The 144,179-nt window shown below is 41.2% G+C and overlaps 3 protein-coding genes and 1 pseudogene across 4 annotated transcripts in view; 1 reads left to right on the top strand and 3 right to left on the bottom strand.

Annotated features, from left to right (window-relative positions):
• Nucleotides 1-12,638: 12,638 nt before the first annotated feature.
• Nucleotides 12,639-13,436, bottom strand: LOC147905246 (uncharacterized; annotated as a pseudogene).
• A 28,670-nt stretch (nt 13,437-42,106) lies between these two features.
• LOC147905247 (oligouridylate-binding protein 1-like) lies at nt 42,107-101,477 on the bottom strand. The gene is made up of 12 exons (XM_087395316.1): nt 101,251-101,477; nt 100,874-100,935; nt 100,337-100,439; nt 69,622-69,698; nt 69,433-69,494; nt 68,964-69,051; nt 68,683-68,758; nt 65,900-65,930; nt 65,649-65,810; nt 43,461-43,552; nt 43,124-43,297; nt 42,107-42,945 (listed from the first exon to the last, which is right to left on the bottom strand). Exons 1-12 carry the CDS (start codon nt 101,461-101,463, stop codon nt 42,646-42,648), a joined length of 1,440 nt encoding a protein of 479 aa, XP_087251442.1. The 5' UTR covers nt 101,464-101,477; the 3' UTR covers nt 42,107-42,645.
• A 15,659-nt stretch (nt 101,478-117,136) lies between these two features.
• On the top strand, nt 117,137-119,163 carry LOC147905248 (uncharacterized). Of its 2 annotated transcripts, none has more exons than XM_087395407.1 (4): nt 117,137-117,325; nt 118,003-118,145; nt 118,387-118,619; nt 118,733-119,163. In XM_087395407.1, exons 1-4 carry the CDS (start codon nt 117,149-117,151, stop codon nt 118,906-118,908), a joined length of 729 nt encoding a protein of 242 aa, XP_087251533.1. In that variant the 5' UTR covers nt 117,137-117,148; the 3' UTR covers nt 118,909-119,163. The 2 variants fall into 2 exon arrangements, with proteins under 2 accessions (XP_087251533.1, XP_087251611.1); XM_087395485.1 differs by having other exon boundaries at nt 118,387-118,633; nt 118,733-118,903.
• Nucleotides 119,164-144,134: 24,971 nt separating this feature from the next.
• Nucleotides 144,135-144,179, bottom strand: part of LOC147905249 (uncharacterized) — a 2,314-nt gene continuing 2,269 nt past the window's right edge. The window contains exon 1 of the mRNA XM_087395600.1: nt 144,135-144,179. This exon is cut by the window's right edge and continues 2,269 nt beyond it. The gene's annotated coding sequence lies outside the window, so the exon portion shown is untranslated.

A 144,179-nucleotide genomic window follows, 5' to 3' on the forward strand; every position in this document is an offset into this window, starting at 1 on the left:
GCGCGTTAACGTGCTACCTATTTTAGGCATTCAGGCCCTAAAAGTAGGACCCCATATCTTTGGACTTACAAATCCAAATAGGATCATGTCATATATCAAATCGAACGACAAGAACCAATTTGGATGGTTTTCATGTCCATTTTCTCCATATATCAAAATTGTATGCATCAATATATACATCAATATATACATATATGCATCAACATATACATATACATATATATATATATATATACATACATACATACATACATACATACATACATATACACACACACACACACATACATACATACATACATACAAACATCAAAAGTAAGACCCCATTGGTTGCCTATGTCATGCATTTTGTTGTCTCATGAGCATAAGAACAAGCACTTGTGTTCCTTACCTTTCTTTGCAATGGGGGTCTTGATTTTGGTGGGGTATGCCAAAAATTGATCAACAACATTATTTGATGCATATAGTTTTAGTAGTTTTAGTACACATACATACATACATATGTGTGTGTGTACATACATACATGGATGATGCATGCATGCATACATACATACATACATACATATTGATGCATATAGTTTTACTAGATGGGGAAAATAGGCCCTACTTCGATTTTTGTGGAGAGACACAACTAGACAAATAGAGCAAGTCCAAGGGGTCGCTGGGGACACCTCCCGGCAAATGGAGATGCCCGGTATGCAATTTTAGCACCAATTTTGGGATGTAAGCTGCATAGTCATGTCCAAAAAAAGTTGTCAATTCTTGCATTAAATGTAGGGTGGTGAATATATGCTATTCCGTCATGGGGCCGGAGAAGACGGAGGCAAAAAATTGAACCTCCAAAAAGACTTCTTTTACCAGTCTATGGGGACCGCGGCTCTTACTAGTGTTGAGAGTGGACAAGACAGCTACCGTTGGTGTGATATGGGAATCTCCTAATCTGCAATTTTAGCACCAATTTTGGAATGTAAACTACATAGTCAGGTCCAAAAAAGTTGTGTCAATTATTGCATTAAATGTAGGGTGATGAATATATCCTATTTCATCAGGGGGCCTGCAGAAGACGGAGGGAAAAAATTGAACCTCCAAAAAGACTTCTTTTACCGGTCTATGGGGCCTAGCTCTTACTAGCATTGAGAGTGGACAAGATAGCTACCGCTGGTGTGATATGGGAATCTCCAAGTCTCAAGTTTTGGGGTACATGAAATTAGATCATGCTAACGGTAACTCTAAGAGGTTCCAAAGGCAGGCAACATTCTTCATCATAGCTAACTCAAATGCAAGGCAATGAAAATGCCAGGAGAGTTGCTAGGTAGCATTGATTTTGGGAAGGGATATGATGATACTTTGTTGTGTTATGTAGGATATTAATTTCCATTAAATTTGGGACATGTTAGATATAACTTCATAAAATCCTAAGTCATGAAATTAATACATTACAAGTTCAAGCATAAATAATAGTTGTGAAGTTAATGCATTAAATATTCAAGCCTAAAGAAGAATTAATCAAGACCTAATGCACCGTACCAGAGACTTTGGCCTTACCCTCATTCCATAGACTTGCCAACGTAAGGCCAAAATTTTCATTCTTAAGAATATGTGGAAAGACCTTACATTTGGCCCACTTTTGGCGAAAAAATTTCATTCTAAAGAATAGGTGGAGTGAAATTGTGTTTGATAAATACAAATCAATGCTCAAGTTTGGACATTATTAAATAAAGGTATCCTTTTGAAGATATTGGAACACATGAGAGAAATAATATTGAAGATACATGAATTTTTAGATATACTATCAAAGACGAATGAACATATAATGGATGAAATCCTATTGATGATACATGAATTTTCAATAGAACTGTTATTCAAAAGATTTGATGGATTGAATGTAGATTTAATACATTATCCCTTTTACAAGGGTATTTGAGTTTAAGGCTTGAAACATAAGAATGAATTTGTGTTGAAGCCTAGTGGAAGCCTAGTGGTTTGTTAAGGATATGTGAAACTTGAAGTAAAAGTACTTACAATGGAAGGGATTATATCAAGATCCTATTAAGGACATGTGAACATATAGTAGAATAATTCTACATAAAATCAGTGGATCAAACTTAATGGCTCAAAAGCAAAAAGGGATGATGGTGCAACCTAGGGGCTACTCTACAGCACTATGGCAGCAATCTTTGTAGTTACTATCAAAGGTAGTGTAAACTTTTTGTCAAGGAAAGAGACGCGAACCACTCCACATGACCTAGATCTGTATGACCTAGGTTGCACCGACTTGTTTCTTTCATGGATAAAAAGTGACCCTTAGGTGATGCTATAGCACTCCCTTTTTTGGTCCATTATTATAGCACAATTGGGGCCTTTTGACCTAATACTAGCTACCCATCAAATATTTGTTGTAGATGTTAGGGGTAATTACCAAACTACTAGTGGTAGTTTTATCACCACCATTAGTAATTTTATTTGAGTGTTCCTTAATGGTAGTTCTCCTACTACTACATACAATATTACCAATAGTAGTCCTAATCCCAATGATAGTACACATAATATTATTATACCGTCCAACTTTAATCATCATTATATCTATGAATGCATATATATAGGTCTATCTATATCTATACCTATTTATTCGTCATCCAATACGTTTGCATTTATTTTTGGTGCTTTGCTTACTTTGAAACTAAAGATAATGTGATTTCATTATTGTTTGCATTGTTGTCAAACATGAGGAGCTGGAATGCATAAGAGTTGGGAGGCACATTATAATTTCTGTGCAGATTTGAGCCATTGAATAGCCTATTGATTCTGATTGTTTTCTTTCTTATTAAATCCTTAATTTGGTTATTTCACACCGAACATCGCCATATCAATTCTTTTTTTTTTTGTTCTAGTAATGTCCTATCGCAGCATAGTCTAGGGTTGATCAAACAAGATAAATGGGTGCTCACATTTAATATATTTTTGAGAGTCAGAGGATAGTGGCTGTAGACTACAAAATCATCACTTTGAATAAATTTGGCAAGATTCTTCTGATAGAAGGAATAATTTCTATTGCACTAAAGATGAAAGAAAATTATCAAAAGGCTGATACAAGGCTCAAAATCACACTGGTGCTACTAGGCTTAATAGTCGTAGGCTAGTAGTAGTACTAGTGTATTTACTAAGTAGTGTGCATGCCTCTCCTCATTAAAATTCATAGTCTTCAAAAATATATAATACATAAGTCAAAATATTCTAATTAGTTTTATCATCCTAATGTTGAAACTGACTTAAATTCATAGTCTTCAAAAAGGTATAATACATAAGTCAAAATATTCCAATTAGTTTTATTGTCCTCATGTCGAAACTGACTTTTTCTTCCTTCGTCTCCTATGAGCTTCAAACCTTTAATCCATTAATCTCTCAAATAGTAAGAATGGTCTTGTATTAAGAGACGATGATATCTAAAGTGATCTACAAATACTAAGAATGGTCTTATATTAAGAGGTGATGATATCTCAAGTGTTATACAAACCGTAAGAATGGTTTTGTATTAAAAGGTGATGATATCTCAAGTGTTCTACAAATAGTAAGAATGGTTCAAGTGTTCTACAAAAGTATTAGGTACCTCTTAGTGGCTGAAGGGAAGGAGTGATGATATCTCAAGTGTTCTACAAATAGTAAGAATGGTCTTGTATTAAGAGGTGATGATATCTCAAGTGTTCTACAAATAGTAATAATGGTTTTGTATTAGGAGGTGATGATATCTCAAGTGTTCTATAAAACTATTAGATACCTCTTAGTGGTTGAAGGGAAGGGGTTGGAAGTATGGGCAAAATCTCTAGGAACTACAGGATGGTTGCAAGAACAATTTTGAATGTCATAAATGACACTTGGGTTTTTCAACATATGGGTGAACTATTTTTAAACATTTTCTTTCATGGTTGATAACACTTTTAATAAGAAGAACCATTTTGAATGTCATAAGTGTTGATGCAATCCCATGCTATGAAGTCTATAGAAAGTTTTTTTTCCCCACATATGGGTGAAGTGATGTTTATGTTACTAAGTTCAACATATCAAGCAACGCATTTGTTTTGATTATTAAAGGAGTTTGATAATAAGACCCATTTCAAATGCAAAAGAATTGTTGTATCAGTAATGGAATCCGCTTTGGAGTGGAAATTTGGTTTCTTTCAAACCACATACTATTGTTGCATAATGTGAGTATGGCTCCAATTGGAAGTTAAGGTAGACTATAATTCGCAATATTGGTATAGTTACACATAGTAACATAAGTTTTATTTTCGACAATTTTCCCAAATAGTGGTTTCCACAAAGCTATGTTGAATACCTCGATAAGGAAATTGTGGAAAAGCTCGCTCGCTTTTTTGGGCCCGCTCGCTTTTCCTCGCTCGCTCTATCGACTGCCTCGGGAGGATGTTCCATGACACCATGGGCTGGTGATCCATGGACATAGCATGTGCTTACTCCTTGCCAACCTTGGGAGGTATCACATGATGATCAGGATCTCAGGTTCACATCTAGCAAGGATTATGATCAATTGACATATTTTTTGGCCATTGATGATGTTTTTGTTGTCATTGCTCCTAAGGACAATGACGGGGTGTGGATAACTACTTGTTGAGATGCTCTTTGGTAAAGAGTGTGCTCAATAAGGACGCAATGGATGGACATGGAATGTCTTACGATGCTCATAGCATGGTGGTCAGTGGCTACTACTTCCAATAGTTATGGCGGCATGGTGGCTTCATCTAATTTCATTAGTACATGGCTGATCGTCATCGTGAGGCATACATGTATTCACATCTTGTTGTTGTGATCAAGCTTCCACTGCATCATGTCATCTCTTGCAAGGCATCATCCATTGCATGCTGGTGCCTTGCTACTATAGAGGATCACAAGAGCATACTTGTGACTATTGCCATCTGGAGGAGTAGTTCATTGTATATCATTGTATTACTGATCTACATTCTCATGCTCTCAGCATATTATTGTATTGTGGATCTTTGATATCGTTACATGCCATTGTATTGGGAATGTATGGTTTCATGCACTACATATATCATTCTATTTTAATCTCGGCGAGGTTCCGACAGTCAAACATACGAATCACCTTTTTCCTTGTTTTTCTCTCTTCATTTCCATTTCCACATTTTGCATTTTCGAATCTTCTTTTCTACATTTTCGCATTTCCTTTTTTGCATTTTTGCATCTCCATTTTCGATATTTTTGCATTTTCCGTTTCCACACTTCTACATCCACATTTTTGCATTTTCATTTCTGCATTTCCGTTTCCACATTTTTGTTTCCACATTTCCATTTTTGCATCTCCATTTCCGCATCTCCTTTTCCACATTTTCATTTCTGCACCTTCGCATTTTCACATCTCCATTCCATTTTTGCATTTTTGCATTTCCATTTCCGCATTTTCATTTCGACATTAAATTTGCATCTCGATTTTTGCATTTTTGCATTTCCACATATCCATTTCCGCATTTCCACTTCCGCATTTCCAAATTTCTACATCTCCATTTCCATATTTCCATTTCCGCATTTCCATATTTTCATTTCTGCATTTCCATTTCCGCATCTCCATTTCTGCATTTTTGCATATATCCGTTTTTGCATTTTTACATCTAAAGGGGCCAATTGATTGGGCATCTTTCTCTGAGAGCGTACTTGCAAATATGGAACCCGAAAAGATGATGCTAAAGTGACAGAGGTGGGCATCTTTCCACTCTATGGAGGCACCTCCTAACTCTTGTCAAATGATGGGTATGCCAGTTGAGGTAGGGGATACACCCACCTCGTCAGATTTCCAAAGGTCGAAGAAGAAAATTTTTGTTGCCCTGCCTCTTGCAGACTTGGATAGTGTGCTGGTCCAAGTTTCCAAAATGCATTCCTTAGCACTATTAGAACAAAAAGAGGTGGCAAAGGCACTTGAGGCACACAAGGCAGATATGCATCATGATGAGGGTGCAAGAGCACTAGTAGATACTTTGGCACAACTAGAGACTGCTAAGGCTGCCTTAGAAGCAGAGGAGAGTGCTATGATAGCTAATGTAATCAAGATGGACCAACTGAAGCAAAAAATTGGACGGTTGACATTGACCATTGAGATATGGGTTCTTTGGTAGACACAAAATCTGTTGATGTTGTGGGGCCAGGTCTCAAGCAGAGTTTGACTTGAAAGACATGACAGTAATGTGTGGAGAAGCCCAGATGGAGTTTGTAAAAAACATGCGAGGGAACAAAAGTCCTGTTTTGTTTAGTGTTTTACCACCTAAAATGCCATCTGCTGATAATTACACATTTGATTCATGTTATATTTGTACATCTTGTGGGTTGTTGATGTATGATGCCAAATCCTTAGGCATGTTCTTGCTTCCATGCAAGCATGCATACCACATGTACTGTTTTGCACAGCTTGCTGCTAGCTCGGACTAGTGTATGGACAAACAATGCAGGCAGATAATTACACCAAAGATATGGTCGTTGGTGCTCTTTGATATTTGTGACGCATTGTACGAAAGCTTTCATCAGGTATGTTCACAAATCATCCAACTTGAATTTGTGTTTTGTATCCTGCATGCTCTAATTATGTATGTCGTACCTATCTACCTATGAGGTGCAAGGTGCATGCCCGTGAAGTTGTAGCTATCTAATTATCCGGCAAGTGCTACCTAATAGGCCTTTCCATTTTTATAGTAGTTGGCTGCCAAGCACTGGAGGGTCACTACCTTCCCACCAAATGATCCTTACCAGGCCATACCACAAATGTTGAATTCCACATACTAGGTGGCAGGTACTTAGCAATTTGCTGCTGGCAATTGTTGCCATACATGAATTGGTAGCTACAACATAGCTACCGCTAGCACATGGTGCATAGATAGCTATAATATGGTGTATGGTAGTAGAGAAGGTCTGGGGGTTTGGCTACCTTCCTACCAAATGCTACCTACTAGGCCCTCCCACAATTGCTAGCTAACACAAACTAGATGGCTACAACATTGTGGTAGCTACCTCATGCTTGATACATAGGTGTGACTTGATGTTTGGTAACTTCCACGTGGTGCATAGATAGCTACGACTTAACGAGTAGTGGTCACCATGGTAGATACGTCATGGTGGATACAACATCATGGCAGGTACTAATGGTGGATACATAGCTATGACAGTGGATAGCTACTCCATGGAATAGATAGCTACCTCTGCTGTCCACCACATGGTGGATAGATGGCTACAACACAGTGGTAGCTACCTCATGGTGAATACATAGCTATGACTTGATGTCTGGTACCTTCCACATGGTGCATAGATAGGTACGACTTAAGGAGTAGTGGTCACCATGGTAGCTACCTCATGGTGGCTACAGCACCATAGTAGGTACTACATGGTGGATAGATAGCTATGTCACAGTGGTAGCTACTCCATGGAATAGGGAGCTACCTATTGTCCACCACATGGTGGATAGATGGCTACAACATAGTGGTAGCTGCGTCAAGGTGGATACATAGCTATGACTTGACATCTGGTACCTTCCACATGGTGCATAGATAGCTACAACTTAAGGAGTAGTGGTCACCATGGTAGCTACCTCATGGTGGATACATAGCTATGTCACAGTGGTAGCTCCTCAATGGAATATCTAGCTACCTACTGTTCACCACATGGTGGTAGGTACTACATGGTGGATAGATAGCTATGTCATAGTGAAAGCTACTCCATGGAGTAGGGAGCTACCTGCGGTACACCACATGCTAGTGGATAGATGGCTACAACATAGTGGTAGCTACCTCATGGTGGATACATAGCTATGACTTGACGTATGGTACCTTCCACATGGTGCATAGATAGCTACAACTTAAGGAGTATTAGTCACCATGGTAGCTACCTCATGGTGGATAGATAGCTATGTTACAATGGTAGCTACTCCATGGAATAGGTAGCTACCTACTGTCCACCACATGGTGGTAGGTACTACATGGTGGATAGATAGCTACGTTATAGTGGTAGCTACTTCATGGAACAGGTAGCTACCTACTGTCCACCACATGGTAGATAGATGGCTACAACACAGTGGTAGCTAAAATTCCTTTTGTAGAGGTACCTCTTCACGGTTTTGGATTCTGTATATAGTTGTAAGCTGCCTATAATGACATTGTTACATTCATACTTTTGATTTGGTTGGCAAGTAGATTTGTGTCTGACTAGTACCTTGTGTGATACTTTGCCATTCCATATCTCACAACTATCTTCATGATTGCAAAACTGCAGATACCTAAAAAAGAAATGTGTGCGCCAAAAATAGCTGTTGTTGATGAGGGTCCTCAAAATGGTATAGGATATGACTGGTTATTCCTTCTTCCTTTTTGACAACATGAATGTATACAGATGTTACTTGAAGTCGTCCTTACATCTTTTGTTTTTGGCTGTCTGGCAGTGGGTGAATCACTTAATACTACTACTGTTGATGGAGATTTGCTTGATTTTCTCAAAAACTTGAGAAATTACATCCCTTCAATTGAGCCGGATTCTCTGGACAAGGCAGATGCCAGTCATACTTCTAGTGAAATGGAGCGAGTAGAAGCAGATGCACCAAATCCAAATTCTCCTATTGACAGCGTGGGGGTGTTGGGAGACAATGTTACAAAGACACTTGGTGGTTCAAATTCAAGAGATATAAGTGACAGGGTCCCTCAGATTTTTGAGAAGACACTTGTTGGTTCAAAATCGAAAAATGGAAGCAAGGGGAGTCCTACACTTGTAGAGACCTTAACGTTGTTGCGAAAAACAATGAAATGGAAGTTTGGAAGAGGTGAATTTAATTGGCCTTTTCCTTTCTTTGGTAATGATGGATGTGTCTTCTCTCTAATTACTAATTGATTGTTCTTGCAGGAGAAACTACTATGACAATTGAACCTACCACAAAGAATGACACTAGTCAAGATGCAAGGGAAGGTGCTGCTACTTCCAAGGCAAAAAAATGCTTGCCTTCCTAGTTGTTTCTGTCAGAAGCTAGTGTTGTAACAAAAAATCTCTATCAAAATACTATGGCTACTTTTGGCTTTGTAAAATCCCACTGACAATCATTTTCAATGGAATTTTGTGTTCTCAATGTCTTTTCTTCTAGCCCATTATCCAATAAAGTTGTCTTGTGCATTGTGATGTAGCACTTTGACATATGTTCCTTGTACTCCCTATCCCATACATCATGAATATGTAACCTTGATTGTACAAGTAGTTGTAAAATAATGTCATGTGTCCTTATACAGAGATTTATGTTATGGACTATTGCTGGAAATTGCCATGGGGAGGGAAGGGCATGACAACGCTCCTAGATGCTTACAAGGACAATGGTTTTGGCTTGGACTTGCATCGTGCAGCCAGAGATGTATTGTGTGCCATAAAAGCTATAGCAGTAGGGTGTGATACACATGGTCATGAGAGGAAGGCAGGGATGCATATTTGCAAAGCAATGAACAAGAGGGGAGTGTTGAGGATTTCTCAAAAGGCACAGAGTTTTTTGCACCAGAATTTTCTTGGAAGTTGCCATGGGGACAGAGAGGCATGGTAGTGGTCCTAGACTCTTGCAAAGGATCAAGGTTTTGGCTTACACATGCTACGTGAATGCGGGGATGTACTCAATGACATAAAAGCTATGGCTATTAGGTGTGATCCACCATGCACACGAGAGGGACACTGCTATATATCAGCCAAAGAATGAACTTGAAACAATTATTGTGGATTCCCCAGAAATATCACCAAAGAGTAAACGAGAAGCAAGTGATTAGGATTCCCTACGAGGCACAGTTGTAGTTGTGGAAAGTAGACTTGTCATATCACGAATGCCGATGAAATTCAGGAGAAAAGTGTGGCAGCACTTGCTTCGCTCAAAAAGACTATTCACATTGCAGACCTAAAGTGCTAGTTCTGGATGTGAATGGTTTACTTTTTCTAGAGTACAGACAAATTTGGGGCATGAAGGAGAATGTTGATTTTAAGGAAACTACACTTAAATACAAGGTTCACCATGTAAAAGAGCAATTATGCACAAACCATGCCTTCACTTACATCATCTGATTTGATGTAGAGTAGTTTGTTTGTTCTCGCTCTAGCAATTTTATTCTATGCTTATGGTCATCTTGCATGAAAAATAATATTCATCGAGCACTGGAAGATTGCTTTGAGAACTTGCATCCAAGTATTTAGACTGATATCCTATCACAGGAGAATTGCATGGAGGCATCTTTCACACTCGCGCAAGTGCCTGCTGGCTTGGATCAAAAGAACCACAAGCCAGTCTTCATGAAACATGTGAAGGACTTGATTGTGAGGCATCCTGAGTGGAGAACATATGAGGTATTGCTAGTTGATGACACCAAGTACAAGAACATGCTAAATTCATCTGGTCAATGATTTGTCAGACATCGCTCGACCCAATGGATGATGAGCAGGATCCTTTCTTCCTCACCAATGCTCTATTTCCATGGCTGCTTAAATGGAAAGAAGTTGAATATCCAAGAGCATATGTGTAGCAAAATATGCTATGTAATGAAAAGGATATGGAGTCCATGTATGTAATGAAGCATTGGCAGGACTCTGAGTCATGTTGCAATGTAACAAAAAAGCTTGCAATCTATTGATACTTTTTGTAATTGCTTTTTGATACACCCTTCTAGGGACTATGTGATCCAAGGCAATTTTTGACTTATACATGAATAAATGGTGCTTTTTTAGTGTTCTATCAACATGTAGTCTTTAATATTCTCTTGAAGAAAGTGTGTGTTGAATGGTTATGCACAACTAATTGAAAGATTGAGAATTCTAGAATCTTAGGATTGTTTTTGTACATCCTTTTTTTGGAAGGGGTTTGACTTAGACAATCAGTTAATTAGCTAATGGATACCATCATAATAGAGAGTTGAATTTATGCCAGGTGGTTGCTAGTGGTCTAGTTGTAGGTAGCTACCACAACAACAGAGAGCACAATGTTTACCATGTGGTAACTACCAACATAACAGGTGGTAGCTACCACCATACATAATTTTGATACAATCTAGGGACTATGTGGTCCAAGGCAATGTATTTCACTTATGCATGAATAAGTGGTGCTTTTTTAGTATTCTATCAGCATGTGGTATTTAATATTCTCTTGAAGAAGGTTTGTGTTACATGGTTATGTAGAACTAAGTGAAAGATTAGAGTCTTACGCTTGTTTGTGTACATGCTTTTTTTGGAAGGGGTTTGAGTTAGTCAATCTGTTAACTAGGTGAGCATAATTTTTGCCAGGTGGTAGCTACCACCACAACAGAGAGAACAATGTTTACCAGGTGGTAACTACCAACATAATCAGTGGTAGCTACCACCACACATAATTTTACCCAGGTGGTCAAGCCATAAAATAGCTGGTAGCTAGCATCATGAGAGAGATCACCTACTCTGGGGGAAATTGATAGCAACCACATACAATGACATTGCTCACAATATTAACCCTCTTCTTTGACACTAGGATAGCATGAGGGCAGCATGAGGCACCTTGACTCCATGCACCTAAATGTGGATGCCTCTTCATCACAAATGTGTAAACCTATTTTGCATTAAGTGCCCCATTTTCATATATTGAAAATGAGATCAAAGTCATGAAAAGAACCAAGCAAAATAGAGAATAGAATGTATTTCATTTAATGGAAGTTATCAAGAAAATAAGCGGTAGCCTACACTTGTTCCTATTTTTAAATCTCCGCTAACTTCACGGATTATATGATAGCATTGTATTACATGATGCTTGTTCTACATATCAAATGGAATGCTATTATAAACAGCTTCATACACTTCAGAGGACAACACATATGTTCTCACACGTCCTTTCCACTCCATTGGAAACTTGATAGCTCTGACAAGGTGGGACTCAATGAAGACTTCAGGCTCCAACCTCAAAAGCCTGTACTCATATGGATTTCCTTGAGTTTGCTTGTACCAAAATTCCCTGACCACAAATGAGCCTTGACCACAAACATTCCCCCATGCATCTTTAAGGGGAACATTTGTCTTTTCCTTCCCCTGTATGCATTTTAGAATATAGAAATCCACAAGCTCATCATTGTCAAGAGGAGCTATAACAGCAAAATTATCACCAACACAAAGTGCATCACTCAAGGCATCATGATGTCCTTCAAATGTTGGATCATTAGTTTTGTCCTCATCTTCAATGATATTCTCTGAGGGTTGTAGGGTAACATACTCCCAAAAGGGCACGTGTGATGTATTGAAACACCTCTTCCATTTTCCCTGTATGCACGCACTGCAAAAACACAAAAATTTCTTGCACCTTAAAGCTATTCCATTTGTTAAAGAATAGCCCGACACACAATGCAACTCACACAAATTAGGCACATCTTTACAATCCCAATTCTTGCTTCTATCCACATCACCTTCCTTGATTTCCCAAAACACTCGGGTAACTGGTCAAGCCTTTGAGGGGTATGTGGCATCAGCCCCTTTGGACAATGTCTCTCTTAGAAATAACACCACTTCCTTTGCACATTGGAGCTTTCCACCATTTGGCTTTAGCTGTCATGGGTGAGATGCCTTTTAAGAATAACCCCTATGCGATTGTGTTCACGCTTTCCATGTTATGAACCAAAAAAATTATGTGTCATTTTCATTCCTGTCATTGTGGCATATCGAGCAACGAAGTAAAAAGGCCTCTTTGCTTTGAACTATGAGGCTTCTCCATCTGACCACACCCAATGTTCATTGACCTGAATGCCTTGATCTTTTAGCCATTTATAATGGAGCATAAAGCAATGTTGAACAAAAAGAGTGTCATGCGTCCTATCATCGGATATATAAAAGTGATAGTATTTGTGGACAATGCCTACAATATGCACATACGTAATTTGGACAAAGATTGTAACTTGGTTGGAGTGCCAATGCATGGATTGGATCCTGTTTTGTTCTTTGAAAGTGTAGTTTTTTGCAAAATCCACGATAGATACCACCACTTCTTCGGGGAAGTGAACAAGACACTCCTTGAATTGCTATGCCTATCATCTATAGACAAAGTTATGATTTATAAACTTGTTCAAGTGGTTCTTAAACATTACCAAAAGCTCCCTGCATTGCATCTCTTTGAATGAAAGAACTTTTCTTTTTTTCTTTTTTCCATCAACTGTGGTTCCAACTTAGACATCCTCAAATATCTTTATGGACACTGTATGTGTAGTAAATGATTCCTCCCTTGGGCAACATGCCTTTTTTCCTACTCCACATGAAGAGCATTGTCCCATTAAGCACTTAAGGGCATGGTAGCTAGCACAGATTGCTTTTGGACATATTCCTAAAGTTATGCCAATGAAAGTTTTCACACGTGCATTGCAACTATCACCTGAACCACAAAATTTCACATCTGCATTTGCACTCTGGTCCATGCACACCAAAAGAGACCTGTTGTAAGTGGATTACAGCATCCTTCAAAAAAGACATCTGCACATGTGTGATGTAGCAACAAGTGTACCGATCCTTAAGCTTGCACACAAAGTAGGCTTTGACTTCTCAAAGGCCCTTTGGTGAATCTGTACCTTCGAGTGGCTCTACTTGAAGGCAAGAAAGAACTCCACCTACATTAAACATATTAGTTTGTTAGTACTAGTTAAACATATTAGAGAATACCTACCATTGTTCTATTAGTGGCAAGCAGTTGTAGTTGGGATGTACCACTATGCTAGTGCCTCCAACAAGCACACGAGTAGCTACAGTTCTATCATCCAAATTAAATATCTGCAACCTGAATTAAGTGCCATGTATTGAGTGAAAACACGTACTCAATCAATGTAGCTGATAAGTTTTTTTTTAAATAAGCGTTGAATCTTGAGTGCACCATGGTCCATGCACCGTGGTCCGTCCAATGATGTTTAATCTGATCACCTTTGGAGATGTACAGATAAACCCTTTGGTCGCAAGCAGTTGTAGTTGGGAAGTACCACTATGCTAGTGCCTCCAACAAGCACACGAGTAGCTACAATTTTATCATCCAAATTGAATATCTTTAACCTGAATTAAGTGCCACATATTGAGTGAAAACACATACTCAATCAATGTAGCTGATGAAAGCATCTTGTAAGTTATTTTTTTTAATAAGCATTGAATCTTGAGTGCACCATGGTCCATCCAATGATGTTTAATCTAGTCGCCTTTGGAGATGTACAAATAAACCCTTTGGTCACCATACTTCAAAGCTAAATTTGTTCTTCATTACTAACTAAATTGTCTTTTTGGGTTATGGCTGTTGTCACTCAGTGGGGCAGCAAGTAGTAGCTTCCACTTGAATAATTTCCTCACTTAATGGTAGCAAGTGGTAGCTTCCACTAAAATAATTGCCTCGCTTAGTGATAGCAAGTGGTAGCTTCCACTCAAATAATCAAAGTACCTGATGAAAGCATCTCCAAATTTACATTTTTTAATAGGCTTTCATTCTTGAGCACAGCATGTTCCCTCTAATCATGATTAATATGGTCACCTTTGGAGATATATAGATAAACCCTTTGGTCACCACACTTCAAAGCTTGCCAACTAAATTGTATTCTTGAGTTAAGGCTATTCTCTCTGTGGCAACAAGTGGTGGCTTCCATTGAAAAAATTACCTCACTTAGTGGCAACAAGTGGTAGCTTCCAATAAAAGAATTGCCTACTACATGGTAGCTACCACGCAATCACACGGTAGCTACCACATATGGATTCAATGGACTAGTAGCTCTCTTGGCATTATCAGTGGTAGCAACTGATAGCTACTGGTGGTAATTGGTAGCAAGTGCTACCAACAGCTGCGTTTTTGTTGCTCTAGCTTAGTGGCAGCAAGTGGTAGCAAGTGTTGCATTTCTATTGCTCTCGCTTAGTGGTAGCAAGTGGTAACTTGCACTCAAATAATTGGCCACCACCCATGGTAATGGTAGCAATGGGTGCCTAATGACATCTATCATGCCAATTGGTGGTAGCAAGTGGTAGCTTCCTTTCAAATAATCAATGTACCTAATGAAAGCATCTCCAAATTTGCATTTTTAATAGGCTTTCATTCTTGAACACAGCATGTTCCCTCTAATCATGATTAATATCGTCACCTTTGGAGATATATAGATAAACCCTTTGGTCACCACACTTCAAAGCTTGCCAACTAAATTGTATTCCTGAGTTAAGGCTATTCTCTCTGTGGCAACAAGTGGTGGCTTCCATTGAAAAAATTACCTCGCTTAGTGGTAGCAAGTGGTAGCTTCCACTAAAAGAATTGCCTACTACATGGTAGCTACCATGCAATCACACGATAGCTACCACATATGGATTCAATGGACTGGTAGCTCTCTTGGCATTATCAGTGGTAGCAACTGATAGCTATTGGTGGTGATTAGTAGCAAGTGCTACCAACAGCTGCGTTTCTATTGCTCTAGCTTAGTGGCAGCAAGTGGTAGCAAGTGTTGCATTTCTATTGCTCCCGCTTAGTGGTAGCAAGTGGTAGCTTGCACTCAAATAATTGGCCACCACCCATGGTAATGGTAGCAATGTGTGCCTAATGACAGCTATCATGCCAATTGGTGGTGGCTACTACTTGCCTACAGGAACAAGAGCACTCATACTTAACAGACATGGCAACTACTATAAAATTAGTTCTTAACCACGTACAAAGCTCCTACTTTATTATTGCTAATAGCACTCAGTAGCTAAGTGCCAGCAATGGATGCCTAATGATAGTTACCAATTCGTTTAGTGGTGGCTATGATTTGGTACAACAATCACAAGACTCATAGTTAATAGATGTGGTAGCTAGTACTTAGTTATTACATAACCACCACTCTGCTCACTCCAACTTGAGTGCTACTGGTAGCACTTGGTAGCTAATCGCATCATTCAGTAAGTAGTCATAGCAATTCAGGCCATGGTAGCCATCATGTAGCTACCAAAAGGTAGAGCAATGATCATCTAACAACACAACAGTAATGAACATGTGCTTATTCATAGTAAGTCATAATGGTAGCTACCATGTAGCCAATGGTAGCTAACGTGTAGCTAATGAAATAGAACCTAAAACATCAACTTGTTCACAACATACCATAGAGAAGTAAGGAATGAGCTTATGATTCTTAAAGGGATACAACCTGAAGGAATATCACCAACCTGAGGCTGCTCAAGAAATGTTCTGGGTGTTTCCTACAAGTCTTTCTCCTTGTACGCTTTCAACAAACATCCTTCTCATTGGTCAAGACACATGTATTACTAGTCCAGAATGATAGCACTAACTCCTTCACGTCTTCTATAATTGCACCCTATATGCGTGGTTGTCATTCACACAAATGCAATGGTATCATCTCTTGACACATTCGAGATCTAGCAACATAGAAGTTCCTATGATGCACACCTAGAAGTCTTGACGCAACCGCAATATTTGGCTTCCTAGCTTGGGCTTTGGTATTCATGACCATCATCATGCTCGCCCTCTTTAGAAACAACTCTTTAGAGTTGCATAATGTGCAGAGAGAAAATATGAGCATCAATGACTACCACGTGAAGGTGAAGAAGATTGTAGATGCACTTGCTTCTATTGGGTCGGCAGTGGAAGATGATGATTTAGTTTTTGTGACCTTGAATGGTCTAGGAAAGGATTATACACGATTCCGGACATCCATTGCCGTCCATGAAAATTTTCCTGATTTTGAGGAGTTGATTGCTCTTCTATTTTCTGAAGAGCAGAGAAATGGTGGTTCATCTTCTTCAAGAGGAACTTCAAAAGAAGCTGTCTTCTACTCAAATGCTGGAAGAGGTAGAGGCTGACATAGAGCAACCCAATTTGGAGGCTGTGGTAGAAATCATAATATGCAGCAAATTCAAGAAAGCCAGTCCTATGGAGGAGGACATGGTGACTTTAGAGGCAGGGGGAGCCAAAGAGGTCGTGGTGGATGGCAGCGAGTCCAAAATGCAAACAACAATGTTGAATGCTACCACTATGGTAAATGGTTAAAGACTGCTATAAAAAGCAGAATGACATCATGACTAGAAAATTGCAGCAAGGCAATTATGCATCCTCTAGTAGATAGGGTGATGACAGAAATGCACATCTATTTATGGTGTAGCACATGACCAATTCTATGACAAGTGCAAAAGAAAGCAATGATGTGTGGTATGTTGACTCAGGTGCGTCAAACCACATGACAAGTTATGCAAAATGGATACAGGATGCAAGGAAAATGGAAAGACTAGGATTTGTGGAGACTGGTGATGATACTGCACATCCTATTGTGCAGATTGGTAAAATTCCTTTGTCTATGCAGGATGGAAAAAAGAAATACCTGTCTAATGTATTTCATGTCCCGAATGTCACCAAGAACCTGGTTTCTATTGGTCAAATGGTTGAGCAGGGCTTGCAAGTCAGATTTAATCCTCATGGATGCTTTGTTGAGGATATGAAAAATAAAGGTCGCTTGATAGCAAAAGGGAAGAAGAAGGGCAGGATGTTTATGTTGGATGCAGACATGCCTGAATTGAGTGCAGCAATGTTTGCACATGGGACCAGTGTAGTTGTAGATATTGATATCTGGCATAAATGCATTAGTCATGTTAATGTACAGTGACTTAAATTAATGCAGGCCCAAAATATTGTTGCAGGATTGCCTGCCCAAAATATTGTTATAGGATTGCCTAAGTTCAAGGTTGCAGAAATGCATAAGGTATGTGAAGCCTATCAATTTGGAAAACAGGCAAGGAAACCATTTCCTAGACATGTTCAAGAGAGTAAGAGGCCATTGGAATTAATCCACTCTAATGTGTGGACTACTAAAGCTGTATCTATTAGAGGCTGTCATTATTTTATCACTTTTATTGATGACTACAGCAAAAAAGTTTGGATGTATTTTATGAAAAATAAAAGTGAAGTGTTTGGGCATTTCAAAGCTTTTAAAGCTATGGTTGAAAAAGAAACAAGCCTGCAAATAAAATGCCTAAGGTCAGACGGAGGGGGAGAGTACCTCTCAAATGAGTTTGCAAGTTTCCTGCAGGAGCATGCCATAAAGCAGCAGTATTCATGTAGTCATACCCCACAACAAAATGGACTTGCAAAAAGGAAAAATAGGCATATTGGAGAGGTATCTCGTGCCATGCTCAACGAAAAAGACCTGCTAGATTATTATTGGGATAAAGCAGTTGCTACAGCAGTGTACATAATGAATAGGACTCCCACTACAGCAATACATGGCATGACGCCAAAGGAGAGATATACTGGTAGGAAACCTGATATTTCTCATTTGAAAGTTTTTGGTAGCATTGCCTATGTTCATGTGCCAAATGAGTTGAGATCCAAGTTGGATCCAAAAGCTGAGAAGTGCATCTTTATTGGTTATTCTCTGCATCAGAAAGGGTATAAATGCTATAACCCTTCTACTTGTAAGTTTATAGTGAGCAGAGATGTTGTTTTTGATGAGATGAGAAGTTGGTATAAACCAGTAAATGTGATTGATGATGTAGATGCACAAAATGGCTTGAAGCAAGCACCCAGAGCATGGTCTAACAAGTTAGGACAGTATCTGGTCACTATTGGCTTTCAAATTTCCAAGGCGGATTTCTCACTTTATGTGAGAAAAACAAAGAAAGGTATTATGCTATTTGTCATTTATGTTGATGATTTGATCATCACAAGTGATAGTGATGAAGATATCCTTCATGTGAAAATGCTATTAAAGCAGAAGTTTGAGATGAAGGATTTGGGAGAGCTGTGTTACTTCTTGGGCATTGAGGTGATTAGATCCACAAGTGGGATATGGCTCTTGCAGAGGCGGTATGGATTGGACATGCTGTCCAAATATGGGATAACAGGCTGTAAGCCTATTTCAGTTCCTTTGGAGCAGAACGTGAAGCTGAGCACAGATGCAAGTGAGCTTCTGAAAGACCTACTATGCACAGACGCATAGTAGGAAGTTTGATTTATATGACTATTACCAGGCCAGATTTAAGCTATGTTGTTGGGTTAGTAAGTCAATTTATGCAAGCTCCAAGGAAACCGCATTTGGATGTGGCTAGACGCATACTGAGGTATGTGAAGTCCACATTGCAGTGTGGACTATTTTATGAGACTAAGGTTTAGATACAGTTGCATGGATACACTGATGCTGATTGGGCTAGTAGTGTTTCTGATAGACAATCTACAAGTGGATATATGTTCTCTTTTGGGAGTGCTGTAGTCACTTGGAGCAACAAGAAACAACCTCCAGTTGCCTTCTCGAGCACAGAGGCTAAGTACAGGGGTGCAGCAATGGCTACATGTGAGGTAGCTTAGTTGCATAAGCTACTTTATGATATGCATCAGCCTACAGATGGGCCAGTTTTCATTTATTGTGACAACATGAGTAGTATACACTTGGCAAATAACCCAATCAGTATCCATGCAACCTTGGATGACTTCCTCTGTATTCTATCCCAAAATATCTTATACCTCTGCTATATCTCAATACTCTTTTGGCTACATTCCAGTGAGACTATTTTGGATTTACCATAAACTGTGCTAGGGAGCTTACTGCATAACAGATATCTGGCCGTGTCATAGTCAGATATAGAAGAGATCCGATGAGCTATCGATAGTACCTGTCATTGACTATAGGCTTTTTTGAATCTTTTGTAAGTTTCAAACTATGTTCCATGGGAGTGGTTGCAATCTTGCAATCTACCATACAAAACTTCTTCAAGAGACTATCAGCATACTTTAGTTGACTCATGAAGGTGCTATCTTAATCCCTCATGAACTCAATTCCAAGATAATAGTGCATAAGTCCAAGATCTTTCATGTCAAACTCTATAGATAAGTCTTGTTTTAGCTTTTTGATGAAGCTATCATTGCTTCTAGTCACAATCAGATCATCTACGTACAAAATTGCAATAGTAATGTCTTCCCCTTGAACTTTGTATTAGAATGAGTCTTTCCATAGTTTTTATGTCTCATAGTCTAATGATAAATATAACTCATATGTTTTGTCTTGATTTTAAATTTAAGCAATTATAGCTACCATGATTTATGAACTCAAAATTAAATTTTGTGAATGTTGATAATTAGGCAAAATTGACCCTTTGCACATTCACTAACATGTTAAATAAGTTCCAAACTCAACCACACCTTGTATACTTCTTCAATATGATATTATGAAGTAGCATGAGTTTTAAGGGGACCTAACATCATGTAAAATATCAAATCCAACCTTATTTTAATTGTTGGTCAGGTTGTAATTCATGCTACTTTCAAGATCCAAGGATTAAATGATATCATAGGAATCTTCAAAGGTCTAAATTATACTTAGATTGGCTACAGTCATGAAGAAGTGATATCACTACATCAAAAATGCTTATATGTAGAACATTTATGGATACTTCAAAACTATAAAAGTAATATTTGCTATGGAACCTATTTTGAATCTTGCCTGGAAGAAAAACTATGTTACTATACATCTATGGGCGCTAATCAGTGCAATGCTTCTTATATTATTTTTTTAATAGACTTATGAGTCGTTCTTAAGCTCAATAGAGGGAATCCTCAAAAATTATATCTAGATCAAGTTGTGAATTTTTTGCCAAAACATCAAAAGGATAGTTTTATGTCTTATAGTGCTACCAAACTAGTGTGAATGATTTTGTATGTATATGTCACGTGCTTGAGCTTAGATCTCTGGGTACAGAGAATTAATGATCTTCCATCTCCCACACTTCTCCATGAGTGGAGAACCTACAACCAAGCATCTTCATCTTCTTTGGCTTCCCTCAAGTTCGAATTGCTCCTCTACATCTAGTGGCCAGATGGATAATATGTCATCTTTGGGCACCAAGGATTTGATGTCCTTTTAGTGAATACCTATAGGATCTGCCCACTATAAGGTTCATTGGGTAGTGTCTGGTAAGCATTGAAGAGCTACAATAGTAAATTTGTGTAGACACTCAATGGATGCATGGATTTCACGAGCATGCTCCTCTTTTTCTTAAGGCTCCTCTTCTGGAAGTGGTCTCTTTTGTGCTCATCTAGCTCCATCTTCACAATGTGACTCATCTCATAACATTTTGAATGGACTATGTGAAGGTAGAGCATGTGTATTTGTGGTCACGTGTGAATTGCAAATAGTAGGCAAGATATAATGCATGCATAAATTCAAACACATGGTCAAATTTAATATCACTGCATAGAGCATGTAACGTTTCACAATTAAGGACATGTAACATTTAATATGAGTGCATGCAACATGACGATGCTACATGATAGATGTGCAAGCAAATTTTAACATTTACAAATGTAACATGCATGCAAGCAACATGTGTGAAGGTAGAGGCATGTGTATATGTGGTCACGTGTGAATTACAAATAGTAGGCAAGGTATTATGCATAAATTCAATGCTACATGATAGATGTACAAGTAAATTTTACCATTTACGGATGTAACATGCATGCAAGCAACATGATATAGAAATCATGCATGCAACATCATGAAGAATGCATGCATGCAACATGATACAAAATTACATGCATGTTCTTCTTTTGTTTTGAGAGTCGAATTGCATGCATGCAATATGATACAAATTGGATGTATGTCTTGTTTTGAGATCTAGATTACATGCATGCAAGGATATAGCATGAATACATGCGCATGTAATATGATACAACATGCATGCATATGTGCATGAAACATGATACAACATGTCAAACAAACAATAACAAAGACCACCTCTCTCTTCAGGAGAATTCAGGTACCAGCACCCTAGGAGTAGCCCTTATGCCTTGTGACCATAGGGACTAGGGACCACTCTATAGGCCAGGCCCTACCGTGGGGCTTGGGATCAAAGAGGATAAGTTACCTCAAAGGTCAAAAGTACCTACAAAAGAATTGATAATCTTCTTATATAGGTGAGGCCATAAATACTGTCGATAATCATCCTGCTATCATCGATAATAAAATCGTTATCGCGATGTAGTGATAAGATTTTTCCCAGTGCTAGTGTCCCCCATTGATAATATTATGAGTACCATTGATTGAATATTGCACCAAATTCATGATTAGTATTATTGCCTTTGTCATTAATAATGCCATGTGCTACTAATAGTATCAATCTATTTATTAGCAATATATTGGCCTTTTAACAATGGTATTAGTCTAATTATAGGGGTAGGTTTTTAGTTTCTTGTTTTAATTTTTCCAAGAATACGCTTTCATTGGTTTGTGCATCATTTTGTGAAAAATATGTTCACAAACATAAATCACCCAAAAAATACACATGATTATCCAAATTTGTAATCCTGGGTTGACACAAATCATTATGGTGTTTAGGAATATCAAACTCAATAAATCAAGCATGCATGTTTTCTTTCTGCAAGTGAAAATTCAAGTCCAATAATAATGGTCATCTTTTAAGAGCTATTACAGGACTACATTAGTAAAAACAGTGGTGTAATGCCTTAACATGCACTCACCCTACTCTATGAATCTAAGGGTGGTGACGAGGAGCTATCTGCAGGCTTGGCAATTTTGATTTGATTTTATTAAGGCCAACAAAGATGCTACATTTCCCATAGGTAGCTTTTAACACATCCATGGCCAAGATATCTCAACAAGGAAAGGCATTAGATTTCAAAGCCCCAATGGACAAACAAGGGGAGGAGATTAAAATGCACAGAATGCATATTTCTTGAACTAAGAAATGACCCAACAATAGTGGTAGCCGTAAATAAGCAAATACAATAAACACACAGCACATAGAGCAGCCTCATAGAATAGTGACAAACAATACACATAGGCAATAAATAGCAATGTCAATGACGATGAAGTGGATGTGTGCAAAAAAGGAAGACAATAGCCATTGCTAGGTAGATTCCCACAACATCATCCACATTTTTTTTACACGTGGTAGATAATTCAACCTCCTAACATGTGATAGATAACCCATGTTAGCATTGCTTGTAGCTAGATCTCTTCTTACCATTGTTAATTCTTACCATAGTCAAATTAACAATGATCATATTTACCTAGACCTAGGTTAGAGTAACCCCACCTATGATCAAATGACACATCACCAACACAAAATAATTTGAATATTATTTAACAAATATTCCATGTCATGCATGCCTTTAAAGACCAAATGTACCATTTTTTTACTACTTTCATTGACCACTTGAAAGGCCATAACTTGCTCAAATCAAGTCCAAAGTAAATTGTGTCTGAGCCCAAGTTTTAGACACTGAAAGATTAGCTTTACAAAAACAATTCAAGCCCATTAGCACTATTTTAATACATCATTTCCAAAGGTAATATTTCCACCTTTTCCAAACAATATTTTGAAGAAAAATCAATACAACTTCAATTGATTGCAATCTTACCCAACCTCTTCAATACAACAATTACAACTTTTAGGAACAAATCTTAAAGATTGTTGACAAGAGCTAAATATCATAATTGAAGTGTGCATATTTTATGCACAATTTGATCTACATTGTAGCATATTTATATCCAAAAACATGTCCACATCAACATATAGTCTTTGACAAAGCTCAACAACAATCATGGTACATGGAAACAAAAATGGGAATTGTCCTTGTTCTTGAAAATGGACGGTAATATGTAGATTATAGTGACCCACCTAGACCAATAGGTAATGCATAGATTAATCCTGTCATTTCCAAAACAAAAAAAGATTGGGGAAAAAAATGATAAACATCCATATCATTTTATCAAAAAAAAATGTACAATATGTAATGCTTGGACAACTGAACACATTCAAAACATCAAAAGCAACATGTGAGATGTTCACAAAATTATATGAACCTCAAAGACTACATCAAGAGTTCTAATAGTAAAAAATAAAATCACTTAAAGCTTCCAACAAAGCAATGAGAAATGCCAATCAAAAAATAATGGCACCATCGTGCACATTAGCTATTGTCATGTGCTGTCACATTGATAGCACCCCTGACTCTTGAGTTATTGTCAGAGAGTATCACTTCTACATCAGCGATGATTGATCGCGTGATGCCCATTTTGTGCAGCATTGCTTTACTCTTTGTGAAACTTACTTGAGCGATTTGTGGTTACATGGCATGGATTTGGTCTAATGGATTCAATGGACAGTTCAAATCTACTAGATGGTTTTTTGGGTTATGCAAATGGCACCATAAAACTAGCATCCCTATGATCTAGAGCTACTTTGATACATGGCATGGGAAGGGAGAGCACAACACTGCAAGCGCTTGTATGAAGCGTGCTTTGAGATGACACTAGTTGTGGCATGATATTGGGAGGATTAGGGATGCACCTGATGTGGTAGGTGCACACAGCACTCAAGTAGTAGTCTCTTCTTATCAATCACGTGGAGATAATGTGGTGAGGAGATGTTAGGAGCATCGATTGATCTAGAGCTTATGATTTTCTATTTGTGTATGGTACTTTGGATTTTCATTCTGGTAGGAGTACAAGTGTCTCGAACCCCATGATATTCTCTCAACAATTTGCATGTTTTTGCTCTATGTGCTGAGAGAATATCATGGGCTGATCCATCGACATAGCATATGCTTACCCCCTGCCGGCCTTGGGAGGAAGCACGTGTCAAGTTCACATCTAGAGGGATTATGATCAATTGACGAATTTGTTGGCCATTGATGATGTCTTTGTTGTCATTGCTCCTAAGGACAATGACGAGGGTGTGGATAACTACTTGTTGAGATGCTCTTTGGTAAAGAGTGTGCTCAACAAGGATGCAGTGGATGGACATGAAATGTCTTATGATGCTTAACAACATGGTGATTAGTGGCTACTACTTCTAACAATTACGGAGGCATGGTGGCTTCATCCAATTTAAGTACATGGCTGATTGCGAGGCATACATGTATTTACATCTTGTTGTTGTGATCAAGCTTCCACTGCATTGTGTCATCGCTTGCATGGCATCATCCATTGCAATTGGTACCTTGCTATAGAGGATCACATGAGCATCATTTGCGACTATTGCCATGAGAGAAGATATCGAAGTTCATTGCATTGTTATTTCATTGTATATCATTGTATTACCGATCTACATTCTCATGCTCTCGGCATATTATTGTATTGTGGACCTTTTCTATCCTTACATACCATTGTACTGGGGAGGTATGGTTTCATGCACTCCACATATCATTCTATTTTTATTATGGTTTTCCATTTCCCCTTGTATTGTTTCTATCTCGGTGAGGTTCCGACAGTCAAATATACGGATCACCTTTTCCCTTGTTTTTCTTTCTTCATTTCCATTTCCATGTCTCGCATTTCTGTTTCTGCATTTCCACATCTCCATTTTTACATTTTTCACATTTTCTTTTCCGCATTTTCGCATCTCCATTTCCACATTTTTGCATTTTTGTTTCCACACTTCCACATCCACATTTTCGTATTCTTATTTTTGCATTTCCATTTCCACATTTTTTGTTTCCACATTTCCGCATCTCCATTTTTGCGTTTTTCAATTTCCATTTTTGCATTTTCGTATTTTCACATCTCCATTTCCATTTTTGCATTTTTGCATTTCCATTTCTACATTTTCGTTTCCACATTTCCACATGTCCATTTCCGTATTTCCACTTCTGCATTTCCAAATTTTTGCATTTCCATTTCTGCATTTCTATTTCTGCATTTTCGTATCTCCATTTTCGTATTTTTGTATATTTGTTTCCGCATTTTTCTTTCTACATATCCGTTTTTGCATTTCCACATCTCCATTTCCACATTTTTGCATTTCCATTTCTGCATTTCCATGTCCACATTTCCAAATTTTTCGCATTTTCACATTTCCATTTCCACATTTTCGCATTTCTGCATCTCCATTTTGGCATTTTTGCTTAAGCATGTTCCCATTTCCACATGTCCATTTCCATATTTCCACTTTCACATTTCCATTTCTGCATTTTTGCATCTTCGTTTTCGTAATTTTGTATATCCGTTTTTGCATTTTTCTTTTTGCATATCTGTTTTCGCATTTCCACATCTCCATTTCCACATTTTTGCATTTCCATTTCTGCATTTCCATGCCCATATTTCCAAATTTTCCACATTTTCGCATTTCTGCATCTCCATTTCCACATTTTTGCTTAAGCATGTTCCCATTTCCACATTCTGCTCTGCCATCTGCACATCCGCCGATTTTCCATTCATGGTATTGTAACATGTAGGCTACAAATCCTCACCATGCCGTTGAGCATAGAGAAGCTATTATGTAGGCTCCATATCTTTTTGATTTCATGAGCATAGAGAAACTATAGTGCACTCTTTAGATTCTTATCATGCCATTGAGCATAGAGAAGCTATAGTGTAGGCTCTAGATTGTGATCATACCATTGAGCATGTAGAAGCTACGGTATGGGCTCTAGATCCTAAAAATTCCATTGGTAATTTATTACTTATTTTATTTATTCCATATTTTTATTTTATTTATTTAAAAAATATTTTTGACACTAGTTTGGTAGCATAATCTGACTAGTTTGGTAGCATAACAGAATTAAAGGGTCCTTTTAATGTTTTTGCAAAAAAATCAGAACTTGATGTATCAAGACTTGATGTAGATGTGTTTTTTTATTAATCCCTCTCTTGAGCTTAAGGGAGACTCATAGTACTCTTTTTTTTAATAAAAGGAGCATAGAAAACCATTATGTGTGATTACAAAATGCTCACAAATGTATGGTAACATAGCTTTTTACATAAGGAGTATTCAAATTTAAAATTTTGTCTAGAGTGCTTAAAAATAAAAATCATTTCAATGAGCTAGCATTTTTTACAAAGTGTTTATAAGTATATCAAGCACCCAAGCATGACAAAAGTTTGTTTAAAATAATCTTAGCAAGATTGATTTAGCTAATAACAAGAGTGGCTAGCCTAATGCATTGCATTGTAATAAATAAGCACCTTTATATACTACACATAATAGACACAAAGTGGCATGTCTTAAAAATACTAAAATTGTCTATAAGGAAAAGTCACCCTGCTACAATTAAAGGAAACAGGTTGCGCATTAAAGTTTGCATTTGTAATTTTGAATTATCCCATATACAAGTATTCTACAGAATTTTTTTTAATTAGTATCACTCCTTCATGATTATAGGCACTCTATAAGTATAGTTTAGACATTTGAAGGTCCTTCTAATATCACTTAGCCCTTGAAGCCTAAAAATAACATAAATTGCGACATAATGAACAATCAAAATAAGGTTTGAGTTTGGTGTTTTACATGATATTAGGTCCCCTAAAAACTCATGCTACTCCATAATATGTAAGCTGAGTTTGAAACTTGTTAGAGATGTCAAAGAGTGCTACTCCATAATATCCTATTGAAGACATATACAAAGTAAAGCTAAGTTTGGAACTTGTTATCAAGCTCCAAAAAAATCTAAAAATATTTGTTATAGTTATCCTTAGATTCTAGAACTAACAAGCTCTTAAAAAACTCATTCTAACTAAGAAGTGTCAATCCATAGAGAAAGCAATGAGGCACAAATGTAAAGCTTTATTCAAAGAGTGGTTACATATATAGGCAACTGCCTCCATGTTGGTAGATCCCATATCCATAATCATCTCCATGATTATCTCAATCAGTTACCTCCTATGATCACTCACATCACACCAACCTGACACACCTAACTGATGAGTCACTAGAACCTTCTAGCACACCTACACTCACACACTCCTTGCATAGGACTCCAAGCCCATAGGCATACACACACACACATCAATTTGCCCCTTCATTCCCCCCCACAAATTGATGACCTCATCCCTCAACAGTAGTAGATGGGATGCTCCATGGCTTGCCCACCATCATGTGGCAACACACATGGCCCCAACCTGTGACTCACTCTTAGGATTCTTGGTTTACAACTGGGAGATAAACAATGACTATGTATGAAAAGCCCAATGAGTCCAACAAGGAAAGAATCTCAAAAGACTAACAACCATTTAAGGATGGATTGTCCATGGTAGAGAACCATTATTGACCTCACACACACATAATTTAGAAAACATATGGATCCTCACCCTTGTCAGAATTGACTTGGGTGTTGTAAGCAGTGAGAGGTTTGACATTCTCTGGTTCTTCTTCTTCTTTAGTCTTTGCTTCCTCAACAAGATTGGCTGAACATCTCTTCTTGGCATAACATTCCTTTTCAATGTGTCTAGGTTTGCCACAAAAGTTACACTTCATTTTGCTCTTTCCCTTAAAGTTGCTTTTGGCCAAATATGCCCCTTCTTTGTAATCACTTCTTTGTTTGATCTTTCTTTCCTCTTCCAAGAGGGATGCTTTAATTTCTACCAGAATTATCTCTGGTATATTGGTGAGTGTGGTTACAATAGTGTCATATTCTTCAGTGAGACTTCTAAGTAAGATGGCAATTATAATATCTTCATCAAGATTAAACTTGATGCCAGATAATTGTGTCAAAATGCCCTTCATTGAATTTAGATGTGAAGAGATGGATTCTCCTCTATTCAATTTTAAATCAAAGAACTTGATAAGCAATTTAAACTTAGAGCATCTTCCCTATGCTCCAAAAACATTCTTAGGATGAGTCTATGTCTCACATCCGTCAATGTGATGAATAAAGGAATCACTCAAACCAAGACCAATTATAGCAAGTGCTTTTTCATCTTTGGGAAGCCATGAAGCTTCTCCTTCTCTAGTTGTAGGTTTAGTTTCTTTTCCATTTTCTACCTTCCATATTCCCTTTTTCATGAGAATAAACTTCAGTTTTTTTTGCCTAGTCCCCTCTCCTTTAAACTTATCTATTTTCAATTTGGAAGCCATTTTGGGAAGGTCTTACCAATTTAATGGTAGTGTTAATCCCTTTACAAAAGATCAATCTTTTTGAACAATGAAATTACCTTCACCATATAGATGCAAATTGCAAGATAAGAATTCAAGAAAACCCTTATTGTTTGGCATATGCATAACCAATTGGCTTCTCCCACAACCTCTTAACTGGGGTCTTCTTTACCTTGTACTTTGTCTTTGTAGTCTTCTTGGTGCTTATAGAAGATTGAGAGTTTGACATTTTGTCAAGAAATCAACATCAACTAAACTTCAAAGAGCATTCTCTGAACTGAAAAAGAAATCTCTGAATCTCTGGTTTGAATTTTAACTCCTCAACCATCAACTTAGCATTTAGTGTAGCATCTATTTTCAAAAAAATAGTCAAGAAATGCTTGCAGAAACAGAGGAACCTTGGAGGACTGCTACCTCACACCACAAAGCATGGCATTTTCTACACAATTAATGGTCCTTGGGAGTAGAAGATTCAGTGCAAGTCTCAGACCAAAAGAAGCTTCACACCTCCAGGGGCAGTAGTATCTTCACCACCTCCAAAAACCATGTCTTCTTGAAAAACCTGACTGGTTTTTTTGTGGTTTCTCCTCATTCCTTAGACCATTTACTCTCAAAATTCACCAGTAAGGTAGCCCATAGGGTCTCCTCAGTGCACCTTAGACCGTTTTTGAAATGGTGGCTCCAGCAAGCTGTATGAACAAAAATGGCACGGGATGGGTTGAGTCTCAGCACGAGCTGTAGAAGCCATAACCCTTCAATTCCTCTCAGGTGGAAGGGCACCCTAACTAGGGAAATATAAACCTAAAAGGGCTGGAGCAATGGTGGCTTGTAGGAGGAGAAAGAGCTTAAGGAAATTCATGGAAGGAAGGTGGAAGAGAACTCCATTTGGGGAAGAACAGAGAATCTAACAAGAATCTTCAAAGAATCTCTTTCTAGGCACTAGGATTCTCAGCAACCTCTAATATCACGTGTGAATCCATAGAGAAAAAAATGAGGCACAAATGTAAAGCTTTATTCAAAGAGTGGTTACATATATAGGCAACTGCCTCCATGTTGGTAAATCCCAGATCCACAATCATCTCCATGATTATCTCAATCAGTCACCTCCAATGATCACTCACACATTCAACCAACCTGACACACCTAACTGATGACTCACTAGAACCTTCTAGCACACCTACACTCACACACTCCTTGCATAGGACTCCAAGCCCATAGGCATACACTCACACACACATCAATTTGCCCCTTCAAGAAGTATGACCATTTTATCTAAAAACTAAAAAAGCAGCTTGAAATTTCGTTGTTAGGTCAGCCTTAAAACTTTTCTTTTTTGGCAAAAAAGTAGTGTGTATTTAGTGCTTTATATCAAGTCATACATCAAAAAAGATAGTACTAGAACTGACTGTTGTGGCTAAAAGGGCCCTTACATCTTGAAGATCAACAAAAACATAAACTCCTAAAGAAGACATCTCAAGGATGAAATGAAAAGCTAGAGGTATCTTCCTTGAAATCTGAGGCAGCAGTAACAAAGGTGTTTGAAGAGTGTCCCTGGGCAATAGTAGTGTCAGTAGAATGACCATGAGCAACAAAAAGGCCCTATAGAGGGTCAATAGACATGGATGACAGCTGGGTAAGATCAGCAGGGATAGGAGTATTCTGAGCAAAAGGGCCAAAGCCATGGATCTAGTTTTTGGCTCCTAGAGAGGCAACTTGAGGCTATTTAGATGAGTCAACAGCCATAGAAAAGGAGTTAAGTGTCCCTGGGCGTGTCCCTAGGCAATAGTAGTGTCAGTAGAATGACCATGAGCAGAAAAAGGCCCTAGAGAGGGTCAACAGACATGGATGACAGCTAGGTAAGATCAGCAGGGATAGGAGTATTCTGAGCAGAAGGGCTAGAGCCATGGATCTGATTTTTGGCTCCTGGAGAGGCAGCTTGAGGCTGTTTGGATGAGTCAACTACCACAGAAGGGGAGTTGATGGAGAGGCTCCCAAAAGTAGAAGTAACCTGTATGGAACCAGCAATAGCAACAAAAGTAGAGGGAGCTTTACTTGTAGAGGCATGAGGTGTTGATCCTATGGAAGAGGGAAGGGGTTCACCAGTTGTGGCAGATCTTCTTTGAAGAAAAGGAGGAAGCTTTGCATGATCATCTGAAATAAAATAGGAGAGCTTGTGTCTGGCAATATCTGTACTTAACCTTTGATGTTCAAGGTTGTATGCACTAATGATGAAGTCAATTCTCCTTTTTTCCTGTTCCACCATGTAGCAAACATAGCATCAATAGAAAGATCTTTATGATTAAATTGGAAATTATTCCTAGATATCCAAATGAACCAGAGTGCATGGGCTCTAATGATAAACCTATCATCATTCAACTTCCACCTTTTGTTAAGGGTTCTGAATAAATCCTCCATATCAGTAGTAGGAGTTGGGATGGGTAATAAGGAGGAGCACCCCACCCAACTAAACCCCTTGTGCATGCATAATATTGACCCTCCCTTCCAATTCACATCTCCTTGCCATAATTCCAATCTTTCCATAATCAATCTTTGCTGTTGGTTGGTTAAAGAGAACTCCCTTCTAATTTCAAGCTAGGATTTCCATCTGATATGTTGTCTATTCCACAATTGCCCCCAAGTTTGAAGACCTTTCTTGAACAAATTAGCTGCAACTGTAAACTGATCATCTGACAAAGTGGCAAATCTAAAAATGGAGGAGACCCAAATAGAATCAACTAACATGAAGTTACCTTCCAGTGAAGAGGATATAAGCTTTTATCTCTTCAAAAGCTTCCCGAATGGACTTCCATAGGGGACTCCCCTTGGATTTACAAGGTTCAGGGTTAAAAAGAGCAGAAATAAAGGGATATTTTTTTCCAGTTGGGTGCCTTGCATGGTCTGATATAATTCATATTTCTCAAGAGCAGCTATGCCCAATCCTCCTCGGGATGAAGAGCAGCTTTGATGATCCAAGTGACATACATTTTTTTGGCAGTAGAGGAGATGTCAATCACCTTTAACCCCCCTTCCTCTTTGGGTTTGATATAATATCCCCATCTAACCTTAGAGATTTTGTTAGACCCCCCCCATAAGAAGGATCTACATAGTCTGATAAATCTGTCCAAGCTAGTTTTGGATGGAGACCAACAAGATAGATAGAAGATAATAATAGGATAGAGACAATAATTAAGAACCATTTTCCTACCTACCAGATTTGCTTGGAAGCTTCTCCATTTGTCTAGTTTTTTTGGAATCTATCCAGTTCCCAATCCCACCTCTGCTTCATTGTGACATCAAATCTCATTGGTATCCCCAACAGTCTAAAAACTGTACCTTTTTGTATCTTCATGCATCCTAATTGTTGGAGGACCACCTGGTCTTCCCCATTGAGAGTAGCATATCCTGTTTTGGAGTGATTAATACATGAACCTGAGGCTTGACAAAAAACTTCAAGGTAGTCCATTACATAGATGACATCTTGATCAATGTTTCTAAGAGTCAGTGTGGTATTATCAGCAAATTGTTGGCATAATAATTGATTACCATTACTCAATTCAATCCCTTTTAGAGCTCCCTTTTGTATCTGACTTCTAAGGAGCCATCCTAGAGAATCTGCAACAATTGCAAATAAAAGAGGAGCTAGAGGGCAGCATTGTCTAATTGATCTCTTGAGGAAGAAAGGGTCACTCATAATACCATTAACATTGACTTTGGTAGTAGCATTAGTAAGCAAAAGCTTAACACTAGAGACAAATAACGGGCCCATACCCATATCCTATAGAGACCCATTCCAACCTGTCATAAGCTTTATCAAAACCCACCTTAAGAAAACAGATATCGTCTTTGGTTTCCTTATCATACTCACACCCTTCTCAGACTCACACCCTTCCCAGATATTGATGATGGCTTCCAAAAGGTGACGTCCTTGATGAACCCTTTCTGCTTTGGTAGAACCCAATCCTTCATTTTGTCTTGAATCTTTCTTATAGATACAGTTTAACATTGTGAGGGGTCTCTAGTTTTTTAACTCATCCTTAGGGCACTCCTTAGGGATCGGTTTTATAATTCCTCCATTTATGTGAAGGGGAAGCAATAGGAAGACCATCTTCCCCCGGAGTCTTCCCATCTACCATAACATTCATAGCTTCTTTTAACTCTTCTAGACTGAAGGGTCTTTCTAGATAGGGGAGGTCAAAAGATTTAACAACCTTATCCCTTATTATTTGGCAGAGCTGTCTTACTCACTGGGTGTCCTCATTAGGGGGGAAAGTGTTGGAGAGTAAATCCTTGAAGTGATTTTGAATATAATCAATATTTTCCTCAGGATTGCTTAATTGAGAGCCATTTGGTCCTTTAAGAAAAGAAATCTCCTGTTGACATCTTTTCCTTCTGATAATTTTGTAGGTTTCCTTAGTGGGCCTGTCAATCTTTTCTGCCCACCAGCCTCTATAGTACACTTTGGACTAATTTAGTTTAAGTTGTTCTTGTTTTTTGAGGTCTCTTTTTGCCTTATTTAATTCTTCATGAGCATCTTCATCACCCTCTCTAACTTTTTGCTCTGAAGTGCTGATATTAACTTGAATATAATCCATCCTTTGAGCCTTGATTTGTGCCCTTTAAGATATTCTGAGTATCCTTGATAGCCAATTCCCAAGCAAGTGATGCTAATGTGTGCTTAGAGAAACCTCTATGCCAGGCCACCTTGATTAGTTTCTATACACTCTTAAACTAAAAAAGTTTAGGATTAGCATTTTAGGATTAGCATTGAACCAAGAGGGACTCCTCTCCCCAGGTCCAAAATCACATAGGCTTGTGATCTGACAAGCTTAAAGAAGACTATGTTACAACTCTTAGAGAAAGTTGTCTGTTCAAGGGGTTCTGGGAAATATAGAATCTGTCAAGTCTAGCCTCCCTTCTGTGCTCCCCTATCTGACTGTTGCACCAAGTGAACTCTCTATTATTACTGACATCAACCATCTGCCAGTGCTCTTTATTACAATATTTCCAAGCAAGTAATTTAGATCCTCTGATGCATGTGCCCATCCCCTTCCATCTATCGGCTTTGCTCTCTACCATATTGAAGTCCCCCATTATTATGTAATTGCCATCTGGGTATTGTAGAGATTCCCATATCGGCCTTAAAACTTTAGGTAGAACTCAAAGTAACAAGTGCAAGTTCTAATCCATAATAACTGCAGTTTTTTCAAAATATTAAGTTATTATTGCAAATAGTCAAAATCCAAAAATCTCTCTCTCTCTCTCTCTCTCTCTCTCTCTGCCATCTTTCAAATAGTGACTTCCTTCCACAGAGTTTGGGACTTACCTCATTGGAGACTTCTAAGGCTAGGAGTCATCCAAATGACTAGAAGAGGGCGGGGCAGACACATGGTATGCACATATATCCACCTGGCTTGCTAGGCACGGTATCTAGATAGACAAACTTCCTCTCTTTCAATATAGCATGGACGCACCACCTGAGTTGATCCCATGAGATAAGATCAACCCTATCATGGTATACACATATATCCACCTGGCTTGCCAGGCACGGTATCCAAATGGACAAACTTCCTCCCTTTGAATACAGCATGGACGCACCACCTGAGTTGATCCCATGAGATGAGATCAACCCGATCATATGGTTAGATCTCCTCTAGCTCCACACATCTCAGACTTGGGAAGGGGACTGGGAATTCCCCTCCAATATCCAATTCTATTGCAACCACTTCCTGAGAGTATTGGATAAGAGATTCATCATCAAACCCCAGTACCTCGAGGACAAAAGAGTCTCACATGCATTGAGGATTGCCATTGGATAGATGCAAGTTTTGTCCCTCTATATTTGCCTAGCCTATTATGAGATGTGGGGATGCTACCACTATCTCTACCTAGAGAGGAGTGGCTTCAGTCCCCACTATCACGCAAAGAGGGCCAACTTAACATTGAAAAAATCAGAAACAGGTTGGATCGGGGAAAGCAACCTGTACAAATGAAAGCGATTTGACAGGTTAGACCCGGTCCAACTTGTCAAATCGCCTTCATTTGTACAAGTTGCTTTTCGAGGCCTTTTGGCCTTTTTCGAGCCTCCAGGGGCTCGTTTTTTGCATTTCAAAAGTCTTCTCGAGGGTTTTGGCCCGGTCGTGACACGTTGGTGATGACAAAAATACCAAATTTTTCACCATGCATCAGTGGGGTTATCTTATATTTTATTGATTTAGAGGAAAGAAAAATGAAGAAATAGTGAATTTCTCTCAGGGCCCCAAAATGAGCTCCCTTTTTTCCTAATGTATGATCTTCAACACCTCACAAGCAATGTCCCATCGCCATAGCTTCACATACTAAGATGAGCCAGTGGAAATAGTGCAGTCTTACATATATTTGGGGTAGGGTTCACAGAGCCAAGTTTCATGATGACCCATGCAGCTACAGCACAACTCACAGAGGCAGTTCTTCAAGGCACAATTCCAGGACCCTCCAATGAAGGGTTCTCTTTTTCACACCCTAGTGAGACCGACCGCAATGTATGCAGCACCTTTCTGGGGGGAGTGACATTTCAGTTACAGAGCGGAAGAGATTTGAGAGGCTATAAGTGACTATGGGATCTAGGATGATTCAGAGTAAGCCCTCAGTTTTCCATAAGATTATACAAGCAGAGTTCGCCATGACCCCTCTCCAGGTTGATGCCATCTTTCAAGCAGTGACATTCCTCCATAGAGTCTGGGACTTACCCCACCAGTGGAGATTACCAAGGCTAGCATTGGAATCCTCTAGGAGACTGGTTGAGAGCAATGTTGATACAACATGGTACGCACGGGTATCCACATGGTTTAGTAGTCACGGCATTCCGATGTACAGACTTTCTCCCTTTCAATACAGCATGGATGCACCACCCGGATGCACCACCCGAGATGATCCCACGAGATGAGATCAACTCTATCATTCAATTGGACCTCCTCTAGCTTCATACGTCTAAGGCTTGGGGACGAGAGGAGTTCCCCACCAAGATCCAGTTCTACCATGACTGCTTTCTGAGGGTATCAAAGTATGGTCTCATCATCAAACCTCAGTATGCCGAGGATAGGAGAGTCTCACATGCACTGAGGATTGCCATCGGACAGTTGCGAGTCTTAGCACATCACCTGAGGATTAAGGTAGGGAGACTACAAGCATAACCAAAGAGCAGAGGATTTGCAGACTAAACCCAATGGGGGAGGTCAAGACAGAGGAGAACTTTCTATGTGTCTCTCCGCTTACACGGCTGGTCCATTTTCTCGACCAGGTCTGTGCTGGGCTCTATCTCATTTGAGATGCAATGACACAGAGACATACTGATGCGATAGACTAGAGAGCAGTAAGAGGCGATGCCACATACCACCGAGATCGATCAAGCACAGACACGTGTTATAGACTTCTATGCAACTGACTCAACTACTACAAGGGAGGTTGAGGGAGAGGAGCTTGATGAGACGAGAGCATCATGGATTAGTAGTGAAAGCCAAAACTTATAGGAAATGGATAATACTTATGTATAACTTGCTGCCAGTCAATTTAAGAGGATTTGGAACTTTTGATGTCAAAAAATAAGATTTGGGAGGAGAGTTTTAGTTAGTATTGAAACTTTGGTTAGTTCCTACTTGAGTGAGCACACTTCGGAAGTGCTACTCAAGTGTGAGCTACTAGCATGAGAATTTAGCAAACTAACTGCTTGTGGTGATAGTCTAAGACAAGGGTCCACTGTATATTGGTTTGCCTCCAACTAAGAGCACACATGCAAAACATCCATAAATGGCATTCAAGCCCTTGCAATGAGTTAGCAATCACTGGAGTGGAGTCATATTCACTCACAAGAAAATCAAGAAAGGATTTAATTTGACAATTTTACATTTGCATGAATTTGCCCATTAAAAAACAGAATTTTTTGTTTAAATTAGTGTGATTATAGTATGAAAACATGAACATGAATAGATAAGTACATAAAGACCACAAAAACTATTAATGCTAATTAACACCTTGCCAAAAGTAAAATAACTTTTACCACCAATAATTATCAAATTGCCCTTTGTATCAACAATACTGACACTAATAATATGGTTACGAGTTAGTTGTGCTGCTTGCTTTTCTTTTAGCATCGCCAGAAATGCCTTGTTGCCACTAGTAAATGCCTTGTTATTGCTAAGATTTTTAATTTTATTACAACTAATGTTCTAGAGTAGTTTCCCTACGCAATGTGTCGGTTTCTCACACACTCTTAAAAATTGAAAGAATAGTAGCCTTTGATGAGATAAAGCAATTGGTGGACTAGGAAAAAGCTAGACCACAAACTTAGTCAAGGAAGAAAGTGGGAGAAAGAAGTGTTCATTATGCTTGTGAGTATAGGTTTCTACTTCATTATCTTGCATATATAGACACTTATTAACTACAACTTCATGTGTCATTGTGACTATCACTTGAGTATGAGCACCAAGTTATTAGTACTTTGCCATAGGTTTGAGCCATGGGAAGGAGATTGGCTTTTGCCCTTAATTTTTGTTGCTAATACAAGATGCCTTGCATACGTTTGGATACACCTATAAGATATTGTGATGCAAGAGCGTATATGCTCATGGTAAGAACGAAGAAGCTTGGTTGTAGAGTAGAGATTAATGAACTAAGCTCAATGAAGCAGCATGGATAATTTTGTAGGGACATCTATTCTAAAGTTCGAAAAAGGTGGACATAGGGGGGAACCAACTCCAAAGATAGGGATTGTCACCTTCATTGTCCTAGTTTCCTTGTGAAATAAACATTTAGGCATTGGAGAGATATGAGTTACAAACTGAGTTGAAGCTCCTCCACCTTCCATCCTTTGCAATTGTGAATACTTGTACAATTTCCATGGTGGAGACTCTCTAATATCTCCTACGTTGAGTGTTGCAATGCTACAAAAATGTGTAAGAGGATGTTTGTCTTTGTGTTCTTTAGTGGTCGTATGTATGGTGTTGAGCAAAAAATATTGCTTTAGAGGGATTTAGAACATTTGATCGATGTGAGAAGCTGCAAAATTCATGCATAATGCAACATATGATAGTTTTTTGTACATGCTTTGGTGGTTGAAAAGAGGTTGACTACTTGTGGGGATGTAATAGAGATCTGTTATGAGACTTCTTAACCATCGCAGTGGTTGAATGTTGATCCAAACTGACGAGGTAGCGTACCAAAATTATTAAGGCGATTGACATGCAAGTCATTTTGCATGTTGTGGAAACTGTATGTATGTTGAAATTAGTGTACTTGAAGCTTCCACATAGCTTAATTTCATTTCTCAAAAAATATAAATGTGAATTTTATGAATTCTTTTCTGCGCACTCTTTTAAACATACTTTGATGCCACATCATGTAGAAGAAATGAACCCACATGCAATGTGTTTAAAAGCATGTGCACATGCCTACCTATGCCCATTGGCATCAAAGCACAATGATCTATTCTATATATATTGATATCAAAGCCTAGTGAAGATCCAAGGTTAAGTGAAAGGCTAAGATGTACCTCAATAAGAACGATCTATTTTGTTATGATTGCCAATTGAATTGGTGCAAAGTTGATATTGCGACAGTTGCATATTGAGCTATCATGGCTCTACAAAAAGCAACACAACACCAATAGATCAATGAATTGAAGGAGAAAAAGAGCTCCAACATGCTAGAAATATGTTTACATATTTGGTGGGTGCAAAAGTGAATCCTCTATCAACTAATTAGTTGAATGGTGCAACACAAAAAGGGCCTATCTAATCAAAAAAGAAGGCACTATGCATAAAAGGGGTACATAATGCTAGTTTAGCATCATCTCCCAAAATCCCAAGTAGAAGCCTTGTTGTGAAGACAAAGGGAGACGTTGCATATTATGATGGCTCATTGGATGATGATGTGTTATTGTGCTAGTTGCTCAAGTTGGAATTGATGCCCAGAGATTGGATGATTTGAATAGGTTTTGCTCACGGAAGTTGAAAGGGAAATACTCTCTAGAGTCTCTGCCATCTCAAAGAAGAGACTTGGTGGATAGGGTGAAGAAGAATTTTCTTCCCTTTGACTATGATTTATATAAATTTGAAGCAAGGATGGGCCCAAAGCATGAAGCATTCCATGGAAATATTCTACAAATATCCATGAAGTTGGACATATAGGAAAGTAAAAGTATACAGGCCATGAATTTTATCATGGGCTAAGAGGCTTCAACAAGTTACATGTGACAGAGGTTGAACTAGTCGATGTGAAAGGAGCTAGCTAGTTAGTCAGGATAGAAATGAACAAACTAGTTATGATATAGAAAAGCAAGATGCAAAGCAATCCTTTAAAGGAGGCAAAATTTACAAAGGTCCAAGGGGCAACATGCATCTCATGATGAAGGTATGAAAGAGGACACTTGGTATGAAAGAGGACACTTTTTCCAAAGGTCTACAGGACGATATGCATCCAATGGAAGGTATGAAAGAGGACAAGGAAGTTGCACTAGTCACACCATTTGCTACAATAAAGGAGTGCAATGGAGCTAACTAGTTAGTCAAGATAAAAATGAGCAAACTAGTTATGATATAAAAAAGCAAGATACAAAGCAATCCTTTAAAAAGATGAGATGCATGTTGCCCCTTGGACCTTTGGAAATTTTGCCTGATGGAAGGTATGAAAGAGGACACTTTTTCCAAAGGTCTACAAGACAATATGCATCCAATGGAAGGAATGAAAGAAAACAAGGAAGTTGGAGTAGTCACACAATTTGCTACAACAATGTAGTGCAAGGCCACAAGTCCTTTAAATGCCCAAACTAGGAAAAGGACAAGACGACGACACAACAAAGAGAACTTGCTATAGTGACTAAATAGCCCAAGAGTAGCAAAAGGCTAAGATTGCAAAAGAGAAGTGTCTCAACGACGATTGACACTATGGGACAAACTCAATGCAAAGATGCCACATACATACATACATACATGCATGCATAATGAATAAATAATTAGATAAATGCATATAGAGAAATTATTTATTTAATTAATTAATAGCAAAGGTAGTGCACATCCGATCATGGGTTATATACCCTTGTGTAGTCTTCAAAATATTAAATACTCTTTGCTACAAGTAGTCGTGCATACAAACCATCAAGCAACCAAGGTACACTAAATGGGTAAGCTTTTTATAGGATTATACAAACCATCAAGCAATCAAGGTTCACTAAATGGGTAAGCTTTTTATAGGATTTTACTTTTGTGATTAAGCACAAATTGAAGTCACAAACAAAAGAGCACTGTTGGTCATTGAGAAGACCGAGGGGATTGAATTTCAATAGATGACGATTATAGGATTATAGGATTATACAAACCATCAAGCAACCAAGGTACACTAAATGGGTAAGCTTTTTATAGGATTTTACTTTTGTGATTAAGCACAAATTGAAGTCACAAACAAAAGAGCACTGTTGGTCATTGAGAAGACCGAGGGGACTGAATTTCAATAGATGACGACTTGAAGTGCCTTGAGTCTTCTTTCTTTTAGCTAAAACCTTGTACAAGTCACTTCACACATACCCAATTGCAAGATAGACGCAAGTCTTCAAAGGTTGAACATAGAATCACTTGATTACATATGTTCTTGTTATCTGCGATTGAAGTGCATCTTCCTTACGCGTTCTTGGAAGTGCCTACAAGTAGAAAGCAAGATAGTGGAGAATAGATGAGATAGGCACGATGTGATGCACAATATTTCTTTCCTTTAATGTGGAGAAAAAGCCATTCTTCTACAACTCGAAATTGATCCCTCACTACACTATCTTGTCTCTTGCCTTGTCAACATTAACTCGAAGTGTGAAGCTATGATCCAAAATACAATATTGCTTCTGAAGCTTGACATGCTTGCTATCTATGCTCACTAATGTAAATCTCTAGTGTCCATAAGTAGCCCTACTATGATGGTGTTAAGATTTACTTACATCGATGGCATCTCCTTTGAATATCGTGCATATCCCTTTGAATATTGTGGTGCTGGGTGTTCATGGTCCGAAATGATTAAAGAGAGCTTGCTGTGGAGCAAGTTCTCCCAACTACACTTAAAAGACCCTCATAATTCTTAGCTGGCAACTTTAAGTCATTATGGGGTGAAGCGTGTAGAGGTGGTGGGACGAAGTGGTGGTTGTTTTGGTTAATTTTTTAAAAGCCAACCCTCAAAGTATGGGCTTGTTAAAGCAACCATAGTCCAACTATTTGCTATTTGCTGAGAAGAGGTCTCCAATCCACCGAAATAATGACTCCACATCTCTATGGCTGCCCCTTCCCCCCATGTTTTGGCCTCAAGGCCTTCTCTTCTTGGCTGCACCTATGATCTTCGTTGACATAGACAGAAGGACCATCTGTCTTGCGCCTGCACCTTTGAACTTTATAATCAAGAACTTCGCTTTCCTCAAACTTCCCTGTCATACAAGGCTTTGCGTGCTCACTCTCAAACTTCTCAAATATGAACTTTTTGCCCTCCTCCCCAAGAGCTGTTGTCATCCTTTATCCCCCATTACTCCTTTATGTGGACCATTCAAGCTACCCTTCATTAGTTTGTATCCTCCAAGACCTTCCATTGGATTTTGGTTGGCTCCTTAATACAAGGATTCTAATGTATCTACGTCCTGCATCCACTTGATCACTCCCTACCTGGATTCCTCTAAGTGCCTTGGTGTTGGAGGCCTGCTCCTCTTGCATCTTTCCGAGGGCATCATTTTCTTTTTTAAGAGCATCCATGCCATCCAGCAGACCTTTTTTGAACTTGCCTAACCCTTCATCTCTATGGCAGAGGAGGAAATGGTTTTGGTGTCCCAAATCTCCTTCAAGGTTTTGGTGTCCCGAATCTCCTTCAAGGCATCCTCCATTTCTTTCAGGACCCTACATCTGGCAGACATGAGGTACACACAAAGAATGCCAAGCTCAAAAACACAAACGAAAGTGATGAGAGAAAAAGTTTACTGTTATCTTTGTCCAACTTGTAACTGACGAAAATATATACAACTCCGTCCATGCAATTAATGAAAATTGACATTCTGTCTGATTGCAAAGGATTAACAGTTACGTCAAAATTCCCGAGTCATTAGGTCTTGGTCCAATTCTGATTGTTTAGAAAGCAGGCTTCTGAAATTCCTACAAGCTCTCTTGCTCACTGTTGTCAAGAGATTTAAAACAACTGTGCAATCGAAAATTTTCTTTGGATCCACCAACACAGAGCACTTCCAAGTGAAATATCCTTCTGTTCTATATCAGCGGCATAGTCTACACAAATGAGAAACCATCTTCCAACTACTCTCAGCAAACCTTTGCCTTCTATGCTCACACCCATTAAAAAGATGAAAACTTACCTGCCTTCTGTAAATACCCCCCAACCAAAAAAAAAAAGAAAAAGAAAAGAAAAAAAGCCCTTCTCAAAACCAGGGTTCTGGTCTCAATGTGTTGTTCAATTTTCAAGTGGATTTTTGTATTTATCATATACGATACCGTACGCATCTTTTGGCATCAGCATCTATGCAAAACTGAGGGTATCAAACAAGAGATGCTGCATCCACTTGATAAACAGAGGCATTAAAGGCCTCTACTATCCAGAGACTACTAGGCGGGCACCACCAACAAACATGATTAGTTATCTCAGCTGCTGTTCACAGCCTGACTGAATACAGTCGACTGCTTGACATACTGTGGAATATGAACACAGCAAGCAAAAGATTATAAGGTTACCAGAAAGCTACTCTTCTAACAAAACTAAGGATTGCATTTCTAGCAGATTACATCGGCTCAAAATTTGAAGCCATGCCTACAACATTTGATGCTGACCTAGCATTGCAGCCATCTGAAGACTGTCGAATCCAGTTCTGTTGCCCACTCCCATGGATGCCAAACTGATCCCTAGATCCTGCTGAGTTGGCAGAGGCAGAAGAGCACCGACACCAGGCTGTGTAATATTCAACTGCCTTTGATATGCCGCTAAATCAACTGCCGTGTAACCTTGATTCAGACGTGTTGCCATTAGCCCTTGAAGGGGTCCCACGGGTGCAGGAGGTGGCAGAGGTGCAGATGAGGTGCCAGGTGCTGTAGGTTTATTCCCCCATGAACACTGCAATAAGAATATCACCCCTTTAAACAAACAGATACCGATTCCTCAAGGAAAAAAGAGTCTATTCAACATAGAAAGGCACAAACACGAATTCGCCTTAAATGCAAGCCATGATTGAAAGCTTTCAAAGATTCCTCTCTCCAGTTTTATCTTTCTTTGATAGAAAAACACTACTCACCTTTATTGACTTTCCACATATGAGTTGCCCATTTGCTGCTCGAATGGCAGCAGCAGCTTCTTCATGTGAGCGGTATCTGACAAAACCAAAGCCTTTCTCTTTCTGAACACGGACATCCTCTATAATCCCTGCCCCCAACAGATGGAAATGCCGATGAAGCTCTTGTTGAGTTACCTGGCATTTGAATAGAACATAATCGTGAGTAACTGAGCAGGCCTGCAATTACTAATTAGCATGCATAACCCTTCAGACACAACGTTATGTGTAACTAAGCTTGTGTACAAGAAGTATCTGCACACAAGCGCGTTTAACAATCTAACTTGAATTTCAACATCACCTCATGCGCCAGGTTGCCTACATACACAGTAGTGAACAGAGGATTATTTTCGGGTGCATCTTTTGCAGTTGCCTCTGTTTCATCCTGTGCTTCTGCAGCAGCAGAACTTGGTTATAAAAATGCCAAGCACACATGCGTTCACTCACAATCAAAAAAGAGCATGCTTTTTCTCTGCATTGCACCCTCTACATTGCATCCCTGTGAACGGGTCCACACGTCTTCAACCGTTATTTGAGAGCCAAACAGCAGAGATTCCGCACAGGCCGTGTATAATTCCAGAATCTTTGTGCTTAAGACTTAATTAGGGGAATTCAATACCAAAAACATTGAAATAGACAAATCTTCCTAGTACCAACATTTCCAGAAGATTTAAGCACATTTCGAACCTCTGCTTCGAGCCAGCCGGGGCTGGTTCTGCGAGTCAGTATAAAGGCTTTCAAGGAGCCTGATTACAGCCGGGAGCAGCCTCTGGTTTTCCATTGTGCATAGCTATCTGGTAGGTGACTACAGCCCACACTACCCCTTTTTTCCTCCTTTTTTATTCTTTTCTTCCCGCCCTGCTTTCCTTTGCTAGCAGGAGCAGTTTTACTGCTTTGTCTCCTTGGGGAATAATAGGTGAACAAACTGGAGTCATCCAGTCACCATGCTCTCAGGGTCTCTTTCAACCTGTCCTAACTCTGGCAAGGTCTGCAACAAAAGAATCATCTTGAGAAATAATATCCCAAGAATATCTCCATATTAACTGGACCATGAGTTCCCAATGAACTCTCAAGCAAGTACTCTTGTAGCTTCAGTACACTGTGTCAATGAGCAATCTACTTCCAAGATTAAAGAAGCACCCACACTTCTCTTCCAGGAAGGCACATTCCTTCCAATCTCGTATTTCTTGAGGCACACGAAGCGCAGATTCTCCGCACAGCATGCTATAAAGGCTCAAATCAATAACATAAAGTACATACCAGAACATCGCCTTGCCTGAGTGCCTGCTCTGAAAGCAAACAATGCACCGCATAGAGGCACATTCAACTGCCCTCTTGTAGCCTTGTAATGCTCCCTTTTGACCCACAACATCCATCTTACCCTGAAACCCTAGGCCACTCCATGGAATCCTCCCTTGTGTCAACAATAACAACACAGCACACATCACTCATCGTTGTCCTTCACCTTCACAAAAGTTTTCGACTCCTCGTCTCTGCACATCTCAATATCAAACATCCTCACTGTGACTCATACCCGATCTCAACAACACTGGGAAAGCCTAGCGGTGGCGAGCTCAAGAAGGACGACTCTGAGGATACTTCAGAAAACAAGAAAAAGAGGAAGCACCAGAAGTGTTTCTCTTGTGATCAACCATGCCATTTTGCGAAGGATTGCAGAAAGAAGAAGGCAAATCAGAAGAACAAGAAGGGATTCGCTTTAAATTTAGGGGAGTCGGACATTGCCAACATGCTACAGTCAATGGCCTTGCCGACATTGAGTTTGGCCAACAATGCGTTGTCATTTTTTTTGTCATAGAGCTTCACTTGAGCCTCTTCTCGTAGCAATAAAAGACCCACTTTCTCTAAAGTCAGAGACATGTTCCTCTCTCCTGCTGTCATAACAAAGCCCTTGAAACTCCGTGGCAGCATCCCAAGGACCAGTAAGGCCAACTAGATTGACTCCACCTTCTGACCAACCAAGGCCAACTTATCTATCACCACCTTCACCTTAGTGAGATGGTCATGGACCGTATTTAATTCATCTATGCTCCTGTTAAACAACTGATGATTCAAAGCTAAGATCCGAGACATAATGTCCGTCTCAATTAAATTCTTTAGAGTGGCCCACACCTCGATTGACTTGTCCGCCATCTGGATGTAGTTGGTTGAATCGTAGCAAGTACATGGCCTCATTTATAGGCTGGGCAAGCCTTATCTTCCCACACTGATACCTCATAGATGAGGTCACACACAAAAGAATCTAGATCCTATAATCTAGGGGAGGAATCACACCTACCACATGAGGTGGCACAGGTGGCCTCAAGATTCTTCACACTCACACAACTGTAGGACATGGCCTAGGACTCTAGGACCACACACACTAGGACTCCGATTCCAACAAACCCCCCTTCGGAGCTGGGGTGAGAAACTATGACATCATCCAGACTGTGCATCCCAGGCAATCTCAGGGGCTAACAGCTGAGCATAATTCAGAGGTTGAACCAAGCACTCTCATGGCTTAGGTGTCAACGTGATCAGAGACTCAAATCTGAGCATGGATGCATGACCAACTCCTAGGTCTAGGGAGTACACCAACATCCTGGAACTCGGCCAGGCCTGATAAAGGAAAGACATAACAACCCCCCTGTCTCCTAACTGGGTACATGGAAATAAGTGGAGCCTTTTATAGGACAAGGCACACAAAAATGACAAATTATTACATCATTTTAGGGGGACTACCCAAGGCAGAGTACCTAACACACATGACTCTAGAAAGCCCACTCTTCATCTATCACCTCATGGAGGGATAGACCAAAATTAGCAGCAGTGCAGGCTTGTTCCTCAGGTCCATAAGGTGTAGCTTCATCGTCTTCGTGCTCGCTCTGCTCCACAACCAGATTGGCATGTTCTTTGGCTTGTACCTTTGCCATTTTCTTGAAGCAACGATCCTCTGGATGGCCAAGTTTCTGACAGTAATTACATTTAAGAGGTTTTCCATTCTTCTTGGGCTTATTCTTGAGAAAGAATGCTTTGCCAGATTCGAAGGAAGATTCTGCTTTCTCTGTAAGCCTACGGTCCTCATCAACGAGATGAGCTACCATATCCTTAAAGCTCATATTCCGGCTGACTCTTAGGACAGCAAGGATCTCATTGTATTTGGAAATGTCTTCAATACTGGAGAGAAGTACAGCAACTTGATCATCATCTTCAACAATGGCTCGGTTGGAGAATTGACCCAAGATTGTTCAAGTGTTCATTGAGGGTTTCAGTTTCCTTCATCTTGAGCTTGAAGAGTTTTTGTTTGAGAAATACTTTGGAATTATTGATCTTATTTCCAAACAAATTCTCTAACTTTTCCCAAACGTCGTTTGCTGTCTTATCAAAATCCACGTGGTGGATAAGGTTGTCAGCTAAAGCTAGGCCAATGATAGCCATTGCTTTATCATTTTGGTTCTCCCACCAACTGATTCTAGCATCATCACCTCGGGGTTTTGTCTCCTTGCCATTGGTGATATTCCATATGCCTTCTCGCATAAGAAGAAGCCGGAGTTTTGTCGGCCAAGTTGGAAAATTGCTCCTTGAGAATTTCTCGATGAACAAGGAGTTTTTTATGCTATCCATTGGTGGGAAGGTCTTAGCTGTTATTACAACCAGTGTCTAAATCCCTTACAATGTTTACTCAGATTTCAAAAAAGGCCTAAATTTTACATGGTAGAAGCTTCAATTATGCCAAAGGAAGACACAGAACAGAAAAGCCCAAAATTTTAGGGTTAGGGTTGCTGCAAAATTAGGGTTTGCAAAAAATTGGGCTTTTCTAAATTTCTGACAGAAGAGTTCTCGTTCAACGGTTGGGAACCCTCACATCATGAAAACACCCAAAAAATTCCAGGAGTTGAGCATAAATTATAAAGGGGCGAAAATTAGGGTTTCGAGCAGAAAATTGGTCACGAACAGGACCTGTGTCAGTCAAAATGACGACTGAATTGCTGCAGCATTATCTTCATATGTTGGTGGAGAGGAATCAATTGGAGATCTTCAGAATGGCAAGCTTCGACACACATAGAGCACGGTTCAAGTCGGTCTAAATAGAGATAGAGCAGGGCTGCTACTGCATCAAGGCATCCTCAAGAGACAGGGAGGCAGCAAGGAATCAATGAGTCGAATCATGGACAAAAGAATGTGAGGTTTATGGGCCCACCACGCTTCCGTTGCATTGACGTGCGAGTCGATGGCCACGGTCCTCAGGTCGTCAGTCGCCAGTACATACGAGATGCCACCAAGTCATCGCCTTGTTACAAGACCGGAGCTGTCACAAGTTTAGCTATGTGGACAGTAGGAGAAGTTGCGTGGGCAACTAGAAGCAGCGTGGGTGTACGGGCACTCAGCAAGCTCGAGCAGGTAGAAGCTCCACAGGATGGCGAGCAGAATGACACAAGCGCGCGTGGGTTCGAACCCCACAGCCAGCACCAGGGAAAATAGCGAAGAGGCGGCAACAGCAATGGGCAAGGCGTGAGCAGATTGCGAGGGAGGCCGACTCAGATCTAGTGGTGCATGCAGTGTAAGTAGAGGCAGCAGAAGAGTGGCGCAGGTGTGGCAACGAAAGATGGGCAAGATGCTTCCTCCATGACGAGTGCTTCCCCTTTGCTTTCGCTCCCCTTCATACGCAGCTATGGAAGGTAGGTGTGCAGCTCCTCGTTGATGACTCTCATCACCTCAAGGAGAGGAGGAAATCACGAGTAGCTACAAGAGGAGCTTACGAGGAGAGGAATGGGCAGGACGTTCAAGATGGCTCTAATACCAACTGTTGAAAATGAGGAGAGAGTGAGAGACACATGATTGGAGACAAGAGCTGAGATACAATAGCTGATGTTGATATTTGGTTGAATCGTAGCCAGTACATGGCCTCATTTATAGGCTGGGCAAGCCTTATCTTCCCACACTGATACCTCATAGATGAGGTCACACACAAGAGAATCTAGATCCTATAATCTAAGGGAGGAATCACACCTACCACATGAGGTGGCACAAGTGGCCTCAAGACTCTTCACACTCACACAACTGTAGGACATGGCCTAGGACTCTAGGACCACACACACTAGGACTCCAATTCCAACAAAATCATCGTATCTGCAATCGTCCCTATGATCAATGCAAGGGACTGGGCATCCTTGTCCTCCCACGCTTCCACCTCATTTGAATCTACAGCAAGAATAACGTTACATGCCGCATCCTTGACGTCTGCGACCTTTGGATACACTCTTGTTGTGATCTTCCATAGCTTCCTGGCCACAAGATGGATCCGGTCCTTACCTTCCAGACATGATAATTTATCCCATCCATCTTTTCAGTCTCTCCAAAATTTTGGATTGTCGAAGAGGGCGTGGTTGTCATATGAACAGTGTGTGGGGGTTAAAGGTCACTCTGCCTTTACCCCGGTTATGTATAATACTCAAACACATATGTAAATGAATGAAAAAGAAGATTAGGGTGTTCTACACCCACCAAAAACTTGTGTGGCTCTCTATTTCTCTCTCTCCCTCTTCTGTTCCACTTCCGTTGAGAGCACTCTCAACTAGTATTAGAGCCCGGGTGATCTAGCTGAGCGTGTGTGAATGCCTAGAAGCTCAACAACTCTATGGGAGAAAGGAGAAGCTCTGTGGGAAGCTTTGTCGGTGATTTTGCTTGCATCCGAGTGTCGCAGAGACCTTGAAGGAACCTTTGGAAAAGTCACTTTAGTTTTGCGAAGTGGTTTTGAGAGGCTGTTAGTGTTTTCAAAGAAAAAGTCATTTTTTTAGCTTATCCCTGTTCCGTTCAACGACAGAGACTCTGTATTGACTTATAGAGGCAACCATTGTCTGCTTTTTATGTCCATTTCACTTCAGAAGCTTCATTCTTGAATTTGGGATCATTTCGTTGGATTTCTGACTCACTGTGTCAGTTTCAACGTTTCTCTATCCGAGTGTTGGAACTCAAGTTTGGAGCAACCATTTACAGATCTGTCACTTCTGATGGACTCAGGAGGTCCTAAAACTTCTATGTTGCTCATCATTCACACTCCGGTGGAGTTTACAACACAGTTACGCTGAAACGCGTTTCAATGCCCAGCCAGGCCTGAAACACCCTTTTAGAGAAGCCCTGTTTCGTGAAACGCGTTTCACAGTCTGAAACGTTTCAGGACCCTAAAACAACTAGCTGAAACGTTTCAGCCAGTTTGAAACGTGTTTCAAATCCCTAAAACGAGCCGTTTCAAACAACACAAGCTGCTAGGTCTCCAAAATGATGCGAAATCCGCCACCAGTCCCGTTTTTGGTCTTTTTGCCTTCGATTTTGGCCTCCTTCCACTCCTTCAGCCTCATACTCTCTCCATCCTCAAGGTTTTCCAGCCCTCCTTGATTCCCATTCACTCCTTTCCTCTCCTTTCTCTCCTACAAGCTGCTTTAGCCCTTCATCATCTTCTACTCCCCTCCAGCCCCCTCCTTCAGCCCCCTCTTTCAGCCCTCTCTTTCAGCCTTCTGTTCCCTCCTCTTTCAGGCCCCACTTTCAAGTTTCAGCCCTCTCTTTCAACCCTTGGCTCTCTTTCAAGCTGTAGGCTGTAGCATTCTAAATGTGTGAGTTCTCATCTCAAAACCCCCTTTTCTAAACCCCCCTTCCTGATGTGGCGTTTCCCCATTTCAACCCTCCCAGAAACCCCGAAACGTTTTCGTTTCTGTTTCCGTTCCTGTTCCCCATTTCCCCGTTTCTGTTTCCCCTGACTGTGGTTTACAAACAATTCAATTTTCAAAAACATTTTTCAGTCCGTGTGTTAGACCCAGTGATTGGGACCACGGTTTCCAAAACCATCTGTCCCATTGCATTCCGGACGCCTAAAAACTGTTGGGGTAAAGGCTCTATGGCCACCCAAGTACAGTTAAGTACACTTAGTACTTTATTTGTTAAGCACACTAAGTACACCGTACTTAGTGTTGTAACCTTATCCTTTCATATAAAAGCTTCACTGTGTGCTAGGGGAGGTACACACATACCTTTTATCCCCCACTTCTTGTTGCTTATTCTGCTTGTGTGTGTGTGTGCTCTCACACTCTCCCTTCCACAACTGGTATCAGAGCTAGAGCACCTCTCTCCCTAGCTAGAGCACCTCTCTCCCAAACGTGGGTCTTAGCAAGTCTTGGAGCAGCAGCAGGCAGGACCAGCCAAGCAGCAACAGCAGCAGCCAAAGCTGCTGCATTCGCCGCAAAACAGCAGCAGCAGGCAGGACCAGCCAAGCAGCAACAGCAGCAGCCAAAGATGCTGCATTCGCCGCCAAACAGCAGCAGCAACAGCGAGCAGCCCAGCAGGAAACAGCAGCAGCAGCGTGCTGCTGCTCCAGCCAGGCCGGCCAGCCAGCCAGCCAGCCAGCCAGGTTGCCCAGCCAGGCGACGCCAGGTCGCCCAGCCAGGCGACACCAGGTCGCCCAGCCAGGCGCGCCACACAGGCGATGCCCCAGCAGTAGCGGCGCCTGGTCACCCAGCAGCAGGCGAAGCCAATCAGGCCGCCAGCGTCGCTCACAGGCGATGCCAGCAGCAGCGGCTTCTTCGTCTTCACCAGCACCCGCCATCTTTTGCTCGCAGAAGCGCGAGAAATCCTTCAGAAGCACGCTGCGACACGCAGCCTCTAAGCTCCGACAGCGACAGCCCTCTTTTCTTCATTTTTTCTGGTACACTTTGTCCTTCTTTTCGAACCCGTGTACTTGCAGGTACAGGTGCAGTCCTTTTGAGCTCATTGTGAGCACAATTGGTCAGATGCAAGTGCAGTACGCGTTTATGCCTACTGTGTGAGGAAATCCTCAACATTTGTTTGCAGAATCAAGGGGCTTTTGTAGCCAGTGCCAAGAATTGGCCTGTACACGCACACATTGCGTTTATACTCCCGATTGGAGTTTGATTCTTGCAGATTTCGTATGCATTTGTGACCTACGGGGAGTGGAAGATGCATTGAGTACCACATTGCAGATTTGAGTACTGAATGTGCTAGTCAAATTGTGGCTTTTGCAAGGTGGATGCATATCAGTGCTAGGGGAAGCAACAAAATGCCTAACAGTTGTCAGTGAAGCAGTTATGCACTCTAAATTCTGATTTTTTTTGCCTCCAGTCAAGGGGCTTTTGCCCAATTTCTGTTTTAAACTGTTGTATACAGTTTTAGAAGTGTCTGGAAGCTTGAAATTGACATTTTTGAACAGTCAAACAGTCAAATACTGATTCTGTACTTTCTGGTACAGTCGGGGACTGTCCTGTGTCAACAGCTTTGACTGAATTCAGTCACGGTACAGAGGTACAGAGTGCAAAGTACACTGCTGTTTTTCACTGTGTATGCAGGGCAGATGCTTCTGTAAATTCAGAATCTTGCTGGTTGTACAACGGTGCATTAAATGATGCAAACAGAGTTGCTGTTCGGAAACTGCAGCAAGCAGTAAACAGTGATAAATCTCTGTTTAAGTGGGAGATACAGTGCAAGTGCAGTTCCTGTTTGTTCCGCTGCAGGAATTGGATCTTTGAGCACAGTTCAAGTGCAAGTGTGCACTTGGTTTGCAGGGAGTCAGGCACCTAAGTGTGGGTTATATTTCTTGCTGATTATAATGGCTTCATCCTCGGAATCTTCTCTTCTCAATATTAAAAAGTTACAGGGTGCTGCTAACTACCCAATGTGGAAAAAGATGGTCCTGAATGTTCTAATTCTCAGGCAGTTTCATGCTCCTATTATACACAAAGGTGTGAAGCCCACTCGCACATCTGATGATGCTTGGGCACTAGCTGATCTGTCAGCAAAGTCCATAATTGAATTGTCACTCCATGAGAGTGTTGTTTGGAATGTGGATGGTGAGAAAACAGCCTGGGGTGTGTGGAAAAAACTACAGGACACATATGAGCAGCAGAGTGTAGCTACAAAGATATATTGGCTGCGCAAGTTCTTCAATCTGAAGATGAAGGAAGGGACCTCCATGGATGCACATCTCAATGAGTTTAATTCAATTGTCACTCAACTTGCAAATCAAAAATATGTGGTGGATGAGGAAACCAAGGGTATGGCACTCTTGATTTCTCTTCCTGAAAGTTGGGATACATTCACCACAGCTGTAACAAATGCAAACACTTTCATAAGTTTTTCAGATATCACAGGGTTGATTTTGCAAGAAGAGCAGAAGCTGAAAGCTCAAGATGCAGTAAAGCCTAACAATGCCTTAAATGCAAGGGGGAGAAGTCAGCAAAGAGGCAAATCTCAAGAAAGGGGAAAAGGGAGGAGCAAGTCCCGCTCCAACAAAGATGTTGAGTGCTACTACTGTGGTAAAAAGGGACATACTAAAAAGCAGTGCTTTAAACTGAAAAATGATAAGAGAGACAAAGCCAAAAATACTGATGCGTCAGATGCAAAAGCAATTGTACCAGTAAGCAATGGCAAGAGCAGTGTGAAGATTGAAGAGCTTCATTCTACACACGGTTATGACAATGAGGGAGAGGTTCTATTTCTCTCTACTTTGGATGCTCATTCTCTCCATGCAGGAGATCTTGTAGACATGCACTCTTGGATCATTGACTCAGGTGCCTCATTCCATGTTACACCTTACAAAGAATTGTTTGTAAGATATGCAGCAGGCAGTAATGGAGTCATTTTTCTAGGGGATAATCATGCATGCAGTATTGTTGGTATTAGAGATGTCAAGCTTGTATTTGCTGATGGTACTCAGCTTATGCTTCACAATGTTAGGCATGTACCCGAAGTCAAGAAAAATCTGATTTCTACTGGCATGTTGGATGATGAAGGTTTCGTGACCAGCTTTGGTCACGGTTTCTGGAAGGTCACCAAAGGTACCCTGGTTGTTGCCAGAGGCTCTAAGGTTGACACAATGTATACTCTTCATGCTAAAGTATGTAATCATGCTGATATTCATGCCACCGAGCTACCGAATATTTCTATGTGGCATAGCCGGATGGGACATATGAGCATAAGTGGAATGGAGCAATTGGCTCGCCTTGGCTACTTACCGTCTCTTAAATTTTCTGATTTAAAGTTTTGTGAGCACTGCATATATGGTAGACACTTACAGTGTCCTCATAAAAGGAGATTAGGACATAAAGATGCTTAACTTGAGCTTGTGCATACAGATGTGTGTGAGATGCCTAGTCCTTCACTTGGAGGTGCACGGTACTTTGTCACATTTATAGATGATTCCACAAGGAAGGTGTGGTTGTATCCTCTTCGATTGAAGAGTAATGTCTTTCCAGTGTTCCAGAAATGGCTTGCTATGGTTGAGAACCAAACAGGCAGAACACTAAAGGCTTTGCGGTCAGATAACGGTGGGGAGTATATGTCTAATGCATTCAATGCATTTTGTGATGCTAGAGGTATTAAAAGAGAACTCACTGCTCCCTACAGTCCAGCGCAAAATGGCACTGCAGAGCGTATGAATAGAACCATACAGGAAAAGTCTCGCTCTATGATGTCACATGCTGCTTTACCTCATGGATTTTGGGCTGAAGCTGTAAAAACAGCAGTACACCTCATCAATAGGTCACCAAATAAAAGACTAGATGGCAGAGTGCCAGAGGAGCTTTGGACAGGAAAACCTCCTTCCTACAAGCACTTGAGGGTCTTTGGCTGCATTGTGTACGTGCATATACGCAGAGAAAATCGCAGCAAGCTTGATCCTAAGTCTCTTAAATGCATTTTTCTTGGATATGGTGACAGTGGTGAGATGGGTTACCGCCTATGGGATCCTGTGAATAAGAAGCTAATACGCAGTAATGATGTCTTATTTGATGAGTCATGTATGTTTAAGGCAGCAGATAAGCCTTCTGATGCTTCAAAGGTTGACATTGATGACTCGGGACATCCTGTACAGTTCAGGCAGGCTGCAAATCAGCCACAACAGCAGCGTAATCAGCCAATGCATGATGCTGCAGCAGGTCCAAATGGACAGCCCACAGTGGCGGAGATGTACTACGGGACATGCCACCTTTGGAAGACCTCCCAGGCCTAATTCTGCAGCCTGATCTACTAGAACAGCAACCTGTTTTAGGTGAGCAGCAAGTTGGACAGCAAGACCAATGGGTCAGAAGGTCCACTAGACAAATGAGACCGCCAAACAGATTTGTACCAGGAGCAGATTTTATTATGCTTACAGATTGTGGAGAACCTTCCTGTTACAAGGAAGCAGTGCAAATGCATGATAAAAGGCTATGGGAACTAGCCATGAAGTCTGAAATGGACAGTCTCCATAAAAATGGTACTTGGGAATTGGTGCAGTTGCCTAAAGGCATGAAGGTACTGCCATGCAAGTGGGTGTATAGATTGAAAGTCACACTTGGAGTCAAGCCAAGGTATAAAGCCAGGTTGGTTGCCAAGGGCTTTAAGCAAGAGTATGGTGTTGATTTTGATGAGATCTTTTCTCTAGTGGTTAAGATGACCACACTCAGGATTGTACTTGCTTTGGTTGCATGTGAGAATTTGGAATTATGCCAAATGGATGTGAAGATAGCCTTTCTTCACGGTGATCTTCATGAGGAGATCTACATGCAGCAGCCAGAAGGATTTGCAGTCAAGGGCAAGGAGTCACTTGTATGCAAGCTTAAAAAGAGCCTTTACGGGCTGAAACAGGCACCAAGGGAATAGTATAAGAAATTTGATACTTTCATGAAGTCCCAAGGTTTCAGGAGAAGTGATGACGATCACTGCTTATATACCAACAAAAGGGCTGCAAATGGCAGCTTAATCATTCTCATTTTATATGTGGATGACATGCTTATCGCTGGTACAGCTCGTAAGGAGCTTGATGACCTTAAGAAAAGACTGCATGAGGCCTTTGATATGAAGGACCTTGGTGATGCAAATCACATACTGGAAATGCGGATACGGAGAGACAGGGGACAGCGTTTGTTGTATCTGTCTCAGACTGAATATATTGGCAAAGTATTGCACAGGTTTCATATGGAAAGGGAGAAAACCCTTAGTTCTCCATTGCCTCCGTATGTGAAACTCAGTGCAATGGACAGCCCACACTCAGATGCTGATAAAGCTGAAATGGCCAAGATTCCGTATGCTTCAGCTTGTGGCAGTCTCATGTATGCCATGGTTGCTACCAGACCTGATATTGCGTTTGCAGTGGGAGTGGTTAGCAGGTATATGGCAAATCCAGGCAAGAAGCATTGGAATGCAGTGAAAGGTATCATGAGATACCTGAAGGGTACACAGGAGTTGTGCATATGCTTTGGTAAGCGAGATGCAAAGGTGCATGGTTATGTGGATTCAGATTTTGCCGGTCATCCCGATAACCGGAAATCTACTACCGGTTATGTTTATACATTCACTGGAGGTGCAGTGTCATGGATGTCAAGGATGCAACAGTGCATAGCCTTGTCTACTACGGAAGCTGAATATATTGCAGCCACAGAGGCATGCAAAGAGGCCTTATGGTTATCTCGGCTAGTGGGAGATTTGGGCATTACAAGTGATATTCCATTGTTGCATTGTGACAGTCAGAGTGCTATTCAATTGGCACACAATCCTGTCTTTCATGCAAAGACAAAGCACATTGATGTGAAGTATCACTTCATCAGGGAAGTGATAGATGATAAGCTGATTCAGCTTGTCAAGATTCACACAGATGATAATCCAGCAAATCTGTTGACAAAAGGCTTGCCTGCACAGCGGTTTGCACATTGCCGACAGTTGATGGGTATAGGTTGAGCCTCATTTATTTTTACTTGAGGGCATATTGCCTTTAAATGGGAGGTTGTTGGGGTAAAGGCTCTATGGCCACCCAAGTACAGTTAAGTACACTTAGTACTTTATTTGTTAAGTACACTAAGTACACCGTACTTAGTGTTGTAACCTTATCCTTTCATATAAAAGCTTCACTGTGTGCTAGGGGAGGTACACACATACCTTTTATCCCCACACTTGTTGTTGCTTATTCTGCTTGTGTGTGTGTGTGCTCTCACACTCTCCCTTCCACACATACCTTTTATCCCCACACTTCTTGTTGCTTATTCTGCTTGTGTGTGTGTGTGCTCTCACACTCTCCCTTCCACAAAAACCCCTACTTGTCAGTTCTTGCGCAATTCTGTGGAGTATTTTCAAAGTTATAGATCTCTGTGTATTTGATTTCGTCTCTCGGTTATGCATTTTTCATTCTAAGGTTTTAAAACCTTAGATTTATGCCACATGGCAGTGGGTAAGTGTTGATTTTCATTTCTCACTCATCGGTTGGGATTTTGGAGTTCCAGCAAAAGAGAGATATTTGCAAATTGTCTTGCTGAGTCTGATTATGCAATGGCGCCCATGTTTTAAGGCATCACAATTTTTATTTTCAATAGCGGTCATTGCCGTGGGACCATGATTTCTTGAGCATACCTTATGCAGATCACTCTGGTTGCAGTTTGAGCCGTGTGCACTCATTCGTGGTGTGTATTGGGTTGCAATGGATGATTTATAGGCCATTTGGATGCATTGCGATCCTTATTGGATGCACTGATAGGCCCAAATTGCCTTGTGGGATGCTATTTTTATGGACGCTTTACACATGGATGCTATTTTATGCTGAGGGACAGCTTTGGCACATTGCAGGGGATGCACTAATAGTGTTATGCTCTCTTGGATGAGATATTGTTGATGCATATGTCCATGGATAATGTTTATGCTTGAGCCATTTGATACTTATTGGCATTTTGGATTGCCATTGCAGTTGGCATTTTCTTTTGGGCCAGATTTGCTCATATAGATGCATAGTACATGCGCATGAGTCAGCTGTATCTTTTGATGCTTTGAGCTTTGAGCTTTGGTGATATTTCACTCTATTGTGACATACACATTTGGGTGCACCTGGTATTTGGTGTGATTCTCTCTTGCAGGCACTAGCATTTGGGATTTTGCTTTATTTGCATCATGGCATCCTCTTCCATGTCTGAAAAGAAGTTTTTCAACATTAAAAAGTTTAATGGGACAAACTTTTCTTTGTGGAAAGAATAGATAAGGGATGTGCTTATTCAAAAGAAGCAGATAAAACCCTTGCAAGGGATTGCAACTCAACCTGAACTATGTCCACAAATAAATGGTATGAGTTGGATGCATTGGCAAAGTGTACCATTAGACTTCATCTTGGGGAGACAGTTTATTTCACAGTAGTCACTGAAAAGACTACGAAAGCTTTATGGAAAAAGCCGTGTGCTACATATGAGAAAGAGACTACCTCAAACAAAGTCTATCTCATGAAGAGATTGTTTGAGCTGCACATGAAGGAGGGAGTATCCATAGCTTTGCACTTGAATAAATTTGATATCATTTTCAGTCAGCTTCAAGCTCAAAAGCTGAATTTTGATGCGAAAATGAGGACAATATTTCTCTTATGCTCATTACCATCGTCATGGGATACTTTCCGTACTGCTATCAGTAACTCTGCACCTGGTGGAGTATCGAACTTTGATGATGTGGTTGGTAGCTTATTGGCCGAGGAGATTAAACAGAAGTCAATGGAAGGCAACAAGCAGGATGCAACCTTAAATGTGCAAAGGGGCAGATCACAGTCCAGGGAGAAGTTTCAAGAAAGAGGGAAGTCCCGTAGCAAGTCTAGGGCACGGAACATTAAGTGTCACTATTGTGGCAAGAAGAGCCACATGAAAAAGGATTGCTACAAGCTTAAAAGAGAGAGAAAAAGAATGCAAATTGGAGTGCAAATCAGAAGGAAGAGAGTCCAAGGGAGGACAAAGGAAAAGTGAAGATCGAGGAGATCAATGCAGTCACACATGATAGTGACAATGATATTCTCTTCATGTCTAGTTTATTGGCAGAGTTGCTTACCACTTCAGATGATGCATATTCCCAAGATTGGATTTTGGATTCTTATGCTTCATTCCATGTTACTTCCCATAGGGAATGGTTCTCCACTTATGACAGTGGAAAGATAGATTGTGTGCATCTTGAAAATAACCATGCATATGACATAGTGGGAGTAGGTGACATAAAGTTTTCTTTTGTAAATGGGTTTGCATTTATTTTGAAAAATGTGAGACATGTGCCTAAGCTGACCAAGAGTCTCATTTCAACGGGTCAGCTAAATGATGCTAGTTTTCAGACCATCTTTGGTTCTGGGAGCTCAAAAATTCAAAAGGATTGTATACTTTTGGCCAGGGGTGCCAAGTGTGGGACTTTGTATCCCTTACATGTATTAGGGGTGTTTGATCATATTGTTGCAATAACCGAGCAGCCAAGCACTTCTTTATGGCATAGCCGATTAGGCCATATGAGCCAAAATAAGAGGAAACTCTTATGCCATTTGGATTATGTACCGCATTTAAGTTTCTCTGATTTTGAATTTTGTGAGCACTGTCTCTATGGGAAGCAGACTAAATCAGCCCATAAAAGAAGAGAAAAGAAAGAGTTTGAAAAGCTTGATTTGGTACATTCAGACGTATGTGGTCCCATGTCTACACGGTCATTAGGCGAGGCTGAATACTATGTGACATTCATTGATGATGCAACTAGGAAAGTATGGGCTTATGCTATAGCTCGAAAGAGTGATGTGTTCTAGGTATTTCAGAACTGGCTGGCCTTGGTTAAGAATCACTCAGGTAGAACGCTTAAATACCTACGGACTAACAATGGTGGAGAGTATCTCTCTCATGACTTTCAGCATTTTTGTGATACACGTGGGATTAAGAGGAAGCTCACATCCCCTCGTACTCCAGAGCAAAATCCAGTTGCAGAAAAGATGAACCGTACCATTTAAGAAAGATTGTAATGCATGCTTTCCAATACAAGTCTTTCTGGTGGTTTTTTGACTGAGGCAATGAAGACTGTAGTGCATGTGATCAATAGATCACATAGTAAGAGTTTGGATGGTGGTATTCCTGAAGAGGCATGGAGTGGCAAGAAGCCCTCTTACTCTCATTTGCGTATATTTTAGTGTGAGGCATATGCACATGTGCCAAAAGAGCTTCGAAAGGAGCAAGATCCTAATTCTAGGAAATGCGTCTTTCTAGGTTATGGTAAAAGTGGAGAGATGGGCTATCGTCTCTGGTATCCAGAAGCAAAGAAGATCATACGCAGCCATGATGTAGCATTCAATGAGAGGAAGATGCATAAGGCACCCATGAGGGATGTGAAAATGAGGAGAATCACTTTCCAAGACGTGAATCCACCTACACATGTTGATAGACAGCAAGCTGTCCATGCACCAAATGTGCAAGACATGGTACCACCAAGTACTCCCATAGGTATACAATCAAGGGTAGATGATAAATCATCTATTGGTGAAAATGATGAGCCAAATGTGGCTGATATGCAGGTGGGACAACAAGCTGAAATGCCCTTGAGAAGATCATCTAGAGTATCTAGACCACTTGATAGGTTTGTTCCAGGGATAGACTATGTGATGCTTACTAATTGCAGGGAGCCTTCTTGCTACAGAGAGACTATGATGCGCGAGGATCAACGCAACTGGAAGTATGCTATGCAATCAGAGATGAGTTCACTTATGAAGAATAAGGCTTGGGACTTGGTTTCTTTGCCACATGGAAAGAAAGCATTGCCATGTAAATGGATCTACAAGATGAAGGTCACAAGTGATGATGTGCCTAGATACAAGGCCCGTGTGGTCGCTAAAGGATTCAAGAAAGAGAAGGGTGTGGACTTTGATGAGATATTCTCTCCGGTTGTGAAGATGACTACACTTAGATGCATGCTTGGCCTAGTGGCAGCAGAGGATATGGAGCTTATGCAGATGGATGTAAAGACAACTTTCTTACATGGGGATCTGCATGAGGAAATTTACATGATGCAACCGGAAGGCTTTGAAGAAAAGAGAAAAGAGCATTTAGTTTGCAAGCTGAAGAAGAGTCTCTATGGTCTTAAGCAAGCGCCTAGAGAATGATATCAGAAGTTTGATGCTTTCATTTGGTCCCAAGGTTTTAGAAAGAGTGAAATTGATCACTCCCTCTACACTAAAAGGACTAAGGATAATAGCCTGATACTCCAGGGACTATATGTGGATGATATGTTATTGGCTAGCAAGAATACTTATGAGCTAGATGCATTAAAGGCCAAGTTGCATGAGGCCTTTGATATGAAGGATTTGGGACTTGCAGGTCATATACTTGGTATGCGCATCACGCATAATCGGAGTAGGAAACTCCTTTGGCTTTCACAAAAGGAGTATGTTATAAAAGTATTGCAGCGTTTCAATATGGAGGGGGGGAAGGCAGTGAGTACTCCATTGCCTCCATATGTGAAACTGAGTCATACAGATAGTCCCAAATCAGATGAGGAAAGGGCCATATCAGATGAGGAGAGAGCCATGATGGCCAAGGTTCCTTATGCATTTGCAGTCGAGAGTCTTATGTACACTATGATAGCTACTAGACCAAACATTGCATTTGCGGTGGGAGTTGTTAGCCAGTATATGGCTAATCCAAGAAAGAGGCATTGGGAGGCAGTTAAGTACATCATGAGGTACATGAGGGGTACCAAGGAGATGTGCATCTGCTTTAGTAGAGGAGACATGCGTGTACTTGGATACACAGATTCAGCCTATGCAAGGCATGTGGATGGTAGGAGATCCACTTCTGTTTATGTGTTCACCTTTGCAGGTGGTGCAGTGTCGTGGATGTCTCACGCGCAGAAGTGTGTTGCTTTGTCTACCACAGAGGCTGAGTATGTTGCAACCACAGAGGGTTGCAAGAAGGCTATATGGCTTGATCGGCTAGTGGGAGATTTGGGGATTCATACAAATGTACTAACATTGCATAGTGATTCCATGAGTGCTATTCGGCTAGCAAGGAATCCGATCTTTCATGCAAAGACCAAACACACTGAGGTCAAGTACCATTTCATCACAGAGGTACTTGAGGACAAGCGCATAGAGCTTGTCAAGGTTCATACACATGATAATCCTACAGATATGCTGACGAAGAGTCTACCTAGTCAACGGTTTGGATATTGTCGTGTATTGATGGGCATTGGATCGTATGCTCACTGGTTGTTCTCCCTTAAAGGCACATTGTCCTTTAAGTGGGAGGTTGTGGGGGTTAAAGGTCACTGTGCCTTTACCCCAGTTATGTACAATACTCAAACACATATATAAATGAATGTAAAAGAAGATTAGGGTGTTCTGCACCCACCAAAAACTTGTGTGGCTCTCTGTTTCTCTCTCTCCCTCTTCCGTTCCGCTTCCATTGAGAGCACTCTCACAGTGACCGTCGGTGCCAAATCACCTTCATCGGTCCCACTCCCTCCACCGGAATTCTTTCTCTCCTACCTCGGAACCTCCACCAGAACCTTTCTTAAACGACATAGTTGTTAGCTTTAGCGTTTGTGTGGTGTGTATGGTAAACCTCCAAGGGATAGTGAAGAGCTCTAAGGTTTGTGAAGAGGTGAAAAGGCTAGTGCAACATGGCACTATCCCATGCATGTGCTTACGTGGTGACTTACATCTCGGCTGGACGACTCTAAGGTGGTTCTTTGCTTGGCTCTCCCATGAGAATTGGAGCCCCAAGCAACCATGAAGAGAACATCCATGACAGGTGGAAGAAGCACCACGATGGATGAGTGGTTCGAGGCTGCTGGCGACACTTCTCTCCCTCCTCATGACATCTTGTGGCTCTCCATCGACATCTTTATATTCAAATTTATTCTGAACAATTCGCATGTGCCTGTGTGGGTGTGTGTCGTACGCTCCATGTGTTTGGGGCTCGTGGTGTCGCCCTTGTATCATCCTTTGTGGCTAAGTGATAGGTGCTATTTTGTATACAGTGTTAGAAATGAGGAGGGAATGAATCACTCAATCCTCCACCCAAGATCTCTCCAACTCTTACACACTCAACCTAGATAGATGATCACAGATGCGACAAAAACACACCCAGAAATAACAGCAAATATAGACACAGAGAGAAAGTATATTCATCCACCGGATGGTGGGCAGAAAATGGCTCCAAGGGAGCAATACAAATCACAGCAGGCTGCTGGAGAAAACTGATGAACTCTCTCTCACAAAACTGTCCCAGATCTGAGTGCTGAACACGGCCTTGAAGAAGGGCTTTCTATATTGCACTGGATGCTGGGATGAATGCAGAAGTGGGCCTTTTATAGGCTCTGCCCAGGCCCCTTCAAATGACCGACCAGCAGGGTCGGTTACCCTGTCTGGTGGCCAACCATAGGGGCCCCATAAACCGACCAGGGTTGGCGCTGGTTGGTGGCCCTGGTTGGGCCGACTTAGCCAGCCACAGGCCCCTATATAAGGGTGCCCTAGATTCCAATCTGTGCTGCTGCTGGTGCCTCCATGTGAGGCCTAGAGCCCCCTCATACCTGCTGTTGCAGGCTGCGACCAGCCCGTGTGCTGGTCGCCTATTTTTACCATGCGATCCTCCCTCCGATGCCGGCTTGGGTCTCTCCCCAGCCCTCCTACCTCTCACTGCGCCTTGTCCCCTCAAATCGGGGGCTCACAGGTGGGCACAGTGAGATTTAACACCCCCCCTCAATGTCACAACTGTGGGCCAATCCCCATACGTCTGATGAGGTGCTCCATCTGTTCTCGAGGGAGTGCCTTCGTGAAGAGGTCGGACAAGTCGTCGACGGTCGGTGTTACACTCAAGTCGAGGTAACATGACCTCGGGAGGGTCAGTCGACATTTTCCTTTAAAGGATCAGTGTTCGTATTATATTTGTTTGGGCTTCATGTAAATGATAAAAAAAGGAATCAAGGTCAAGGTCCTTGGTGAGGGTGACATGGCACTAGACTAGGGCTAAGGGACCTAAATGCATGAAATGTGCCAGGGACCTAAATGCATGAAATGTGCCAAGGGGCAAATGGTTTCAATGATATCCCAAGAGAGGGGTAAATGATGCATTAAGGAGGGACCCTAGAATGAAGACGTGGCATACTAGATCCATCTAGGGAATTTTGGGGCTTGGTGGAATTTTGTAAAAAAGAACCTTCACGTAACGATTTTTTTTTGAGAAAAAGAGCTTACTACCACTGAGATCCGCTGGGAGGTGAATTCGTGTGCCTGTGCCCGTGATTTGATGAAAAGCTAGGAGTAAGCACGTTTGGATGTTTCAGTCGGGCAATACATGAGCTGTTCCTGCAGCTTTCTTGCCTATTTCCACCCTCTGTCTGATCTCATTTCAGCCCCGGATCTGGTCTTTGACCTGCTGCACACAGTTGCACATTACCTGCACCATCTCACCTCTGATTCACACTGTTCCAGGCCTCCAGAGAGCCTCTGCCGTGCTACGCACGTGTGCTGTCCACATGGCAGTCTATGTGCTTAGCCCTAACCCAAGTCTACCTCCGCCACTCCTCATATGGGGGCTTATAGATAGGGAGGTGACTCTTCCAACAGTCTCAATCCGATGGCTCTTGGATTTTCAGAAGGCTTGTGATGGGGTTGAGTGTCCTTTTGTTGAAGAGCACCATGTAGAGGTTGGATTTCTCAAAAAGATGATGTACCAGTCAAATGCTTGTTGGGGTCATACTGAGGAGCCTTTCTCCCTCTCCCGCTTAGTACAGCAGGGCTGCCTTCTTGCTCCCTTCTTTTTGTGGCAGAGCCACTAGGATATTTTCTGCCCTCCCAGGCAGCATGCCTCACTGGGTTACGACTGCCGATTCGCGAGGAGGAGCCGCTATTGGACTACAAGTTTGCATATGGAAGGGCACTCTTTGTGGAGGGCAGCAAAGAGCCTAGAGGGGTTCGAAGAAGCACGTAGGAAGCTCTGAATATGTCTCTAAATGAACTACATAAAACGGGCATGAGCAGAGTCAGCAGAAATGTTTCTAAAACCCGGTTTCAGGGTTTTGAATAGAGAAGTTTCGAAAATCTGAAAGAAATTTTGCCTAGAAATGTGCATACTTAATATATGTAAACCACCACCCTCAAAGCCATATCACTTGACATTCTACACACCTTAGGAGCCAGACCAAGAAGGATCTCCCCCAACATCTACATTGTGAAGACTTTGTAAGATCTAGACTTCGGGCTTTGTTTAACGAAAACGATGCATAGAGGTATCCATTTGTATAGTCACGCCTTCTCCATTGACCTGGCCTCTCCAGCTTACATGATTCAAGGTCCAGATAGAGAGACAAGTCGCAATGCTGACTCCTTGACAGTGCCATGTGCCATCGCAAGAGAACAGCTTATGGGAGACGGTGTCTAGCATCACTGCATGAAACATCTAGGTTTCACACTGCAATATAGTGATGGGAGGCCACCTCGTCCCCCTAGTAACCACCCTAGTTGCCAATTGGCAACAGGTTATCTACACCTTGCACACCATATGGGGGCGACAGACGTCAGGATTTTGACAACCAATGAGAGGCAGGCATGTTTCTGCAAGGCTTGGCTTGCATGTGTCTTGTATGTATTCACTGAGCGAGGTATTCACCACACATTAGTCCTCCACCTTGGTTGTTGACCACTATTTCAGAGACTATGAGCTGGGTTCTATGAAACAGGCTAGTTGACAACCAGCTCCATTTTCTACCATTTCCTCAACGTTCAGCACCTCACGGATGTATGGTTGGTTTTTTCATGCATTAATAGAAAGTTCTTTTCTCTTTATATGTACACATACACACACACACACACACACACACACACATATATATATATAGAGAAAGAGAGAGAAAAAGTAATGCAGGAGGCTCTAAATATGCTTGTAAAAGAACTACATGAAAGGGGCATGAGCAGAGAACGTTTCTAGAAACGGGTTTAAAAGTTTCGAATAGAAACATTTGAAAAATCTCAAAGAGATTTCAACTAGAAATGTGCATGCTTAATATATGTAAAAATACCACCCTCAAAGCTATATCACTCAACATTGTACACACCTTAGAGCCAAATCAGATAGGATCTTCCACAACATCTACATTGTGAAGACTTTTGTAAGACCTAGACTCCAAGCTTTTTTTGACAAAAACAATTCACAGAGGTATCCACTGGTATACTCCTCCCAACTAGCCTCTTCTGCCTGCTCATAATTGAGCCTAGAACACTGAGAAGCAATCTGCAGTTGGATTGCACATTGCTTTAGTAAACAGCTGAGCATCACTGACTTATATATTGCTCCAATATTATGATTTTTGGAGAATTTATTGGGACAAACTGGTGTTTTGTGCTGGTCGAACATTAAGATCTGTGGAGAATACTCGTATAGGGTACACCTTTGCCATATCAGTTTGGCTGCCTTTGCAATATCGACTTGATTGAATATGAATGCAAACTGATCAGGAAAGAGCCTGACAGACTAATCTGCCTGTAGAGACTAATTATGTCATGTTCAACAAATTACTGATATGTGATGTCTGATATTGTACTTGTGTCTGGATGTTATGACTATAGCAAAACTTATAAAGCTGTTTGGGCAATTCTACGTGATCTAAACTTGGAAATCCTCAGACCATTTGCATATATGACTGCATCTTCATCAGGAATTTCAATTTTGCCAGAGGAACCGTATTCATCACTGACCAGGAATGTCCATGCCTGAACTTAAGATGCCACCATTTGCAGCAGATGATACTCCAGCAATTTGCATTGCCGTGATGTGTGCATCTTCACCCTGGTTTCCTAATCCTGTTCCACTCTTGGTTGCCCAATTACAACGAATTGCCCTATTACCAAGCCATTTCCCTGTCAAAACAAAAGCAGAAGTGACTCAGTTGGTATCCTGTGAAGATTGTAATTTCAAGCGAGATAATGGGCCTCAGCTGAAAATATACCTGTCATCTCAGTAATAGCTCTCTCTGCATCCTGCAGCATCATTCTGTGTGCTTAGACTCTTGCCAAAAACCATCTAACCTTTGATAAACAGAAACAGAAGACGAAAGGACAGAAAAAGGAATCCTTTTAACATCCACAAAAGACCTAAGGGTCTATAAGAGGGATTAAAAGAAACCAGCTGCACCCAAGCTACCATAAACAATATCGCGCAACTTGTACCATCAGCTGATTCTTCAATAGAAACACCAAGCACAATGTAGCCTATAAAGAGAGCTTGCCAGTCTCACATTAAGTACATATACCTAGATGAATCCAGGAACATTCCCAAACTTATCCTCTAAAAACACAACATAGTGCAGTTTCAATCTCATGATAGTCACTCACAAGGTTGAAAACCATAAACTCCATCACACATAGCAGGGACTAGCTACTATGACATCCCCACTGACGTCATCAGCACCCAACAGTGGGGATAGACCATAGTATAAAAATATGCTCTCACACATACAAATCCACACACCCACACATACTTGAGCATCCATTTATACAAAGTCTTCGTACTGAGTTTCTGTCGGCACTCCGGAAAACTATATCAGTGACTACACAGTCAAGGCACCAGTATAAAAAATACATCACAACCCTGGCAGCTTGTTCACAGTCCACAATCTTGCTAAAATCTTTAAAATACAAACAAAATTCACCCCCAGAGAGCAACTTAACTTAATTCCAGGAAACTATCCAAACAGAAAATTGTGATTAAAGGGACGAAATTAAATGTGCATTAAACACATCACTACATATAGTGGTCTATCATCAAAAAGGCTTGCATGCTTAGCTGAGGCCTAAGGCTATATAAGTGACATGAGGACTGAGCTAACAGCTTTTCATACAAGTGTTCTACATTGTCAATTGATGTACAGCCATGATGCACTTCCATCTGAAGGTCTGAATGTGATGAACAGTCCACCAAAAGAAGCCATAAATTTGCAGGCCAATCCATCAAGGCTAAGAAATCCTCATACTGAAGCAGCCTATGCACGAGCATCTCAAAGTAACATATGAGAGTGCTTACTTTCTGACACCACTTTGCTAGACTTGGGTGCTAGCACACAATTGACAAGAAAGGGAAATAAGTTACAAATGTTGATAAGCTGGATATCAAGGGGAAAGCCAAAATTCTAACGTTGGCCTCACATGATAGATATATGTCATATAGTGCCCAGACCTTTGAAAGAAGTTGCTTTCTATGACGATGGAAATGATGTAAACCTCCCCAAGCACAAACTTACTATAGAGGATCCATTTATGAAAGTCAGGACTCAGATAGCAAACACAGAGGCCTTTATACTTTTGATAACAGAGTGATAGAAGAAAGAATAAGCATGTTCCGCATCAAAAAGCTCACTACAGATCTTTGGCATAGGGAAATGGCACACGTCACCACAAGACGTTTGCATTGGCAAAAAGATCATTTTTTAAACGATCGGTACAAAGGTGATGAGGTGCAAAACAAGGTGTTGAAAAACAATTCACTAACGCCTAGACTCCTTAGCAGAATGGCGTGGCACAAATCAGGAATATGCATCCAGTTGAGGCAATGAAGGTCTATGCTCAAGAAAGCCAAACATAATTTTGGCAGAAGCAGTATTTAAAGTAGATTATTTGCTTAATACATGTCCCTGTAAAACAGTCATAGCATGACAACCTGCATTTTACAATGACAACACAGAAACTAGACACCAAAGCAGGCAAATGCATCTTCATGGGTAAAGCAAATGGTACAGGCTGTACCAACTTGAACCCTGCAAGATGGTTCTTAGCATGGACGTAGATTATTTGTTTAATACATGTCCCTGTAAAACAGTCATAGCATGACAACCTGCATTTTACAATGCCAACACAGAAACTAGACACCAAAGCAGAAAAATGCATCTTCATGGGTAAAGCAAACGGTACAGGCTGTACCAACTTGAACCCTGCAAGATGGTTCTTAGCATGGATGTATTCTTCACAAAGACCACAAAATTACTAAGCTGTCTCAAAAATGCAGTGAAACATTGGGGTAGATGAGCAAGAGAGAAAGGACGATGATGCTTCCCCACCTCTATCACTATTAAGGACCAAAAAGAGGATCTGTAGCAGCAAGTCATGCTTGGTCCAATGGAGGACATTGAAAAGGCTACCTGTGGCAGTGTACCCAAATACATATATCCCGCATACATGTGGGTTGGATAATGAGGTAGCCGTATAATGGCTAAGGCCAATACCCCGGTGACTTTTTTGGGGGGTTTGGCGTCTAGGCCCATTGCGGATTGAGCACCTTCAGCACAGGGCCCCATCTCATTAGGCCACTTCGAATGTCTTGACATGGAATCAAAGCCACTCCGCTTTGTCATGCATAGGTTGGGTGTGAGTGGCAGCACACACACTACGTGGAAGAAAGGAGGAAAACACTGCTGCATCATCAAACCCATCCGAGATGGCTGAATATGGATTACATTGCATCCTGCCTAGAACACATCATACGGGGGGTATAGGTCAGCATCTACATCTAGGTGGACATGCAGGGAGTGGAGCATTGATTTTTCAAAAAAGTATTCACACACCTTTGCTCACCTCAATAATTCCCGTGAATTTGCAAATCACACCTTAAAATTCATTTAGAAGCTATATTATACAAACATAACATGCTGAGCTTTATCAATTTCATATATGTGGAGGGCAAACCCAGCACAAAAGAAAGCTGGCTACTACAGCAAATGCAGTACACATCTCATTGCACCTGCTGATTTCTGAAGGAGACAAAGCCAAAGCCCCTTGAACGACCAGATCGTTGATCCCACATGACGCGTGCATCTCTGAGACACAAGCAGCACCAAAAAATAGGGTAGAGTCGACACAAGCAACTGAAAATCAGAGTTTATTGCATCAAAAGCTCCCCATCGGGCCCTTTTGCTCAAGCCAACTGTGAATACAAAAACTCCTCAACAAAGCGTCTTGTGCAATTCCCTCAATCCCTTAATGTCCTGCCCTTAACATTGCTTCAAGTTGGAGAAAACTTACGAACACGTTGGATAAACACAGAAGGCGGCAAAGAGGGCTGCATCTGTAATTTCCGAACTAAGATCACCAACAAAGATACTGAAGTGCCCTGGTAAATCAGCAAAACAAAAACGCTCAATAAGTAGGTCAAACAGGCCTCACAATCACCATCTATCAACATAAGACTCAAATTGCTCGCCTGAACTTCGGCATGCAAGTCAATAGTCAAATGCATGGTTGAAGGTTTATGTTATTATGGTCTCTGTTGTGTTCACTTCTTAATTATCTGTCTGAGCTGTATTCTGAAATTAGCCGCCCTTCTACTACGATGTGAGTATGAATGTTCCAGCATTCAGTCCATATGTCCTTGATGAAGTTGATTGTTAAAGTTTTGAAATGATATCTCAGGCAATGCACATGTTCTGCCTACACACTGGAATTTTGATAAAAACCCTCTAAAGGCTGAGAGAAAATGGTTTGGATAAGAAACCAGAGGTATCTTCTCTTTGCCCACGTGCATAAGCCCAATTAACCTTGATAGACTGGCTGAATCTGTGTGAAACAACACGATGCAGAACCCATTGCTCAATACAATCAACAGAAAAAGCTAGCATTGAGTAAAAAAAATGATATATCACAATCAGAAACTAGAAAACCATCAAATAAGAAAATTCCTTACATTTGTCTTCCATTGAGTGACAGAATTGCAGCTGCTGCAGACCGATGGTCAAAATAGTCTACGAAACCATATGATGACTGCAAAGATAGTCCAAAGTCAAACTAGGGACTTAACCTCAAATTCCCAGCCACAACAAAACAGAAAACAACATCTCCACATCTATAACCCCATGCATCATTCCCTCAATTTGGATTTGTATGACAATACGAAATTCCCACTTCTGAACAAACTCACTTCCAATCAAAGAAACTTGAGTATTAAAAACAGGTAAACCCTACTTTGAAGAGATTGATCCCGACCAAATACAGCAGGCATATGCAGCTCTTGCACAATTCAAAAGCATTCCCTATCTTCAGCTGAAATCAGCTTCAGCCTGGTACTACCTTCGCTTCCTCTCAGTCCATTTTCTTCAGAATTGGTTTGGGATGGGCTCAAAAAGACAGATGACGTCCATGAAGGTTCAAATTTGATGGACCTGATTTGTTTGATCCTCGTGATGACCAGTATGTCTCATAGGTTCTTTGTTTAGGCCCTAAGTTATAATGCAGCTCTGGCAGAATTCTTGTTGCCATAGAGTCAATCATAGAAGACAAAAGAGCAGTAGTATTGTGCCGTTCACTCACCGACTAAATACTCCCATTGTTAAACAAACAAATTTGTGGACTTTTGTCCCTTCTACCTACCCCCCAAAATGCAAAGTAACATGAGGACTCTTTTCTAACTTTTCATGGCAGGCTTTCAAATGTGTCATATCCAATTCGCAGAGTTCATTGCTTATTAAATGCCAATCCAAGACAACAGGCATACACCATCTAAATCTGAAAGAAAACTCTTCAACAATGTTTATATACATAAATAAGGGTCAAATAAATGATTGCTTTTATTCCAAAATTGGTTTACCATGGAAATTCATCTATTCTAGACATTTTTCTACATCGTTCTCAACGGTTTTCTATGCCATTATACTAACATGTGTCTGATCATGTGTCGCAACATTAACTTCTGCCACTCTACAGCTATTGCAATGCCAACATCCTTCCTTGCACTAACAACTAACTGCGGATGCCTTCACCCAATGATCATTCTCAACGTCTTTCTATGCCATTATACTACATGTGCCTCATCATGTGTTGCAACATTAACGTATGCTGCTCTACTGCTATCGCAATGCCAACATCCTTCCTTGCACTAACAACTCACTACCAATGCCTTCACCCAACGATCTTGCATGTGACCTCTCACCAAGAAGATCCACCAGGCAAACCAGTGGATGGCAACTGCAATGTCAAACATCTTTCAAAGACAACAATGACTCCTAAGACCATATCCATTGCTTCTATGTATTTCTCAATATTGTTTTCCAGATGTTTCATTTGCAATACATAATACAAAAGCGTTGTAGATGTTAGAAATGATTCCGACACAGAGTATCCCACAGCAGAAGACTGATAGAGCATCCCAACAATGCACGCAGAAGTGATTAACTATGGAATCCAAAACTTCTTTACTTATGTGTATTTCACAACCATGAGTGTGTGCAAGCCAGTAAATAGACTATAAACCAAGAGAGGGATAACACCAACAAAATGATATATCTCCGTCCTCAAATAGACAAATTCAAAAATTCAAAAAAGTGGCTCAAACTCCCACCAAAAGTTGTGTGGTCACATGCATCCATGCACCTGGGTGCAATGTGATACACTGGCTAATAGGTATTTTGTCATATGTTGTAACCCCTTTGTGAGCCCTTGTCCAAGGACAATCAGGCACAAGCTACGTAGGTCAGTCTCCCATCCTTAGGTCAAGTCAGACAGATCAGCCCATTTTCTCACGACTGGCTACCACCAAGTGTGGATATTTGAAGCTGACATCCTAAAGACGGCACTCCGGACAGAGTGAGCTCATTACAAGTTCGTCGTCATGCCATTTGGTCTAAAAAATGCACCAATGACTTTCAACAAGTTGATGTCTCGGGTATTTGCAGATTATATTGAGAAGTGTATGTTCATCATTCTCGATGATATCCTTATCTTTTACGCTACAACAGAGCAGCATATTAAGGATATGAGATGTACCCTACAGTTATTGCGCAATAACCAGCTATACTTCAACGCAAAAAAAGTGGTTTGGGTTGCTAGAAGGTCAATATCTGGGATACATCATTAGTGCTCAAGGGATTCGATTAGATCTAGAGAAGATTCAAGCCATCACCAATTGGGTTGTCCCCACAACGGCTCAAGATATTCAATCCTTTGTGGGATTGTGTCAAGCCTACAGCTCACACATGGATGGATTCTCAACACACGCAGCCCCTCTTACAGATTTATTAAAGGGGATAAAGACAAGCAGACAGAAAATTCAAGTTACAAGCAAAGCTTTGCTGGTCTTCCATGACTTGCCAATGGAATTGCACTCAAAAAAAGAGAATGTCTTTGGGTTGTGCCTATGGGTTAAGTGCACTTATGTGATGGTGTTCTATGCTTGAAAGCCTTGCGAAGGCTTAGTGAATTGGGGCTGTGTGCTCAGTTGCAGGGAAGGTCTCCTAGATGCAACTTGTAATCATTTCACCGTGAAATATAAAGAAATACCGAAAGGGGCGCCACGGTGTTTGGGGCCAATCGGGTGCACTTGTCTATGTTTGTTGAGCAGTGGCACTCCAGCCTCCATCCCTTTTTCAGTGGTTTTGTTTGTGAACAAATGGGTAAATGCCAAATGGTGATCATGCAATGGTTAATGGTTGTAATATATGCTTTGTGAGCTGTAAATAAGTGCTGAAGTGATTAAAGGTTTAGTTCCACTACCCTCTGAGTGATTAGAGGTCGGTTTCATTGGCTCCATTGCCGGGATACCACACACTCTTTCTCAAGAGGTGGGCCTCGGTAGTTTGGTGGAAGGATATCTTTGCTGCACTTTTTGACAGCTGAATATTACAACCATAAACATGGTGAGTACCCATGAGCAAGAGAGCTCCACAACTCCTCAAAGGAGAAGACAGGATAGCCTTAATGATCCAACTCGTGTACAGCTGCAGGGAGCACAACAAATGCCTTTTGAGCAGGCCACACATGAAGCTACAACTGAGCTCAACGGTGATACTAGTTCTAGCAGTGAGTCAAATGATGCTACTATGTTGAATGCACAGCTTGCAAGTGCAGTGACTGCTTTGACTCAGCTTGCTCAAAATTTGGCTCAGATTGTGCAAACAAATGCCAAGAAGAAGAAGAAATCAAGAAAGCACAAGCACGGAAAGAGTGAGTACACACATGCATCAGCTTCTCATGGCGGACTGCACACTCATGCATCAATTTCCCATGAGGGACAGCCATAAAAAATGACTCATAAAGTGACTTCCAAGAGAGAGAGATCACCCAAAAGAGCACTTGAGAAAGAGGTACAAAAAGTACAGCCAGTGCAACAGTATGAGCAGCCATCACAAGGCCTTGGTTTGGGTACTTCTACTCCTCAAAATAATAATGTTCAGTCCATAAATGTGGCTCAACCACCTCAGCCATATTTGAGGCAGCAACCTGAATATTTTGGTACAGATTCTATCTTGATGCTATGTTGATTCCACCGCCAATTGGGCATAGAAAGCAAGCCATGTATGACAATGTGGGAATGCAGGCATGCAAGCCACAGCATATGCTCCCAGGCCTAATGTTCAGCCAAGCATGACTCTCCCTAGTGAAGGGAATGCTGCAAATATACAGCCATCTTTGGGACAGCCAATATCAAAAGTATATAAAGAATTTAAGGATGGTGGTACTCATGTCAAGTTTGAGACATATAATGGTGTACAGGACAGGTACAAAGTCCTCACATTCCTTCAACAGTTTGATGCTGCATTTCTTGGGGGTTTGTTTACAGAAGCATCCAAGATGAGGAAGGTCGCCACATTTTTGGAAGGCAATGCACTTAAGTGGTACACCAACCTTATGCTTCATGGAGATGCACCTGCTACTTGGCTGAAATTTAAGCAAGTGTTCTCTTCTACTTGGCTTACTCCAACTTTTGAAGTTGAAGTACTTTCACACTGGCATGACTTGTCATACAAACTTTGCAAGAATCTTGATGATTACACCCAGAGGTTTTGGGATGTTTTGCTGCCATTGAGCTCTTACAGGTATGTTTCTTTGAAAGAGCAATTAATTGAGAATCAAGGACAGCGTATGCATGGATGCAAGAGAAGAATTTGGGCTTTATGGACAGCAAGAAAGAACACAACAAACAAGCTGCCAAACACCAGGATAAGGACTGTTAGAATTATAGATATAATTCAGCAGTGACCAATGTAATTTAATAAGCTAGTTAGGGGCACTTTTCCCTCATTAAGAGGTTTTTCCCCCTAACCGCAGTTAGTTCACTAACTATGGTTAGTGACTACTAAGGTTTTGTCACTAGGACAAAACCTCATCTCTTACTCTTTGAGTTGTACTCTTTACACTCTTCTATTGCAACTCAGCTCTCAAGCTCTCACTCTCTTGCTCTCTCTCTCTCTGCATTCTCTCACATATGGTATTAGAGCAATTGATCCCGCTCCCTGCTTCTTCCCTGTTCAACTCCAGCCTACAGCCCACGCTCCTGTTGCTACATCTCGCCCGTACAGTCTGTACGACTATACGAAATCCGTACTTGGTATATGCACGTCCGTACCCTATCGTATTGTACCTGCCGTACCGTACCCGTCGTACAGATCTGCAACACGCGTGGTCGTCGTACATCGTCGTCCGTACAAGTGCCGTACAGTCCGTTGCCTGACTGTACGGTTCGTCGTATAGTTCCATACCTGCGCATACACTTCGCTGCCACCATCCGTACCAACACGTACCTTTTTCATATTGGATCTGCATTTCCATACCGCACATGCGGCCCCGTACAGTTGCAGTCCTCCGTACATCGTTGGATGCTGGTTGCCGTACAATACGTACGGTTGTTCACAATCTTCCGTACAAACTGTCATACAGACAGATTGATAGTTCCGTACTATCTGTCCGTACAGTTTGCAGGTGATCTAGGCAGGTACATCTTGCAGACAGCCATTGTTTGGCTCAGTTTTTTTTGGAAGACTTTGGGGCATCCTGTTTGTTGCAAACATTGCAATCATTTTGTAGTTTCAGAGCTACACTTGGAGCAAACATTGCAAATTTGGTCTGAAATTTGGGGCTTTCTGCTGAAATTGCAAAATTTGGGGCTTTCTGTACTTCTGTCCCTTTCTGGTTGCAATTTCAAGCTCGAAATTTGGGGCTTTCAGTTTTGCAGTACAATTTCTTGAAGAAATTTGGGGATTTTGTAATTGCACTGCAATTTCGCAGTGAAATTTGGGGCTTTTGCAGACAAAGCGCAATTCTTGCAACATTTGGGGCTTTTGATCAATTTGCCCCTTTCCGGTTGCAATTTCAAGCCTATTTTGGGGCTTTTGTGTTGGGAGAGCAATTTCTGGAGATTTCAGTTCATACCGCCTTTCTTGAAGTGTTTTGCAGCACTTTTGGCAGATTCTGGAGAGTTTTTGATGCTTGGACAGATTTTTGACAGTGCAAGTACAGAAATCTGAGTTGCATTTACAGCCGGTGCTTGGCTGTGTTTTTTTTTGGGAGTTGTGCATTTCATTCCCAGTAAGGGAATTCTGTTTTGTATCTGCTTAAATCTCTTTCACAGATATGGCCCAGCAAAATCAGAATGACTTCCAGTTCAGTGGTCTTTCACAGTCACAGGAAGACAAGTTGGATGGTACCAACTACTCCCTCTGGAGTTTTATGGTACGCAATATTCTGATTTCTCGCAATTTATGGGATTATTGATAGCTCAATTTTCAGACTTTCAAATGTCTTATATGTGCCTGGTATAACCAAAAATCTTCTTTCAGTGTCCACTCTTAACAGAGCTGGATTTCAGGTCATCTTTGAGGATGACAAATGTGCTGTCCGAGACAGGGAAGATGATTATGCCTTAAGATTATCTCGTACTCTCCAGCGTGGGCTTTTTCAGCTTGATCTTTTTGACAAAAGAGCAGCCCATGCTCTTGCAGTTTCTACCCCTACAGCTGCCATGCAGGATGCAGAATTATGGCATGCCCGATATGGCCACATGCATTACAACAGCTTGATGACACTTCAGAAGCATTCCATGGTTGATGCATTGCCACCTCTTGAGATACCTCCTCCACATGCCTGTGAAGGGTGCATTTTAGGCAAGATGCATAGATTCCCCTTCAAAAAGGATGGTTCAGTTAAAGCTGTCCGCAAATTACAGCTTATACACAGTGATGTCTGTGGTCCCATGAGGACTCCATCATTGGGTGGTCATCTCTACTTCGTTACATTTATTGATGATTACTCCAATTTCACTTGGGTCTTTGGGCTGAAGCGCAAATCAGAAGTGTTCATGGTGTTTAAACACTTTTCAGCCATGGTTGAAAATGAAACCGGACTCAAGATACAGACATTGCGCACAGATAGAGGTGGGGAATACTTGTCTGCAGAATTTGATGCTTTTCTGAAAGGCAAGGGTATTGTGCATCAGCTCACAGTCAAGCTGACCCCTCAACAAAATGGCAAAGCTCAGAGGAAAAATAGAACTCTCATGGAGATGGACAGATGTGTGCTGAAAAGCAAACACATGCCTCACAAATTCTGGCTTGAGGGTCTGATGTGTGCCAATTACATTTTGAATCGAGCTCCCACTAAGGCTTTAAAAACAAAAACTCCCTATGAGGTCTGGAATGGGAGAAAGCCTTCAGTGGATCATTTCCGCGTCTTTGGATGCCTTGCTTATGCTCATGTGCCAATTGAATTCAGGCACAAGTTGTCAGATAAAGCCATTAAGTGCATATTTGTTGGGTACTGTAACCAGATTTTACTATCCTAGTCTCTGATGCAGATCACGGGAGTAGCACCTTGATCTTCCACCCAGCCAATTCTGCCAAGACTTCGAAGAGAGAGAGATAGAGCTGTACACAAGATCACGTAAAAATCCCAATCCTTATCTTCTCTCACTAGCCTTGACAGACCCCAAATCCCTAGATAGATCTAGATGCCACATGTCATCCATATAGGGCCTTCCTAATGCAACATTTCACCCCTCTCTTGGGATGCATTTAATTCCTTGCCCCTAGGCACAATCTTTGCACTAGGCCCTTGGTCTCAGATCTATCTAGTCTGGTGCTATCAGCCCTCACCTAGGACCTTGACATTAATCCCTTCCGATCATTTACATAAAGCGCAAACACATATATTACAAAGATAGATCCTATAAGGGAAATGTCGACTGATTCTTCCGAGGTCATGCTACCTCGGCTAGAGCGTAACATTCCTTCCCTCTTCAGACATCAGCGTCCTCGATGATAAAGTCTGGGAACACTCTCCGCAACTGATATACGGATTCCCAGGTAGCTTCGGATAGAGGCTGACCATGCCATGCAACCAACACCGTGGGTATCTTCCGATTTCGTATTTGCATTGTTCCTCGGTCCAGGATTCTTGTTGGTTTGCGCCTTGCAATATCCTCTATCTCCTGAAACAAAACCACACCTTCGATTAGTGAGTCACCAGTATGTAAAAATTTCTTTAAACGTGAAACATGAAAAACCGGGTGCACCTTACACCCCTGTGGCAATTCTAATTTATAGGCTACACTGCCTATTCTCTTTAGAATTAACCACGGCCCACAGTATCGAGGTGATAACTTAGCACACTCTCCTGAAGTCAACGACTTCGAGTGCGAAGGAATTCTGAGAAAAACTTTTTCTCCTTCTTCAAATACTCTTATAGACCGATTTTCATCCACATACACCTTGGCTCTATCCATAGCCTGGCGGATGTTAGCTCTCGCAAGTGCTAGCATCTCCCGCATCTGAACTACAAAGTTCGCAGCACTAGGCACTTTCTGAGGTACTCCAACTATAGTTGGATTGGCTGGCCTATAACCATAGTTCAGCTCAAACGGACTGAACCCAGTAGATGAATGTTTCCTGTCATTGTAGGCAAACTCCAATAATGGCAACCACTTGTCCCATGTATGTTGCCTCAATGACACATATGCCCTCAGCATATCCTCTAAAGTCTGGTTGACTCTCTCCGTCTGACCATCCGTCTCAGGATGATCCCCACTACTCATTCCCAACTCAGTCCTTAGTGTCTCAAATACCGCTGTCCAAAAGTGACCGGTAAACCTGACATCTCTGTCTGACACTATGGATCTAGGCAATCCATGCAGACGAAATATATGTCTAATAAACAACTCCGCTACTTGCGGGGCACTAATAGACTCTCTAGTCGGAATGAAGTGAGCCATCTTGGTTAGACGATCAACCACCACAAGGATAGAATTATACCCTCCTTGTGTTGCAGGTAGTCCTACAATAAAATCCATGGAAATGCTCTCCCACTTACTTAGTGGTATTTCCAAGGGCTGTAAAAGTCCAGGTGGCTTCACCCGCTCGGTCTTACTTACCTGACACGAGAAACACCGTGTCACATATTCATGAATATGCTTTTTCATCTTTGGCCAAAAGAAATCTCGCTTCACGAGATCATATGTCTTCTTGACACCTGGATGTCCCGCACACGGGCTATCATGGCATTGTCGAATGACTCTCTGCCTGAGATCATTCTGACCAGGTACTACAACCTTGCTATTTCTAACTAGCATACCATCCCTTATGGTATATCTTGCATAAGTTTGGCCTTTTCTGGATGCCAGGTCATCCTTTTCATTTTCCCCGGGTTTTAACACATGAGCCTTAGGCCATAAGCTCTGGACAAACTCGTCCACCTTCTGAGTTTCTCTGATCTCGGTCATTAGAGCACTCTCTAATACCGTGAAACTCAGGTTGTGCATAATGCGAGACAACGCATCAGCTACCTTGTTGTCTTTTCCTCTTCGGTACCGAATCGTTAGATTAAACTCCTGCATGAGCTCTGCCCACCTAGCTTGGCGGCCCCTCAAGTCAGACTGTTTACAGAAATGTTTCAGAGTATCATGATCCACATCCACATAAAACTATGAACCATACAGATAATGCCTCCATGTTTTCAAAGCATGGATAACAGCATACAACTCCAATTCATGAGTTGGCCAATTCCTTTGAGAGGGAGAAAGCTTCTTGCTTTCGAAGGCTACTGGCCTTCCCTCTTGAAGGAGAACTGCTCCTACCGCAATGCCACTCGCATCGGTTTCTAGAAATAACGGTTTCTGGGAATCAACTATCTTTAACACCGGTCCTGAGACCACAGCTTGTTTTATGGTGTTAAAACTTTCTTGTTGATTCTGTCCCCAAATAAAAGGTACTTTATCTGAGGTCAGATCAGTGAATGGCGATACTATTCCGGAATATCCTTTGATATGCCTTCTATAAAACTGGACAAATCCCAAGAATGATCGCAACGCGGTCAGACTCTGAGGGATTGGCCAAGTTAGTATCGCAGCCACTTTCTTCGGATCCATTTCTACCCCCTGTGGAGTAATTATGAACCCTAAATACTCAAGCCTAACCATACACAGTATAGTTTTCTTTTTATTCACATAAAGACTGGCTTTCCTCAAAGTACTGAACACTATCCTTAAGTGTTCACGATGCTCAGTAACACTTTTACTGAATATCAGGATATCGTCAATAAAATGTACTCCGAACTTTCCGATATACGGACGTAGTAAATCGTTCATAAGCATGACGAAGGTCGCTGGAGCATTGGTAAGTCCGAAGGGCATTACCAAAAACTCATAATGACCAAACCTGCTCCTAAAAGCGGTTTTATGCACATCCTCGGCTCTAATCCGGATCTGATGATAGCCGCACTTAAGATCTATCTTGCTGAAAATCACGGCTCCATGTAATGCTCTGTAATCTATACAGAGGCGAAACGTATCATCCTTTTTCCTCTTTAATATCACTGGTGAAGCAAAAGGTGAGAAACTTGGTTGAATCTGCCCCAACTTGAGGTATTCTTCCAGTTGCCTACGCACCTCCGCTTCTTCAGTAAAGCTCATTCTATAGGGAGGTCTATTTACAGGTTCTGCCCCCGGGATCAGTTCAATCTTATGCTGAACTTTCCGCTCTGGAGGTAACCCATAAGGTAGTTCATCCCTAAAACATTCAGAGAACTCCTCTGTTATAAGATTAGCCAGCTTGGCCATCTCATCACTTTGCATAACATCAGTGCTAGCCGAAGACTCATCCACCGACTCTACCGATGCTGTGCAAAGGTATAAAGACTCTACTTGAGCCTTTCTGATTTCCATCACGGAAACCAACGGTCCCTGAGGTATATCTCTTTCACCTCGCAAGACATAAAGCACATCATTCATCTTGAATTGATATACGTGCTTTTTCCAATCAATGGCTGGATTCTTCCTAGAATGCCATGCCATTCCCAGGGCTATATCCGCATGAGCAAGCTTGGTTATTTCAAAATCAAGCTTCTCAGCATAGTCCTGAATCCGAAGCTCCAACTGGGTAACCCTTTGGTCCCATACTTCAGTTGAACTTCCATCGACCATCCTGACTGTATACGCGTAGTCAGATGGACTTGTCTTTAATTTCAGCCTCTTCACGAGCTTGGAGTTAATCACATTGTGAGTTGACGCTGAGTCAAACAACACAATGACATCATGACTGGCCACTTGCCCTTTCATTTTGATTAACTCCGTATCATTGAAGGCTGTATTCCCCGTTGCTGCGGGCTTAGATAAGATGTTATCAGGTGCACTCGTCACTAACTTAGTAACAGACACACAGAACAAACAAGGTACTAACCTCTGAGAAGATCCCGCTAGCTGAATCTGCATCTCTTCCGCTCTGGGACTTCCCTGCATCTCCACGTCGCACTCTGAGATCACCATCTCAGCCATCCGACGATCTTTATTACGTGGACAATCTCTCCACTGATGAGGTTGAAGGCAACCAAAGCATAAGCCTTCTCTCCTCGCTTTTTCCCTTTGTTCTGGGTTCAAGGGAGACTTAGACCAAGCCCGGGCTGCCATTGGAGTTACTTTCCTCTTCACTCCAATGGTGGTACTTGGTTTAGGAGTTTCAGCCGGTCTCGCCTGCTTGGCTTGACCACTCGGCTGCGAACCACTCCCTCTACTAGCCCACTTCTTCTTAAACCCAGATTTCTTTGGATACCCATACTGGGTTCCAACCTGTGCAAACCCACTTGGCTTGCTGCCTTTGGCATCCTCGTAGTTCAGGGCTATAGCTATTGCATCATCTAGCGTGTTCGCGTACTTAGCCCGAACTTCCATTTTTATTCGATCATTCAATCCAAATATGAAATCTTTCACTTGGATTGATTGAGGCAGGGGTTCATCAATCTTCATTACACTCTCTCGAAACTTATCAGTGTATTCTGCCACTGATAAATTTCTCTGACGAAGGTTCCTATATTGATCCCAAGCTCGGGATGCTTCGTCAGGAGGTAAGAAGTGTTTCCTGAACTCTCTTTTAAACCCCTCCCAGGTAGTGGATGCTATGCCATCTTTTTGTTGTTTAATCCACCACCGATCCGCTGCCTCACTGAACATGTGGGTGGCCTCGCGGATCTTTTTGATGTCATTTCTGATCTCACAAATGGCGAACGCCTCGTCCCATTTGTGTAGCCAGGTCTCAATGACATCGGAGCTACGGTCGTTCATCCGACCAGAATACTTTTCCGGTCTGTAATTTGCAATATTTGGCACTTTAGCCTTCCTAGGCTCGACCGTATGAACGCTAGACTCCGGTTCCATTGGAGCCTTTCCCTTCTCCTCTCGAGAAGGTCTGGCAGACATACTCTGTAGTACTCTCCTAAGTTCGGACTGCCCTGCATTGGCTTGTAACTGCTGTGCTAACAACTGTTGCAAGGCATCTTCCAGCAATGCAATCCTGCCAGATAACGTATGAGCTACTGGGCGCGATCCCTGCTGGGTCGGCCGGACTCCTGATCCACCAGGGTCCCTCCTGGAAGCCCCTTCTTCTGCTTCCATTTAATTCAATAGGTGTTTTGTTTTTGGGTTTTTTTTTTTTTTAATTAAAAACACCACTAGAAAACTGTATTTACAAGCTGACACAATTCAACGTCCAATAGTCTGACACAATTCCCTATACTAGGGAATTCCTGCAATCCCCCCTGCGCACTGACTGGGCATCAGATACATGCATAACCCAATAGCGCTTTTCCCCTATACTAGGGAAGCTACTACATTTTACTCTGACTGAAGCCCACAGGCATATCCTCAAGCATACTCTGTCCTTGCTACAGCATTAAAGCCTCACACAGGCTGATTATTCACGAGGTCCTATCTACAAAAAATATAGCCTCACCAGACTAAATCAAGGAGGGAAAAAAAACAACACGAAACTAATGGAGGTTGAAGAGAGCTTCCTGGTCATCCACGAACAGCCACACCCCCTTTTTGTTCCATGCAGATCGAGTCTCCAATTCCTGCAGCCTCCACGCTCTGTCTGCTTGCGAATAAAAAGCCTTCTCTGGTGTCGCGTATCCTTCAGATTGAGCTGTCCACGCCAACCTACGAACTGTCGACGTATATATCGCCTAGCCCACGGACCATCTGCGTCGAATCACTGCAGCACGTCAAAACCTTCCACGTGAGCGCCACCACTCACGGACCTCGTCGGCAGTCTTCTAGTCGTCACCCTCGGGTGATTCGCTACCAGCACTCCCGCTACGCTCTTCCAAACCACCAATCCGTGCATCGACAGTTCTGACCACTCCCCCGGACTACGTGCACACAGGTCCTTCACGAGCTCACGCGACCCTTCAGGTGAATCCCTGCCCACGCGACGGCCAACACTAATCCTTGGGCAATTATCGAACATCCCGCTTGTGAGCTCTTACATGCGCCATCAACCCGTCACTGCTCGTCGACCAGCCAGCCTTCTCTATCCTAGGACTTTCCGCTGACCAGCGTCAATTCATTCTCTCCTTCCCAACCTTGGGCTCTGATACCAAAATGTAACCAGATTTTACTATCCTAGTCTCTGATGCAGATCACGGGAGTAGCACCTTGATCTTCCACCCAGCCAATTCTGCCAAGACTTCGAAGAGAGAGAGATAGAGCTGTACACAAGATCACGTAAAAATCCCAATCCTTATCTTCTCTCACTAGCCTTGACAGACCCCAAATCCCTAGATAGATCTAGATGCCACATGTCATCCATATAGGGCCTTCCTAATGCAACATTTCACCCCTCTCTTGGGATGCATTTAATTCCTTGCCCCTAGGCACAATCTTTGCACTAGGCCCTTGGTCTCAGATCTATCTAGTCTGGTGCTATCAGCCCTCACCTAGGACCTTGACATTAATCCCTTCCGATCATTTACATAAAGCGCAAACACATATATTACAAAGATAGATCCTATAAGGGAAATGTCGACTGATTCTTCCGAGGTCATGCTACCTCGACTAGAGCGTAACAGGTACAGTGCAGAAAGCAAGGGGGAACGTCTCTACAATCCTGCTACACGCAAGATCATAGTCAGTAGAGATGTGATATTTGCTGAAATTTCAGCTCACACTCAGGCTGAATTTCAAATGTCTTCTTCTTCAGAGGATGTCTTTGAAGGGTTGCTACCCATTGCCTTGGGTTCCCCTACTGATATTTCTGATGCAAATCAGAATTTACAGCCACCTCCCGATGCTTTAGTTCCGCCACAGGATGTCTTGCTACCTCCACAAGCAGTGGAACAGGTGGTGCAGCAAGAAATCGCAGACATACATGCAGCAAAAACAGTCCCAAACTCGCTGTTACAGACTCTCAGGGAGAGTAAAATTGATGCTCCATTACCTGGCAGAACTCGCAGTGCAGCAAGGCACATGGAAGGTGCTAATTCAATGGAATCAGCATATGAAGGTACTCTTCTTGATGAGGAGGAGCCTGCCACATTCGAAGAGGCAAAGGACAATGTGCATTGGATGAATGCCATGCACGATGAGTTGCAATCCATTGAAAAAAATCAGACTTGGGATGTTGTAGACTTGCCACCAGGTAAACATGCCATTGGCACACGATGGGTTTTCAAGGTCAAACGGAAGCCAGATGGCTCCATTGACAGATACAAGGCAAGGCTGGTTGCTAAAGGCTATGCTCAGAAAAAGGGCATAGATTATAAGGAGACATTCGCTCCTACATCCCAAATGACCACCATCCGATCAGTTATTGCAATGGCTGCACATTTTGAGTGGAATGTTCATCAGTTGGACATAAAAACAGCCTTCTTAAATGGGGACTTGCTGGAAGAGATGTATGTCAAACAACCTCCAGGCTTTGAAATTACAGCAAATGCACTTCAAGTATGCAAGCTAAACAAAGCTTTATATGGGCTGAAACAGTGCCCTCGTGCATGGTATGCCAAGATTCATGCCTTTTTGACCAGCAAGGGGCTGCACAATAGTCCTACTGAGAGCACCCTCTACATCAAGATGGATGGGGGGAAAATTTTAGTCATCCTTCTTTATGTCGATGACTTACTGCTCACAGGGTCCAATGAAGATAAAATTGCAGATTTCAAAGCTGATTTGCAGACCAACTTTGACATGTCAGATTTGGAGCTGCTTCACTTTTATTTGGGGATCCAGTTCTCTCATGAGAGACGTGGCACTGTTATGTCTCAGTCCAAGTATGTACAGAAACTCTTGGTCAGATTTAACATGCATGACTGTAAGCCCATAGCAACTCCCATGGAGCCGAGGCTGAAACTCACAATGCATGATGCAGGAGAATTAGTTGATGCCACACTTTACAGTCAGGCTGTTGGATGCCTCATATATCTCTGCAACACTAGACCTGATATTCAGTTTGCAGTATCTCAGGTGAGCAGGTACATGCACAGCCCAAAAACTATGCATTGGCAGGCAGTTAAGCGCATCTTCCGTTATTTGCAGGGCGCGAAGTCTTTTGGCTTGCTATTTCCCAGGGGGGTGACTTGCAGATGCATGCCTACAGTGATTCAGATTGGGCTGGTGATTATGACACTAGGCAGTCCACTAGTGGCAATTGTTTATTTTTGGGTAAATCTTGCATTTCCTAGCTGAGCAAGAAACAATCTACAGTGGCTACCTCATCATGTGAAGCTGAGTACAGGGCAGCTTTCACAGCAACAGTTGAATGCGTCTGGCTGCAACGTCTATTTGCTGATCTTCATCTGTCTTTGGAGGGTCCTTCTCCAATTCTCACTGATAGTCAGAGTGCCATTGCAATGGCAAAGAATCCAATGTTTCATGCTCGCACGAAGCACATTGAGGTTCACTATCACTACGTCAGAGAGAAGTTGCATGCAGGAGAGATCAGTATGATCTTTGTGTCCACACATGACAACGTTGCAGATATTTTCACCAAAGCACTACCACGTGAAAAGTTTGAGGCATTTCGCAGTGCCCTGAACTTATATACGTTTGGTGATTGATCAGCCTTGTACATGACATTGGCACTGCAGGGGGGTGTTAGAATTATAGATATAATTCAGCAGTGACCAATGTAACTTAATAAGCTAGTTAGGGGCACTTTTCCCTCATTAAGAGGTTTTTTTCCCTAACCGTAGTTAGTTCACTAACTATGGTTAGTGACTACTAAGGTTTTGTCCTAGTGACAAAACCTTATCTCTTACTCTTTGAGTTGTACTCTTTACACTCTTCTATTGCAACTCAGCTCTCAAGCTCTCAATCTCTTGCTCTCTCTCTCTCCGCATTCTCTCACAAGGACATCAAATCTGAAAATAAAAATAATGGCAAACGACCATTTCAAAAGGGAGGAAAAGCCCAATTCAAAGCTGGTCAAAGGCGTGGACAGCCTAATAAACAGCCCTATACCAAGTTATATGATGAAGAGAAAAAGTCACTCATGGAGCAAAACAAATGTTTTATATGCAAAGGAGAGGGACACCACTCTTATGATTGCCCATTCAAGAAAAGAGATAGGTCAGATGATGATAAGAATGGTGATAAACAGGCTGGTCGGAAGGGCAAAAGGCCTAAACCTTCCGCAGGACTTCTTCCAAATGTGATTGGGAGTTTGCCACATGCACATGATGAAGAAGAAATGAAAAAGACTAAGATGTGCAGAGCATGGGGAAAAATCAGAAATCAGAATTGTTTGTTTTTCTTTGATTCTGGGGCAAAGGCGAATTTCATAACTCCTGATATGGCAGGAAGGCTTGGCATCAAGCCTGAGGAAATGGGGCCATCCGGCATGTGTGATATGGCCAACCCTGAACTCAACACACCTGTCACTCCTATCATTGGCAAGTTAAGGATGCATATCCAAGGATATCAGGATGCAGAGGACTTCTACATTATGCCTTTGCCAGAGTGTGATGCTTTGCTTGGGATGCCTTGGATGTACAGGGTGGGGGGCTGATGTGCAGATGAGAAACAAGAAGATTTCTTTAACTCATAGAGGCAAAAATCATGTACTTGATGTAAAGTTGAAAGGGCAGTCCATCCCTGTAGTTTCAGCTTCTTGTATTTCCAATGTACTAAAGCGTCATATTTCAGCGTACTTGATTTTTGTCAAAGAGGACAGCCAACCAGTTCAAGAAGGCTCTACTCTTTTTGCTTTAGATAGAGAAAGGGCTGCTTTTATTTCAGGTTTTCAGGATTGTTTCTCAGATGCACTTCCTCAAGAATTACCTCCCAAGAGGCCCGAGGATCATCAAATTGATATAATTCCAGGAAGCTCACCGCCTAATATACCTCCCTATCGTGTCAGTAAGGCAGAATAGGAAGAGATAATGTCACAAGTGAAGGAACTCTTGGAAAAGGAATTAATACAACCAAGTAATTCTCCTTAGTGTTCCCCTGTGTTGCTTGTGCAAAAGAAGGATGGCAGTTGGAGAATGTGTATTGATTATAGGGCTTTGAATAAAGTCACAATTAAGAACCGTTTTCCAATTCCACGCATTGATGATATATTAAATCGGTTGGAAGGTTCCTCAATGTTCAATCGTATTGACTTTAAAAGTGGATACCATCAAATAAGGATACGGCCTGAAGATGTCTACAAGACTGCCTTCCGCACTTCATTTGGCTTATATGAGTTCCTTGTGATGCCTTTTGGTTTGACTAATGCACCTACCACTTTCAATAGAATGATGGACAGAATTTTTAGAGCACACGGAAAGTTTGTGGGCACTTTCTTCGATGACATCATTGTGTTCTCTAAAAATGAGCAGGAGCATAGGAAACACCTCACTATTGTGTTTCAAGAGTTGAAAAGACACAAGCTATTAATAAACACCAAGAAAAGTGAGTTCTTTATGCATGAGATTCATTTTCTCGATCATATACTGTCAAAGGATGGAGTCAAGATGGATCCTGCAAAAGTTGAGGCCATAAGGAAATGGCCAATTTTGAAAAATCTGCATGAAGTCAGAAGCTTTCTTGGGTTGTGTTCATACTATCGGAGGTTTATAAAGTACTTTGCAGAAATTGCTTCTCCCTTGCATGCTTTACAAAAGAAAGCTGTACCGTTTCGGTGGGGACCAAAGGAAAATGCAGCTTTTGAAAACCTGAAGCAAAAGTTGTGTTCTGAACCCGTTATTATCTTACCAAATCTTGCAAAACCCTTTGCTGTAACTTGTGATGCATGTGGGAACAGCATAGGAGGCACTTTGATGCAGGATGGCAGAGTGGTTGCATAAGAGAGTAGAGTTCTCAAATATGCTGAATTGTACTTGCAGACATACGAGAAGGAAATGTTAGCAATGATACATGCTTTGACCACATGGAAACGTTACCTTCTTGGAGCTGATTTTTATGCGCAGACAGATCATCAGTCACTTAGATATTTTCTCACGCAAAGAAAATTATCTGAAAAGCACATGAGATGGGCTAACTCCCTCTCAATGTTTCATTTTCAAATTGTACATGTGCCGGGTAACAAAAATGTCGTGGCTGATGCACTTTCCAGGAAACCACAACCTGAAGCAGTCTCCAAGAAACCCAGTGTTTCAGCAGTGAGCACTACTTACAACAATGTGTTAGATGTGATGAAAGATCAATATGTTAATGATGCTGATTTTTCAACTATTTATGATCAGCTTTCTGATGGTCAAAGGCATGATCACTATATGTTGAAAGAGGGTTTCATTTTGATGCATGGACGGCTCTGTGTCACTGATCAGATGCGACTGAAAGTCATAATGGAAAGTCATGCTCCTCCATATGTAGGACATAGGGGAATTACAGCAACAATTACAGCAGTGGAGCAATACTTTTATTGGCCATCTTTGAGGAAAGATGTGGAAGAATATGTAAGAACATGCATGGTTTGTCAGAAAGTAAAGTTTGACAGGCAGAAGGCACCTGGGTTGTTACACCCTTTGCCAATTCCAGATAGACCATGGCAAAGCAAAGCTATGGATTTTGTGTTTGATCGTTGATGCATCATGACTATTGATCGTCGAGGATCACATAGATTTTGAGCAGTGTATATGGATGGATGCATGCCTCTCCTAGCCATATTTTCATTGTCTCTATATACAATAGCTGCAGCTTTCTTGTATACTCTTTCATGGTTTTTCAGCCTCCTTCAGCTGAATTCCGTTTTTCTTCATAACTCCTCACCCGTTTGGATTCCTCGACTTCCGTTTGACCCAATGGCTTCCCCTCTGCCTCCCCTTCGTAGTGATATGCTTTTCCTCCGTGCGTTTGGTAGAACGGGTAGAGCTGAGCACTTCTTTTCCTGGTCAAATTTGCAAAAGTGGCTTTTTCTAGACCTTTTTGCTTCTACTGCCTCCTAGGCCTCTCCTCTTGCAAAGCTACAGCTTTCTGTTGAATTTTGAGTGGTCCCACGCGCTGGTTGACTGGTTTTTCTCAGCTTTGGAGGACTTTCCGGCGATGAAACTTCTCCAAAACCTTCTCAATGCATTCCTCTCTGAAGCACGCTTCTTTTGAGCCCAAGAACTCCCACTTCTTCGCAACAGAAGTGCTTCTTTTCACATTTTTCAGTGGAATTCTTGCTTGTCGGCTCTTGTAAATGCTCTTTCTTCATGCCTTTGCACTCCTCTTTGGCTGAGAATGCAATTGGGCATTGGCTACTATGTCCTCTTGGCGATTGAGGACTTGGTTCGAGTTTTCAGGGCTTGGTGAGTTGTGATTTTGCTGCTGCAATTTCTTTTTGCCATAAGCTATTGGTTGGCCTCGTGTGCCGCCTCTTTCTTGGCTCACAGGTACCCAGGCACTGCTACATGAGTCATTCTTTGGTTGGGTACTTTGCTGATTTTATTTTGGAGCTTTGAAAAGCTTTGTGAATGCCATCTGGAAACCACTCAAAGAGAGTGCAGCTCGGGTGCAGTGTGATTGCATATGGACAGCCAATGGAATTGCACTCGGAAAAGAGAATGCCTTTGGGTTGAGCCTATGGGTTAAGTGCACTTATGTGATGGTGTTCTATGCTTGAAAGCCTTGCGAAGGCTTAGTGAATTGGGGCTGCGTGCTCAGTTGCAGGGAAGGTCTCCCAGATGCAACTTGTAATCATTTCACCGTGAAATATAAAGAAATACCGAAAGGGGCGCCACGGTGTTTGGGGCCAATCGGGTGCACTTGTCTATGTTTGTTGAGCACGGGCATTCTAGCCTCCATCCCTTTTTCAGTGGTTTTGTTTGTGAGCAAATGGGTAAATACCAAATGGTGATCATGCAATGGTTAATGGTTGTGATATATGCTTTGTGAGCTGTAAATAAGTGCTGAAGTGATTAAAGGTTTAGTTCCACTGCCCTCTGAGTGATTAGAGGCTGGTTTCAGTCAAGACAAATCACCAAGCACTTAAGGGGCTTCAGACAATGCCTAGTTCACAATGGAGTGATTGGTAGTAACAATGGAGCCAGATATTCCAGCAAGTTTGGAATGATCGAGTACGTCCCAACGAAAACAACCCCATTGCCGATGCTCTAAGTCGGAAGACCATTGAGAAGGCCATTGTGCTCGAAATCAAAGGAAAGGATCTAGATAGTATGAAGGCATCGTACACGGATTTAGCACAATTGGGCACACAGTTCCACTTAGCTACGATTCTTACTCCAAGCCATTACTCAGTAGAGGACGGTTGGCTTTTCTTTAAGAAAAGATTATGTGTACTCAAAGACAAACGGCAATTACTTCTTCATGATGCCCATGACGCTATTTCTATTGACCAAAGATGCAAAAGGACGTATACAACTATGTTTAGAATTGTCAGATATGCCAAAACGTCAAGGCTTCCCACAAAAAAGCAACTGGCTTACTTATGCCCTTGACAATACCCGACAATCTTTTCCAAGACATAGGTATGACCACTTCCGACATCCACAGGTACACGTAACACTCAATGTTTTACTATTGTTTGTCGCTTAAGTAAATATTGTATGCTTATTCCCTACAAATAGACGGCCAACGCTGAAGATGTAGCTCGTTTGTTCATAAAGTATTAGTATCCCATTGGAGGGTTGCCAAGGACCATCACATCCGATAAGGACTCCAAATTCACGTCTAATTTTTGTGAAGCCTTATTTGATAATTTTAACACTAAGCTGCACATATCCAATACTTTCCATCCACAATCAAATGGAGAGACGAAAAGGTATAATGGTATGACGTTTGATATTCTCAAATCATATTGTCATGATGCTCAGGGAAAGTGGGCGTAGTTTCTTTCGCTTGTGCAGGCCATGTTGAATGATACCTATTCTTCAAGCATTGGTCGCAAACCTTATAAAGCGGCGTTTGGACGGCGGTTTACATCACTCCTCACCCGAACAATGTCTCCATCTCTTGAAGCTAACAAAACCACCGAATCGATGAAAAAGATTACGGAGTCCGTGAAAACCCACATAGCTAAAGCTCAAGCATCGTACATGCGCCAGGCTAACAAATCCAAACCAAATTTCCAGTATAAAGAGAATCAATGGTTGTATTTATGCATTATCAAGCAAAGATTGAGGTAGGTGGGTAAGTGATGCCCTAAGCTGTCTTTCAGGAGCTTTGGGCCATTCCCTATTATTCAAAAGATCAATGATGTCTCAATGATGTTATGCCTTACGGACAGTTAGACTCTGCACAATGTGTTCCATGTAGCTTCATTGAAACCGTATTTTGGACCTCATCTTACCGGGATTTTCGACAAGCAGCAACCTGAATTTCTTGACGAAGCCTAAGTTTTGCAACCAGAGCAGATCCTTCAAAATGGCATGCACAACTGGAAGAAACTGCTCCCACTTTCCCTGAGCATCATGACAATATGATTTTAAAATATCAAATGCCATACCATTATGCATTTTCGTCTCTCCATTCGATTGCGGATGGAAAGCATTGGACATCTGCAACTTAGTACCAAAATTATAAAATAGGGCTCGCCAAAAATTAAACGTTAACTTAGAATCCATGTCAGATGTGATGATCCCCGGCATCCCTCCAATGGGATACGAATACTTTGTGAACAAAAGAGCTACGTCTTTAGCACTAGCCGTCTACTTGCAGAGAATAAGCATACAATATTTACTAAAGTGATAAACAATAGTAAGACATTGAGTGTTACGCGCACTTGCGGATGCTGAAAGTGGTCCCACGAAGTCCATTGTTCTATCTTGGAAAGGGCCGTCTGGGATGTGGGCAATGGCATAAGTAAGTCAACCGCCTTCTTGTGGGAAGCCTTGACCTTTTGGCAGATCTGACAATTCTGAAAATAGTCATATACGGCCAATAGAAATAGCTCTCTAACTCCTCCAAAGTACCATTGATACCTCAATGACCACCAGTGAAGATGTCATGGACATCATGAAGAAGTAACTGCCGTTTGTCTTTGAGTACACATAATCTTTTCTTATAGAAAATTCAACCGTCCTCTACTTAGTAGTGGCCTAGAGCAAGAGTTCTAGCTAACTAGAACTATGTGTCAAACTCTGCTGAATCTGTGTATTGTGCCTTTATACTACTGAGATCTTTTCCCTGAATCTCGAGCACAACAGGGTGGTTTTTTTCAGGGATGAACTCAATCATTCTCCCAAACTACTAGAATATTTGGCTCCACCGTTGTTGCCGATCACTCCATTGTAAACTAGGCATTGTCTGAAGCCACTTAAGGGCTTGGTGATCCGTAGAGTAAAGGCTTCCAATGTTTCAATGCATGAATGACACTAAGTAGGCTCTCTATCATAAATTGAATAGTTCTTTTTCTTATTGTTGAGCTTCTTACTGTAATATGCCATGCTTGTCGCTGATCACTCCATTGTAAACTCGACAGTGTCTGAAGCCACTTAAGGGCTTGGTGATTTGTCTTTATTGTGAAAGTCCATCCATAGAGCAAAGGCTTCCAATGTTTCAATGCATGAATGACACTAAGTAGCTCTCTATCATAAATTGAATAGTTCTTTTCGGCATCATTGAGATTCTTACTGTAATATGCCATGGACCTATCCTCTTGCTGTAAAACTGTCCCAATGGCAACATTGCTTGCGTTTGTGATTACCAAAAATGGATCATCCCAAAAGGCAACCTTCATGACAGGTGTTGTTGCGACCAACCTTTGCAAATTATGGAAGCTTTGCATGTAACTTAAATCTTTTGTCTAAGGGTCTTTACCCCCTTGAGTAACCTGTAAGTGGGGCTGCATATGTTGAATCCATCCATATGCGAGCTGTAGGCTTAACACAAACACACAAAGGACCAAATCTCTTGAGCCGTAGTGGAGACAGCCTAACTGGTGATGGCTTGAATCTTCTTTGGATCTAATCGAATCCCTTCAGCACTAATAAAGTATCCCAGATATTGGATTTCCAGCGACCCAAACTCACTTTTCTTTGCATTGAGTTATAGCTGATTATCGCGCAATAACTGTGAGGCACATCGCACATCCTTAATATGCTATGCTACTGTAACAGAAAAGATAAGGATATCATCGAGAAAAATGAACAGGCACTTTCCAATATAATTTGCAAATACCCAAGACATCATCTTGTTAAACGATTTTGGGATGTCAGCTTCAAAAATACGGACTTGGTGGTAGCCACTCTTGAGATCGATTTTTGAGAAAAAAATTGCACCATTGAGCCTTTCCAAGATATACTCGATGCGAGGCATAGGGGACTTGTCACTTACTGTAAGCTTGTTGAGTGCTCTTTAGTCCACATATAAATGTGCGGACTTATCCTTCCTTGCCACAAACAAAATAGGCGCAGAGAATGGCGAAAATGACGATCTTATAAGCCCGAGACAACTACTGCTCTAACTCCCCCTCCATAGACTTAGAAACTCGGTAAGGAAACTTACTTGGCGGTGTGGAGTCCAAAATCGAATCAATGCAATAGTCTTCCGATCTGGGTAGAGGTAGCTGGGGTGGGAGATCATCCCGGAGCATAATGTCTTGGAACTAATGGAGTAGATCCACCATTGCTTGCCCCATCGGAGAAGCGACCTAGCACTGGACATAAACAACTGCACACATTGCACCCTTGCGGACGGCATGTCTTGCTTGGATATGAGATATTAACGAAATCCCTAGTATGCTTCGATCACCGCGTATCACAACGGGCTCAAGTAAACCTTCCACAATCGTGAAGCTATCTTACCGCCAATCATGCGTCGGTACATACTCACAGAACCACTGAATCCCATGGATCGTGTCACATTCCATTAAAGGTGTCTGTATAAACTCCCGTAAAAAAGGCCTTCTGAACTAAATAAGTAAAATGGATGGCCTTACGTGTGATGTGTGTGCGCGAGCCGGGTGTGAACCTGTCCACTGCAAGCTCGTGAGGCACCAAAGTGCACCCCACTGTCTTGGCAAGCTAAGAGGAGATGCCATCTTTTCAACTCCCCATATCAAACAGAACAATTAAGTGATGTCCGTTAGCTGTACCATATGCTCGAATAAGAGCCTTCTTTTGGTCTGAGAGGTCGTCCTCCTCCTTACCTTGAAAGACCAACGAGGGAACGGCGTTCAAAGTAGGGAGGGTGGCATTTGTAGCTAAGGCTGGTGGTGGGGCTGAAAGAGCCAATACATTGGCGACAGACAAAGTAGGCGCTTTCACAACCTTTTCGATGAGCCACTTAGGACAATCCTTCTTGTCGTGCCTAGCGATGTGGTGACAATGAAAGCAACGATGTTCTTAGTGATACCGCTTTCGTTTGTCAGGCTGTAGATAGCCTCTCGTAATGACCGCTTTAGCCTTCTCATCTGGAATCATCTTTGGCTTGGACTCTTTCTTCTGATCAGAAGCCTGGCCGTCTTTCTTTTGGTACTTGTTGTCCTTCTTCTAATCCTTACCCACTATGTTGGTTGACTACTGCAAGTCTTTGGAATTCTGCTTGGGCTTTCCCCCGTTCAGCATCATTTCTTGATTATGGGCGAGAGTCAAATTCATAATCGAGCGGGTCAAAGTTTCGAACGAGGAAACAAATGTTAGTATCCAATCCCTTAATGAATTGCTTTATCTTATTGCTTTCAAACATGCCCAACTGCTGCGCCAATGTGATTAACTTGTCACTGTAAGACAACACAAGCAACCCATTCATCCTCTTGGTTAAGCATATACTGCAACGAGAAAACAGGCTTTGAGATCGATAACAAACATTACCCAAACGAAATTCGTCTTAAAAGTGATTGGATCAGTATGCTTAATAGACCAATGTTGCCACCATGTAACCAACTGTTCCCTAGCATGTACGTCAATGTCACTTAATATTTTTGGGGGAAAGTGCATTTTGCACTTCAGCGTGTAATTGCGAACTTGATTTTGGGAGACTTGCAGCTCATTGGTCGACCTGCAGCTACATGCACGTAAGGTAAGCACCCTACCTACACTCTAGCCTACGCAATCTACTATGCACACACCTACAAGCAACATACGGGCACCTATGCTTTAGCCTACACAGACGTAGATTTACGTGCAGGCCTACGCCTAACTAACGATTGCCTAAACCTATGAAACTAACTACGCTATATAATGCCTACGCCTAACTAACGCACAGCCTAGGCTAAGCTAACGCACTGCACTGCGCACAGCGCTAACTAATGCTACCTAACTATCGCAGGCTGACAATTGACTAACGACACCTAACTAGGTACTAACGTAGCAAGCAACCTAACTATCGATGCATGCATTCTAACACTGTCAATTACAGACAGACCTAAGGCTTCAGCAATGGACCTATGAGGCACTACTTCAAGTTATGGCGTTTTCTGCATTGCTTCTCATTTTAGGAATCTACAGGCTGCCTTGAGCACTACATTGTAATTTCTCAAATTCCCATTGATATTGAAGACTGGTCACTAAGTAATTTCACTTTGTTTGCTTTAACAGTGAGAGCAGCACACTTGAAACTACAGCTTCAACTTCATGGCTAGTCAACGCCTAATGCCCACTCACCTTGGTGGAAAGAAATGGATATAGAAAATCCAAGGGAGCAGCTTGCAAGAGGTTCACACAAATGGAAATGCCGCTATTGTGGCTAGACAAAGACTAGCAAGCAGTTCGATGAGAGTGAAAGCTCACTTGTTGGGAGTTCAAAACAAAGGCATTAGTATCAATCTTGCAATGCCAAAAACTGTTCTTTTGCATTTGAAGTCATTGGCAAATGTGCCTTCTTCATGTGGTAACCATGGTGACCAAGCAATGGGTCATGGATTTGCACAAGCTGTTGGAAGTGTAGTGTCTACGAGTATTCCAATTTCTGCTATGCCTTCTATATCTACCAGCCTTGGAAAGGGCAAGAGACAAGCTTCCTTAGCTGCCACATGGCACCTTGATAGGAAGACGGAGGTAGACGATGCAATGGGACATTTATAGTAGCGACATTGACTTGAATCAAGCCCATGATTCTTGTTTTATCAATATGGTGAGGGCTATTGCAGCTTTTGGTCCCTCTTACACGCCAGTTGGCAAGCTATCATCTATAATCTATTATCAATGATCATTCATAAATCATGGTTCAAACTTCATCTACCATCAGGATTTTGTTTATGTCCTGAGTCTTGATTTTGTTTTTGTCTTGTTTTGAGTCTCGAATTCTAAGTTTAAGCTTCCTAAGGTACATAGAATAGTGTGTTGTTTATGGGCATGGTGACACAGTCAGCCACTCAGGGTCGCACCTACTCAAGCAGCGGACATCATCTTGGGAGCACGATGGTGGCACCAGTTTAAAGTCCGACCAGATTATCAGCACCAAGGCTTGGATATCAAAATCCCAAGCCATGGGTCCAAGTTCATCTATTGGAGTAAGGGTGTTCCACCTCGACTTTTGATATCAGTCATTCAAGGGGTTTGAGACCGGCACCTTCAAGACACAATCGTACAGCAGGATGCAATAATAGAGCAGGCAACAGGGGTACAGCAAGACCAAGATACCTCTCTCAAACCCGGTCTTCTTCCGTCCCTATCACCTATATGCATCGAGAGAGCATCATATACCTAGATGAATCCAGAAACATTCCCAAACTCATCCTCTAAAAACACAACATAGTGCAGTTTCAATCTCACAAGAGTCACTCATAAGATTGAAAACCATAAACTCCATCACGCATAGCAGGGACTAGCTGCTATGACATCCCCACTGACGTCATCAGCGCCCAACAATGGGTGTAGACCATAGTATAAAAGTATGATCTCACACATACAAATCCACACATCCGCACATACTTGAGCATCCATTTATACAAAGTCTTCGTACTGAGTTTCTGTCGGCACTCCAAAGGTGAAGGGCAAACTCAGCCATGACAAAGGCTAGCACTAAAGGAGAAGGCTAATCAAAAAGTAGTCCAAATCTCTTCATTCAAGCTACAACTGCTTGTAAAGTCTAAACGATTTCATTTTAGTCTCTCCCAAACGAGCATCTAAATCTAAATCGAGAGAGCATCATCCTAGGGCATCAACCCACAGCACATATCCTTACCAGAAGTTAGCACCAGATCCAGGCATTCAATACATGCAAATTCATGAGTTTAGCAACCATTTCCAGATTCATGAACCAGGCATTTGGATCAGGATTTATCATCCACGTATGCCACAGACAACCACCTCCGTCAACACAATGGGAAGCCCCTTTCATACCCTAGTTTGAGTTTCAGAGAAGGGGATGTCACGGGCATCCACAAGCCCGTGGCCATGGTAGCTAGTGCCAACACAGGCACGGGCATCCACAAGCCCGTGGCCATGGTAGCTAGTGCCAACACAGGCAACCAGGCCAATGGCCACGCAGGCATCCGTACAGTCGTGCAAGCAGCCCTGCACAATCAGCAATCAGCACACAATCAACGCCACATTATCGCAGGTCAAAAAACACATGGTTAACATGTTGGTCAAAAGTCAATGCGTTGACTTTTTGACATCATTGGCTTTTTTGATCAACCTGGTCAACGGTCAGCGTTCACCAAGTCGGCCAGGCTGACCTGATAGCTTTAAAAGGGCAGCCTTTGGCCCTCATTCTTGATCCACTCCTCAGGTCTTCAAGCCTTCAAAGCAGCAAAGTCAGGCCTCCCTGCAGCAGACCAACAGGGTAGCCTTAGCCTCTTCAGAGATCTAGTGAGGATTCACCTCCTCTAGGTAGTATAGTCTTCCAGTTTTGCAGTGAGGATTTTCGCCCCTTCATACAGTTGTATTCAGCCCTTTGGGCATTCATTATTCTATTGTATCTATTTCCTCTTCGGAGGCCCACTACATCCTCTCCCTCTGAGTCTCTCACTCACACCCACAGCATCACTTTGTGTATTGAATGCATCATCTTGCAGCTGCAATTAGTATTGAGCAGGAGAGAGAGTGAGGATAGTCTATCTCCCGCTATACACATGGCAACCCATGTGCTGCCCATGTGTCAGCCCCATGTCCCATCCTATCATTCTATGGTCCATCCAGTCGATGCACTCCTCGGTCGATGACCAAACCTATTCCAACACCTCCTCTCACCGACCCACATTGACTTGATCCAAATTCGTCAATGACAATGTTCCAATAGCTCCTGTGTCGTAGCACCCTGGAACACTTTGGGGTCGTCATAGTCTTTTCTTGCTTTTCAACCAATGGCTCATGCTCCAACAGGTCCAGTTCCGCTTTTGCACACCAGTCTAGTACACAAGTCCATCTTTGGTAGCACCTAATGGCACCACCACCTTCAGTCATGAACTTGCCTTTGAACTCGAGCACTCCAGGTACAAGCATCCTCCAATTGTCCCCCTCATGATGGGTAAACAGCGTAAAGTCCTCTAGGCACCAAGCTCTTAGGGTCTGTTTCAAACCGTCCTCTATCGAGACATCATATCCCAAGCATAAATCAGACCGTGAAGCTCCATCTGTGGGTTTGTGTTGTCCCCCTCTAAGTCACAGCCTCCGCTTGACCCTGATTCCTCGGGTCCTATCAAAGAATCCTCCTCCATGTCAACAACATCAGCCAACCACCCAGATGACTCCAAGCACTCATCACTCTACATCACCTTCACAAAGTTCTCTTGATCAATCCTCAATGTCGGACATCCTGACAATAACACCGGAGTCCATATACCCAATCTCAGCAGCACTAGGAGATACCACCAAGAAAAGTTCCTCTATGACCACCAGTGGAGCTGACGACTCTAACCCTGAGCCAGCACCCTCCTTCTGATCAACCTTCTTCTTTTTGCAATCTTTCACAAAATGTTCCGGCTCATCACAATAGAAGCATTTCTTTTCCTTCTCTCTCTTCTGATTGTTGTCATCATCTAAAGAGTCCGCTCCTTCATCAGATTTGGACCTACCTTTGCCAAGCTTACCCTTGCCCTTGTGCTCCTATCCCAAGCTACTAGGGCCTTGTCCTCCGTATCCGTACTTTCCCAAGCTTCTTGTTGTAGCAACTCCTTGAAAGTCACCGACACCACACTCTGCCTTGCAATCATCGTAGTCACAAAACTACTGTAGCTCAAGGGGAGCATTTCTAGAGGAGTTCCCCTCGAGTTGTGTCAACGTAGAATTACTCTGATACTAGATGCTAAACCAATTTGGCAACAAAGGTACAGGATAAATTCAAACTATGCTAAACAGGTAAAAGCTAAGTTAGATCAACTTCTTCGTGTTGGATTCAATTACGCTATTGCTCATAGTGATTGGTTATTTCCCATTGTGGTGGTGCTAAGGAAGAATGGTAAACTCCGAGCATGTGGGGATTACCAGAAGCTGAATGCACAAACTGTTCTTGACCCATTTCCAATTCCTTTCACAAATGAAATCTTGGATCAAGTTGCAGGACATGAGATGTATCCTCGCATGCATGTGTGCATGCATGCATGTGTGTGTGTGTGTGTGAGAGAGAGAGAGAGAGAGAGAGAGTTCAATAACATTTGCGAGGACAATATTGGTCTATGACACACAATAAAGAAAGTGTAGGTGCTTCTCTAAAGTACCTTAAGAGAATACCCTTAAGGAGAATCCACATCAAGCTGATGAACAAGGGGGTGAAGGAAATCAGTAACCACAAGAGTAATAATCTACCACCTAAGACTCTCAAAAAACGATCCGAGTCTCTAAGTCATGTACAAGCTCATCTTGTAGGGGTGGGGCGAGTCTAATGAAAGACATAATCTACTCTCTATCTATGGGCATCCGATGAAAGATTGGGTAAGAACTCCATGTTGTGCAAATATCCCCTTATCTAGCATCTGCATCCCTGGCTGCTTGGCCAGCATCTGCATCCCTAGCTGCTTGTCAAGTGCTAGAGCAAAGATTGGCAATGATACATGTTACCTGTGAATCTATGATGTCTTATTAGTGGGTCTGTAGCTCATCGATCGCCTCTTATCCTGCTTTCCTAAGTGACACGGATTTGAGACGATGCTGCATGCACTTCCTCGTCTGGTAGATCAACATAATCAGCCCCCTTTGATCAGGGTGTCTCACAACCATTGTTGTACTTCAAGTCCTTGAGACAATAGCATCATCTCTTTTTGTGAAAATCTACTGATGCTACCCAGAAGTTCCCCACAGCCATAAAAATGGAGGAGGATTGGTCTTCTGCACATTGTGTTAACAAATAGTAACCACCATAAACATCATGGAATAAAAGCATGTTTGGGGGGGGAGAACAAAAATAGCTCTATCTACTGCTTCAAAAGCTCTTAGTCTAGAAGTTGAGACAGTTCTGACAAGCCTATTCCATGACAAAGTCAAGCTTCAACTAGTACTTCATTGCTCTCAACTTCACTAAAAGCTACAACTCTTACCTTCTTATGACTTTATTTTGGGAATTATTATCTAAATGCTTCACAATTGAAGCTTGATCTAGTTCTTTTGTAGCCTGTGTGTGCACATGCAAATATATAATGTTTGTGCATGATGAGCATCTCCTAACTGGGGGGTGGGGGAAATAAATTTCTATGCAAGCAAGTTATCCTTGCGATCGTCAACTACACAATGCAAAACTATCTACATAGCAGGGATTGGCAACTCTACCAACTTTATATATGCCTCTGTGCAGATAATGATATCGATTCTTAATAATGACCACTGGCTGTCAACAGATTAGCAGCATCACTGGTACGATACCACTTAAGACTAATCAACTTTCAAGGCTCGTATCGAAGTCAAACAGCAAAATATCCGATAGAATTGCAGTTCAATAGATCAAAATTGAAGGCTGCAGTGCAAGAGTTTAAAGCCTGAGAATTAAAATTGGAAATCAAAATACCCCATAGGCCATTGAAAGCCCCCATTGTAGCAGCTCAACGACATTTCATCAAGCTAATGAAAAATTGCACAAACCTTCTGCAGAGCTTTCTGAATAATAAGAATACCTTCTCCTTCTTTATGAGCTTGCAGCCTTCGAGTGGGCCCAAAGTTGCAAAAACTTCTGCCAGCAATGCGTCTGTCACTTTGGGATGAACATTTCCCACATATCTGCAACATTGGCAGTCTTTTAGTACACGATCCATGACACTAGTTGCAAATTGAACATTGCCAGAAAAATGATATATAACGAAGGACTGGTAGACTCCTTTGTGCAGTCCGTGGAATGTAATCATTAAGATTTGCAATGTTTATTCTACATTAGTTATTTACGCTACAACTGCAATGTTTATTCGTACATTAGTTATCTGCGCAACTGCAATGTTTATTCGTACATTAGATATCTACGCTACAACTGCAATGTTTATTCGTACATTAGTTATCTACGCTACAGCTGGATACAACTGGACTGTGAGGAACAGGAGCAATGGAAACCAAAATCATTGAAGTAAGTGACAAACCTGTCATAAAGCCTGAAAAAATGAGAGAAAATTCTAAAAGAAAATAGAAGCCCAAAGACTTAAAGCGGCAGATGTCGAACTCACACACTGCGGCATGAAGTTGCATCAAATCCTGGTGGCAGATTTCCACTTGGGATAGGCTCAATCTGCAAAAATAAATTGAAAATGGGGGGCAAAAAATAAACAAAGCAGAAAAAAACTTCCCGACGACACTCAATGGAACGTTCGAGACCCAAAAGAAGTCCACGGCTGCTGCTTTTACGCGTGCCAGGAGACGCAAAAGAATACCTAGGACCTCATGTTAAGCTAGGAGTGGAAACTTAGACAGGGCTATGCTCACGTCATCCAGAGAGAGACGACTACCGCTGAAGTACGCGACAGAAATACGAGCTTCAATCAGTGGGAATCCGAGCAAGGCAAGGGCCCTCGCATGGAGGGCTGTAGAGAAATACTGAACCTACCTGAGACATGGCAGCGAGGAGGGCGGGGTTGTACAAAGCGGCCTGCTGCTGGAGCATAGCCTGTTGGATGAGGGCCTGCTGTTGTTTAAGGAGCTGTTGTTGTTGCTGGAGCTGCTGCTGTTGTTGCTGGAGCTGCTGCTGCTGCTGCTGTTGTTGTTGTTGCTGCTGCTGTTGCTGAGAAGACTGGGGCTGGGAAGGGCTAATGGTAAACATGGTGGGAGGATGGGGGCGAGAAGAGAGAAACGAGCAGCCAAGAAAGAAAGAAAGAAATAGAGCGACAGAAAGCTTTCGTTCAAGAACACTTCCTCATAATACTTAACCTCACCTACCCCCCCTCACCCTGGTTCCCCCCCTCCTTCCTTACCTCTCCATCCAAGCTCATCATCCGTTGCGTCCTTTTACCCTAACCTTCACCCGCAGCCTCTCGAATCACAATGCAATTCCTAGCACCGTCTTAACCAACCTTTGCCTTAACCTCTACCCACCCCCTGCATTGCCCGCCGCCGCGGTGTAGAATGGCAAGGGGTGATGGGAAGCTATCGGTGGCCTTCTAGTTGCATGCTTACAATTCCAATCGGACCCACCAGCTTGCATTGTCCACAAGACTCACACAGATATGGTGTAGAATGGCAAGCGGTGTTGGCAAGCTCTGGGTGGCTTTCTTCAAACCCATCTCGCATAAGGACACTAAGCCATCCCCCGATCCAACGCACACTCATTTCCTCCAAACATGTTTTATGAAGTGTTTAACACATTACAAGTGTTAAATCTCAAAATAGAAATTATTTGCCAACACCAATAACCATTTGTTATCGATATCTTAACATGAATGCTTCCTGAAAATGAGTTGTAGCTTCCATCTACTCTGATTTACTCTCTTACCATTTCCACTAGGTGTTAGTTTAGCGTGTGCAAATGTCTTTGAAACTAAGGTGTAGCTTGCATTTAATATGGTTTGCCTTATATCCCTCCTTGCCTTTATCTTCTATTTGCTCGCCTTTATCTCTATCTTCTTTCCTTGAGCTTGCAAGCAATGGTCACATATAAATTCCTTATGTCAAGTTGAATAATGAATGTTGAAAGGTGATGCATAATCTCAAAGCTATTGAAAGTGAATAAATATGCTCAAGGACTAAGTGGAGTCTTCATCATTTCAACAACAAATAATGCAAAAAGGTAACGCATAGTTTCAAACCTATTGAAAGCAAACAAGCAAGTCTATTATTTAGATAACAATTACTTGACAAAGGCATCATATTTGGCATCCAACCTTGAAGTTGCATTGTAGACATGGCATATTGAACACCAAACAAAGGCATTAATTATTACTAATATGCGCACGATTCAACATGGCATAGTCCGAAGAGGATCTAGTCATGAACACAAGTGCTCCCCAAAGATCACAATTATTGCACCATGAGTATCTCAAATTGCTACATTATAGCACAAGTAATGTATAATATATATCTTTACAATTGTGACTTAAATATTTGCATCTAAGAGTGTCATGCAATGCTTCTTTTTTTGCTATGCCCCTTCAATCTTAGAAAGGAGAAAAACAAGGGCCAAATGAAACACACAGTACATTTTGAAAGGGAACACTTTCAATATTACACGTTAGACAAATTTCCTAAAAATGGCCTTGACTTTTTTATGATTCGAAGCATCTTCATGGGCTCTCTAAGCTTCTGATATTATCACTATAATTTTGATCGTGTGATATGTGATAAATGGAAAATTACACTCGGAAGCTATCATCTCGTTGAGGAGAGATTTCTAAAAGCTGCATAATGTGGATAGTTTCAAGTACCTTTACTTTTTTTAAAACAAGCAAAGGGCGGAGTGAAAGCTTCTTAGATAGGGTGATCTAAAAACTTACACTAGTGCAAGGTAGGTATCCACACACCCCCTTCCCCCCCCCCCAAAACACCTTTTCTTCCTCCCCTCTTTTGAACCCTTTCAAACAAAGAAAGGAGAAAACAACACATACGTGGGTGTTAAGGGTACTCATTAGCGATTATATAGTTCTACATACTTTAAGGGTGCCCCAAAAAAGTAAACTCAAATCGTTCTCTTTGGTATATTGATGTGTGGATGACCTATTGTAAATCAAACTAGGTTAAAGGAGGAAGAATGGCCCTACCTATTAATAATAAAGAAAGATAATGCGATGGCACATTTCAACAAAATGAGTAACAAGATGCATAGCTTAGGTTACAAATTAGATTAGAAAATCCTAGATGCCTTGTATGGATTGGCAAGTCCATGCTCTGGAGCCTAAGGACCTTTTCTTTAGTTTAAGGGATGTTTCAAATCTAATCCAAACGATTGGGAATACATTAAAACAATTAATCAATGTGTCAACAAGTTGGAGAACTCAAAGTAACAACAAACCATAGGCAACTTCAAATTTTCACATAGATTGTGGACAAAAGGTAAGCTCCATATAGCAAGATTTGGGGTATTATTGCAAACTTAGTCATGTTCTGAGAGACTAGTAAACTCAAGCATGGTTAGTGTAAGAGAGCTCAAATTGCAAAAGTGTACTCTCCTTTCCTCATTTCGTTGGAAAGGGCCTTTGTCTAAACAAGAAAGCATGCAAACTACAAGCTTTGATATTAATATCTTTGTAAATTTAGCTATCCTCTAGGAAAGTCTGCATAAAGTCATGAGGGGAGGATAATTTAAGGAAGGGGATCAAGGGTACCACCAAGTCCAGGAGCTTGGCCTACCAACAAAATAAGTGGGAGTTGAAAGCATCATCGATTGATTGGCCCATAAGGGAGTATTGTAGTGGGTTTTTAAGAGTCCCTTATTGAATCATATCATGGCCCACCTTATATCTGCATGATCTAATTTATGATATATTATGGTTTTAGCAAGTCCACTGATTCTAAATTAAAATGTCTAAAAATAGCAATAAAATAGTTCAAAACAAATAACCCATCATCATATAAATAAAAGCACTTTGTGAATAATTTGATTTCCTATTAATCATCCAATAGATACTAGTTAGATTAATCATATCCTTTGGGCTATACGAAAGATGAACTTATAAAAATAAAAGTAATTTTCAAAGGGAATTATAAAAAGAGGTAGCACGATGGCAGTATTAATGTCATAACTTGCGTGCGTGCGTGTGTGCATGAGAGAGAGAGAGAGTTGACACTTAACTAATGTTTGTGTCTGCATGTGGATAGCATATATGTTCATTATGTAGCACAGGGCCTCACCTTGGATGGGAAAGTAAGGAAGATTATACATTAGGGTTAAGGAAGAGGGTGGGAAGACATAGATGAGTTAAATGGAGACCATACTTGCTCTACAAGACACATGGGAGTATGTACATGGGTCTTTAGCTAGACCATCAAGTGACCCTGCAATAGAGCTTGCCATTGCGTGAGCATAGGCAGAATGGGATAAGAAGGACAAGTATGCCTATCACTTGATGAGAAAAAAATCAAAGATGTTGTGCTTGGACAATTAAGCATGGTTAAGACATCAAAAGACAACATGGGATATGTAACTCTTTACAAGTCCAAGAACACTTCTAAAATTCTAATACTCAAAATCTAGATCAATCAAAGGTTTTGCATCATTAATAAATATGGTCATGCTATGTACTCAGGATCAAAGACATTAATAATCAGTTTGCAATGCAAGAGAGACTATAAAGCCCATGGAGATGGTTCAAGTCATCCTCAATGGACAGAGTGAGGGATATGATAGACTATTGCCATTTAGAGGCAAGTTCATCACTTAAAGAGGTATAATCAATGTAACTTGGTGAGGGACTTAGGACTCAAGCCATTTAGGCAAGGAAAGGCAAATCCAATGAGCAAGCATTCACAACCCCAAACGGAGGTAGAGCATCTATAAGAAGTAGATAAAGAGGTAGAGGATCTCTAAGAAAAGAAAAGTAGCATTAATGGTGGCATTAGAATTTACATTAACAATAGCATTAGAATCAACAATAGCATCGATAGCATCCAAGCGGAAATAGTTCCAATGGAGGGAAATTTTAAGGAAGAGGAAATGCATCCACCGATATGTCAAATATACAATGCAACGACGACTGTCACAGGTTTGGATATAATATAAGAGATTAGTGCAAGAAGTAGTATGACCAAGGAGGTCAATCCACCAACAATAGATAAAATTTTCACAAAAGAAAGAATCATTGTGGTGTGCATCAAAGTAGCCATCATCATGCCAATGACCCTGACATAATGTAGCTTGTGATTGAGGATACGCACAAGACTGATAGCGATTCTAAGGCAAAATGTAGTTATTATGTTGACCACGTAGATCCAAATCTATGGTACGTTGATAATGATGCATCATCTCACATGACAAGACATCGAGAAAGGTTAAAATCAAACTATTGGAAGGATCCAATAATGTTATCTACATTGAAGATAACACAATTCAATTGAAAGATATAGTCCCTTTCAATATACTTACTAGTCCAAAAGTATCAATGAACGATGTAATTTATGTTCCCAAACTCAGCAAGAATCTTTTATCAGATGGACAAATGGTGGAACATAATTATAGAGTTGTATTTGATGGAGATGAATGTACAATTAGAGATAAAGCTAGAGGATATTAGCTAGTTAAAATAGCCATGAAATAAGGACACTTATTTAGAATGCTAGCTTCACTACCAGACTTGCATGCCATGCCAGTTCAATGTCAAACGATGCCACTTTTGGCAATGTGGCCCTAATGTGGCACGAGATATATGGTCATGTCAACTTCATAATTTTGATGTAATTGGGAAATTAAAATATGGCAATTGGTATTTCAAAACTTTAGTTTCTTGGAAAATGTTGCGAAGCTTGTTGCTTTTTGTAAACAATCAAGAGCCATCTTTGGAAGAAGAACCTCTTGAGAAGATACATGTAGATGTTTGGAATTATGCACAAATTCATAGTATTAATGGTTTAGTGTAACCTTCATGGATGACTATAGTATATATTTTTGAATATATTTCCTCAATGAGAAATATAAATTGTCTCTACATTTCAAGAGTTCAAAGTCATGGTAGAGAATTAGAGAGGACGAAATATGAAAGTCCTAAGATCAAATAGAGGGGCTAAGTACATGTCTTTCATATTCATTAACTTTTGCAAAAGTAATGGCATATGAAGACCATTCACATGTGTAGATACTCCTCAACAAAATGTAGTAGCTGAAATGAAGAAAGGATTTTAGCATACAATGATAGAGCAATGCTTAGTGAGAAGTATTAGTATTGGTAGAAGGAATCCACACTCGAAACTACTTGCTTAATTGGCTTCTGATTGAACCAATGCAAGGTATGACAACTCATGAGGCATTCATTGGATACAAGCCATGCATTTGGCATATATTTTTCATGCATACTATATGCCCACATACATGATAATCATTGCAAAAAGTTGTTGCATCATGTAAATGCATCATGGTTGGCTATAGTGATGAGCAGATAAATTGTATGATCCCATCAACCAAAAAGTCATAACCTCTAGAGATGTAGATTTTGATAAAGAATCAAGATGGAAGACATCAAATACATAAGAGATAGTCACATCGACTACTCATTCACCTCCGAAGAAGGTTGATGAAGAGTAAGAAGAAGTTAAGCACTTGCCCTGAGCATTAGCAAAAGCACCATGAAAAATGTGAACATCATCAAGAACGTTATAAACTTTGAAATTTTCCATAAACGTAAGGAAGGGGATATTACACTGTACCAATTATAAGCAACACTTGAAAGCATATGATGGTGTCAACCAATGTCCTTTAAGCAAAAAATATTGAGGGAAACACTTTAATAGAAGAGCTAGTGTACTTTGAGGATCCAATTTACAAGCCAGAATGATTATGTGACCTTCCATCAAGACAAAAGGCCATTTCAAGGATAAGAGAATAAACTTTGCCATCTGAGGTGGCTTAAAGCGAGCTCCCAAAATTTGCTACAACATAATTGATAGGTATTTTGTTGATATGTTGTACATAAACCTTATTGTAGATCATCTACTCTACTAGAAAGTTCAAGAAAAGACATTACCATTGCGCTTTTGTATGTAAATAATATGATATTAGCAAGAAGCAATGACAACTTCATCAAAATAAGTTGAAACAAGGCTTATTTGAAGAGTTCGACATGAAAGGTCTTAGACTTGTGCATTATTGCCTTGGTATTGAGTATTGGAGGGACTCATATAGGTAGAAAAACAAAAGTCCTCAGATTAGATAAAGGAGATGAATATATTTTCCACATTCATGAAATTCTGCAAGTCTATCTTTGAAAAGAGAATCTTAATCTCTTTCTTTCTCTCAAAGTAGGAAATAAACGTAAGGAGCTTTGATACCATGAACAAATTTGAAGAGGGAGAGGAAAAGAGTGGAGATGAGGAGAGAGGTCACATCTATAGAGCACAGTACGAATGACTAATTATACACTGTATTAGTCACAACAAATGAATATATACATACCCTTTTACCATTAGGCTTAGGATTCCAACCCTTGTGTGCCTTTCAGCACTCTGTGTTTTAGCGGTATGCACAACATGACCACAATAATGCTCATATGCATCCTTAGCAAGGCACTCACAAATTATTATCATGCCATTAGTGCCTTGGGGGGGACACTACCAAGGAAACCTACATACAACATGCATTCAAGGGGTAATATTTAAACCTGCATGGTATTAGAGCCGGTGTCAAAGTTTAGAGATCTCTCTCACATTTGGGTGCATCCAACGGTTTTGGTTTGTGTCGATAAGGTAGATTCATCGTACTTGTTCAGTACACAAACAATGGCAATGCAATAAGTAAGAGGATAGCTTACATGTGCATCAATGTGGCAGCAATGGAAACAAGGGTGGTGGTGTTTGTTGACATAACACTTGGCAAAAATATTGCAAGGGTAGTATGGAGGCAATGGTAGTTAACATTACACTTGGCAAAAAATATTGGAAGGGCAATATACACCCCTCTAGATAAAAAGGTAAAATGAAAAAAGGGTTCATGGGTAATCCAATCACATGGAGATATGAGAGGACAATGTCACATATAAAGTGGATATGCTAGGCATATAAGGCGTAGGAGGTAAGGTTCCTATCTTAGTAACATTTTTGGTTAGATACTTTTTGAAGTGCCTAGGTGGCATGTGGTGTGGGTACCCCATGCATGCGACTCTCCCCCCCCCCCCTCTCTCTCTCTCTCTCTCTCTCTCTCTCTCTCTCTCTCTCTGTGCCCTTATTTGTCACTCCACCCTTGTTTTAGCATCAATTCAACATGTTGTATTTATGGTTGGAGCTAGCATGCTATTCACAAATGCATCACTTTTGCCAATGCTACTAAGCTAGACATAACCTTGATATTTCCATTGTCAACAAGTGATCCTATGTCTACTCAGCCTCCCTCTTCCCTTCCATTACTCAATCTACCCTCACACTCCCCCTTCCCTTCCATCCCTCTCCCCTCTCCATCTCCTTACTTGCCGTTCCATCCCCCCTGTCCCTTGCATCAGTCTCCCCCTTCCCGCCCATCCTTACTCTCCCCCTTTTCTAGCCCTCTTCTATTTTCCATGTTGAAACTAGATAAGAGTGCTTATAGGTCTTATCCTTGCATTGAAACTTAGCTATTGTTTGCCCAAACGACCTTTTGGGAATCTACACTATATAGGTCATTGCATTTGCAATAGTCCTCTAGTTTCAACAAGGAGTTTCCTTGAACTTTAAACAAAAAACAATTAAATTTTGGTTATATTATAGTGGCTAGTCAGGTCTTCAGAAAAGACCATTTACAAGTTAGGCTGCCAAAATGGGCAAACCGCCCTCATCCAATGCTACACACAACAAAGGGAGACTATGTGTCCATACATATTTTATGACTAAGAGTGCCCTGCTCACAACTGGGTCTGAGTTGCTCAGGACCCATCCCAAATCTCTGAAGCTATTTTTTAGCATGTTGATTATCAAGGTTTCCCTACTTGAGGCACCCACCATATTGCGAGAGGCCAGCGAGTTGTGGACCTCCCAAATAGTGAACATGGCGGATGCTCGGACATATTTCAGCACACCGCCAAGGTGGATGGAAGGTGAGATGCATTACCCACGAAGATTAGATCCATGATGTCGCCAATGCAAAGCTTGCCTATCAGACCCGACACCTGGATTGCCTTCTCCACCCTCCACCAAGTGGTACGTGAGACATTGCAATGAAACATTAGGTGATTGAGGGTTTCAATTGTACTTTCACAGAGGGGACACAATGCTTGCCTCTTAGAGGGAGCCGCTATAACATCACCTTCCACATACTAAAACTTACCTTACCAGACATAGAATGCTTCCAAATACTTCTCAGAATGTGGGACTACCAAGTCACTCCTCTTTTGAGGACCATTTACCAGTTAAGTTCCAAAATAAGGGTCTGGTCTTTAGAGAATTGGCCGTAGACTATCTTGGCTGCAATTCTGGTCAGTTGGGATCTATCAAGAAATCATTGCCTAACCTTCCATTCCCTGGATGGTATAGTGTTAGTTGGCTAGGACTTCGAAAGCCTATCGAAGACTGCTTGCAACAAATATTTCCTCCCTCTCCCTCTCCCTCTCCCTCCCTCCCCCTCCCTCCTCCTCTCCCCTCCTCCGTCTTGCTCCTCCTCCTCCCTCTCCCCTCTCCCTTCCTCCTCCTTCTAGCTCCTCCTCCTCCTTCTGGCTCCTCCTCCCTCCTTCCTCTCCCCTCCTTCTCCAGCCGCCCAGGATCCCTCTCCTCTGCTCCTCCCTCCTGCAGAATCTCTCCCCTCCTCCTCCCTCCTATAGCATCTCCCCCTCTCTAGATCAATTGGTTCTTCATGTGTCGGTGGAGGATCTACCTGTAGCGCCTTAGCATCTATTTGTGAGAAGATGGGATTTAATGAGCCTGGCTTTTCATTGGCACTTATTCATTCAATACTTCAATTTGATAACTTCCCTCATGGAGGATCTACCTATAGATGAGGGCCATCGACGGCTTTACCTACTCGCGACAGCTATCCCCTGTAGCCCCTTTGACCGAGGGGTCATCACCTAGGCATACCCATCGTAGGTCGACGAAGAGTAGTAAGGGTCGAGGCTATTGTGGTGGCTTGTAAGATGTAGACAAGTCTACACACTCACATCCCTAATGGTTTCCACTTCGTCATGAGATGCAGTACCAGTCAGGTCCCTTACCCTCTCCACTCATAGGTAGTGGCACCCCAGAGCCCAGTCCCTCTGCTACTCCTCGCTCCTTAAGTGCTCATACCACCCCTCGCTCTAGCTCTCCCACTCCATCCAGCGCGAATCCTTCGGACTTTGTTTTTCCTGAGGACCTTTTCTACAGAGAACCGCGTTGGGGAGGTTATACATGACAAGGATGGGAAGGCGGTCACCAGATACACAAGGAGGTTGGTGAGAACCCACTTCCCAAATGATATATTCAAACCTTGGAAACAACAAGACTAGAGCAGTTAAAATGGCCACAGAGCTCCTCGAGGGAGAACAAATTCGCCTGTCCTTGATTCTATAAATCAGCCCAAACTCACACTCCCTTTTTGTGTATAATCTTCTAGCTCTAGTGGGACCATGCAACCTGAAGGGATCTTTTCTGAAGGTGGTAGTACACCAAAATACTTTCAAGGAGGCTAGCATCGCCTCTTAGGCCTTCATGGCCTCTCCACTTCACCATATGCCAATTTTCTTTCCAAGCAGCTATAAGCCCTACCACCATATCAAAACCTTTGATCTTGAGGGGGAATCCTGAGCATAATTTGTGACACCATGACAGGACATGCCAACTTCCTACACCTCTGCTTTTACCCTTTTCAATGAAATCCTTCATGATTTCTATCCAGGGCACTTGAGAGTCAAAAAGTCTCGAAAGCCACTTCGTAAATAAATGAGACATTACGCAGCTTGATGTCTGAGAGCCCGAGCCCACCCTGAAGTTTCGGGACATCCTCCTTCTTCCCCCTTCTACCCAAAGAAAGGCCCTTAGGAGCCTTCCACCAATTCCTGCCCAATAGGCTTTGGAAAAGTGCCAAACTAAAGAAATGTAGGTTGTTGATGTAGACAGAATGTGCTGGATGACTAGCGTGCGGGCGTTCCACCCCAAGACATGCCCCTACCAAGCACATAATTTAACCTTTTTAGAAACCAATTAAACCTTTGCCTATCGGCAATGCCCAAGCCTAGAAGCACACTAAGGTAAGTACCTAACCTACTCACCTCTTTGGATCACTTCAACTTTCATATTCGTGAGCCAATTTGGAGAGGGGGGGCATCCGATTCTGAGAGCAAAGGTCTTGCTCCAGCTACAGTGGGAGCCCAAGACACTTCTCTATGACTCTAATGAGATAGGACACACTACCAGCATCCTTGACAGAAAAGGCAGCCATATCATCCGCGAATAGCTGTGATCCAAGTTGGTTACTCGAGGGTAGAGCAATGCCTTTACAAACTCGCCTTAACAACATCAATGGACATACAGACCTCTTGGAGCCAGATAGCTAGCACTTTTGCTATGATCTTGTAGGAGTTTTTGAGTATGGTAATTGAGCGCCAGTCGCCTACCTTCATCCTATTCTATCTTTTAGGGAAGAGCTTTACTAACCCCATATTGACATCTTTGATAGACACCCTCTGCATGCGAATTCGGTGATAAGTACATCTAGCCTGGGGGCTCTGTCCTTTGCCATTGCCATTAAGGCTTCTTCCAGTTCTTGTAAAGAAAAGGGCCTGTCTAGGTGTTAATGCCTGCCCCCAATCTGCACCTTGCACTGCCTCTTCACCCACAATAGCACTGAGCTCCTTTAAAAAGATGTTGATGATGTGCCAGTAATCTAACACCACATTGCATGCTGCGTCCTCGATCCTATCCGCTTTCTTCTGATACACTCTAAAATGATTTTTGAGAGACAGTCCCCTACCTAGAGCCATCGTTGGCTGCTTCTAACTTTGGTGAGCTCTGCTTCATCAAACTCCTCCAACTGCATTGCAGTTTCAATGTCAACAATTAGTGTCGAAAGTACTGAATCTTCTGGCGATGCCTCCACGACTGTACTAAGGGATTTCATGATCTTTGACAACTACATGTTGGAATCTTCTTCGCCTTCTTGTGATGAGTATGATAATAGTCTAATGGTGTACTTGCCTAATTGCGGCATCCCATCTCTGATAGAGGTCAATTATCTCTAACTTTGTATTAGCCGCCCAACCTCTTCTAATCTCCATGCAGATGGTTTTAAACTTTAGCAGGGCATTGTTGAACTGAAACGGCAGATCCCATGGCTGATTGCTTGAGATGGGGACATAGAGACTCCAACTCACTAGCACATGGTATGAGAGACAAGTTTTATGAACACATTCTCCTTTCCAAGGCTCCCTGAGCCACCACCCTTCACCAGAGACATAAAACTGATCTAGACCTCCAGTGCAGAATTCGTCAACTTGTCTTCTATTGTTCTACATGATCTCAGACAAGCCTTATCCTTACAGTGTCTTATGACCTAATTAATCACTAGATTTTCCTAGGTTTCTCTCTCCAAACATGAAGTATGAGGGGATGGATGAGAACGGTTATCCGAGGATTTTGTTGCATTCCAATCCCGACCTAACAATCAATGCTCACCCAACATGAGACAATCTAGGAATCCGTAGCACTCAGTCCTCTCCCAGTGTGAATTGGGGGTATGCACCTAGTCTACATTAAACTTAAAGCCATGCATGACTAACAATGCGCCCACTACCCCACTACCCTGATCTCTAAACAATTCCCGAGCCTTACACTGAGTAAACAAGCAAAGCAAAACCCCCCCATTCCTCACATGGAACATATCAAAATCCAATTTTCAGGCAGGATTGCCAAAAGCTATCATCTACATCCACTTCACCTCCTGAAGTAACACTACTTTGGGTTTTAACCTCCTAATGACCTATAGACACGCTTTTTGCTTCAATGTACTGCAACACCCCCTAACATTCCAAGAAATCACTGAGACCACCAAATTTCTTATTGTTAGAGACTCGTTGCGAGAGGGTTCTATACGCATCTCTAAAGGAAATAAAATAGGTTGTCTCTCCTTGACCCCGCCTTGCTCGTCGCTTCCTCGATTCTTTTGGAGAGGCCCTTAGATGATATCGTGTGTGGTGGGACTTCCTCATAGCTAACTTGTGTGGATTCCTCTTCTTGTGGTAGGCCTTCAAGAGCTCTTCATCTTGCTAGAATGGATGACTATCAATAGCTTGTATCTCAACTGAGGCAAGATTACAACTCTCTTTGCTAACCTGTTGCTTGATGTGGGGGATATCATCCACCACAGTCAGATTCTTGCCATGCTTGGCCTATCCATCAAAAAGGCCTATGAATGAACTTTCAAGAGCTTCCAATACATTTGCTTAACCTTTCTTACCGACAACTTTCCAGGGTTCTGGTCAAACTTCTTCATGTGATTGTTGCGATTCTGTAGCATCGACCGCAAAGATGCAACTTGGTGACTTGATGGCTTGCATGTTGTTGGATGGCTTGAGAGACTCCCTTGGTCATCATGTTTGCAGAGGACTCATTGTCGCCTTGTGCCAACTGTGTATTCATAGCTCAAAGTGGGCATGATTTCATAAAATGGCTTGTCTGGATATATACAAAGCAAGCATCCATGAATGGCTTGAATTGTACGTGCTGCACTATCGAGAGACCATTTAGTAGGCGAAATTCGATGAAATTTGGGAGTTCTTGGGTGCGATCCCATAGGATCCAGACGCATCCCACTAGCGACCATGATGAGGGAGGAATGAGCAGGATTCTACGCAGAGCAGCAGCCAACCTTTCCAGTGCATCACCAAGCTAGGGGGGGAGGTTAGGGAACTCCACCCACATAGGACAATCATGGTATGGGAATTCACGATTGAAAAGGAGGAACACCAGGGGAAGACCAAAACTAAGGCTCCGGAAAACTGATACTACCTCCCTAAGATTTCATTGCATAAGGCTTTCGACGGACATTGTAAGAGAAAGAACCTTTTGCTGCAATGCTTTGCCAGAAAGGCTCTAGTCGGGATGTCACATTTGTAGGCAAGAAATTGTCGGAGCTCATCCATGGATGGACCCTTCCTGTAAAGAATAGATAGGCTCCACCTATGGACAGTCTTTCTAGTTCTGGTTGGACATCATGAAGTTGCCACTCCTTCCGGCTTGTCTCTTTAGCTTTGCGTTGGATTTCACCCCGCAAGATCCGCTTAGCTTCCTCGACCTCCACTGGGGTAAAGCCAACTTTGAGCTTCCTTGCAAGGGCTTTCGCATAAGATAACCTATCTGTGTTGTCGGCTACATCATTGGGTTGCACCTCCTTCGAGACTAACTGCTCCTCTTTCGAGGAGCTCGATTCGCTACCACTTGCATTGCTCATCTCACTCTCTTAACCCTCCTGCTAAGAAATGCTACACCTAGCTCTCTTTAGGGAGCCTCTCAACCCCCCTTCATTGTTGAGATGCGTGGTGGGCATGCAATAACCTGGATACCTTAAGCCTCTCATGAGTTTCTGCTTCATCCGCCTACACTTTTAATGTTAGAAACTTGAAAGACCACCCACAAGACCATTGATGCAAGAACACGAATGGAGCTTCCTTGAACTTAATTGGAGGACATTGTTGCATGTTAATTCTCACCTTGTAATAATCATATAGGACCATGCATTTGTTTAATTGGAGCTTCTAGGCATATATGAACTATTTGATAACACCCTTAATTTCCATGACCTAGTATATATAGGATGGGGGACTCACTTGCCCTTGCATTCCTCCTCACTATCTTGAGGAGGAGCATGAAAGGTTGTACAAAGCATTATCAAAAGTAAGAGGTTAACATCATGCAGTCTCTTTGTGACATGCTCCAACGACAAGGAGTATTACTTGATTGGCAAGGAATGATATATGTAAATCTTCTTTCCAATTCACATGTCAAGTTCCTCAATTTTGATGTTTGTTGCCTTACTTACACACAGGTCCTACTTTATGATTCAAGCAATGATAGCAATGGTATGAAAAAACAACATGATGATGACAATGAGTGATCGTTATAGTCTCTTATTCTAAATTGTCTTTCCCTATGAAGCATTTTTACTCCCCCCCCTCGAGGGTGTACTCATTTTCACATGTCTTAAAGGATTTGCTCAAGGGCGTACTAATTTTCACAGGTCTTATAGGCTTTTCTAGCCTTTAGAAAACGTTAATAAATCTCTACCTTTGAAGGGTTTTTGACTTTGAAGGGCTTTTTCCTCTTTTAAGGGGTTTTTGGTTGTGGGACCCTCATTCAAGGGGTTCTTGGTCATGTATCCCCCTTTCAAGGGGTTATTGCTTATATATCTCCCATTCAAAGGGTTCTTGTTCACCCTTTCAAAGGGTTCATGGGTCCATATATGACCTTATAGTGGGGTTGAATGGGCCTTAAAAAGCCCCATTTTGCCTCAGAATGTTTTTAGAAAAAGACACAATATTAGTATATTCATTGGCTATTTTATCACTATATCAATTCATAGCATTGGTATTTCCATTGATATTTGCTTGGTGGCCGATGAAAATATCAACAAAAATATAGGTCCAAATATCGATGTCCAGCAATAAATATTTTGGTGAAAATTCCTCTTTCCAACACTGACAATGGAGTTTATGGTTATACCAATGATCTCTTATCAATGGTTTTACTATGATCGTTTCGCACTCTTAAACTTTCATTTTCTTAACAAATTTTGTTGAAATTTATAAAAAACAGCCAATATCTTGTAGTGCTCCTCTTTTTAGATTTAAGGTAAGGTGAGTTTGGAGGAAAAGCAAGAAAACAATCATTAAAACAAGATTGGTAGACTTGTATAGAAAATCAACACATGTAGTCCTCTCTTTGAAACCCTCTAACGTCACCACCTATTAATGAAGTATTTCTTTTTTTGCAAACGTATAGGCATCCTATTATCTGCTCCTTGTTGCTTCCCATTGCTTTGGTGATTGTTTAGATATTAACTTCTGAACTCTCAAGGACACTACTAGAATCCCGATGCTTCATCATGTTGCTATAGTGCTTATGTCACATGACATTTTGGTGCTTAGTTGTTTTGAATGGTTGTGAGGCTAGCACGATCATAGATGAACTCCTGATGGCCTCTATCTCTAGTTTCATGAACTATATCTAAGGGTTTCAATGTTTTTTTCATTAGTTCTTCATAAGTTTGCATTAGTTGCAATTCTAGGAATTGTGCGCCATGACTTTAGAGGTAAATGTCACTCTCCTTTTGCTCCTTAGGTTTAGCATTGATAACATTGACAATGCTTGGTGAAACATCCAATGTATCCATGTAGGCATGTAGCATGAGAGTGGTCAATCCATCCAAGACCCCAAACTCAAAACTCAAAATCACATTGGTTCACCAGAGTTCTTGCTACTTGCCAATTCAGGTTAGTGGATTGAGTTTCCACTCCATAATAAACACTTTGTGAGTCAACAAGGAGAGGAATGGTGATCAATTGTGCATGAGGGTTGGAAACACAAAAGGGGGAGGGGAGGGGGCACCGACGAGGGTATCCCAAGGAACGTGAGCTCTTATGTAAAGCCAACCCGAGCAAAGTGTGTATGAGAGATGCATGCACGACTCTTTGAAAGTGAGCAAGGTTTTGAAAGCTTACAACGGGTGTGTGTACTGGGTGGGAAGCTGAATGAATGGAAAGGTAATAAGCGATAGTAGGAAAGGAGAAGCAAGGAAGGGGTGGGAAGGAGGAGGAGGAGGCAAAGTGACGTCAAGGGTAAAAAGTAAGATTCGTGCAAGTTGCATCATCATCATAAGCTCTTCTAAATAAAGCCGTAGAGGAGACTCTGATGTGTTCACGTGGAGCTTTGATAAGACGATGGCTTCTTCTTCTCATGAAGAAGCCCAGCACCCACAAACCCTCCCCTCTCCCTCCCTCCTCCTCCCCCTCGTCTCTTCCTCCCCCTCTTCCCTCTTTCGTCCCCTCCAGTTTTTCGTCGCTTGGCAAGGCGTCCTCACCATCGCCTACTCCGGCTTCCCTCCCCCCCTCTCCAAGGTTCTTCTCCCCCTCCCCCTTCTTTCGTTTTGTTTCCCCTTTTTGGCCCTGCTCCCTAGCTTTTGGATTTTTTTTTGTGATAGATTCATCCCGTAGCCGCGTTTTGGAGCTCCGGCCGCCCCCCCCAGTCAAAGCCTTGACGTGACTCGTAAAGTCTCACTGGTCACTCGAATTCGATTGGTGCAGATCGGGAATCCTTGCTCCTCCCCCGCGGAGGCACAGGGGTGAATCTCTAACTGATATTGTGACTCCCGGAGGTTGCGATTCCCCTTCTGCATCAATTGAATTTGAGTCACAAGGGATATGTAGCCCTTCCGCTCACTTGAAAACTTTCCACCGACCGTCTAACCATTTAGTAAGTACCCGCTGATGGAAAAGTTGTACGGGGGATTGTTTGCCTTTCCTTCGTTTTAGCGTTTATATTTTGTTGGAGAGACTATCGTCGGGTTGCATTGTTCATTTCCCAACATTATTTTATGCGTCAGACGAAATGTAGATATAGTCCTGAAAGGAAATCGTGGGAAAGTCTAATCGTGTTTTTCTTCAACGGTAAAGTGAAAATTGTTGAGACAGAGCAGTAGGGCACAGATTGGAGTTACTTGAGAAATAGCATAGTAAAGCAAGATCTGCGAGGGTCGTAATTCTTGTGGTCCTCTCTTTATGTGCTTTGTTGGCAGCTAAAGGAAAACTTAGGCAAGGAGGCTTTGGGTATAGTAAAGGAAAATCCTGGGTCTATGTGGCCGAAAACAAGTCTGGCCTGCGTCAAAGACCATAAACGGCTGAGTATGATGCAACTGATGCAGCTCAGACAAATTTGCAGGTCAGACAACCCTGGATTGATTCAAAACAGAATATTTAAAAGCTATGCTGGAAGCAGCAAGATCTGTGAAATTGTCAATTCAGGCTGTAGGTCTTAGTCATTGATCTTCCGTATCAAGTTAAGAAATAGTGTAGAGTTTCCCGGAGATGTTGTCTGCAAGTATTCTTAGATACTGATGATGCACTCTAAATTGTGAAACTACAGTTCTTTGGGTTGTTCAGCTTACCCTTGTTGGCTGCAGCGAAGAAAGTTGTCATCTGGCGAAATCTTTGCCCGTGTTTGTTGACAATCTGTCACTTGTTGTATATGCAAATTGTTGTCTTGAGAACGTTCTGCTTTCAACAAGAATTCCACTTCGCTTACCTGTTGATGAAGCGGAGCCTTCAGCAAATCAACTAGCACATGTCCAGGAGGTTGTGGGAGCTTTTGCAGCTGATAAGCTGGAGGAGTATTACTTTCATGCTTCAAAAGATGGTCTGCAGACCATGGTTATCGCTTCCTTTTCTACCTTTTAAAGAGCACGTTTAGGTTGATCAGTAAACCCAGCTCTATTTCCTGCTGATGTTTAGCCTCGTGTGCTGTTCCAGGCAACCGTTCAGCCCACTACAGGCACCCCAAAGCAGGGGTAACTCTTGTCCACTTTTTATCCACTCCTCCTGCGGCTCTTACACATTTCAGAGCGAAAGTTGAGGCAACCTTACCAGGTTTATATGACTGGTTCTCCGAGGAGTCACTTCACATTACTATCAGGGCTCTGGTTTAATGAGTATTAAACATATAGAGTAGGGGGTAACGAGGCTATTGTTTATACATTTGGTGCAATCCACTCTACGCTTGCTGAAATTTACCAGAGAACATCCCATTTACCACAGAAAAGTGATCTACAAACAGCCTTGCACACCAATGAAGGGGCCAGTTATGTCAGAATACGTAGGTGCTATGCATCATTGGTGTTAATGCTGTGTGACCCTGTCATGGCATTCTCATCGTTAGCATTGGCAGCTTTTATTTTGTGTGAGTTTTGCATGTTCCTGTATGCAAATATCTCCATGGTAGCAGACGTAGTTTTCTGATTGTGAGATCTTTGGCCAAGTTATCGCAAGTTTATATGATTGTAGTAGTATGCGTAGTAATTTGTGTGTATGCCCTACTACTCTGCACATAGCTCTTAGTTTGGCAGAGACCAATACAAAATAATCTTTTCTTCACAAGCAAAATAGCCTGGAACGGTGCTGTAGTTTTTATAATGTTTCAGTCTGCTCATCTGCAACTCGGTATGGAGACTTTTGTTTGAATGTATCTCGTTAAGTCTCTTTGTTTGCCATGATGTATATCCACCTGTCGCTGCATGGTTTGCAACTATGTGTGACTGTCTGAAGTTTCTTAAACATATTTTTGATTTTTGATTTTAGTGACGAGTTCTAGCATTTTACTTGATTCATTGAAATGGTAGATCCATCCTTATGGAAATTTAAATTCTTGTGCATGGGTGCTCTATCAATGTATGAAGAAGTATGTGTATTGCAACAGGGAAGTTTACATTTGTCTTGTTTGACCTTGTCAACAGTGCCTGACCAAATGGCTAGCTCAATTGCCTGCCATTTCTTTTGATTTTGTTTATTTATAGTGCAGCAGACAACGCTTTCACTATCATCTGTCTTTTGGCTTCTTTTCCTTTCTTCTTTTTGGGGTAGGGGGGAAGAGTATTGAGGAGAACATCATATGTGTGGCATGGGTAGTGTACGTAATTGTAGTGCACAATAATCATAGTTTTGTTTGTCTCTTACAACCCCCTGTTTCCCTGGTCTCTTTTTCTCTTTCGATTGTTCTTTTGCTTGTTTTACAAAAACTCTATTTTGTAAGATTGGATTTACGAAGGTATATATAAATTGTAGTGCACAATAATCGAGTAAATCTTTTGAAACACATATGGTTGCTTATGCTTTGGTACTGATAACAACAAGTTTTTTAATTTTCTCTTTTCTCTTTTACTCTTAGTTTTGTTTTATGTTTCTTACAAGCTCCCTTCTGCCCTGTTCTCTTTTTCTCATTTTACTAAAAAATCAATTTGTAAAATTGGATATGTTCTAGTCTTATGAAGGTATATAAATTTGCAACGAGAGCAAATGATCCTGAATAGTGTTACTTATAAGTATGATCATAGTTGTGCAAAATCCCTCAACAAAAGAAATTCTTTACAAATGTAAGAACATGGAGTTGTAACTTAGTAGGCTGTTTTAGATACTCTCTGCTTTCTGCAGCAAAGGGCTTTGGTCAATTATCACATGGATTATCTGCTAAAATAATCTGAAGCTTTGTGTCCGAGTCTGGACCTGCTATACTGCCAACATTGTGATTCTGGTGCATGACTGCCCTGAAATCCGGAGATATCTATGATGCTTTTTGCAAAGCATTTGCAAACAGGTTTATCACGTGGATTGACCAGAACAGATGGCCTGGTTGAAGACTTTGCTGAGATGAGGATTACAATCAACTGAGGAAGGATGTTTTCCGGCATGTCCATCACGATATGCTTGATTTATCACTGATTTCTCCTATGACGTTTGAGCAAAGGATAGCTGCTGGTTTTAGTGTCTTCCTGAGCTTCTCCAGCCCTTAAGAAAGCCAGTAAGACAAGTGCATCTCCCAGCTTGGAATTTGGGTCTGACACAAATGGACAAAACTGCGGCTGATGAAGCTGAGTTCTGGTCCTAGTCTTATGCTGATCACAGAAGAGGAGAGTGTCTCACAGAGTGCACTGCAGGACTCGGGGTTTTTGAGCTTAGTCACAAATGAGAAGCATCATGCGTTTCAAGACCTCAGTTTCGAGGCTTAAATATGGAGTGTCTCCTAGGACTACAAATGAGCATTTGTTACTGTTTGGAAGCAATTGGATAAGAGGTTTTCTATTTGAATCTTCAAAATACAAACGTGAATTTTACTGTTCGTTACACGTGTATTTTCTTAACCGTTACTCCTCTCTGAGAGTCTCGTCAACCTCTGAAAAATTGCGATTTGAGGATCCGCAGATAAATATAATAATTCCCGCATATAAATATAATAATTCTCTTAATTTGTGTGAAGAGTGTATACTAGTAGTCGAATTTTTGGCCTTATGCCATCGGCTACAACTTGAACATTGCTCAGAGCTACAGATTCAGTGCAGGGGTGACATCTACTGTCTTGAATCTTATGTGAGTAAATTGAGAGATCATAGAAAGAGTGAGAAGGCAAAAGAAAAATCCATGCCAGTTTGGAGAGTGATGCAGAGTTTGAAAAAGAAGCATCAAAGGTAATGGGAGCACTTGAGAGGAGAGAAATAAAGAAATTGTGTTAAGAGCTGCCCAAAGAAGGCGAGTACTTTGAAAAGTTGGTCGGAGAGTGTGAAAGGAATGATGACCCTTGGAGGAGCGTCCATGCAAGACTCTGTCATAGAGCATGAAAATTTGCGAAGCATGAGACACTGAATCCGTTTATGCCTAAAATGTAAAGGCACTGAGGCAGTTCCAATTTTGCAGGACGGGCATGGTGGAAATACCATGGCCTGTCATAGAAGTACACTGAAGGCAAAGCATGTAGTGCCAAAGATAAGACCTGATAGAGAAGCAGCTATTTGAACTGCAACAAAGCGTACAAAGATTTGTGATAACGTCCATCAAGGTCAAGAAAGAAGGGAAGACTAGAAATGGAGCGGTGAAATTGTGGCAATGGATTTCTACCATCAAATAGTATTGTAGGAGGCTTCTATCTTTGACATGAAGGATGCTATGTGGACATGAAGTACTTTGTTACAAACTGAAGAAGCTTGAGAAGTGATTTACAAGGAAGATTCGGGGTGTTTTGACATTGAGACTAAGCCACGGAGCTCTAGGGTTGCAGAGATAATGCTGTGGAGTGGTGCTGCCACCAAAAGGCTGAGCTGCTTTAGTTCAAGTGAACCCATTAAACATGCCATGGAAGGTGTCTTTATTAGAAAGCAAAACATTATTAGAAAGCAAAACATTATTAGAAAGCAAAACAGAAAACTGGAACGTTGTAAGAAAGCTGTAACAGAATGTATTGCATTGAATGGCGCCTCTCATATATACTCGAGTGATAAAACATATGTGCACTAGAGGGGGTGTAGGAGAGGGGTGTATCCCTTGTGAAGGTCAGAGATCCCTCTATGAGGGGGTAGGGTTTTTACATAAAGGGTGGAAAGTGTGTTCATTGTAGATGAATCGATCGTACAACTATAGAGAATCAAATGCTATTGCATGCCCTCAAGGTGGATTGCATGCCCTCAAGGTGGATTGCTCTTTATTGGAAAATGAAATATGTAATTATGGTGTCAAAAGTTTGGGCTAGTATTTGTTCAGGCACAGAGAGAGATTTGGAAGAGTGAAAAATAGGGTGGATCTTTACCATTATGGAGGTTAATCTAAGTTGTAATTTAAGTGTGAATACTTCTTTATTGTAATTCAAAAAGGTTCGTCGTAACTCACAGTCTTGTTTTATTGAGGGCCCTATTGAGGAGGTACAAGCATATTGCCTTCGGTTGAACTCCTATCACCCTTTATGTTTGTTAATTGTGCTTCAATATGAATAGAACCATGTCACCCTTTTAATTTGTTAGTTTAGCTTATATATATATATAGAGAAAGAGAGAGAGAGAGAGAGAGAGAGAGAGAGAGAGATTAACGTCTATAGAAGACCTCATGGGTCTATTAGACAAAGTACAAACAACCAAAAAGTGACATCATCTAGATAACCAGAGAATTGAAAGAGTGTACAAAGCCATCTCCTATCGAGATGATATAGGGCATAATTGCATTCTAATACCATCATAAGGAGGCCTTGATAACATCAGTTTAAGATTGAGGGTCTCTGGGTTTGGATTTGAAGTCAATCAATGCTTGTCCATGTGTCCATTTTCTTGCTTTGCATGCTTCCTTGACTTTGGAGAGAGAGAGAGAGAGAGAGAGAGAGAGGCCTTGCGTTCCCCCCCTCCCCACCAACCCACCTACCGTGCAGTTTCTTGTGTGATCCCAAACTCCAAGAAGGAGGTGTTGCAGCTCTCATTGTCACATATAAACGTGTTTCAAAGGACTTGAAGCCCCCCTCGGCTTCCCTTGCAATTTGGTTGTACATTCCCAAGCTTGAAGAAGGTTGTCTTGCAACTCTCTCATGGTTACATAAAAACGCATTTTAGGGGCCTGAAACCTTGAAACGTTTCAAGGTTTCAATGATTTGTTTCAAGCTTAGGTGTTTCTTCAGTCTAGAGGCTCTAGGTTCTCAGCTTAGTTCATAGTTGTTTTTTATCTCTGCTTTCTAGTTTGCAGTTGAAAGTCAACTAGGTTTTTTTTGCAGTTCTACAAAGTCCAAAGTTCTCAAAGTCCCCATCCCTACCTCGGGGAGGGTTGAAGCCTTGGCCCAATGTGGGGGTTAGTCACAACATTGGGATATTCAGATTTACGTAGGCCAATATGGAGCTTCTCAAGATGAAGTCGTTTGCTACTTCAACTCCAGTAAGCAAGCCCCCATATTTTGGCATTGCAACATTATTGACACTCACTCCCTCTGCAAAAACTTGTTTGGGACAGACGATCATCTCAAACCCACATGAGAAAATCTATTACTTTAGAGAGCTCACACGTCAGCTTGCCCTTGGGAGGGAAGTGCAGGATTTGAAGAAAAATGGAAAGCATGAAATTATTGTAGAGGCCATACACAAATGTAATGCATCTCCATGGACACCATTACTTGTCTCCACAATCAAGGATATGATCACCAATCAAGTGAGCTTCATCAAGCAAGAAATCTAGCAACAAAGTCAATAGAGCAAATCTTGATATGGAGGTAAAAGAGCAGGAAACCGGAGCACAAAAATAGAACGATCTTACGCATTGGGGATTGAAAGATGATTGCCTTCATGATGATGATGAGGAAGATAGAGGTGGCAAAATCATATATTTTAAGAAGGAAGTACCACAAGTTCAATGGGACCAAAATGACATGCAATATTAGTCAAAAAGGCACACAAGCATAAATCTACTTCAGAGGGAGGGTAGCAAGAGTTAAGATCCTTAGACAAACACATCAATTGAAGGGTCAAAAGATTTGGATATCTGAGGAGCTCACTCCGATCCAGCTCAAACAAAGCAACAATGAACTCACCAAAGTAAAGGAAGCACGCAAACCGGGTAGATGGGCGGTCTATCAAGATGGGTGAGCATTGATTAGGGGCTTAAAATCCAAACCCAAAATGTTACAAATGCCACTCTATGATAGTTAGAATGTAGGTACGTCCGAGAGGAGTTGACTCCCTCGATTCTCTAGTTCTCTAGATGGAGGAAGTCACTCTTTGGTTTTTGTACTTTGTCTCATAGACCCCTGAGGAATTTCGCAGACATTAATCTCTCTCTCTCTCTCTCTCTCTCTCTCTCTCTCTCATCTCAGGTTGTCTCAGACCTCCCTTCAACAAGCCCTGCCTCTCAACAAGTAGCAGTTGCGTCGCCTCAGACTCTCGAGCTGCTTCCAGTTTGCCTTAGATGCCTTCAACCTCATCTTGTTTGCAACAGACTAGGTTCAACAACATCTCAAAACTTGGGAGGGGGTCACACGCTCACAATTCATTTCATCCCGTGCTAGTTTTGCCAACAACAAGGAGTAGGTTGAGCTCAATAGCTAGGTCTTTATCTCTCATTTGTAGTTCCACTTCAATTTAGGACCTACGTTCAGTAAGCCACCCCAAGTTAGACTGAACCCTCCTTGGCCCAACTTTGGGGTTAGCTCTAGCATAGGAGCAATCAGTTTTATGCAGGCCCCTATAAAGAAGATCTTTGCCACTTTGACTGTAGCTCATACTCAGCTATTGCAACCCTATTGACAACCATGCCCTATGCAAAGACATACAGACATGGGATCATCTCAGACCCACAGGAGCAAGAAATTAGAGAGCTTAATTCCAACTTCTTGTAGTCCTTGGGAGGAAAGTGCTTGCAAGATATGGAGAGTAATAGAAAGCATGAATTATTATAAAGGCCATACACAGATGTAATGCATCTCCAATAGCACCGACACTTGTCTCCATGGTTAAGGATATGATTACCAATCAAGTGAGCTCAATGAAGTAAGAAATGGTTGCAGATGCCAACAAGTTACAAAGTGATAAGAGTGCATCTCTAAAGAGCAAGAAACCATAGCACACAATACGACGATGTTGCTCATTGGGGAGCTGGAAGATAAATGGCTTCATGATGATGATGAGAAGAAAGACATAGACAACATAATCATATGTTTAAAGAAGGAAGTACCACAAGTTGAATGGGAGGAACATGATATTTGCAATATCAATCAAAATGGCACACAAGCACAAGTCTACTTTAGAAGGAGGGTAGTAAGAGTTAAAATCCTTAGAAAAACACATAAGTTACAAAGATTTGTATATGGGAGCTCACTCTAATCCAGCTCAAACAAAGAAACATGGAACTCACCAAAGTAAACGAAGCACACAAAGGCAGGCAAATGAGCGGTTTACCGAGATGGGCAAGCATTAATGAGGGACTTAAACTCCAATTGAAATCCAAACCCAAAGACTCTTAGTCTTAAATTGATGTTACAAAAGCCACCTTATGATTCTAGTACTAGAATGTAGCTATGCCCTATAATAACTTGGGAGGAGCCGAGCCTTGTGCACTCCCCCGATTCTCTAGCTATTTAGATGTAGTAAGCCACTTTTTGGTTTCTCTCTCTCTCTCTCTCTCTCTCTCTCTCTCTCTCTGTCTCTCTCTCTCTCTCTCTCATTGTATTCTTCATCCTTATCTCTTCAGTTTCATTTCTCTTCCAGTGCCTTGCTTTCTCTCATTCTTACAAATGAAAAAGCGTCGTTGCGAATTATTATTCCCGATTGAAACTTTTCCCAATTTGTGACAAGTTTTAGTATAAGGGCGAGTTCGTTAAGGCCATCAGTCTGAGACTTGCCCTTTCTTACCAAACATAATTCATGGAAGACCATTGACGCAGCATAAGACAAGTCAAAACCTCATCTAAATTTCTCTCCACATATGCATGCATGCTCGTGCTCATGTGCACACATGTGCACATGAAAAATATTACCTAGTAGTAATTTCATGGGGAGATGTTTCATATCAAAATATATATGAAACTTTAAGAGCATCTTTGTGAAAAGTTTCATTTGGCTTTTTTATCAACAAGGTTCACTTTGTGTTGATTACAAAGTTTGTTGCTTATGGCCTTTAATGACATTCTTCAAGCATAGCCTTGTTATGAGGAATGGATATTGGAGTTATCAATAGAGGAGATCATATGTTAAGGAGTAATACATTTTAATCATGATAGAGAGGGTGTTGAAACATGCACTGTGAACATGTTAATTGAACACACCACTCACCCACTCTATATAGATTGTCAAGAGGGAGGGAAGGGACACTAGCCTATCTGCTTTACAAATGTACAATATTCCTTACTAATAAAAAGAACAAGATACAAATGTGCAATATTCCTTACTAATAAAAAGAACAAGATATAATATGTATTAATCCCTTGTGTGGGTTGCCCTAAGTCCATGAGAACTTTCACAGTGTGACTTAGGGCCCTTCTAGAATTCTTCACATTCCTAACCATCTACCCCATGTACACAATAAACAAAATATCACTGTAGCACTACCTTGGTATGCACCAAGATCATCCAAGAGTTCCTTATGCCAAACTGCTTCACATGCACACTGGGGGCCACCTTCCTAATCTACATCACAAAAGCTACAAGTTGTAGTTTTGCATATGGGCTCTCTTTTTTCAATATGCTAATTTATGGTTGGTTGTCCCACTAGTATTTGGAAATTACTTCACTCCATTCCAATGCTTGACACAAGACTTTTCCATAAACTAGCTCAAAAGTCCTATTACACAGGAAATATCAAGCCATGTCAATGTCATAAATAGATGAGCTTTCTAACTACTTGTTAGTATAATGTAGGATTGAAAATAGAACACTTGCTAACTTTTGCATGTTATGCCTGGTCTCGATAGTTTTCCTCAAGTTGTGGCATCCAACATTTTGAATTGCTCCAAAATAGAGTCAATGTACCCTTATTTGGCTACAAACAATGCCTTTCTCCATGTACTCAGTCTCGACAAAGTGTTATGCAAGAATCATAAATCATGCATTTCAAACAGGTTGCAGAGATTGACTTTGACCTCTTAGAATGTAATCCAATTATCCTAAATCATGCATTTCAAACTATTTTGACTTTGACTTCCTTATTTACTGTGTTACTTCTACTTGCTATGATGGGGGATGCTCCCCCATTCTGTTGACTCTTCCTACTCATACTAGGTAGCATGTCATTGAATATTCCACATTTTGTGTATGTTTACAATTTTTGTTTGTGACATTGTCAAACCCTATTTATTTGCTCTTCCATTGGATTCTTCATACTATGATGGCAAAGTAGCTTGCTTACTCTCTCATCAAACAGGCCATCATATGAAGCAAACATTTTGCGAGTTTAGGATTGTATAGCTTATAAGCTTTATGTTTCTCTACATAACCAAGATAATGCAATTCTTACACTTGGAAGGAAAATTGCCTCTCTTTTCTTGTGACACATGGGCATAGGCAATTGATCCAAAGATCTTATGATTCTCGACACGTCCACTCCAAGCTTCCTTCGGTGTCATGTCATGTAAAGCATAAGGGATCAATTCAACTAAATCGTTGTGCAACTTGCTTTTGCCTAGTATTTGTCAAGCATGTCCTTTCTTTCTTTCCACTACATTTTGCAATTGTGCCTTAGGCAAGGGTAACTTTGCATATTCCCATTGCTTACAAATCATTGCAAATGATTTGGAGACTCATTCTCCCCCATTGTCAATTGGACTAAGTTTTTGCCATAGTCTTGAACTCTCTAGATCTTTCAAGAAGTTCAGACCTTTGGTTCATGAAGTAGACAAATAAATTTTTGGTGTAGTCATCAATACATGTGACAACGTATTTGCTAGCACCGATTAATGCGATATTGGTCATATACCTTGCAAATGTCATTGTGCATCAATTCCATTGGTTTCTTGACTCTAGTGGCATGATTTTGGGAAGATACTCTTTATGATATTTCCACAAAGGCATGCTTAACACAAGCCTCCCTGTTTGACAGGGCGAAGTCAATGTTCTTACGTTTAAGCAATTTCATTTATATAAAATGAAGATGTCCACATCTCTTGTGATATAGAGGCGAGTTTGTATGTGCAAGCATGCCTCTTTGTCTCTGTCCAAGGGATGTGATTTCCAACTTGTTAAAAACTTGTGTGTGTGTGTGTGTGTGTGTGTGTGTGTATCTCAATCCTTGTCCAATGGTTTCTTATTGAATAAATAAAATCACCTTCTTGTCATCGAAAAGAACTCGATCTTTTGATTTATACATTGTAAAGCTGATAGTAGATTGATGGCAAGTACTGGCACATAAAGCAAATCATAAATATACATTGTATGTCATAATCCCTTTGCTTGGAAATGGATGATTATCTCCAAGATGGACACCTAAAGCTCCCTTGATTGGATCGTGTCTAGAATCGTGTCTAGAACCAATCATGACAAAAACATGTGTTATGATACACTTGAGTCCACAGTCCAACATGTCCTTTGATGCAATCAAAGCTGAGCATAGCTTGATGTCCTTGAGATGTCCAAGATATTAACATGGCCAATCTAGCATTATTGTCCCTCTTTCAATTTCACAACACATCTTATGTTAGATTTCACTTCTTTCGAACCCTTCTGAAGCATACTCTACTTCCACTACATGTGCCTTGAATTGTTTTTGTTAGTTGTTGCCTTGCCCCACCTAAGGTTTATTGGTGCAATAATGGCAATGTGGCCTAGTTTGAAACAATTATAATCCTTCATTTTGTTCTTTATAGGTGATTTTTGTGTGACATTTGATTGCTATCGTTCTTTTTTTGATTGTTCTTATTCTATCCATGCTTGGATCAAGAACTTCCTCTATGTTGTGCATTCTTGTGAGGCTCCATGGTTGAACTACATATGATGTATCTCTGGCATGAATGCACCCTTAGGATGGTCTTCCCCTAATCCTTTTTTTTGATCATGCTCTTTGATCAATAGGCTTATCAATTCAACAAACTTGGTAGCCTTTCTCTGCAATCACTACTACCTTGAGGCTCTCAAAAGATGGGGAAAGGCATTGGAGTATCTGTACAAACTTTGAGCCTTCTATTTTAAAGAATTCCTTAGTTGGTTTTCCCTTGAGGACCTTCATCTTGTTTAGATGGTCCATCAGTGCATCACCATCTCTCATCTTAGATTTGGCAATTATGTCTTAAGATGGCATGTGACCAATATCTTATGCTCATAGATGGGCATTAGCATGGTCCATATATCAAATGATTTTGTCACTTGGGCAAGTGCTATACTTTTGAGACATGAAATAAAGATGTCAGTAGCTTTGGCATTCAACTCATCATAGGCATCCTTCTTTGCTTGTGTGGCAATGTATCTTGGAGTAAGCCTAGCATCCATGGCTTTTGCTCCATGAATAGACTATTTATATGGCATTTCTAGATATGGAAGTTATTCCCAAAAATTATTAGAGTGTCCACCAACACAAGAAACTCTATGACTGGTGTCATCTTGATGATGAATAAAGCACCTAGATTTCACCAATATACTTTGTGCACAATTGATAGTCGGCCTACTAGTGCCACTATACACCAAGTTGGTCAAAAGTGCTAATTTAAAAGAGAATCTTAAGGGCAGATGTGCTCTCTGATTTGGTTTAGACAGATCCTAATTTTGATCTATGAACAAAAAGTTATGCAATTTTAAAAAATGATGCCTTCTTATGTCAAATGTGGAGAAGAAGAGTGCAATACGCTATTTTGGCCTTTAAAATTTTTGAGAAATTACTTAACTCCAAATTTGACGTTGGAGCACCTCTAGGGCTTTGCATGGGTGCAAATGTTGTCTCATGATGAAGCTTTCCTTTAAAAAAATTTGCCTTTTTCTTTTTGTGTAGAGTGTTCTTCCAACTTGTATTTTAGAGACTTGAACTAATAGAGTGTTCTCCCATGTTATATGTAAAGACTTGCCATTTTCTTTTTATGCAAAGTGTTCTAACAATTGTATTGTGGAAACTTGAACTCAGAACCTCCTCCATGAGAGGCTATCACTCTTACCACTCTACCATGAGGCTATAGCTCTTGCCACCAAGATCATGTAGTGTGAAAAGGGAAAGAGGACACTTAGAATGCTATTATTGGCTTTGGTTGTGGAGGGGGGCTTTCTTTGAGTGCCCCAGTTTTAAAATTAAATTTCTTTCTTTCACACTCATTGGAATGAGCTGTTTGTCTTTGCCTTTGCCTTACTGACTCAGGAGTCATTCCTCAATCTCCTCCTTCTCCCTCCCTCAAGGTCACTTAAACCATTTGATCAAGTGCCTTTAAAACCCCAAAAAATAGTGGGTGATTCAACGATGCCGATGCGTTGAGAACTTTGCTAGCCGCCTATCAAATCATAGTAAAAGCTTTTCTAAACGCCAACATTTCAAAGTGGCCCATCACCTCGAGGTAAAGTTAAATTTTTTTAATCATTCTCAACTCATCAACTTTGATGGATGATAGAGTCCATGAGTCAACACTACCTACTCCTGCAAACTCTCATCACAAGTCTCGTGCTCCTCTTCATTGATGCCTTTATTTTTCTTGTCGCCTCTTCCTTTGCCTCAGCAAGCTTACCAACCTTCTTCAGTTGCCTTCTCCTCCACATGTTGTAGTTGGCATTCAAGCTTTTTGCTCATGGGTTGACTTAGATGGGATCTGAGCTGTCCAATCAATCGACCTTGTGTAGAAAGTTCATAAAAAAAACTCGCACAAAAAGAGCCATGTGGTGGCACCACACCACCTCCCCATTTCCCTTGATGACCGAGAAGGCCATGTGTCAACCTTTTCAATCAAAATCAACTACATTTTGGCTCTCGACTGATCGTAGAATGTGGTTGGTTCCTCTTGGGAAAGGCCCGATGCCTCCCATGGCCTTCTCTTACGTCTTCAAATCTTCAATGCTCTTCTAAGGACCTTCATTGTGGTTCTCCTAATAGCTGCACATTGTGTTTGCACTATGAATTGCTACAAAGCTCCTATGTGCTTCTCCGAACTGTACTTCCTTAGCTTGGCCTTCTGAACACGTTGTGCAATGCTACCGTCCTTTTGCAAGTCTCTCTACAATTACAATTGAGTTGTTCCTTCACATGTCTTAGCGAGTTGTTGCTCATGGCCTCTCTTTTCCAAATCTAAGTCATGCTTCAACCCATGAGATTCTTCTTAACAAGCAAAGATGGATTCAGCTCAAGTTCCTGTGAAGTGTCACTCTTCTTCTTTGATCTTCAAATAGCCATTGTCAGTGTCTTGCCTTCTACAACTCCTTAGAGGTGCCATTGACACTTGAGTGTGAGCCACTTTGGAGCTCAGTCATCGTGAGCACCTTCCTTACTTCTCTAGTTACTTCAATCGGCCAACTTTAAAGCTTCTCAGGCCAGCATTGCTTGCTTCACTAGCTTGTTGGCTTTTGCTTCAATGCTGCAAAGCTTCAAAGATTTATCTTAAAACTTCTTTGGACCTTTTGCATCTTCCTTTCCAAGCCTTGAGGAACAGGCACCACCCAAAATCTCAAGATATAGCTTGTTTGAGCTATTTGGACTCGCTACACATGCCTCCAAAGCTCTTTTGTGCTTGAACCTCAATGAGGCTTTTGGTGCAAAAGCCCACCGTCGATCACCTATCTTTTCCTCACAAATATAGCCATGGCCTTGCTTTCACCTCTTCACAGACCTCAACAAAAAAAATTCTTCAGCACAACCTCTCCCCAAGATCACACAACCTCTAAAATCTACAAGAATTAGACACAAACAAACTGAAAAAACTTTTCACATGAAAACTTTGAAATGAAAAAGGCAAGGGGAGGGAAACACAAGACAAAATCTAGTCCCACACATTTAAAATCACACAATTTTGAAAAGTGCCTCTCACCTTCCCCACATTGTATGGACACACAGTCTAAGAAGACTAGAAAACCCCCAAAGTGAATTAACTTTGAGGGGTGAGTGCCACTTAGTGATTTGAAAAGATAGTGCTAACATGGAAAATGAGGTCCTCAACCTCCACCTTCACACATTCCAAAGAATGAAAGAGGAAAGCTAACACAAGATACCATGTTGAGACATGCTTTATTCATACACCATGTTGAAGCAAGCTTGTGCACACATAGCTCACAATGAAGAGGGAGAGAAGAGACACTAGCTTGATGGCTATACAAATGTACGATCTTTCTTCCTAAGGAAAAGGACATGATATATATAATGAATGCCATGCCATTGGCATATTGTGCATTGAGTGAATTTGGCAATTCCATGGATGGGGTGATAGAAGCTAGATGGAGTTTGCTTAAGATACATTGCAAAAGTTTGCCAGCAATTTCATATATTTTTCTTCCCATGCATCCATCACTGGGTATGTAGAGATGTACTTCAAAGGGGGATAATTTATGATTGTATTAGTTGCTAGTAATTCATATGTCAACATTTGAGAATTGTGAAGAATATCCAAACTTTCTTTATCATACATTAGGTATTGTGTGGATGCTTATGACGAACTTGCCATTCACATTTTGAGATTTGTCTTAAGTTGCCACAGAAAAGATGCAGTTTCTATAAGAAGCATTATAAGCAGCACCACAATTTGGAATTACCATATTATATTGTAAAACTAGCAAAGTTAAGAAAAGCCTAAACGTGTGAGAGATTGGACAATCCTTGATTACATGAGCTTTCTTTGGATCTATTGAGATGCCATCCGATTGAGATAATAACGTCTAAGTATTCCAAGGGAAGGAAAGACCAAATAATATGTATGCTTCGAGGAGTTTTGCCAATCCTTAATGGCATGAATTTTCTTTGGATCTCCATCAATTGAAACATTGTGTCCAAGTATTCTAATTGTGCAAAACTTAGTCTTTTCTATGGTGATCTAGAGTGCATTAGCTTGAGTGAATTGGCTTGAAGAGCCTTAGATGTTCTTTGTGATCAATCCATGTCGTGTTGAAGACCAAGGCAATATAAAAAACAATGAGATAAGCTTGAAAAAGTAGTTCTATATCACAAATGGACTTGGTATGTCACAATCCCTGTGATTGGAAGTGGATGATTATCTCCAAGATGGGGACATCTAGAGCTCCCTTGATTGGTGGATCATGTCTAAAACCAATCATGACAACAACATGTGTTATGGTACACTTGAGTCCACAATCCCACATGCCCTTTGATGCAATCAAGATATGCATAGCTTGATGTCCTTCATATGTCCAAGCTATTAACATGGCCTATCTGGCATAATTGTCCCTCTTTCAATTTCATAACGCATCTTATCTTAGATTTCACTTCTTTCAGGCCTTCTGAAGCATACTCTACTTCCAAGCCTTTCTCTGGCAATCATTGCTACCTTGAGGCTCTCAAAAGATGGGGAAAGGCATTGGAGCATCTGTAAAAATTTTTCCATTCCTAATACTTCTTGAGTTGGTTTGCCCTTGAGGACCTTCATCTTGTTTAGATGGTCCAACATCACCATCTCTCATCCAAGATTTGGCAATTGTGTCTTCAGATGGCATGTGACCAATACCTCATGCTCATAGATGGACATTAGCATGGAAGCATGGTCCATATATCAAATGATTTTGTGAAATGCATCACTTGGGAAAATGCTATACTTTTGAGACATGATGTAAATATCTTAATAGCTTTGGCATTCAACTCATCATAGGCATCCTCATTTGTGTGTGTGGCAAGGTATGTTGGAGTAAGCAAATGTCGACATCTTCTGCTCCAGGAACAGACTATTTATCTAGCATTTCTACAAAAAATATTAGGGTGCCCAACACAAGAAACTCTACCACTGATGTCATCTTGATGATGACTAAAGCACCTACACTGCACCAATATACCTTGTGCACAAATTATAATTGGCCTAATAGTGCCATTGTCCACCAAGTTGGTCAAAAGTGCTAATTCAAAAGAGCATCTTAAGGGCAAGTATTGCTCTATGATTTGGTTTAGACAAATCCAAATTTTGAGCTGTGGACAAAAAGTTGTGCAATCTTAAAAAAAGATGCCTTCTTATGCCAAATGTGGATAAGATTGCAATATGCTATTTTGGCCTTTAAAAATGTTGAGAAATTACTGAACTCCAAATTTTATGTTGGAGAACCTCTAGGGCTTTGCGTGGGCACAAATGTTGTCTCATGATGAAGCTTTCTTTTTAAAAAAATTGCCATTTTCTTTTTGCGTAAAGTGTTCTTCCAACTTGTATTTTAGAAGTGTTCTCCCAAGTTATATGTAAAGACTTGCCATTTTATTTTAATGCAAAGTGTTCTAACAATTGTATTGTGGAAACTTGAACTCACAACCTCCTCCTTTGGAGACTATTGCTATTACCACAATTCTCGCCTCTCTCTTTCTCTCTCGCCTTCTCTCCAAAAACTTCTTTCCCACTCTGTCTCTCTGTCTCTCTCTCTACCTGTCTCTCCACTTTTTCCTAATTTCCCCTGAACCCTCTCCCTTCCCAACTTAGCCCTCGACTATCCTAAGTTTTTCTTATTTTCTCCTAATTTTATCCTAAAATTTTCCCTACTTTTTTCCTAACTTGATTTTCCAAAATATCCTTAGTTTTATCCTAAATTTTCTCGATTTTTTCCTATTTTTTATCCTAATCCCCCCTGGCCCCCCTCCATCTAATTCCCCTCTCTCCCTATTTTTGCCTAATTTCTTTGTAAAGTCTCCCTATTTCTTTCCTAATTTTTAAAAATTTCCTAATTTCTCTAAACTTTATCATTTTCTTTCGTTTATCCTAATTTTCCCTAATCTTTTTTATTTTCCTAAACTCAAAAAATTTCCTATTTTCCCCTATTACTCTTAATTTTTCTAAGTTTCTTTCTTGATTTTTTTCATTTAACGTAATTTTTCTAAAATCCCCCTTTTTTCCCCTTATTTTCTCCTATCCCTAAATTGTCCTTGTTCTCCTTATTTTTCTCCTCTCCCTAATTCTCCCTAATATTAGCGACCCCCCATCCCATGTCTTCCCTATTTCTTCCCTAATTTATCATATTATTCCCTTTTTCCCCTATTTCCCCAAAATTTTCCCTCTCTCCTTCCGCTCTCTAATCTTCTCTCTCTACCCCTAGCTCTCCCTAATTTCTCCCCACCCCCCTTTTTTTCTCCTTAGTTTTCCTTTGCTTACTTACCTAACTACACTAACAAACTAACCAAACTTCCTAAACTACCCCAACTCCCAGAATTTCTCCCACCTAACTACATCCTAACTACACTTCTAGCTAACTACACTAACTAACTAACTAACCACTTTGCCTAGTTACCAAATGCACTTCCTTCAATTTTCCAATTTTTGCACCTTCTCGTTCCCGCCAACTCCCAAACTCCCGACTATCAACCGACTGTAAAAACTTAAATAGGCCCCCATCTTATGTTTCAAGAGCTTTACCAGTCCTTCCTTGCCCCCTACCACCGTCAGTTCTTTGCCTTTGTGCTCTCCACCTGTTCCGTTTCTCTGCATGGTTCCCCCACTCAAGAAACCTACAGTCTGAAATTTCTACTTCACCAAGCTCGACTTAGCTCGTGCTCTTGGTCGTCCTCGATATCGCTCGGCCCTCGAGCCATCTTTACTCCTCCTCGTTGTCTATGTGATCCTTTGAGACTTTTTTGCGCATCCTCTTTTTGACCGTTGATATAACGTTTGGCCCCCTACACAATACACTTCACGCCTTCTTCCATCCGTTCTCGGTCTCTTTTAATCCACCTAGGCTCAAAGTACCCACTACCCACTTCACCCTCCACTTCAACTCCTTTCCACCACACGAATAGCTCACATAAGGTGGACTTTTTTGATGCATTTGTTCTTCGTTTTCTATTTATTGTTAGGTTCTAAAGTCGTGTTGACCTTTAATGATTACTGTAATTCCCAAATGCCCCCCCGCTTCCCCCACCCCTAGAACTAGTTTTTTCTTTTCCCTTTTTATTAATAACCCCCCTTTCTATGTCTCTCCTAATTTTTATATAGAAAATGTCTCTCTTTAAAATTTAAATTAACCCTTCTAATTTTGACCCCCTTCTTTTTCATTTCTTTATACTTATTATTACCTATTTAAATCCTTTTGTATTTAAAACACTCTCGTAAATTTCTTTTTGCCTAATTTCTTTTTATGCTTCTAATTACTCTACACTAATAGTACATTTTAGTTTTTCTTAAGCTTAATTTTTATTTATTTGTAAAGATTACTTCTAAACCTTATCACTTTTTTATTTTTCTCGCTTTCCTTTCTTTTCCATTTTTTCGTTTTCTAATATCGCGAAACTTTTAAATAGTCACATCCCTTTTTAACCTTCTTTATCTATATAGCCTAATTTTTTCTAAATGGTTTCTCCTAAGATTTTTTCTCTCCCTACCTTCTATATGCTCATAACTTTAATTTTGTCCATTAAACTTAAATTCTCATTCATTTTTGGGAAATGCTTATGTCTATTCTTCACTGCACCTCCACTTAATCACCGCCACGCACTCCAATTCCATATCTCTCAACAAATTTACTCCCAGCTCTTGCTCCCACCTCCCAAACAATACACTTAAGTCATCATGGTCCTTGATGTTTTGGCTCTTTTCATTACTCTTTTGACCAACACTATTTTATTCCACTAACCTTTTTGGTTTTCACCTTTTTAAGGACTCTTATAACCCAAACAATTGTCAAAATTGCCCACTTTCCTCTCCATGCATGATATTGATGTTATTAGGACTGCAACGGAATCAATTTACTTCCGCACTACTAAATTATAACCTACCTTGCTCAACTACATATTTCCCATTCCTTAAAATTGCACTTCTTAATACTTCTTAACCTCTTTGGGTAGAGAGTAGATCATCACACTAGGTGATGACCTACTGTCTCACCTAGTATGTTGTATCCTATTGGGGCAAAGGTGGGTACACACACACACACACACGCACACACACACACACTTTCCTCTTTTTCTCTTTTGTCCTTGCAATCTACCTTTTCTTCCCTTCAAAACCCTTTTTTAAACTACCTCTCAAAATTTCCCCCCCACTCTCTCTCTATCCTTCTTCTTCTTCTTTTGCCTAATTTTCCCTAAATTCCTCTTTCTTTCCCAATTTATCCCCTCTCTTTTCCCCTACTCTACTTGAGTATATTCTCCACTATCCTTTTTTCTCTTCTTCCCATGTAAATTACATTTCTTACCTTTGTACCCCTTTCAATAAACCCCTTTTAAACTGCAATTCCCCGGTCTCTCTTTCTCTCTCTCCTCTCCAAAAACTTCTTTCCCACACACAGACTCTCTCTCTCTCTCTACCCATCTCTCCACTTTTTCCTAATTTCCCCCAAATCCTTTCCCTTCCCAACTCATCCCCGACTATCCTAAGTTTTCGTTATTTTCTCCTAATTTTATCCCAAAATTTTCCCTAATTTTTTCCGAACTTGATGTTCCAAAATCTCTTTAGTTTTATCCTAATTTTCTTGGGTTTTTCCTATATTTTATCCTAATCCCCCCCGGCCCCCCTCTATCTAATTCCCCTCTCTCCCTATTTTTCCTTAATTTCTTCCTAAAGTCTCCATATTTCTTGCCTAATTTTTTAAATTTTTTCTAATTTCTCCAAACTTTATCATTTTCTTTCCTTTTTCTTAATTTTTCCTAATCTTCCTTATTTTCCTAAACTCCTAAAATTTCCTATTTTCCCCTATTACTCTTAATTTTTTTCTAAATTTCTTTAGTTTTATCCTAATTTTCCTAGGTTTTTCCCTATTTTTTATCCTAATCCCCCCTCCCCCCCTCCATCTAATTCCCCTCTCTCCCTATATTTCCTTAATTTCTTCCTAAAGTCTCCCTATTTCTTGCCTAATTTTTTTAAATTTTCCTAATTTCTCCAAACTTCATCATTTTCTTTCCTTTTTCCTAATTTTCCCTACTCTTAAACTCCTAAACTCCTAAAATTTCCTATTTTCCCCTATTACTCTTAAATTTTTCTAAATTTCTTTCTTGATTTTTTTCATTTTACCTAATTTTTCTAAAATCGCTCTTTTTTTCCCTTATTTTCTCCTCTCCCTAAATTGTCGTTGTTCTCCCTATTTTTCTCCTGTCCCTAATTCTCTTTAATTTTACCTACCCCCCCATCCCCTCTCTTCCCTAATTTATCATATTATTCCCTTTTCCCCCTATTTCCCCAAAATTTTCCCTCTCTCTCCTTCTGCTCTCTAATCTTCTCTCTCTACCCCTACCTCTCCCTTATTTCTCCCCACTCCTCTTTTTTTCTCCTTAGTTTTCCTTTACTTACCTAACTACACTAACAAACTAACCAAACTTCCTAAACTACCCCCAACTCCCAAAATTTCCCTCGCCTAACTACATCCTAGCTACACTTCTAGCTAACTACACTAACTAACTAACTAACCAATTTGCCTAGTTACCAAATGTACTTCCATCAATTTTCCAATTTTTGTGCCTTCTCGTTCTCGCCAACTCTCAAACTCCCGACTATCAACCGACTGTAAAAGCTTAAATAGGCCCTCATCTAATGTTTCCACGACTTTACTAGCCCTTCCCCGGCCCCTACCACCATTAGTTCTTCACCTTTGTGCTCTCCACCCATTCCATTTCTCTGCACGGTTCCCCCACTCAAGCAACCTACACTTTGAACTTGCTACCTCACTAAGTTCGACTTAGCTCGTGCTCCTGGTCGTCCTCGATATCGCTCGGCCCTCGAGCCATCTTTACTCCTCCTCCTCGTCCGTGCGATCCTGTGAGACTTTTTCGCGCAGCTTCTTTCTGACCGTTGATATAACGTTAGGCTCCTACATAGTCCACTTGCTCCATGGCTTCTTCCATCTGTTCTCGGTCTCTTTTAATCCACCTAGGCTCAAAATACCCACTACCCACTTTGCCCTCCACTTCAACTCCTTTCCACCACATGAATAGCTCGCATAAGGTGGACTTTTTCAATGCATTTGTTCTTTGGTTTCTATTTATTGTTAGGTTCTAAAGTCGTGTTGACCTTTATTGATTACAATAATTCCCAAACGCCCCCCCTCCCCCACTTCCCCGACCCCTAGAACCACTTTTCCCTTTTCCCTTTTTTCTCCCCTTATTAATAACCCCCTTTTTTATGTCTCTCCTAAATTTTTTTTAAAAGTCTCTTTAAAATTTAAATTAACCCTTTTAATTTTTTAATTCCCTCCTTGTTATGTTTGGCTTCTTCCCTCTGCTTTTTCATTTCTTTATACTTATTATTACCTCTTTAAATCCTTTTGTATTTAAAACACTCGCATAAATTCCTTTTTGCCTAATTTCTTTTGATGCTTCTAATTACTCTGCACTAATAGTAAATTTTATATTTTCTTAAGCTTAATTTTTATTTATTTATAAAGATTACTTCTAAACGTGATCACGTTTCTATATTTCTCCCTTTCCTTTTTTTTCCATTTACTCATTTCCTAATATCGCAAAACTTTTTAAATAGTCACATCCCTTTTTAACCTTCTTTGTCCATATAGGCTAATTTTTTCTAAATGGTCTCTCCTAACATTTTTTCTCTCCCTATCTTCTATATGCTCATAACTTTAATTTTGTCCATTAAACTTAAATTCTCATTCTATTTTTGGGAAATGCTTATGTATATTTCTTCACTGCACCTCCACTTTATCACCCCCATAATTCTCTTAACATAGTTCAACAAAATCCATACAACTTTGCACTCATAATTTTTACAACTAGCTTAGTAAGTCAATGGTTAAGGATTTATTTTTTTTGTGACTCTGATAACAAGGGAGGGGTGTTTATGACACCTGTCTTCCCAACTAAGGTTTAACTGGTTCTCACCATGTTTTTCTTGTTGGATGGTGACAAGTATTCTGACTCCCCTCTTCAATAAAAATGATGCTTGCTACGAGTTATCCAAGCTCAACTTCTATGCGTTTACTCAAAATCATATCATTTTTTCAAAATGGCCTTATTAATAGGTGTTCACCAACTTGTATAAACAAGCCTCAATGTATGGCCAAGGAAAGGATTTATAAATGATACTGTTGTGAGTTTGGTGAAGATTGTCGAGCATACATGGAATTAGATTCTTGACGGCCCATTGTGAGGACACACAGTAAGACTGGAAGACTCTAAATAGTAGGTGTGAGTGCAACACTAAGGCCTTAGTGTAGGCACAAGAATTATTAGCTCAAAACGAATGGAAACTACCTCTTGCTGCCCACCATGTGCCTCAGCTTCCACTTTTCCTCAGCTTTAGCACATCTTGACTATTGGGTTCTCTCCCCCATCGTAATTGTGTTCCCCTTCCTACATGTGGGAACCATTGTCACCTTTTTGTTGGCCTTTTGTTTTGCTAGGCTCTGTTGGAAAAGCGGGGCGATGGAGTTGGCACCGAGGCTCGGTCGAAGTCTAGTGTTGGGCACAAGAGAATGGGCTGGGAGGAGCACCCAAAAAAAAAGGGCTGGCTGGGTCGATGGCAGAATAGGGGTGGAAGAGATAAAATGGAAGGAAGGTGACCAAGAGGAAGGAGGGCTGTCATGGCAGGCATGCAGGGGAGCACAGGCTCAGAAGCTCTTCGTCCAAAGCTTTTACTATTTACAAATATCTTAGGCCCATACCGGGGCCTTGTAGCATATGGAAGTACAAAAGCCCCAATTTGCTTTGTCATTACCTATGCTCTGCCTTTAGAATGCCCTACCTATCTTAGGCTAGGGCCTGGGGGCATATGGAACTATACAAGCCCCAATGCCTGGTCATTTACCCATGTTGATGCCTCTAAGACACCCCGTCCCATAGTTGATCTGCCTTTCCAAGCCTTTAGAAATGGGCACCACCCAAAAGCTGAGCTTTATCTTGTTTGAGCTATTTGAACTCGCTACACAAGCATCCAAAGCTCTTTTGGGCTTGTTACGAGCCTCAATGAGGCTTTTGGTGCAATAGGCCCCTATCGATCAACTATCTTGCTTTCACAAATATGGTCATGGCCTTGCTTTCACCTCTTACACAAACCTCAAAAAAATAAATTCTTCAGCACAACCCCTCCCTGAGATCTAAAAAACCTACAAGAATCAGACACAAACAAACTGAAGAAACTTTTCACATAAAAAGGCAAGGGGAGGGAAACATATGACACACAATCTAGCCCCATGCATTTAAACTCACACAGCTTTGAAAAGCGCCTCTCATCTTCCCCACATTGTACGGACACACAGTCCAAGAAGACTAGAAAACCCCCAAAGTGAATTGACTTAGAGGGGGGATCGTCAGTGAATTGAAAATAGAGTGCTAACATGGAAAATGAGGTCCTCAAAGTAGGAAAGAAGACAGCTAACACAAGATACCATGTTGAGACATGCTCTATTCATACACCATGTTGAAACATGCTTCTGCACACAACGCTCACAATGAAGGGGGAGAGAAGAGACAGTAGTTTGATGGCTATACAAATGTACGCTCTTTCTTTCGAAGAAAAGGACAATATATATATTGAACCCTACATCACTAGAGGGTTGCTCTTTTTGAAGAATTTGAAATGAATTCCATGCCATTGGCATATTGTGCATTGCATGAATTTGGCAATTCCATGGATGGGGTGATAGAAGCTAGATGGAGTTTGCTTAAGATACATTGCAAAAGTTTGCCAAAAATTTCATCTATTTTGCTTCCCATGCACCCATCACGAGGTACGCACAGATGTACTTCGAAGGGGGATGATTTGTGTTGACTATTGTATTAGTGCTAGTAATTCATATGTTAACATTTGAGAAGTGTGAAGAATAGCCAAACCTTCTTTATCATACATTAGATATGTGTGGATGCTTATGACAAACTTGCTATTCACATTATTAGATTTGACCTAAGTTGCCTTGGAAAAGATGAAGTTTCTTTAAGAAGCATTATAAGTAGCACCACAATCTGGAATTACCATACTATAATGTAAAACTAGCAATAGCCTAAATGTCTGAGAGATCAAGCAATCCTTGATTATTTGAATTGTCTTTTGATCTATTGAGATGCCATCCCATTGAGATAATAGTGTCTAAGTATTCCAAGCCAAGGAAAGACCACGTAATATGTATGCTTCGAGGAGTTTTGCCAATCCTTGATGGCATGAATTTTCTTTGGATCTTCATCAATTGAAACATTGTGTCCAAGAATTCTAATTGTGCAAAACTTACTCTTTTCTATGTTGATCTAGAGTGCCATTAGCTTGAGTGAATTGGCTTGAAGAGCCTTAGATGTTCTTTATGATCAATCCATGTTGTGTTGAAGACCAAGGCAACATAAAAAACAATGAGGTAAGCTTGAAAAAGTAGTTCAATATGATTCAAAAGTGTTATCTAAAGGGAATGACCACACAAAGAAAGACTTCAACCTTTGTTTAAAATACATTATAATATTCATAGCTTATTGCTTCATTCTTTATTAACTTCTCAAATGTGAATTTGTTGTAGCCTTTGCATTGATATTTTAAAGTCTTTATAATGAAGAAATTGATAAAAGGCATGATAGAGGGTAGTCCATATGTAGAGATGTGTAGGCTTGTTCTTTTATTTTCAAGCAATAGGGCATGTTCTCACAAAATAAGTTGCAAATGGAACATGTCAAACAAATTTTCTTGCTTCTAGATGTGTAATTTGCAACATGTCAAACAAATTTTCTCGCTTCTAGATGTGTAGTTGACTATCTGAAGGGAACCTGATCACGCTAGAGTTGGGAGATAGCATGGGAGATAGTTCATGCATTAACTAGTGAGGATTATTGACTCCTAGCCTTGAATGTATGGCCAAGGGAAGGATTTATAAACGATATTGTTGCGAGTTTGGTGAAGATTGTCAAGCATACATATGGAACTAGATTCTAGAAGGCAGACTAGCTCAAAACGGCTGGAAACTACCTCTTACTGCTCACCCTGTGCCTCGACTTCCCCTTTAGCGCATCTTGACTATTGGGTTCTCTCCCCCATTGCAATCGTGCTCCCCTTCCCACATGTGGGAAACTTCTCCCCTCCCATTGTCACCTTTTTGGTGACCCTTTTGTTTTGCTAGGCTCTGTTGGAAAAGCAGAGCGAGGGAGTTGGCACCGAGGCTCGGTCGGAGCCCAGTGCGGGGCAGAAGAGAACCCAGCCCAAAATGGGCTGGGAGGAGCACCCAAAAAAAGGGCTGGCTGGGTCGATAGCAGAATAGGGGTGGAAGAGGGTAAAATGGAAGGAAGGTGACCAAGAGGAAGAAGGGGGGCTGTCATGGCAGGCGTGAAGGGGAGCACAGGCTCAGTCCAAAGCTTTTACTATTTACAAATATCTTAGGCCCATACCAGGGCCTTGGAGCATATGGAAGTACAAAAGCCCCAATTTACTTTGTCATTACCTATGCTCTGCCTTTAGAACGCTCTACGTATCTTAGGCCAGGGCCTTGGGGCATATGGAACTATACAAGCCCCAATTTGCCTGGTCGTTTACCTGTCGTCCCTATATAATTCTCTCTACTAGTCCTAATGAGATAGCATGCCAATATTCGACAGACTATCTACAGCATACCCGACATTGACTATAATTGATAAAAGGCCTGACAAAATGTGATTGCTCAGTATGAATGAAGAGCGGCCTCTGTCCAATACAGCCGATTGCTCTTCAAAAGCAATGTACCTGCCAAGAGAGTTGCTTACACAACTTACTACATCATGTTACGAGAATAGATTTTTTATCTCTAACATTCAAAAAGGTCTCATGGAAAAGAACTTACCTCCGTTGTCTACTTGAGAAGCTTATCCATCAAAGAGATGGCACATGATGATAGATAATCCACTACAACTTGGAAAAACTTCTTCATTTTCTGTTTTTACCCCCAAGAAACTGTCTTCATTTTCTGTTTTTACCCCCAAGAAACTGTCTTCATTTTCTAAAAGC

The sequence above is a fragment of the Dipteris shenzhenensis genome, chromosome 1 (genome assembly GCF_047967505.1).
Source record: "Dipteris shenzhenensis isolate YYH24624 ecotype China chromosome 1, Dip_SZ_1.0, whole genome shotgun sequence".
In the NCBI taxonomy this organism is placed as follows: Eukaryota; Viridiplantae; Streptophyta; class Polypodiopsida; order Gleicheniales; family Dipteridaceae; genus Dipteris; species Dipteris shenzhenensis.

Excerpts from the sequence above, each read along its gene's own strand:
- LOC147905248 (XM_087395407.1), top strand. The coding sequence starts at position 117,149 with ATGGCTTCTTCTTCTCATGAAGAAGCCCAGCACCCACAAACCCTCCCC. Across the intron at positions 117,326-118,002 it reads TCCCTCCCCCCCTCTCCAAG|CTAAAGGAAAACTTAGGCAA; the intron begins GTTCTTCTCCCC and ends CTTTGTTGGCAG. Across the intron at positions 118,146-118,386 it reads CAGCTCAGACAAATTTGCAG|CGAAGAAAGTTGTCATCTGG; the intron begins GTCAGACAACCC and ends TGTTGGCTGCAG.
- LOC147905247 (XM_087395316.1), bottom strand. The coding sequence starts at position 101,463 with ATGTTTACCATTAGCCCTTCCCAGCCCCAGTCTTCTCAGCAACAGCAG. Across the intron at positions 100,936-101,250 it reads TCCTCGCTGCCATGTCTCAG|ATTGAGCCTATCCCAAGTGG; the intron begins GTAGGTTCAGTA and ends TTATTTTTGCAG. Across the intron at positions 42,946-43,123 it reads TATGTGGAAAGTCAATAAAG|TGTTCATGGGGGAATAAACC; the intron begins GTGAGTAGTGTT and ends TTCTTATTGCAG.